The sequence below is a fragment of the Heptranchias perlo genome, chromosome 13 (assembly GCF_035084215.1).
Source record: "Heptranchias perlo isolate sHepPer1 chromosome 13, sHepPer1.hap1, whole genome shotgun sequence".
Taxonomy (NCBI): Eukaryota; Metazoa; Chordata; class Chondrichthyes; order Hexanchiformes; family Hexanchidae; genus Heptranchias; species Heptranchias perlo.
The window spans coordinates 46,230,773-46,374,951 of NC_090337.1; the positions used below are offsets into that span (position 1 = coordinate 46,230,773).

At 41.0% G+C, this 144,179-nt stretch overlaps 2 protein-coding genes across 2 annotated transcripts; both read right to left on the reverse strand.

The window, feature by feature from the left end:
• Nucleotides 1-2,067: 2,067 nt before the first annotated feature.
• Nucleotides 2,068-105,174, reverse strand: acsl3a (acyl-CoA synthetase long chain family member 3a). The gene is made up of 15 exons (XM_067995416.1): nt 105,088-105,174; nt 81,245-81,676; nt 40,590-40,767; nt 30,143-30,252; nt 28,633-28,771; nt 25,913-26,063; nt 24,320-24,443; nt 23,787-23,858; nt 23,382-23,521; nt 19,682-19,854; nt 17,260-17,334; nt 14,106-14,297; nt 10,611-10,725; nt 9,809-9,966; nt 2,068-5,036 (listed from the first exon to the last, which is right to left on the reverse strand). Exons 2-15 carry the CDS (start codon nt 81,581-81,583, stop codon nt 4,879-4,881), a joined length of 2,124 nt encoding a protein of 707 aa, XP_067851517.1. The 5' UTR covers nt 81,584-81,676; nt 105,088-105,174; the 3' UTR covers nt 2,068-4,878.
• Nucleotides 105,175-113,131: 7,957 nt separating this feature from the next.
• On the reverse strand, nt 113,132-138,220 carry LOC137331076 (2-acylglycerol O-acyltransferase 1-like). Its single transcript, XM_067994683.1, has 7 exons — nt 138,094-138,220; nt 137,712-137,867; nt 132,113-132,291; nt 124,404-124,608; nt 120,456-120,630; nt 118,123-118,322; nt 113,132-115,351 (listed from the first exon to the last, which is right to left on the reverse strand). Exons 2-7 carry the CDS (start codon nt 137,803-137,805, stop codon nt 115,197-115,199), a joined length of 1,008 nt encoding a protein of 335 aa, XP_067850784.1. The 5' UTR covers nt 137,806-137,867; nt 138,094-138,220; the 3' UTR covers nt 113,132-115,196.
• Nucleotides 138,221-144,179: the final 5,959 nt, after the last annotated feature.

Here is a 144,179-nt window from a genome sequence, read left to right on the forward strand (position 1 = left end):
CCTCAGTGCTTCCTCCAAGTGGTGTTCAACATGGAGGAGGACTGATTCATCAGCTGAGGGAGGATGGTAGGTGATGGTCAGCAGGAGTTTTCCTTGCCCATGTTTGACCTGATGCCATGAGATTTCATGGGGTCCAGAGTCAATGTTGAGGACTCCCAGGGCCACTCCCTCCTGACTGTATATCGCTGTACCGCCACCTCTGGTGGGTCTGTCCTGCCTGTGGGACAGGACATACCCAGGGATGGTGATGGAAGAGTCTGGGATGTTGGCTGAAAGTTATGATTCTGTGAGTATGGCTGTGTCAGGCTGTTGCTTGATTGGTCTGTGGGACAGCTCTCCCAATTTTGGCACAAGTCCCAGATGTCGTGAGGAGGACTTTGCAGGGTCGACTGGGCTTGGTTCGCCTTTGTCGTGTCCGGTGCCTAGTGGTCCATCCGGTTTTATTCGTATTGTGACTTTTTTTAGCGAGATTTTACAACTGAGTGGCTTGCTAGGCCATTTCAGAGGGCAATTAAGAATCAACCACATTGCTGTGGGTCTGGAGTCACATATCGGCCAGACCGGGTAAGGACGGCAGGTTTCCTTCCCTAAAGGACATTAGTGAACCAGATGGGTTTTTACGACAATCCGATAGTTTCATGGCCACCATTACTGATACTAGTATTTTAATTCCAGATTTTATTTAATTAATTGAATTTAATTAATTGAATTTAAATTCCCCAGCTGCCGTGGCAGGATTTGAACTCATGACTCCGGATTATTAGTCCAGGTCTCTGGATTACTAGTCCAGTAACATAACCACTATGTTATCGTACCCCTTTTGGATGTTACAAATGGGATTTGGTGCCGGATTGGATATGAACAAAATTTTGGACAAGCTGAACTTTATGGAGGGTAAAGGCTGACAAGGAGAGCTTAAAAGTAGTCAAATATGGAGGTGACATGAGGGTTTCAGTAATGAATGGGCTGAGGCAGGGCAGAGATGGAAGCTGGTGGTCTTTGTGATGGAGAGGATTACAGGTTTGAAAGCTTCCCCCCTCCTTTAACCCCATCATTGGTGGCGCAGCCTGCAACCACTTTGGTCTTAATCTCTGGAGACCCTTCCCTAAATCTTTATGCATTTTCTCTTTTAAAAAGCATCTCAAAACCCATGTGTTCAATCAAGCTTTTGTTCACTCAATAATCCCTCATTTAGCTCAGTGTCTGTACTGCTGTGATGCACCTTGGGACTTTTTTGTGTTAAAAACACCATATAAATGCAAGTTGTTTATGTATAATAGCGCATTAGTGCAAAGTAGTTTCACTTTGCACCTATATTACAACTGTAGCGGAAATATGCCTGAACACAACCTCCATTTAGTATATAGTCAGGTACACCATGGGGTACATGTCGACAGTGGCAAGGGAGGGTAGTTGATGGCGGGTGCTAAAGACAATGTCATTGGTCTTCCTGGTGTTGAAGTTCAGGCACATCCAAGGCTGTATGTCATTTAAGCAGTCTGCCTGCACTGAGGCAGTTGACAGGTCAAGAAAGGTAAATCTGGGTGTCAGTGACATACATATTAAAGCTGATCCTATGCTTGAGGAGGATGTTGCCAAAGGGCAGCAAGTAGCGGAGGAAGAGGATGGGGCCAAGAATAGATTTGGTGGAGGGGGGGTTTCCTAGAAGTGAGCGTGTGGGGTGGAAGAGAAGCCATTGCTACATTTGCATAGATAAGAATGGAACCATGCGAGTGCATTGTTGGAGCCTCTGTATGATATTTAGAACATGGCATCATTAGTAGTACATTATAAAGGGTCTTTTCTTTACATCAATGGTGCTCAGCTATTTAGTCTTCCATATGTATTGATATTCTGTATCTACATGTCATCAATGGCAGGATTGTATATTCTGGGCACTCGAATTATGGACATATCACACAATCTGAAGAGCTCAAATATATGGTGGTGATTTATTTTAAAATGCAAGCTATTTAATGCTCATGCATTTGCAGGTCTAGAATGACATAATCAAGCAGGATCAGAATTTCACTAACACAAAAATCAGGGGCATATTTAAACAAAAAATGGAAATCACAAATTACAGTTTTATTTTGTAACTGAAAACATATCCAAATACAAATAAATAATTGAATACATTTTGTAACTGTGGATCATACAGTACGATCTTTGCAGGAGGTCCAAAGAAAATTCCAGCCTTTTGTCTTGAAATTCATTACATTAAATACTGAGTTAAGATTACTGTACAGTTGACTATTCAAAAGAAAAAAGGAACTTTCACCAAATTTACAGTCCTAGAGGTATTTACAGATAGAAATGGACCATTAAATACCAACAAGATTTAATGTAGATGCCACACCAGAATTCCTTAAAATTAACAGTAGTCAAAATACATAGAGTAGAGCAGACTTTTACCCTCCAATAAGTTTTATACAAGTGTATGCACCTTTCTTGTATGTACATTTTAATCCTCTCCCCTTCATCACAAGATGACATTTAGAAAGTTTTTCTAATAACCATGCACAAAACATAACAAATGCTCAAATTATTCACATGAAACAAACAAGTTCAAATGCATCCCAGCAGAATCAGACACCATGAAAATGAGTAACTTACAACTGTGTTTGCCATTACTGAGCTACTGAACCAAGGCCCTTAGGACATGAAGTAACAACTTGGATTCACTTTCAAAAGCTATTGTCATCTCCTCTCAAAGTATCATTGTGAACATGATTGCTTCTGTTGTTTAAAAACGTTCACAAATTATTTTCACAAATCAATTTACATGCATACCAAATACTACCCATTTTAACTATTACATGTACTAATAGTATATTTGGTGCAAACATACTAGACAGTTATGGAGTTACAACTGATTGCCAGTAGTAGAAAATTAGCTGAAGAAAGCAGTACTCTTGGCAGTAAACAATATCTGAAAACCAAGAGGACAACCATCAGCGAGCAGCTGAAGGGTTTCAATTTGTGCATTATTTTCAATGTTCTGTCTTTATGAAAATGTAGGTCTCACTGTAAAAGTAGCTATCAATACCATATCTATAAACTGCAGAGATTTTAGAGCTGGTATTAGGTTTATCGTTAGTACAGGTCAAAAGCACTAAAATGGTGCATTCTGGAAAACAAAAGCTACAATACATCCCAGATATTTTATTAACCACTGTCTAATATACATTGATAATGTGCACGTTTTAGCATGTCCATTTTAAAGCTGTAATACCCCATAGTTCTGCAATCAAATGTAAGAGATAAAGGTGTAAGCCTCAGGAAAAACAAGAGAGAATGAGAGAAGTCTCTTTTCTCGCTATTTCCCATAATGTACAAGCTCGCCTAAGCAATACCCTGAATTCCACTTTTTATCCCTTTGGCTCCTGCCTATCTCAAAACGTAAGCCCAGGGCAAAGAGAATAGTGCAGAGGTCTGAACACAAATTTCTATTTTGAATACTCTATATAAAGTTAGGTCACAGATCAGCCATGATCTCATTGAATGGCAGAACAGGCTCGAGGGGCTAAATGGCCTATTCCTGTTCCTATGTTCCTATGGTGCAAGGGAGGCCATTTCTTTCCCCACAGATGTAGAAATCTTTAGTTCCTACTTACATGAAACAAATGGAGCTCTTTAGCAACTTGGAGGGAACATTAGCTTGATCTATGGTGCAAACATTTCCTTACAAATCAATGACAATCACACTGCAACAACTGGTTTTTGAATCTGTTTGTATAATATGGATTTTTTACATCCTCAATTGACAATATGAATTGCTACACAATGCATTTCCATTGTGTTTTGTTACATTCAGACGCACAAGCTTAGCTAAGGTGCAAAACTATCAGCCATTTCAGAAACATTTCAACAGCAGTCTTCTGCTTATTTCTTCATTTACACTTTACCACCAATCTACTAATAGAACAAATACAATGCACAAAAAGATAAAAACATGTTTAAATGTATGTGATTTATAAACTTTCTTCCATGTGTGATATACCACAGCACTAATGAAGTTTTTCCTTAAAATCATTTTTTCCCCATTCTTTCCTGAAGACATTGACTACTTGCAGGGCTATGATTACACAAGTGCTAGACACACCCTGGTATCACACCCAAGTGTAAAACTTGACAGCAAGTGTAGGCAGGCTGTTTGACCAGGGGAGCGGGCATCACAGACAAGCTCAATTCTGTCCTTTATACATGCAACATTTCCAGCCAGGGTTACTGGATAGCCATCAGATGCTGGAGCCATTGGTCGATTTTTCATTCCTAATTTAAGTGCCCACACCGCTACCCTGGATTAGATCAATTAACTCATCACAGGCCGGGGATTGAACCTGGGACCTTGTTGGTCTTTATGGCTCAGCTATTCACTGGATAAATTTGTTGAACCCACCAATGAAATTCATCAGAAGTTCCTGAAAATTCTTGGATTGAACAAGCCCTGCACAGATCAAAGCATGACTAATTTAACCATTGCACAAATGTATAATAAATAAACTATACCGTTTCCGCAATCATGCGAGAACAGCACTGTATTAGAGGCTCATGACCTCATGTAGTTATGTACAATTCATTTGTTCTCCTAGTCCATTTGTTGAATAACATTTAATTTATAAATAAACACAAAAAGAAACAAGTTACTTTTGTTTCAAATGGTTTAGTAATCCTGACCTGGATAAATGTCAATACCTACAATCAAAGGATAGTCAGTTTCTGGTACAGGGTAACTTTGTTTTTTTACTGTGATTTCTTTCAGATTAATCAATGCTATGGTATTAGATTTGATAAACAATGCTGTGTTTTGTGGTCTCAGTTGTAATTATGCTTTGAGTTCATTCCTATCTGATGGGGTGGAGTAGAATGCTGGTATTATTTTCCTCCATACATTCGTTCAATGTCCGCTTGGTAGTAGGTCTTGAGTTCCTTCCGTTTCAATTTGAAGGCATCAGTGACCAGGCCTGTCTCTGGAGTCCAGGGCTCAGGACTCAGCCGAACTTTCAATGGAATTTCAAACTTTTCCAATCTTGCTACAAACACAAACACAAAACAAACAGTTAAAATATAAGAAAAGGAATGGATATAGATGTGAATGCATTTAGGAGTTACACAGAATTACATTGGACTTACAACACAGAAACAGGCCGTTTAACCCCACTAGCCCATGTTGGTATTTATCCTCCACATGAGTAGTCCCAATCCCATGTGCCCACGCTGTGTTTTTTTTGTTCCCATATGCCTTTATTCACCTTTTCTTCAACCACCTATCTAAGCTATTTTTAAAATGTTGACATGGTCTCTGCTTCAATCACTAACTCTGGTAGTGCAGCCCACAGCCTTACAACAGTGTGTGTGAAGTTAGAATCGTTTTTACATTTAATCCTCCAGTAGTGCCTTTAAAAAGAAAATTCTGTTTTCTACCATATATCATTTCCCAACAATCATGATGAGAACATCTCTTGCTCCTAGGCTGTTGCCATTTTTCAGCTCACTGGAAAGAACTGATCAGAGTAAGACAGTTTGACTCACATGCAGACTTTCCCTTCAAGACATTATTAATAGAGACAACAAAGATCACTAATTGCCATGGATCTTAATAAAATTCCTCTTTTTGCAAAATAAACAACTTTCAGAGATCAGATATGCAGTACTCAAGATACAGGGATTACATTTCATGAACTTTCAACAGTATTGTCGCTCAAGAAACACCCATTCGAAGCAATCATTGACTAAATGGCTTTCAAAGCAAACCACATAAACAGGAAAAATGTTGAAATCTAACTGTGCTGCAGCCCTAGATAGATACAACAACGACTTGCATTTATATAGCACCTTTAACGTAATAAAACATCCCAAGGCGCTACTCATGAGCATTATCAAACAAAATTTGACGTTAGATCTGTAAAAATCCTAAATACAAAGAATTTTTCATATACAATAGATTTATGCAGAAAAATTTATACTTTTTTTTAAACAAAACAAAAATAAAACACAAGAGACCGGGGACGTTGAGCCTCATGAGGAGATATTAGGCCAGGTGACCAAAAGCTTGGTGAAAGAGGTAGGTTTTAAGGGGCGTCTTAAAGGAGAGGAGAGAGGTGGAGAGGCTGAGAGGTTTGACGGGGAATTCCAGAGCTTAGGGCCTAGGCAGCTGAAGGCACGGCCAGCAATGGTGCAGCGATTAAAATCGGGGATACGCAAGAGGCCAGAATTGGAGGACTGCAGAGATCTCAGAGAGTTGTAGGTCTGGAGGAGGTTACAGAGATAGAGAGGGGCGAGGCCATGGAGGAATTTGAAAACAAGGATGAGAATTTTAAAATCGAGGCGTTGCCAGGCCAGGAGCCAATGTGGGTCAGCGAGCACGAGGTGATGGGAGAACGGGATAATGGCTTCGGTCTTCCAATATTTAGTTGGAGATAGTTTCTGATCGGACAAGCAGTCGGACAAATCAGAGAGAGTGGAGGGGTTAAGAGAGGTGGTGGTGAGGTAGAGCTGGGTGTCGTCAGCATACACATGGAACCTGACGTCGTGTTTTCGAATGATGTCGCCGAGGGGCAGCATGTAGATGAGAAATAGGAGGGCGCCAAGGATAGATCCTTGGGGGATTTCAGAGGTGACACAATGTGGGAGCGGGAAGAGAAGCCATTGCAAGTGATTCTCTGGCTACAACTGGATAGATAAGAATGGAACCAGGCGAGGGCAGTCCCGTCCAGCTGGACGATGGAGGTGAGGCACTGGAGGAGGATGATGTAGTCAACAGTGTGAAAGGCTGTGAAGGATGAGGAGGGATAGTTTATCATGGTCATAGTCACATAGGATGTGATTTTCGACTTTGATAAGGGTGGTTTCAGTACTGTGGCAGGGGCGGAAACCTGATTGGAGGGGTTCCAAAATGGAGTTGCGGGAAAGATGGGCACAGATTTGGAAGGTGACATCGCTTTCAAGGACTTTGGAGAGGAAAGGGAGGTGGAGATGGGGTGGTAGTTTGCAAGGACAGAGGGGTAAAGGGTGGGTTTTTTAAGGAGGTGGGTGATGACGGCAGATTTGAAGGTGAGTGGTACAGTACCTGAGGAGAGTGAACCGTTAACAATATCAGCTAACATGGGGGCCAGGAAAGGAATTTTGGGGTCAGCAATTTAGTGGAATAGAGTTGAGGAAGCAGGTGGGTCTCAGACAAGACGAACTTGGAGAGGGCATGAGGGGAGATAGGAAAGAAACTAGAGAAAGATGTGAGTTCAGGGCTATGGCAGGGGACAACATTAGGGGAAGTTTGACTTGGTGGGCTAGGGGAAGAGAGGGAAGCAGCAGAGGTAGCTGAATGGATGGTCTCAATCTTAGTGACAAAGAAGTCCATGAGCTCCTCTCACTTGTTGTTGGATGGAGGAGGCAGGGGAGAGGGGATTAAGAAGGCAGTTTGTAGTGCAGAAGAGAAGCAGGGTTATTTTTGCATTCGAGGATGATCCTGGAATAGTGAGCAGTTTTGGCAGAGGCGAGCAGGACCCGATAGCACTTTATGTGATCCAGCCAGATCTGGTGATGAACGGCTAGACCAGTTGTTCGCCATAAGCGTTTTAAGTCTGCGTCCCTTGGACTTAAGGGAGCAGAGAGGAGGGATGTACCAGGGGAATGACCAGGATGAGAGAGTCATGGTTGTTAATGGGGTCAAAGCATCAATAGCTGCAGAAATATCGTGGTGAATGGAGGACAAAAGGCTACCAACAAAAATAATTATCTTTCTCATTCCCACAAGTAGCATTTAAATTTTCAACATTAAACAAAATGTGTAGACAAAAAAATGACCACCAACATACACAAAATGGCAGCTGCCATTAGAATTTATAATGTAGGCAGCATTTCTTTTTCATCTTTACTATTGTTAGGCCTAGATTTTCTTCCATGGTGGGCCTTCCACTGGAAATGTATTGGAGCGGAACTCCTAACCACTAATGTGACCCCTCTCAAATTTCCTAGGGTCAGGCTGATGAAAAATATTTATGGTAGGCCCCCAGCACTATTACTCCTCCCTTTTGGAAACCCACCTGTAGGTCACTGAAGAAAAAAAAAGTAATTTAAATCTTCCATGTCAGCTACTGCATTACACCAAAAATCGTGAATCCTCTTTTCCAATGTTTTATAATTGTTGCCATAATATGCAAAGTAACTAGATATTAGTTACCTGCTTTGCAATTAGTCAATTTGAAGCCTGAAAATGTTAATTTATCATCCTTTTACTTCTGACTCAAAGGATTATTTACCACTTTAAAGTAGAATATTTTTATGAAACACAAAAATTGTAAATTTAAAAACATACTGATACATCACTTAGAAAATAGCATGTTTAAGTACATGATTATTGGGGTTGGAACACATTTTTAGGGCTTGAAAAATATACAAATCTTTCAATCTTCTTTATAAAAAGATATTTGACATGACCTGAGACACCTCCAGCATACTCCAGCCATTGGAACAACCAAAGTGAGGCAAATACTAAATGATTTTAGTGGTGTTGTGCTTACAGATAAGATTTATCTCAGTGACACGGTTTATAACCCTTCCTCAGTTTGATATGCTATTTGGTTGGCTTCCAATTAGCACATTACAACATGGACCTTCTATACTATAAATTAGTAATGACAAACTGAAAAAAAACACATTTATTATTCATTGGACATAGAAGGCATGAGGGAACATTGAGGAGGAAGTCAATTCAGTGCATTGTGACACAGTTTCTAGTTGTTGACTCCTGTGAGCCATTCTGGGGTATAAGAACCAGTTGGCTGGGGAATGGTGCAATTCATCTTGGGCCTTTTATAAAATTCTGTTAACAGCCTAATTAGCAATCACTGCCAGTTTAAGGTACTTATTTCAGATTTTACAGCATTTCAGCAATTAAAGCTTGAAAAAAATTCTAATAGGACTAACGAAGAAATTACTTGTATTTATATTGCATTATGAGGATGCCCCAAAGCACCTTACAACCAAAGATTTAATTTTGAAGTGCAGTCACTTTTGTTATGTAGGCAAACATGATAGTTAATTTCCATGCAGCAATGTCCACAAAGAAATTAAATAAATGACCAGCAAATCTGCTTTGATGGTGCTGGATGAGGGAAGGATATTGGCCAGGACATTGAGAACTCACTGCTCTTCTTCGGATAATTTAACTTTGCATCCAAAAGAGGACACCGCTATCAATGCAGCATCAATACCACACTGAAGTATTAGTCTAGATTATATGTTCAAACTTCTGGTGGGGCTTGAGCCCACAGCCACCCGACTCAGAGGCAAAAGTACCATCAACGTAGCCAAATTAACAGTCTCTTCGAACATGCACAGTGTTATCTATATTTGTGTTATCAAATAATGCAGTATCTTTGTATCTCTGAATCTCATCGCTCCTGTGTTAGTTTAAAGGGGAATTATTCCCTAAAATCTGAAAGTTTATCAACAATGTTTCATGATGTTCTGACATATCCATAATTTAGAAGTGGTGGATCAGTAATTTGCAAGATTCTGAATCTCCAAATACTTCTGGAATATTCCCTTTGGAAATTCATTTGTCAATATAAATTGTGTGGAGGTGCTGAAGTAAATTATTTACTATCAGAAAACAAATTTTAAAATAATTCACACCTTCCTTCCCCTTTCTCCCCAAACAAACGAATATTTTGATCTATAAGGGCTATGTCGGTTGAAGCTGTAGATAGCCCTTAAACCAAATCAGCCATTTTTGTAACATTAAAGATTAAATTTGGATTGGATTCTCCAATGGAGCCATCTGTTTTTTCCCATTCAAGCTCACCTATTGCAGCAGCATCAGTAATTTCTCTCAGCACCTCTTTCTCCATTTCTGGGCTGTTACAAATATCAGTCCAGCTTCCTATTATACCCTTCTGATAAGCCAGAGCTATTAGCTGCTTCTGATTGGGCACCACAAAACAGATAACATAAGACTGATCACTGAAAAAACAAAAACAAAATAAATCCGTTAGTCATGCTGGGGTTGATAAATCTTTAAAATAAACTCATTTCAATTTAAACAAACTTTACATTAAAATTTAGCATTCAAAAAAAATTTAGATTTCACATTACCAGTAGTATCTGAACATATTTTTACATCATACACTTGAAAGGTGAAGATATTTTACAACATTTCCAGAAATTTAATTTAATATTCCAATTGTGTGGTATAAATAGATCTAAGGAAGGTAATTTAAAAAATGCTGAAAACAATTAAAATAATACATTATTGCCAGAGTGAGTTATGGAGATATGGGGCAGATTTTCCTCCATTTTATACCCAGGAAGCGCTCTGTTCCCCGAGTGCAAAACAGACGAAAAAGGGACAGAGACCCGCAATGCCCCCTTTCTGCTGCCCTGGGGTTTCCCACCAGTGGAGCAATGAACACTTGCACTTGGACAAAAGTTGGCCCCATTAAAACATCCTTCAGTGCAGACAAATAAATAGAATCAACTCATCAAAATCTGGCATACACAGAAATAGCTTAAATTTATTTTCTAAACCTGTACACTAAGATCATTTGGAGGAAAACAGTATGTTGAGAATTTTACTCGGAAACCAGTGCATTTTGCATAATTCTTACCTGCTTGCATAGGCACAGATATTATCTATTATTGGGCTGTTCTTCAAAGCAGACTCCACCTTTCCCAGGGCAACATATTCCCCGGCCTGCAGCTTCACAAGATCTTTCTTACGATCTACAAAAGATATCACCGCAGTTACGATCGCAATTCTTGAAGTAAAAACATTCTGCAAGAAAAGTTCATCAATGCTGTCTTGATTAACTTCTGTCCAATGTGGACAAAGAAAGGTATTACCCAAATCCAACTTGTGTAAAACAACTGGAACTTCTCTACAGGAGAATGTTTTAATTTGAAGCTTGAAAAATAAATAATTAGAAAGCTTTTGGCTTTAAATTGCTCACTCCCTTTAAAATGGTTTATTTAAATACAATGTTAGCACAATATTAGTATATTAGAAACTGATGAAAGGCAATTATTATCCTTGCCATTAAATTAATCGCCTTTATCGCATTTGGCACTTTGATCTGCAGTGTGCTTTAATAGCAGCTTCTAAGTCTGAATTGTCAGCATGTCATTGATATAGAAGTTATCTGAATGGTTTGAATGTTTTTTTTAATGCAGGATGAAGGGAGTGGTGGAGGATACATAAAGGACTGTTAATCAGAGGGGGGCTCTGTGTAAGTTCTTAGGGCAGAGTTTTGATCAGCTCAGCAGAATCGCTGAGCACTGAGCTGATCCCTCATCTCTTGCTGCAAGGCGATGAGCTGGCCCATATCTGCTGCTTCCTCTCCTTCCCCATAATTGTCCTCATCCAATGAGGACTGCAGTTACTGCTGATCTGCCTCTTCCAAATACAGGCCTCTGTAATGCGAGGTTATGCAGTATTCAGCATACCACAACAATGCGGGACACTCTCTTGGGGGCATATTGTAGAGAACCCCTCGCCCGGTCAAGACACCTGAATCTCTGCTTCAGCATTCAAATGGTGTGTTCTATAATGATCGTGGTGGTCCTCTGGCTTTGGTTATATCTGTGTTGCTCGGGCCTGGCAGGTTTGCATAGGGGTGTCATTACCCACGTCTGTAGGAGGTATCTCGTCCCCCAGCGAGCACCTTGTCACGTTCCTCATAGGATCGAATATTTGGGGATGGTAACCTCTCTCAGGATAAGTGCATTGTGGCAGCTCCCTCGGTACCTTGCACAAATCTGCATGATGGTGCTCCTGTCGGCCACTAGCTGCACATTGACTGAGTGGTATCCTTTTCTAGTTACATATCTTTCTGGCTCATGTTCTGGCGCCCTGATGGCAACATGTGTGCACGTAATAATACCAGGCACGCAAGGGAAGACGGACACTGCTGCAAAGCCCCAAAGCTCTTTCCTGTTGATTGCCGAGATGAATGAGGAAGGTGACATAATGCTCTACTCTGACAAGCAGGGCGTCCATGACCTGATTAATGAAGCTGTGTACTGTAGACTGTGATGTATGGTTGATGTCCCCTGTAGCAGCCTGAAAGTTGCCAGTGGCGAAGAAATTCAGGGTAGTGGTGAATTTGACGGCCACTGGCAAAGCATGCCCTCCTGGTCCAATAGGCAGCAGGACCTGTTGCAGGAGGCTCCAGAGGTCTGCAAGAGCCTGCTTGGAGAAGCGCACTCTCCTCCTGCACTTCTCCTCAGATAGATCCAGGAAGGTAACTCTTGGCCTGTACACCAAGTGGGCTGGGTATGGTCACCTGTAAACAGCCCCGCTCACCTGTTGTCTTCTGAGATCTAGCAGCTGCTGGTGAATGCTGAGGCTGCTGATCCTTCTACAAGCCTTTTTCCATCCAGAATAAAGTAACAATAATTGCACCCATAATATGCTTACTAATAAGAAATCTTACGCAGGGTGGGAAGGCCAAAAAAGTGCAAAAGTAGGTTTCATTGAAGTCGATGGAAAGGAAAATCAGGTAGGGTGTATAACTGGCAGCTGATCCGATATCACCCGATTTATGCCCTCACCAAAGATGAAAGTTCTGCCCTATATCAGGGACTGGTGTAGTAAGTAGAATATGCCTTGATGCATTTGTGAATTTAAAGCGCTCAGTTTTCTGGTCACTAAAGACTGATCTCGAAATTTTTTAATACTGTAACAGCATGCTGCCTGAAGAGAAGGTTACCAAGTTGCAAGAGCATGATTCTCTCAATGTACTAACCTCATTGTTAATAGTGGACTTCTTGTATCTTAAGAGAAATAGCTACAGTAACATCCTTAACATCATTTCAATGTTTCTTGGCTAGCTTCTTCATTTTTAGACCGAGTGGGCTTGGAAACAGAACTGACTTGAGTACTTTGGAAACATTAGCATTGGCAGGAGGAATTAGTTAATCTCTTTGCAGCACTGGAGATTTTTTTTCTTGGAACTTCCTTGGAGGTGTTGGCATAAGTTGCATGAGGCAAAGTCATGGTCTAATAGAATGCATACAAAAGGACTGTGCCTGGTTATCAGTCACAGGAGGAATGGGCTTTCTGCATGTCACACTACTTTGTGCTTATCCCTTGTTTCTAATATTGAAAGTAAAATATCAATGGAATTCTTTAGAACATGTTCTTTATCTCTCAGATCCATGACATATATAGTACTAGAAAAGCTTAGGCTAACAAGTGACTGATTCAGGAGACAATGGACTGAATGTGCTATGTTGGGTTGGGACATGAAGATGGGAAGTCAAGTGAGTCCTGGTTGAAAGGTCAAGCCTATATGCCTCCTGTGACCTTTCACTTGAAGCCTTAACTAACCCCTGGTATGCATAGAATAAAAAGGGAAAAAATAGCTTTCTACTGAAAGTACATACTGTACAATGTATGAATAATGCTAACAATGTGCAGTATACATACTTTCAATAAAGCATAATATTTTTCACTAACACCATTTTATGGTAAAAGTTTAAGTTTAATAAAGAAGGATAATGAATTGGGAAATTTGGAAAACAAATCATGATTGAATTAACTACATTTGCATAAAACATTTGCAGCAGATGCAAATTACCCATTATTTTTTATGAGACTGTGTGTGTTCAAGTAAAACAGCTGCTTCTAGATGTTTGCTGACTGCTTATTTAGTAACATAGACACAGCACAGAAAGAAAGTTTGACTAATTCCTGGGGGCAAATCTGAGAAGTTAAACATATGGCATTGCTTTAGTAGGAGCACTGAAATTTCTCATAAGGGCACAAGGATTTAACTACTAGTCAAAGTTAGCATTTTTAGTTGTTGAAAAATACATTTTCCCAAGATTATATTGACTTGTAATTGGCAGAAATCCAAAGTAGAAAAAAAAGACTTTTAAGGGCATTCAAACATAAAATGTCCAGTACACATATTGATTTCTGAGGGAAAAAAACCTTTTGAACAAAGCTTCGAAATAACTTTTTCACAAATAAGCTTCTTTAATTTAAACCCATCAATACAATAAAATTATGGGCCACTGCAACGCAGTAGTTTTATCCCCAACACAGACATTATGACTGAAGTTTGCATGTTATATTATTTATGAGCTCTTCAGACACTAACCAATGACCTTAAGGCATCCATCATCTTGAAATTCGCCTATATCTCCAGTGCAAAACCAGGTCAGTCCATCCTTATCCACAAAATAATCTTCACGTGTTTTGGATTTATTCTTGAAGTATCCCAGGGTAACATTGGGGCCACCAATAAGAATTTCTCCTCTAGGATATGGTCTGTCATAAACTGTATATCCACCTGGTCAATAAGAAAAAAAAAACGTACAGACTTTACTTACAAAAATGTATGCAAATTCTAGGCAATTTACTCTGCAGACTTTAATAATTAATCTATAATATATAATACCACCTTGGTCCCTGGGTATCACACGATCATGCCAGGTCTTATAATATGCAACACAGCTGATAATTTTATTTCATGCCATATTACAGAGGCGAGTAACAGGAGCAAAAATATACTAGCCCCGATTTTAACCTAATGCACCTGGCGAGAATGGGGTGCATTCAGGTTCAGCTCCCGATTTATACCCCATCCGAGTTTTGGCTCCACTGAAATCGGATAAGGTGTAAATCAGGTGTCCAACCCGAACAGGCTCCGTTCTCGCCGGGCGTGTTAGGTTAAAATCGGGGCTAGTATATTTTTGCTTTTGTCAGATAGACAGAAACTGACAGAACCCTTTCATATTGAGGAGGATATTACTAGTACAGACCATGTCACATTTAGGAAATAGTAACAGATGCAACTACAACCGTACTTTATTGCTGCCATTCTTTTGCTCAAATCCAGGATTCCTTTTTGCAAATACATTAACGAGTTTAATAAGCTTAGGAATAAATTCAAGTCTATACCGAGGTATCCACTGACAGACACTCATTTTGGAGAAATGCACGCATACAAGATCTGGCATTTTTAAATCTATCAAGGTTACCCTTTTTTTTATTTTGAGTCAGCAAAATGCGAGATGTGGAATTTTAATAACAGATACAACGAAGCTAGGATACGAACAAAATTATTACGATTAAAACATCTGGTATCAGCCTGTCACAGAACGCCATTAAAAGTACTGATGAATACATCCACGGCCTAGGCTACCTTGTCCTTCCAGCCAGTTGTACACATAAATTGCACCTGGACACACAACTGGAAACAACTTTCTGCTGCTGAAAACATAAGAATTCCAGCTGTTTGGAATTGGTCATATGTTGCAAGATGTTTTTTTCCCCAAATAAGTAGAATTGGAATGGAAATGATGCTAGAAGGACATAGATTGCAATAGATGTACCAAATGTGCAAAATATTTTAAATTAAACTAATTAGTCATGCAATGTGCACATTTGTTCTATCCAAGTTCATACGGCATTATATTTTGAGACTGCCAGCAGTTCTCGTAAGTTGCTCTATGCCAGCTTCTCTCCTTCCCCAGTTTGGGTCTTGTGTGGTGAAACATTATAATGTGAAGCTGTAAGCAATTATAAATTAGTAGGGCTGTAAACATTACTCAAAGCAAAATACTGGGGATGCTGGAAATCTGAAATAAAAACAGAAAATGCTGGAAATACTCAGCAAGTCAGGCAGCATCTATGGAGAAAGAAACAGAGTTAATGTTTCAGGTCGATGACCTTTCGTCCGAACTGGAAGAAGTTAAAGATTTAATAGTTTTTAAGCAAGTACAGAGCCAGGCAAAGTTTGGGGGGGAAGGAATGGGAGGGGAGGAAACAACAAAAGGGAAGGTCTGTGACAGGGTGGAGGGCAGGAGTGATTAAATGACAAAAGGGATGATGATGCAAGGCAAGGAGGGTGGTAATGGGGCAAGTAAAGAAACAAAAGATGGGTCTAAAGGAGCTGTAAATGGCAACAGCTGAACCATTACCAGCACCTACTGTCCGGAAAAATGGGAGCAGCGGTCATTTTCTGAAGTTATTGAAATCAATGTTGAGTCCGGAAGGTTGTAAAGTGCCTAATTGAAAGATGAGGTGCTGTTCCTCGAGCTTCCGTTGGCCTCATTGGTACAGTGTAGGAGGCAGAGGACAGAGAGGTCACAGGGGGAGTGGGACGGCAAATTAAAATGGCAAGCGATCGGAAGGTCAGGGTCATGCTTGCAGACTGAGCGGAGGTGTTCCAGCCTCCACATTCATCGTATCATCCTCCACCATTTCCGCCACATAGAGTGCAATGCCACCACCAAACACATTTTCCCCTCCCCTTTCAGCATTCTGAAGGGACTGTTCCCTCCATGATACTCTGGTCCACTCTTCCATCACTCGCCCTTCTTCCCACGCAAACGCAAGAGTTGTAACATCTGCCCTTTCACCTCCTCCCTTCCCTCCGTCCAGGGCCCCAAACAGTCCTTCCAGATGAAACAGCGATTTAATAGTACTCCTTTCAATTTAGTATACTGTATTCGCTGCTCACGATGCGGTCTCCTCTACATTGGGGAGACCAAATGCAGATTGGGTGATCGCTTTGATGAACACCTCCGTTCAGTCCGCAAGTGTGACCCTGACCTTCCGGTCGCTTGCCATTTTAATTCGCCATTCCACTCTGACCTCTCTGTCCTCGGCCTCCTACATTGTTCCAATGAAGCTCAACGGAAGCTCGAGGAACAGCACCTCATCTTTCGATTAGGCACTTTACAACCTTCCGGACTCAACACTGATTTCAATAACTTTAGATCATAACCACTGCTCCCATTTTTTCAGACAGCAGGTGCTGGTAATGGTTCTGCTGTTGCCATTTACAGCTCCTCTAGGCCCATCTTGTGTTTCTTTACTTGTCCCATTACCATCCTCCTTCCTTTGAATCATCATCCCTTTTGTCATTTAATCACTCCTGCCCTCCAACCTTTCCTATTGTTCTTTCCTCTTCTCCCTTTCTGCCCCCCCCACCCCTCCCCTCCGCCTTTGCCTGGCTCTGTACTTGCTTAAAAACTACTAAATCTTTAACTTCTCCCAGTTCTAACGAAAGGTCATCGACCTGAAGCGTTAACTCTGTTTCTTTCTCCACAGATGCTGCCTGACTTGCTGAATATTTCCAGCATTTTCTGTTTTTATTTCTGTAAGCATTACTATCCTTTATGGAAAATTGTGCCATAATAGATCTAAGATCAATTTAACAAGTGTAACAAACCTGAAATTAGTTTTGATTTCTTACTGGATATTACAACTGTGTTCCTTCATTTGAAACAAGTGTCTTTGCTCACCTTCTTCCCAGTTTTTTAGTGTAATCTCACAGCAGGGTAGTGGAGCTCCCACGCGGCCAGTGGTGTAGTCGAACACTAAAATCAACAAAAGTTACTCGAGTAAAATCTTTAAAAAAAAATAAAGACTAGATATTACAGTTAAGACAATTAAATATAGAATAGCTTGGCAAGGTAACCAAATATCTTATGAGGAGCGTCTAACATATTATTAATGTTGGCTCAGTCTGCATGTCCTCCCAATCTCCCTCCTCAAGTATTCTAAACTGATGCAAAGGTCAGCTAAGGTAAAAAACAGAAAACTGCGAGGTGTCTATAATGTCTTCATCAATGTAGGCTGTAAAATTTTCAGGGTTTTACAACTTAATTTTCTGCTTAAAACCTAATCAAGAACATTTTAATAAATCTTTGCCCATACAGATTCACAACGCAGATAGTTTTTATGTAAACGGTCATGATATTGGAATTAATTATTTTAAAGGTAATGAACTACCATCTTCTATGGTTAGAATTTTTTTTTAAGATGAAAAGCTGCTTGTTGTTGAATATTTTGTGCTTGGGTTCAAATCTTTCACCAAGCTGATGTGATATTTACACAACTTTGAACAAATTACTGCCAGGTTCATGATGGAAGGGAACATTTTTAACAATGTCCAATTTGTTGCTTACATGAAGAATCTGTGAGGAGCTTGTTCACAGCATAGTGATTAAATGTAAATTTTACAAATTCTGAGTACGAAGTCAAAGCATAATAGCAATACTTTATTCCTTTTTGGAATATTTAATCTTCATCTTGCGTTCTACTTTTCGGCAATGTGTTCCTACAAAACTCTAACAGAAAACACATTTGTTCAGTAACTTTTGGATACAGCATACATCCTTGCATAAGTACTGACATCTCATTACCATTAACAACAAGAATGAAAATATAACTCAGATTGTTTGCTTCCCACAGTAATATAGTTCCACTTACACATCAAAAATTTTTACACTATTCCTCTTGGCAATAAATGCTTTGCCAAAATAAAAAAGAATACTTTAAAATACCACAGAATTGCAATGAAAAACGCTGAAAGAAATTCTTAATGGAAATAACCCTTTAGTGAACAAAACATATCCAATATCCAGATGTTCCTAATTATGCAAATAACATCAGCTTGAATGGACTAAATTCTTGCCCATGTAAAGGTTTTTCTTTATATGCTCTCATTAACAGGTTTCTACTTTGGTATCCATAAGAATTTTTGTGGGATTGACAGACCAGCAGACTGTTTTTGTAGGAATCAAGAGAGAGAGCAGCACATTGATCAGCTGTTCAGGAGAGTGGAAAAGCCCTTTATATACAGTTCTCTTTGTATACAGTTTCTTTTAATATATTTTACTGAGTTATATTCTTGACCTTGAGAGATGAATGTAAGGAGAACTTTGTATAAAAAGGGATCGGAAGGCAGTAGCGGCATTTGGGAGAGATTACTGGAGGAAAATAACGCAAGAGTACAAGGATCAATGACAGAAGTACACTGATCATGTGTTCAGAGGAACAGAGAAGATTCTTTGTGACTCTCAAGATAGCTAACAGAAGGCTTGAAAAGAAGATCCATACACAAACGGCTGTCAGGGCTGATCAGTGTGCTCCTCATTCCAGTGGAATCTTGTCTATCTACTAATTCCCGTTATCCATCAGGAGTAATCAGTATGACAGACAACTGAAGTTCCACTTTATGTGAAATCTCTAAGAAAGAAAAGTATAAAGTCACATGAGCTGCAGAGTCAATAATATTTTACACCATTTCTTTTTCTCTACTGTTATAACAGTGGAAATCCAACTAGATTATTAGCAGTCTGGATTCATAAAATTAGATTTTCCAAGAATTAACTTCCATAATTAATCTGGAATAAATAAATTAGAATTTACAAAAGACCCAACCTTAAGCAAAATGTCTGCACACCGAATCTGTAAAAGATACAAATTCCACAAGAGTATCAACAGATCAAATGTGCATTTTTGTCACTCAGAAATACAAATATATTGAGTGTGCAAAAACAATCGCCAATATGATTTCACACTCATAACCTTCAGCAATGTTTTACTTTATATGGCTTGGCAAACTATCTTATACTACGCCAAACAAATCAGCCACTGAAGGATTGATTACAGTTTCTGCTAGCTTATCACTCCTTAGGGACAAGTGTGAATCAACTATTAATGCCATAAATTGACATGAGCCAAATACATTTGTCTTTGAATACGGAGAAAGATTTAGCAAAGCAACAAAAGGCTTTAGTTTTCTTCTAACAGAAGATGCCTCTCTAGCTATCTTTTTCAATTTAGCTTTGTTTTTAGGTTGAAAACACACATCCTTAGAGATACTAAACACAGACAGCTCCTTGAAGGCAACATTTTTTTTTCCAGAAAATGACTAACCATCACTAATAGTCCCTGCTCCACAAGTCTCTGTTAATCCATATCCTTGTCCAACAGGGCAGCAGAAGCAGATGTTCATGAAAGTTTGTGTGGATGGTGACAATGGAGCACCTCCACACAGAATGAGCCGGGTGTTTCCTCCTAGTAATAAACGTATTTTTCGGAAGATCAACCTATTGGAAAAAAAAATTAAAATGTTAGCATTTCTTTTTTCAAATATCTGCTCGTCAACGTCAGATCAGAAATTATCAATCAACGAGCAGCCAATCCGTATATAATCAAGATGATTTAAAAGCGATAGTAAAATGGAATGGATTGGATGAAACAACTTTACTAGTGATAATAGGGAGACTACAACAATAGCAACTTGTACTGATATGGCACCTTTAACATAATGAAATGTCCCAAGACATTTGACTGTTGGGGATCAGATTCAAGAGGATAGGAACTGGGGAGGTAGCAGAAGGTGTTGTTTTTTGATTTTGAAAGTGGAGACAGATATAGAAAAACAAAGGGGCTTAGGGAGGGCATTTTACTAGAGACTTCTACCAATGGTAGAGCAGAGGATGGGGGAACAGAGGGAATGGGCAGTAATGTAGGGCTGGAAGAGGCTAAAAAGACAGGGATGGGCAAAGATGAAGATCAGGATATTGGAGTTGATGCACTGGGGGATGGGTGGACAACAGAGGTCAGCACTGGTGTGACAAGTGAATGGGATAGAATCTGTGATGAGTTGGGAATTTATGTAGGGTGGAGTTCAGGAAGCAAAAGAGAAAGGTATTGGAAAAGTCAAGTCTGGAGGTGAGAAAGACATGGATGAGTATTTCAGTGGCATTGCGTGAGGTAGGGGCAGAGAGGCAAGATGTTTTGAAGGTGGAAGTAGGCCGTCTTGGACTAAATGTGAACTTTGAAGCTCAACTCAGAGTTGAGCAGGACACTGAGCTTGTGCACCATTGGGTTGAGCTTGAATTTAAGCAAACATCCAAAGAGGGGAAGAATGGGATTGGGGCTAGGGGCAGAATTTATCGGGGGGGGGGGGGGCAAACAGGATGGCTTTGGTCTTCCCAACGTTGAGTTGCAAAAGAATTCTGGCTCATTCACTACATAATTTTATTCAAGATTTCAAAGCAAAGTATTGTATTCTAAGTTACTGTAGTCTATCCCATTGAAATGAAACTGTAAAAAAAAATTGACTCTGCTAATTTATATGAATATCTATTTTAAGTGTATAGCAACAAGGGTATTATCAAAGTTTGAACTCCTTTGGCCATTCTCCATGAAAAGACTTGGACGTAAGCAATTTTAATGTGCGTTTTGGACAGAAGCTTGCCAGAAATGGAGTAGCTTTCCCAGACAGCCCATTCTGGATTAGCCATCCACAGGCAGATGAGAAGTGATTAAAATGTGGGTTGGGCAGTTATTTTGTACAGATCACAAACAATGGCCAATTTATTAGTAATGTCTGGACATTCAAAAAGACATCTAGCACCTTGGTATTGACAAACTGTTTTGATCTCTGTGGGTCAGGGGGCAGAATCAGGACAAATACCAGAAATTCAGCCAGACAACAGCAGCCTCAAGAAATGTACTTCTGCCCTGGTCAGGGAAAGTTTGTATTTTTACATTAAGTAAAGGGCCTACTGATATGGCCTCGCATATGCTTGTTCTTTACTTTTGTAAGACTACATGAACAGAAGCTATATTGATTGAACCAAGTGTCTCATCATACTCAGTGTTCTTTGCCTACTGTGGAATAAGGCAGCTTATGAATTGGACTGAACGTTATCTCACTTAGTATTAACTTGGTCCACCTGCGGAGAACCTGAAGATCCAGTCCTTGTTACATTCCTGGGTCCTACTGCGTGCTAGCAGGTAAAGGGCTGCAGTCATCTTCTGTATGAAGCAGGCAACCAGGCTACTTAAGAGAGCAGCTGACCACACTGAACCTGAGTAGATAACTGCAGCATACCTGAATTCTTAATACTATTTTAGTTGAAGTCCATAGTCTTGCTATTAATGTATTTTTTAAAAGAAATTAATAAACAACCCCTTTTTTACCTCTGTAAGAAGTCAATTCATCATCTTGATCACTATTGCAACATGGTAATTGTATATGCTGTATTAACAGTGTAACATTTCCTATAACTTTTTATTATTGTAAATACAAACATTATTTTTCCTAATTCAAGTTATTGCTGTACTACAAAATACTTTGTAGACTTTTTTGTTTAAAAGTAGAAGGAAACTCTGGGGGGTACTTTCTGTTCAAAGTGTGTTTTTATATAAAGTAGATATAAGGGATATAACACTAGGTGCTAAATATTTTTCCAAGTTGTCTAAGGCCTCATGGAGATTGGCATTTTATGCCTTTACTTCCTTCCTAAGCTGCTCTGGTAATGTAGGTTATGTTTACAGTGGCTCCTCTGACTTTAATGGAATACAAACTTCAGACTGGGCTGACGGCCAATCTATACCTAGCCTGATTTAGCGCTGCCCAACCCTGGAGAAAAAAAAAACTACCACATAGCAACTGCTGCTCACTCAGTCCACAAGGGTGTTTCAGGTAGTTCTGAATCCACCTCTGGGGGATCTGCAGTGTTGGCTCTTATTAAAGTTAATGGAGGTAAACCCACATCATTGGAGTAACTCAGGAGGGAAACAGAGATATCAAATGTCTGTCTCCACTGAGGCAGAAAATAACTTGGCAAGGCAAGGAAATTTTGTGTTAGGTATTATATATCTTTAGCCTTTTTTCAAGAAATATAGATAGATGGGAAGGAATGACTATGAAAACGTATTTTCACCAGACTTTATTTCTCCTTTAAGTGCGTGAATCAAAAGTGGAAAACCAATTCTACATTTAAGACTGCTTTGTTATAAAGAGTAAAAAATTCATTTTGAAGGAAAGTTATAAAACAAATAATCCTGTCTCAAAAAACAGGTCAGTGCCACATGAGGAACTGCCAGGCAAGTTATATTGACTCAATGTATTACACTGTCCCAAGTTGACTGTTCTTCTCTTGTCTCGTAGATACTTCAATTCTGTTTAGACACCAATATATAATATTTAAAACTATAAGCAGTGTGTCCAGTAGTAGTATAATTCAGACACAAATATCTAACACAAAGATTTGATACATCACATACTGTAGAGATTAGACAGTACTTAATGTCACTATGGCACACACTAGAATGCCAAAAATACAGATTGTCTATCAGCAGCCAAAATTTACAAAACGGCTAATTCTCTTTCCAACAACTTTATTAACTCAATGAGTATTCTGTAATCTTAATGAAGTGTGTCACCTTAAAATGCTGTGATTGGTGATGAAAATTATACTTTTAGTTTTGAAATTGCTCAATTTTGCTCACTTGTTTGAACAGAATGTCTGTCTTGTGTAAATTTTCTACATTTCACCTATGAGTCAAATACTTAGGTGAAGATTTGAAATTTCTACATAAGTATATTTTTTAAATGTCATGAAAATCCTGGTCAAATCCATGCTTAATTTTCTTGAACTACTGTTACTTTGGCAGTAAGCGATTTTTAAAAGTTTTGAGACTTGGATTTTTTTTAAAAACCATCTTTTTCCCTCCCAAATATAATAATGTCAATGAGACATGATCATTTTTACATATATATGCCTTTGTCACTATAATGCTAAATGTAATGTTGCAGATTTTATTATCTATATCTTACCAGTCACAGATAGGTGTGCTGTAACCTATGGACATCTGTTCCATTTTGTAGTTGTAAGCAACAACAAAGAGAGTCCGCTGTATACTACTCATGTCTTCTACTTTGGTCACAATATTCTTATAAATTCGATCCATAATTTCCTGTTGGCACATAAAATGAAAAAGGTTGAGAGACAATGCCATCCATGTGCAGGACTCTCTTCTGAAAAGAAATGCGGTTCTAGCCAGGCAGTATAAACAAGGTACTTCCTGACTGGAAGTGCAGCATTAATGCACTTTTAGAATTAAGCATTGTGCATTCAGGCAGTGCTCATTATGAAAAATCATCAACTGTTATATAAATATTTCTTGTAATTACTGGCTCTGGTACTTAACTCAACATGTCTAAGTTTTAACAAAAACTTACTGGTACAGCTGCCAATAGTGTTGGTTTAAGTACTGTTGTATCGCCTTTGCTTCCTTTCTTGATTTTGGCAGACTACAAAACAACAAAGAACTGTTACTTATACAATAAAATAAACTAAATATAAATGTTGTCCTTCAAGAATACACCATTTGAATCAGGTTAGTATATTTTCATACTTATAAATGCATGTTTAAGGAAAGTTTTATATTCTTCAGTAATACACATTATATAGAGAGCAAAATAATACATTATAGCTCCCCTCAAATCAAACATACAATGCTATTTTCAACTTTTACAAGTACAGGTGAAAGTTCAGCTATGCTAATGCAAGCAGAAATGTCAAGAGGCAAAAAAGTCCTGTACGTCTATTTTATTATATGTAAAGTAATTAGTAGGCTGCTTATGAAAAGGAAAAAAACATAAAAAGAGAAAACAACATGCTGTTTAAAATGCAGATAGGTCTGCTCAATATTTTACCACCATGACCATTCTAAATGTGATTTTAAAAATGAATCTATTTGGTTAACCTGTACCTGGTCTGCTAAAGTCTGAGGGGAGGAGTAGCCAATACAACAGCCGCAAGCCATACAAAGCGTTTCCGCACTCAGCTCCAGGACATGTGCCAGGGGTAGGTAACCAATGTAGGTGTCCGTTGGTCTTTAAAATAAATATAAAATCAAGATATGTATATTTTCAACAACACCAAAAATAGATCTTAGAAAAACAGTTACATTTAACAGCATTTGTCACACTTAAATCCTTGGCTCAGTGGTAACACTCTTGTCTCTGAGTCAGAAAGTAGAGTGTTCAAGCCCCAATCCAGAGACTGGAGCAGATAATCTACAACAACACCAACTTGCATTTATATAGTGCCTTTAACATAGTAAAATGTCCAAGGTGCTTCACAGGAGCGTTATCAAACAGAATTTGACACTGAGCTACATAAGGAGATATTAGGACAGGTGACCAAAAGCTTGGTCAAGGAGGTAGGTTTTAAGGAGCATCTTAAAGGAGGAGAGAGAGGCAGGGAGGCGGAGAGGTTTACAGAGGGAATTCCAGAGTTTAGGACCTAAGCAGCTGAAGGCACGGCCACCAATGGTGGAGCGATTAAAATTGGGAACGCGCAAGAGGCAAAAATCTAGGCTGACACTTCAGTGCAGTGTTGAGGGAATGTTGCAAGGTCAGAGGTGTTGACTTTCAGATGAGACATTAAACCGGTACCCCCTCTCAGGTGGATGTAAAAGATCCCATGGCACCATTTGAAAAAGAGGAGGGGAGTTTTCCCCATGTCGTGGCCAATATTTATCCCTCAAACAACATCACTAAACAGATTATCTGCGCATTTATCTCATTGCTGTTTTGGGACCTTGCTGTGTGGAATTTGGCTGCCACATTTTCGTACATTACAACAGTGACTACACTTCAAAAGTACTTCATTGGATGTAAAGCACTTTGATGGCCTGAAGTTGTGAAAAGAGCTATATAAATGCAAGTTATTTTTCTTTCTTTCTAAAAGAGTAATTCCTTGCAATAAACAAGTCTAATTACTTTTCTTTTTAATAGCATTATATTTCAGTTTTAGCTTATCCATTAAAATTAGGTAAAGCTTCTACCGTCAGTATTTAATTGTGGTTGAAGCAATGTAACTAGAGAGTGAGGGTCTGACCTGACACTGAAGAGAAGAGATGTGAGAATCCCTGGATGATTTAGACACGAGTTTGACACCGCAACGTGTACTAATCAATTAAGAACTTGCAGTTAAACTGATCTATTCTTCAGTCAAAAGCATTCAGATTGGAGCTATAATAAACTTTTGTTGGGTAACCAAATGTGGAAGTACTAAACTACATATGATTCCAACCAGGTAAAGATGTGGTAGGGTTACTTTATATTGATAGTACTTTCTAGGCTTTTCTTTCCTTTCTAGTGCCTAAGTTTCACCTGTATGAGTCGGTCTCCTATTTTGCCACTAAAGTCAATTAAAAAAAGCTTAGGTCACACCATGTATGAGTTGTACCTTATATAAAACGTTAAAAATGCATGATGGTTATTTATATATCAGATTTCAGTATTATTCCCAATGTAGGTCAATAAAACTTCCTTATTGGATCATAAGTTATACATACCCCAAGTCAGGAACTCTAGAACACATCCCTGCTATTCCAGCAATGAGGTTGCTGTGCGAAATCATCACTCCCTTTGGTAGACCTGTAGACCCGCTTGTGTACATAATTACTGCAATATCTAAAGATGTGGGTTTGGTCCGAACTCTATGCACTATGGTGGAAAAAATAACCAGTTCTTTAATTTATGAAAATAAGAATTTAAAAGGTGAACCATATATTGAAAGTAGTTTGTCCCATTATTAGAGATTTCTCTTACATATCAAACATTCTGCTTGCTTTACTGATCATCTCAGTGCCAAACATAGCTTATTCAGCAATTACTCTTGCTCACAAGCTGGCTTGTAGAAAACTGGCAGGTTATTGATGGACAGGGACAGGTAGAAATACCTTTAAGGCTTGTTATTTTCAGACACTTTCCATTTCCCCATGAAAATATTAACCCTTTTAAAGGCTGCTTTAAGAAAAATGAGATAACACTCTCCTAAATGATGCATGCTATTGTACAATAAAGACCACAAGTGAAATCAAATCTCAATATTCTATGTATGTAAATGGAGGTGTTACTGATTAGGCTTTTAATATTTCCATAAATGTGACATTAGTGAATTTTATATTCGTGAATATGAGCAATGTCAGGCTAGGGAACAGAAGACTTTTTTCACTTTACACAGCTAGCATCTGCTTTAAGCAACTCATGGTCTGGTATAGCATGGTCAGATGTATGGTAAAGTTTTGTCTATTATGCCTCAACAATGAGTCTTAGCCTCAACGTTGGAAGAACACCAGCATGATACCCGCCATCTTTATGTCTTGAGTGAGATTGCCAACTTAGTGCCAATTTGAATCTGTGGACCTATGATCACTAACAACTAGATTAAGGTTGGCCAAACTCACTTCATATAATATTACAGCTAGGAGACAGGGGAAACTTCCTGTGCATCAGCCTGGGCTGGATTTAAACAGGGTCCCACAGATGATGGTACAGCATGCTTAAATAGTGGTTAAATTTTACTTTCTCACGTGTGCCTTGTAATAAAGAGACCTTGCCAGACATCTGCTTTAGAAAAACAGTCTGGAACAAATGAAGCAAAATATTACCCAATTTAAAACAAAAGTTAGAGCAATAGGATCTTTCTAAGAACAGCTGCACTCGAGTCCCATCCAGACAAGCAGAAGGCACATATGTCAGACTTTTGTTCACATCTTTAAGCACAGTTATGTTATGTTACATATCATTGGTCTAAACTGTCACACGAAATCACACGGCTATTCCTTAGACATTATTTTACGGAGATACGGCTTTCTGTAAATTAAGGGGCACAAAGCCGTACAATGTATCAAATCCTTGTAATTAGCTACAGATGTGCTAGGTCTCCACTAAATGGAGTTGTCCTTTATTCACATGCCCTTGAGACTTTCAGCAATGGATACACCAGGAAACAAAAACAAGGCAGGGAAAGAACGAGTTATAAAGCAGGAAGGCAAAAGAAAAAATAATTCAACAAGTTTCTTATTCTTAAGTATTAAAAGCCAGAAACACATAGATTAATATGCAATGAAAGTAAAAATGTGCAAAATTCAGTTTTCTTATGATGCTCAGTGATTAAGAAAAACATTTCAGTTTTTAGTGTTATAGTTCTAATGTATTACAAAGAACAAAACCACCAGACAAACTGTTCTCTGGCACATGGTCAAACTAACAGAACTAATAATTCTTACTGCAGCTTCCCACCAATGTAGAAAAGATTCTCACACAAGCTAGGAATTGATAGCCAGTATTTCTCATGAATGACTGAGCAGCTGACTGGTAATATAAAGCAACGTATGGTGAATGGGTTACACCACAGTCTTTTTCACCTTTGGACTAGGGTTCAAATCCAGCTGAGACAAAACTCAATAAAAACTTCCGTGTCTGATAGCATAAAGACAGTAGGTTCTGAAGCCATTGTGCAGTCTCAATCCATTCCCCTGCTTCTTCTGCACGTCTTCAATTTAATTTGAACCAGCATTAGTTAAATAGCCTCACTCAAAGAGGCCGAAAGAATAACAGGTGTGGGAAACGTTAAGTCACATCAGTCATTCCTGCCTGAGTGAGAGAAATGCAAATGCCACACTGATGCAACTGGAGGTGTTGTTCTGATCCTGTAATTGATGCACATTGTTGAAGCTGCTCTGCAAATGCACCTAAACTATACTACAATCTAGTTAGGAATGCCAGGCTAACAAAATGGGAAGCAAAAAAAAAATCTATTCCTCATCATTGCCCTTCCTGTTTAGACAAATCCTGTCCCACTTTGTTAAATAAATTATACATAGAAAGTCCAAATACTTAATTCTATTAACCAACTTTCAACATATTCCATTGATAAAAAGAAAAATGTAAATGCTGGAAATCTGAAATAAAGAAGAAAATATTGGAAATACACAGCCAGTCAGCATCTAAAAGAAACGACAGTTTAATATTTCAGGTAGGAACTCTTTCAGAACCTTAAGAATTGTGAAGGGGCTCCAGCAGAAATGTTAAACTTGTCTTTTCTCTTTCAGAAGCTGATGGACCTGCAATGTATTTTTAGCATTTTCTGTTTTTGTATTGGTTGGATGCAGATGTAATATCTGAAATCGGTGTTGTTCTGCATTTATTTACCTTTTACAGAAAGATACACACACAAACACAAAGTAAACATGAAAAGTAAAAAGGAAAGAAAATATAAATTACACACAGTTTTCTGGTTTTGCACCCAATGCTTCCACTGCTGCCATGTTGTGAACCATGATGCCACGGGGATATTCTGCCCATGCTGTTGGCTTGTCGTCTACAATTATGATATGCTGTAGCTTTGGGACATTAAGGAGGATTTCCTGTGAAACAGAAATAGGAAAGGATGAAAAGTTTAGGATGAATCCAGGCCAATCACTTCAAACATCTGGAAGATAGCTATTGTGTTTACTAGGTGAAAAACAGGTGTTGCTTTATATGAATAATATCCTTATAATTATTGCTTTTTCAAGCTTAGGTAACATGGTGAGACAATTACAAAACTTCAAATGTTGAGATTTAAAGACAGCTAGTGGAATACGAATCTACTGAGGTTGTGCTGAGGCTGTACATTGCACTGATCAAGGCATACTTGGAATACAATATATACGGACATACGAACAATGATGGACAGGAAAAGACCCTCTGGTCCATCCAGCCTGTCCCACACAATTGTGACATCTTGTGCATCACAATAAACACACTCTCCACCCCATCCAAAACCATGTGATCTCCTGGTAGTCACGCTACAAAAGGGATGTGTAAGCATTGGAGAAACTGCCGAGTGTAAAAGCCTTAACTTATGAAGAAAGATTTTAAAAACTCAGTTTCTAAAGATTATGGAAAAGATGGCAAAGGGGAGATCTTGTTGAAGCATATAAAACAATAAATTGCTTTAGGTAAGGTAAATCTTGAATATTATTCAAAATAAGACAGGATCATCAGACCAGAGGCCACTAACCATAAACTAACAAATATATAATTTAGAACTGATATCAAAAGGAACTTCTTCATGGAAATATCCAATAAACATCTGGAATAATCTGCCAGGCAGTGAAGAGATACACTTTAAGGATATTCAAAGCACAGTTGGATATTGGGCTGGAAGAGTTCTAGAATTTGGGACGAATGGCCTATCTTATCCTTGACTTTGCATAAGTTCTTACGAGCAATAATAAACGTTTAACAGCTAAACTATCCTGAATGAGGCAATAAGTTGAATGCAATCTTTAAAACTGATTTCAGATGCATACAGACACTGCGCTAGTTAAATTCAATTGACAAAACTCATGAGATTAACATTCAAATGTCAAATTATGCTAAAAGCAGTTAATAAAAGCCTGGTCTTTTTTCAGTTTTAATATTAGTGGGGTCATTTTCACAGTAATCTTTACGCAAAAAAACTGCAACATTTTATCTGATTACATTTCGAATATGGTAAAGAAAGAAAATTTGAGTTTCTTGTTTCAAATTTGTGCTGGAGTTCTTTAACCCTTGGATTACTGAGACAGACTACTGAAGTAACCCAGTTTAACCATAAACGTCCCCTCTCACCCAACTATATCTCAAAAGATCATGTAAAAATTTCCCCACCTTTTAAGTGATTTGTAAATTGTTTCCCAGTGTCTCTGCAGAGTCACTGGGAAATAAACAAAAAAAAATCCTGCAATCAGCAACGTAATTCTGTGGTCTACCTTCAGCTTTGTTTGTAGAAGTTTCTTGCTTGTGATGATATGAGTGACTTCCGTTTCATTTAAACCATGTGCAATTGCTTGACCTCCCAAAGTTGCGTACAGGGTAACAACTGGAAATTAAAGCAAAAACTGAACTTCAATACAATTCCCACATAATAAATTCACTGTACCCCAATCAATAAACCTTCTAAAAAGACAGAACAGAAGAACTTTCTAAATGTAAGTTTATGACCAGGTTATTAGATTGAATTCAAAAGTAATGCAAATTCATCATGGTTTGCGATCAGGATTTTAAAGAAAAATTAAATCACCTGGGTTAATTTATCTCAAATACTACAAAAATCTTTTGAAAGTTCCTCCCAATTGGCTGTATTTTTTTTCAACATCCCTATCTCAAAGTTTGCAACAGCAATTACCCACGAGAACAGTGCAAATTGCTAAAGCCATTTTAATACAGCAGACATTAAACTGCATTTTTCTCATCTCCTGTCTCTCTGGCTAGGTGGTTTATATGTTGTGTTGAAATGAATGATTTCAATACTTTTGTGCATGTTTAAAAAGACAAAAGGATCTCATATTGTACATCTGCTGAATTTGTACCACATCCACAATCCTGAATTCAAGTCCCATAAATTCCACCCGGGACATGAAAGTTTCTTACCCAAGAAGATAACTTAGTTTAATTGCTGGTATGATATAGTAGACTCACTCCCATTCATAAGGCACTCAGACATATCAGAACTTTAGATGGAGCACAGAGTATTCATTAATGAAGGAACCAGGAGAGCCCCATACAATAAAATCTTTGGAACATTTCCTTCTTTTATAAAGCTATATAAAATATGGATTCCAAATACCATGTTATAAAGGATTATTTATATATTATTTGCAATTATATTTCTAATATTCTTATAGTAATAGCAAAACAAGGGTAATTCCAAAAGTGCCTGATGATGTGGCTTTCATTAACTACTTTCAGGCACTAATCAGAGACGAGCAATGCAACTTCTGTGATTATAAAATATTCTATCCATTTGAAGAGCTTCCTTTCCTAGGTAGTAACTATTGTAGATAGTATATCAATTACCACTACAGTTGAAATTCAACGTCAATCAGCAATAGCAGGTAAGATCACAAGAACCGAATGTTGCTCAAAACTTCATTAAACCTGTCACATAAACCCAAAGCAAGAGCTCCATAAAAATTATTTCCCGTTAGTCAATGATAGCTCCTACTGTACTGACAACACATTAACGGAAATTATGAATGAACTATATTTTACCAGAGAGTATTTCCTAATAACTCTCAAATCAGGGGATTAGACCATCCTCTCCAGCACCAATTCACTCAGTTTGCATTCTATTTACGTACCAAGTGTGCAAATTTTGCACTTGATTTTAAAAGTCACATTTTCTGCTATGAATAGTATCTTATTATTTTCCTTCCCCATCAAATCTCCACCACAAAGACTGCCTACTTCCAACTTTCGCAACATCGCTCACCCCCTACTCCATCATCCCTCTACCTCAGCCCATATGATGTTGAAACTCTCATGCGCACCTTTGGCAGCTCTGCATTTGATTATTCCGATGCTCTCATAGCTAGCCTCCCATCCTCTTAAAAACTTCAGTTCATCCAAACTGCAAACATTACCAAACCTTTACTGCATGGTGGTACATTGGGGTAAAAATTAAAACAATCTGAGAATAGCCTCTATATATTTCTTTGCTTGCTTAGCTGGGGGAGGGGGGGGAAAGAGAGAAGGGGAAGAGAGAAAGAGAAGGTGCTAAGAATTGCTGTTTTCCATGACCAGCTTATGAAACCAAGTTAAAAAAAGTTCAAAAAATTAGAGTTAGCATGTATTTTTTCCCATAAATATTCAATAATGTTCAGTACAATGAATCTCTTTGCAATGTTTTATCCTCGAGAATACCTTTAAATTATATTATAGTTCAACGGGTCTTTTTGAAATAAATCTTGCAACAGAAGTTGAACACAGCTAGCCAATCCTATAGCTGTAACAAGGATAATATTGAGGCTATAGATTACAGCTAATGTGAGCATTACACAAGTTAGTATTTTTTTCTCTGCCAAGAAACACCCAAGGAAAACCATGGCAGAAAGTTCAACTGGTACCTGAATCTAGTAATTTGTCTGCCTATACTGGCTTCAGTTAAAGGTTCAAGCAGCAGAGACAGATTAGTCCCACACACTAGTAGAGTCATACCAGGAGGTATGAAAGAAAGGTCCTTTATTTAAGTAGGTGAGACATGGCCTTGCTGGCTAGGATGTTCACCGCATAAGAAAGCTGTCTGGCCTGATGACGTCACGGGAAAAAAAAAACATGGCTATCATATGCTCAACCAAAGCCAAAAAATAATTTAAATTTGTGCTGATCTCATTACTGGTAACCTTTCAACGATAATATTACTTTTTGTGTGTTTTTACCAATATAAGCACAGCTGTGTTACAGGTAAGATTGTCTAAGCACTGGAAAAAAAATGGTAATCAGCCGCTGATGAAGGCTGACCTTTATCATTCATTTCCCAAATTGGGTTCAAACATGGACCTCTATATTAAAAGGCAATCATTACAAATCACTGCACTCCTGTTTGCAAACTTACTGCACATGATCAGAGTTTCAAAGATAACGTATCCCTTGCTGAGATCATGGAATCAACATTAGCAGTACAAAAACATTTCTGGTCATAATGTCAAAAGCTGGGAGTTGACTAATTTCATAAAGGGCATTCAGTCAGTTAGTGGGTCAATGTACCCAGACAACCTAGAGTGTGTTGGGAGGGGGATTTCTTTTCTAACATGTGGAGTCAGCCTTTGAGCACTATGAGAAAACTATGTCTGACAGCACTTATTTCCTGTTGCACCGGGTTAGATTCAGAGATAAATTATTGGTGCTTTTATTTTGGCGGGTGCAGATGCAGGAAAACGTCCGGCTTCATTCCCACGAGCTCTCACCACACAGTCCAATGACCTTCCTACCAGAAAATAATGGAGGAACATTTTAATCAAATCCAAAAAAAACTTAAAATATAAAAAGATTTGTTATAAATACAGAGTAACATTTCATAGGATGGTGAAACAAATGATCGAAATAAAAATTGAAAACTGGCTAAAAACATTTTATCACAACTGTAGAATTAAGGAGTTAAAGAATTGTGTATTCTTCATAATTATGTATTGACGTCATGGAGAAAAACAGGAAGGAGGACTGGGCAGATGTAATTCATTAACACCATCACTGACCTACATGTCATCAGTTCTCAGCCGAGTCACTTAACGCTTTCTCAGGCAAGGCTGGGTGGATACGTGTGTAAGCTCATGGCAAGCTTCCTTGGAGCGTAAACTTCAGATTGTAGGTCTGCTTGTAAAATCAGCCTGGCTGGGGCCATCGGAAGGTTGCACTGTGCTTGCCAGTATTTGAAGCAGTTTGCAGAGCAAAAACAGCTACAAATTTGCAACACAACATAAAAGGCTGATCTCATGAAACCTTTGCCATTCTCCAATTTTTGTTTTTTTTTACACAAATGCATAATTTCCATTAAACTTTACTGCCGTATCTGGTGTATTATTCACCAATGGGCAATGGGAATAGAAAATCACCATGAATTTTAATGCATCAAATTATATATTTTCAGCACCTAAGCTATGATCGTCTTTGTAACATTTAATAAGTTCATTATTAATATTAGCTATACATAAAAAACTGCCAGAGATTTAAGTTTTTTTTTTAAAAACTGCTCGAACAAGATGAGAAGTAATGTACATGCAGATGTAGAACTGCTATTTTATGTCAGACGCTACTAGCACAAAACATACTTGAAACAAAATTTGCTTGGGCTTTTGGAACACACACATGGGAAGAGATCCTGTTAATTAATCTGTAACGCGATTAGATTATAATATTCCATTACATGATCACCATTATCCTTCAGGTAAAATGCCACAATATGCAATTACCTATGATGCTATTTTGCCACAAGTTGTGTTCATTCTGCATCAAGTACAGCCAGTATTTACTGCTAACAGTAAGATTTAATTTCAAAAAGTAATATTTCATTTTATATATTGTATAGAGCATGAGAGGGCTGTGGCCCTAACATTCCAATTCCACAGCTATGACAAAACCAAGAGTGAATTACAGACTTTGAACTTTCTGTTACATATCTATTATTCAATATGAATAAGCATTAAAAAAAACAATGAATACATTTTTGTGATCAAAATCATGGATGTTGGCACTGGGTGATAGAACATCTAGTCACCCACCATCTGCATTTTCATCTTAAGAACAGCACAGATCAAATGCAATATAAAGTTCCTTCTACTCATCTTCAACAATGTGCCATAACTTCAGCCTCAGAAAACTCATCAAGTATGACAATGCCATTTATTACGTGTCAGCCACATGTATAATTGTTCCGATACTTTGTTTACACTAACATGAATCGTAGATTTACACACAGAAATTTGGACAGATTGACTCAGTTTTCCTGTCATTTCAACCAAGGCTTTTTTTTGTAAAGAAAAAAAACTATTGATTGACCATGCTCCAACTTTTCTGCAAGTGCGTTTTTTAAAATTTTGTTATCTTGTCTGCTACTTCTCTATCAATAAAGGTAATTTAAACTAAAAAAGAAAAATGTATACACAAGTCTGCATAACTGTGTATATAATTGGGCATGTAGAGAGTTTTTTTTCTTTTCTTTTTATATTGCTGGTAGAAAAGTAGCAGACTAGTTTAGTCAGTTGTGAAAACCAAATCATTTATGGCATAAAATGGACATTGGTTTCATTGAAATCTGTATTCAAATCCAAATTTAGCACTCCTTACACCAAAAGTAGTTCTGTCTATTTGTCAAAAAATATGCGCTATGGGATTTTATTTTACCAAGTCAAGCCGTTTTATCTATTGAATTGTTTGAACATTAAAACATTATTCAATGACAATCAATACATTACTTGAGAAATATACATTTTCCTCTTGTTGACAGCTGTAAAAATCATTACTGATACTAACATATCTCCTGTGGAGTTACTTAGTGGGTTGGAGGTTTCCCAAGAACAAAGGTGTTAATATTCCAGGGACACTGACTTTACAGCATCGGAGGCGGCCTGGGATCTGGGAGCACTGAGAAGGCGATCCAGGGTCTGACAATACTGGATAGGTTCTCAAGGTCTAGCAGCACTTTGAGGGGCAGGGCCAGTGTCTGGCATCAATGGGGAGGGGGGAAATCCCAGGAACACTGGAGAGGGATGTTTTAGGAACACTGGGGCAGGTCTTTGGATCTACGATCATTGGGAGAAAGAATCTGTGGACATTGGGATGGAAGATATTTGGGTCTGGGAGCACTGCAGCAGTTCTGAGATCAGAGAGCATTGGAAATGCAGTCTAGAAGACTGTAAGCACTGAAAGGCAGTTCAGCAGATTACGGAAGGGAGAGGGTGTCAGAGTCTGGCAGTATCTCCCCCATTTCCCTTTACCTCCATTCCCTCCTGCTCCCCATCTCCCTTCCTCTTCCCCTCTCTGCCTCTCACCTCCCCTCTCCATTTTTTGCCTCTGCTATCCCCCTCTTCCTCTCCCCCTCATACTTCCCTACCCACTTTCCCCACCCCCCATCTCCCTCTTCTTTTGGTTCCAATTATCCCCTTCCCTCTGGCCCTGCTTGGCCTGAATACTGCACATGGTCTTGACTCACCATGTCAACACCATAGGAGATTGACTAGTCAAGTTCAAATCCATAAGCTAAATTCGATGTTTGTGAGCTCCCGGCATAAATCCTCACCGGGAAACTGTGCACACACAAATCATGATTTCCTATCCTTTAAAATTAATTGTAAGTATAAAATTTACTCTGCGGTCCCATTAATTTGCATATATCTTAAGTTGCTATGGCTAATATCTGTGTTTCAGGATTAAAAACTATGCTGTCCAGATCACCAGATCCACAAATTTAAAACAAGACAAATCAGCAAATAAGAAATATAAGCACAATATGAACGAATTGCTTGGGCTTTGAGGGCACAATTAGCAGGGCCCAGGAGTCGCATGTAGTCCTAGGGTCATAGGCTGAACATTCTGATCTAATGACTAAGGTAAGCATTGATTGGCCTGATCATTTGTTTTCACCATTCTTTTCGAATGTTACTATAAGTTTTTTTTACTTTCACAATTTATGACATTGTCTCAATCCCCTTGATAGCAATAGCAACCAGCACACATGGAACCATAGCACAGAAAGAAGCAAATGCCTTCAGAAAAAGGGAGAGGTAAACAGATCAGAGAGCAATAAGATTTTTTTTCTTAAAAAGCTTTTAAAAAAAAAAGCAGGATAGTAAACTTAAAGATTCCAGCACAATTTTATACGCACTCATTTCCCTAGTGAAATACATACAATTTATACAATTACAGTCAAAATAAATGAGTTTGAGAAAGATGGGCCTCATCATGCAGCTGCAGCTCCCTGGCTGATGCAATTCCAAGACCGCAGATCTGGCAGAGAAAGACAGTGCTTCTATTTGACTGGCCAGTAGAATAAGCTTTTAAAATAATTAGTACTGTATAAAATACTGCAAGTGTTACTTGGCTGGGGGAGAATCATAGAATCATAGAAGTTTACAACATGGAAACAGGCCCTTCGGCCCAACATGTCCATGTCGCCCAGTTTATACCACTAAGCTAGTCCCAATTGCCTGCACTTGGGGGGAGGAAGTCTGGCGGGGTGGGGTGGGTGGGAAAAAAAAAGATTCTCCAGCCTCAGTTTCATTCAATTTTTTTAAAAGCATAAAGCACGGGGAAATAAAAGATTTATAACAGAATGTTGCACTATACAGGTACAATATATCCTGGGAGAAGTGCAATTGAAATTGAGTAAGACAATACCAGGGATGATGGGTCTGAATTACGAGGAAAGGCTGTAGGAACGAGGGCTTAGTTTGGTCAAATTGAAAAGGAATAAAAAGAAAATACTGTAAATGATGGAAATCTGAAATGAAAATAGCAAATTCTGGAAATGTCAGCCTTTTTAAGGAGAAACAGCAGGGTGTGACTTTCGGTGTGTATCCTTCATCAGAACTCAGACTGAGAGGGGTTTTGATAGAGGTATGCAAAGTGATAAAAGGAATAGACATGGTAGACAGAGATTGATTTATGTACCAACAGAAATAATCTACACAAAGCCATGATCTCAAGATAAACACAAAAGGTACCTAGAGGGAGAGATTAGAAGCTGCTTTTTCAGACAGTTATCAGAATGTGGAATGCTTTACCAGAGGTAGTAATCAATTGTGTCATTCAAAAAGGCACTGGATAATTATTTAGAGAATAAAAAAGGGTATTGGGAAAGAACAGGAAAATTGAATCAATTTGGGATACAGGGAAAAAAGGATTTGTTTGGGGGAAAAAGCAGCAAAATGGAACTGTATAAAAATATTCCCAAGAGGGGCTTAAATTCAACACAGGGAAAAAGGGCTGAATGACTTTCTCCTGTGTTAAAATTTCTATGTTGCAAATACTAAATTATTAGACATCATTGAATTGTTAGTTTTCAACTTGATGAACTTCAAAATAGTTTACAAAGACGAGTAGAATCAAGGCACTAGACTATGAAATGATATAAATATTGAAAAGACTCTGGTATTCTAAGATCACTACTTGAACAAACAATTCTAACAGGATTAAACTTATCATAGATTGTACTGGTGGGTGTAGCACTAAATAAAATAGCTGCTGAATATGTATAAGCCTCTAATTTTATAGAACTCAAGGCTGTGTATTGATAAAGAAATCCTACAATTCAGCAAACTCACTCTCAAATGGGGGATTTAATGTGACTATTTTGAGATACAAATGTGAACTTGATCCCCCAATGGCTGTGGTGGTTAAGATACATCGTATCTTAGCTTAGTCATACAGACAGGAAACTCCCACATTCAGTCTCTGGTTTGTGCTAAGTTAGGTAGTCTCAGCCTGGACAACAGTAATGCAACAGTTGGCTTCACATCTCTCGGTTAAAGAAGGGAAAATTAGCTAGGTGTCCCAATCCACATTGTTATTCAGCAATCCTGCTAGAAGTCCATATGTGTGAATGTCAGCTGAGGACAGTGAGCATCCTAACTGTGATACCTCCCCAAGTTGAACAGCCCATCAATATTCACTGTCTAGGCTCACACATGAAGAATGGTTACTTGCTTAGATACAACAGGACAAATGACATCCATGGAACCATGCCTCAGCATGAGGGAAGGAGATGAAATTGGAGGAGGGGAATGTTATGAGAAAGTTTTTACAGATTCAATGAACTACAAAAATATTTAATTTTTGTCTGCATTTTTAACCCAAGTTGACCACAGTGCAACTAATATCTGAAAACTATGAATAATTGTTTAATTGTTTCCAAAAAATCTGCTTCCCTCTGCTCATATTGTATATTGTGAAGTTCATCTGAATTTTGTACTTTGGGTGCTCAATAAAAGCTGATTGTTTTACAGCTGTATTCCACCCAAGACACCACAAACATTACAATTTAATGATTTTACAGTAACTAAATTCAGCAGTGCCACTCTTACTATGACAACTACTTTTGTTTTAAAGTTTGTAATACAAAAATCATAATGTAATGAGTACTTGATTAGGGTTTGCCAATTTGAACTTGTACTGTACCACTTTCACAATTCGGGTTCCCATTAATAGCAGCTTTTTAGTACTGCGCACCATAATTTTTTTAAAGTTCAGAGAATGGAGATAACAGGTTTTGCAAGAAATTTAGAAGTTGAGCAGGGAGCTCATTATTTCCTTACTGACACTATGCTTAAGCTGGTAATTTTTGATACCAGCAACATATTTCAAAGGAAAAATATAGCACTTTACACACTCGTAGTAAGCGATATCAATACTGCTATAAATGAAGATACACTTACAGAACTGTAATGTCAAAGCGGGTTTGATTCGCACTAACAGTAAAGTTGTAATGCACATTGGAGCCTATAGACAATTCAGAATATCAAAAACTTAAATAATTCACATTGGCTTTAAACCTTCCATTTTGGTTGTAAAAACAGAAAGGCAGATTATTATCTGAATGGCGATAGATTGGGAAAAGGGGAGGTGCAACGAGACCTGGGTGTCCTTGTACACCACTCGCTGAAAGCGAGCATTTATGCAGCAAGCAGTTAGGAAGGCGAATGGTACGTTGGCCTTCATTGCAAGAGGATTTGAGTACAGGAGCAGGGATGTCTTACTGCAGTTATATAGGGCCTTGCTGAGACCACATCTGGAGTATTGTGTGCAGTTTTGGTCTCCTTATCTGAGGAAGGATGTCCTTGCCACGGAGGGAGTGCAACGAAGGTTTACCAGACTGATTCCTGGGATGGCAGGACTGACGTATGAGGAGAGATTGGGTCGACTAGGCCTATATTCACTAGAGTTTAGAAGAATGAGAGGTGATCGCATCGAAACATATAAAATTCTAACAGGACTAGATAGACTAGATGCAGGGAGGTTGTTCCCGATGGCTGGGGAGTCCAGAACCAGGGGTCACAGTCTCAGGATACGGGGTATGCCATTTAGAACCGAGATGAGGAGAAATTTCTTTTCTCAGGGGGTGGTGAACCTGTGGAATTCTCTACCACACAAGGCAGTGGAGTCCAAGTCATTAGATGTATTCAAGGAGATAGATATATTTCTTAATGCTAAAGGGATCAAGGGATATGGGGAAAAAGCGGGAACAGGGTACTGAGTTAGACAATCAGCCATGATCATTTTGAATGGCGGAGTAGGCCCAAAGGGCCGAATGGCCTACTCTTGCTCCTCTTTTCTATGTTTCGATGTAAAGCACACATATAAAGTAATTAGGTTGAACAACATTCCTTTGCACACTTACGGTAGGTACTTTTCCTTCAACTTTCTCCTCTCCTGAAAGCAGCAACATATGCCATGGTACAGTTCAAAGGGCAGCAGAAACCCCATTTACCCTAACTGGCACTTTGTCAATTATGAGTATAGATGAAGTACCTGATCCTGAGGATGGTCATCACAGCCCAGCAAAAGCTTGCTTTCACCTGACACCCACACACTTGCACTTTCTAGCAGAAGTTACTGGATAGTAATCAGTGGAGACCAGGGTTCAAACTTCAAAACTCCCTGGTCTGTTTGGTTTAGTATGATACTACATGATGCATTCACCCACAGAGCCACTCTATCAGTTTGAAAAGCAGATATCACCAAAACAGAATAACAACTATCACATCACTGCAAGGATATAGCCCAATGATTTTCATGTCTGCTCCATTCATCAACTTTATCTACAGTTACATGACTATTTAGTATCTATCAGCTCTCTTCAAACCACTAATTAGACAAAATATACATTGTTTGTCCCCACTAAATAGGAACTTTGATAAGAATACACTCATGCAAAGTTTTACTCACGAGGAAAGTTGTACATGAAGCAGGACTGTGCAGCTATCATCCATTCAGCTCTGGTTTCACAGAAGATGGCTATGTTGAATTTGGGTCGTTGGCCCAACATAGCCAGTCCACTACCAAAATGTACAATGCGACGATAGACCTCGTCATAGGTCAGCCATTTGTAATTCCCAAGAATCAACTATTTCGGACAAGAAAAAAAACAGAAATTATTAGATCACTTTAAAGCACCAATATTGCAATAGATAAAGCGTGCACACGCACACACATATATATGTATAATCAAACAGGATCCAAGAATTAGGTGCTTCATTCCTGTTCTTTTATTAGGTCAAAGTATGGCAATAGCTATGCCAATTTTGTGGTAAAAACTGAGTACAATGCAGCCAAATCATACTCTAATTCAGCTGCTCCACCTCCAATCAGACCAGTTTTGGCTTGGCACATCATTTGACGCTAATAGCTGCACGGTCAGCTCCAGAACAACACAATAACAGTTGCAACAACCTAATCACCAATGATATCAAGACATCATAATTTCATATCCTGCATTCAAACCGTCCTATTTAATGGAATTCTGACTCCTTCTTCCCCTTCCCCCATTTACATCAGCACCCTAATGCCAGAGAGTAGATTTCGATGTACATTAAACAGAAAATGGAGGGGGTGGGGTGGGGGCTAATTTCCACAGTGGTTCTCCCACTTGTCTGCCGTAACACCATCCTTCCAGAATTCTACCAGCTCTTCCACCGAAATTACAGCAGCCGGGAGACCCCTCCCCAGGTGTTTTCATTTTCTGTGAACCCAGAGAACCACTGGGTGTGCACAGGCACATCATTCTTTGCGCATACATGTTTTGTGCACATGTAGTGCTGGTTGAATTTTGAAAGGAAGGCAGAATGCTGATGTGCTGGTTCAGAGTTTCCCCCACACATCTTCCTGATCTGCCACATACCTGTGATGGATCGTTTGAGACGATGATTTTGACCATAATGAATAATTCGACTAAAATTTGTCTGAATAATTTTAAGATTCAAACAGATTCCCCAGAACTGATCTTAGCTGAGTTACCAACAGGAACACTGGATGCGAGTGCATACTACATTTAGCACTCAGCTCTGAACCCAGGAAGGGAGCCCTTTTTAATCTATATCAAGATAAATCTTAAGAGTTTTGTAAAATTACGCAATGTACCATCTGAAGTTTGAGGGGGTTGGGGGGGGGGTGCAGGGGGGTGTCAGAAAAGGCTCTGAACCAACACATCAGCTGATGCACCATCTGTGCAGTGCAGCTACTGTTGCCAGTATGAAAAGCTAAAACCATGCACAATCCCTCTAGCCTGTCATGTTGATGAACTGGAATTGCAAAAGGGCAAAAGATGAATGAGCAGCTGCACTAAATCAGTTGCCCACTAGCTACTAATGTGAAGTGAAATTCTTGTTGTTGCCAAAACAGAAAGATCAGTGCTAAACTGATCAGTATAACCAACTTGTACTGATCTGCGTAAATGAGTCAAAACAGATGGCAATAGAATTTGTTTTTGGCAAGGAAAATTTGATACTTATGTATGGATAATTGTTATAAACCATGATTACTAAAACATATTCCACTGTATTAATATGCAATACTAATTTTCAGTTTAATTAAAAAACCAAGAAAAGATAATTCTTTGGCAGGTATATTTGCATTGTTTTAGTGAAAAGTGTCACTTTGATGAGAAGGCCAATGCTTTAATCTTGATAAGCTAAAAGTACTTAAAAGGGAAAGTTTTTTTTAAACCTTGGACTGCAGAAGTCAGAAGTGTGTTTAGGAAGAAGTCTGTAAATGGTACTTTGTAGTGACTTTGGAGGCCAAGCAAGACAGGTGGAAGTTTGAAAGTGCCATTGTAGGTGACTTGGGGGGGGAAGAGTTTTATCGTGGGGCAGGTGCAGAAGGAAGTGGCATTGGAATGGGGATGGGGAACGAGAGTGGTGAGGGATACAACGAAATGATAGAGATGGCCTCGTCTATGGTTGAGACAATGGGAATAGAGAGGCCTTGGCAAGGTCGAGAGGGTGGATGTGTATATGGGTAGGAGAGTTTATATAGAGGGAGAGATTAAGGGAGGACAGGAGGGCAGTGAACTCAAAGGACAGAAGGTAAGGCGAGTTGAGATGGAGGTTGAAATCACCAAAGATGAGAAGCCGCTCAGTGCAGGGGCTGAGGGAGGAAAGCAGTGAGCATATCTTGGTAAGAAACTTGGGATGGGGCTTGGGTGGGCAGTAGAGAACAAGGATTTTAAAAGAAAAATGAGAGGGTGGAACAAGGTGAAGTGCTCAAAGAAGAGGGACAAACAAGAAATTTAATGATAAGGGCCACACCGCAACAGAGGCGGTTTGGGCAGTGGGATGTATAGCCAGGCAGGGAAGGGGAGGGGGGGGGGGTGGAAAGAGGCTTTATCACCTGTGAGCTGTTTCCCTCAAAGCCATGTGTCAATGCAATCATCCACAATAAGATCATGAGTGGCAAGGGTCTTGTTTGCAAGTTCACAATAGGTGTGTTATGACATGTACTGCACAATGTATTATCAGAGCCACTGATTTACAATGATTAAATAAGTCAAATTCTGCTTTATTACAAGGCATTAAGGGATTTTACAAGTGTGATGGAGATTAAATTTCACAACACAGTCCATTTTTTGAACATTATAAATGAGTGGCTTTTGTTATTATATCTTCCTTTACCTACGTATTTAATTCCTATCCCTTAGCTGCAACAGCTTGACTTTTCTGCTTCTCCCCAGGGTAATTTAACCACCGACAGGACTTGTACCGCCAGAACCATCCCCATATGCTACCAAGCTCTGAAACTGCTACTAAACCCGATACCCCCAGCTATTTCTGCTAAACACCACTATTTCTGTACTGTTATTGTGTATGGTTTCAATGATTGCAAAATGGTTTCAAAGCTATCACTGCTGTTGAGAGGAATAAGAGCAGAATAATGGACACAGATTGTGGCAGAAAATACAACTGAGTGAATGTTTATACAGTTAACCCATTTTCTCTAAACTGATGATTTTCATTGCAGATTGCAATCTCTAATGCTCAGGAAAATATTCAAGATTACAGCAATGAGGAATCCTGCCAGTGTATTAATCCAGCACATGATTTCCAGTGGAATAAATTTCTTATTCTACAATGTACTGAATTCATTTCTAAAGTATGTTCTTATTTATGGAATGTGAAAACTTGCATCTTTTTTCATAAGTAATTTAAATCAATGTAATATGTGAATTAATAATTCAATTAAAAAAAATCTAAAATATGTAAATCAGCAGTGTAGATTTTATTTATGTAACCAGTCTCAAACTTGTATCTAGTATTTCACTTTATGCAGTTATGCATTAGTAAGATTGAAAACATAATTTTACATTCTAGGGCACTGTAGATTAACGTGCAGCTTTGGAAATAGTTTACCTTTCACTTTACAAAAGAAAATTTTTTGTAAACTGCTTTAAATAAATGTTTTTAATTATCTTCAGCAGCTGAGGTAAAGTGTGATGCATCAGTGTTTAGTTACAACAGTTTTGCTGAGGCAAAGCTGAGCAAAAATTACTTGGTCAACCAAGTGCCTAAGTATCCTACTGTTCTTCCACTGATAAGGAAAAAGAAAAATTTGCAGGGCTGTGAGGAAAGAGCAGGGGAATGTGACTAATTGGACAGTTATTTCAACGATCCAGCAGAGGCACGATGGGCTGTATGGCCACCTTCTGTCCTGTTTGATTCTATGATTGCATCCCAATTTCCAAATTAAAGCACAATCTTATCATAATTTGACACCATCATGGTACAATGATCAAAACAATTCTAAGAAAACACATGAAACCACAATTTTGGCTCTTTATTCATTAACCATTGGCAGAGCAAACAAATCCTGAGAAAATTTGAAAAAGTGACGTGACAGTCGACGTAGTGGAGGAGCCCATGAAAGCGAAGCTCGGGATAAGCAGCTGAGCGAGGAATCAAAAAATCGAGAAAAAGTCAAAAAGTGACATCACAGGACAAGGAGCAGCGCCGAGGGTAAGTTAGTAAGTATTTAGTTCATTGGTCGGTGCTTTTGGTGGCTATTGTTCTGCGTGGTTAGTGTCTTTAGTGGTTGGCTAGTGTTTTAGTGTTGGATAAACAGTAAATTGCCTTAAAGCTAAACAAACAGTTTAAATAGCTATTCGCTAACATGGCAGGACAGTTGGGAGCAGTCACATGCACATCCTGTGCCACGTGAGAATTCCAGAACACTTTGTGTGTCCTGGAAAACCACAAGTGCAGGAAGTGCCGTCAACTGCTCGAGCTCAGAGTTTGAGCTTGAGGGGTGTGTGGCGTCACTACCTGCATACGGAAAGCCAAGAGTTTCGTGGACTGCACGTTTCAAGAGGTGGTTACCCCACAGAGAGTTCAGGCTGAGAGGGAGTAAGTGACCACCAGACAGACTAGGAGGAACAGGCAGACAGTGCAGGAGTCTCCTAGGAGTGTGGCACTGACAAAGTGGTATTCAGTGTTAAATACCAGTGAAGGTGTTGACACCTCGGGGAATGCAGTCAGGAGCAAATCCACGGCACCATGGCAGACTTGGCTGCACAGGGGGGCAAAAGAAATGCAGTCATAGGGGATTCGATTGTCAGGATAGACAGGCATTTCTGCAATGATCGTCGTGAGTCCTGCATGGTGTGTTGCCTCCCTGGTGCCAGGGTAGAGAACATCACTGAGAGGGTGCAGAATATTTTGAGGGGGGGGGGGAAGGGAAACAGCCAGAAGTCATGGTCCATGTGGGAACCAATGATATAGGAAGGAAAAGGGTTGAGGTCCTGCAGTCAGAATTTCAAAAGCTAGGGAGGAAATGAAAAAGCAGGACCTCAAAGGTAGTAATCTCTGGATTACTCCCAGTGCCATGCACTAGTGAGTATTGGAACAGTAGAATAAGATAGGTAAATGCATGGCTGGAAAATTGGTGCAGGAGGGAGGGCTTCAGATGCCTGGGACAACGGGTCCAGTTCTGGGGCAGGAGGGATCTGTTCAAAATAGATGGGTTGCACTTCAGAGCTCGGACAAATGTCCTCGTGGGGAGGTTAACTAGTGCAGTGAGGGAGGGTTTTAACTAATTTGGCAAGGGGAGGGGCACCAGGATGAAACATTAGAGAGGAGAACCAAGGTGCAGAGAGGATTCGGAGGGACAAATAGCAATAGAGTATAGAAGAATTCAGAAATAGGAGAGATCAGACAGGGGCAAATGAGAGGCAGACTAAGATGAGTTTGGAGGTTTTTTAATTCATTCATGGGATGTGGGCAGTGCTGGCAAGGCCAGCATTTATTGCCCATCCCTAATTGCCCTTGAGACGGTGGTGGTGAGCCGCCTTCTTGAACCGCTGCAGTGTGTGGGGTGAAGGTAGTCTCACGGTACTGTTAGGTAGGGAGTTCCAGGATTTTGACCCAACGATGATGAAGGAACGGTGATATATTTCCAAGTCAGGATAGCGTGTAACTCGGAGGGGAACGTGCAGGCGGTGGTGTTCCCATGCGCCTGTTGCCCTTGTCCTTGTCCTTCCAGGTAGTAGAGGTCACGGGTTGGGAAGGTGCTGTTGAAGAAGCCTTGGCGAGTTACTGCAGTGCATTTTTCTAGATGGTACACACGACAGCCACGGTGCACCGGTGAAGGGAGTGAATGATTAGGGTGGTCGATAGGGTGCCCATCAAGTGGTGTTTTGTCTTGGATAGTGTTGAGCTTCGAGTGTTGGACTCATCCAGGCAAGTGGAGAGTATTCCATCACACTCCTGACTTGTGCCTTGTAGATGGTGGAAAGGCTTTGGGGAGTCAGGTGGCGAGTTAGTCGCTGCAGAATACCCAGGCTCTGACCTGCTCCTGTAGCCACATTATTTATGTGGCTGGTCCAGTTAAGTTTCTGGTCAACGGTGACCCCCCCCAGGATGTTGATGGTGGGGGTTTTGGCAATGGTAATGCCGTTGACTGTCAAGGAGGTGGTAAACATTCTCTTGTTGGAGATGGCATTGCTTGGCACATGTGGCACGAATGTTACTTGCCACTTAATCAGCCGAAGCCTGGACGTTGTCCAGGTCTCGCTGCATGTGCATAAATGCACATAACGTGTTAAATAAGGTTAGTGACCTGCAGGCTCAAGTCACCAAATAGGACTATGATATACTGGTAATAATGGAGACCTGGCTCAAAGAATGGGAGGATTAGATGCTTAATATTCCTGGCTACAAGGTATTCAGGAAAGAAAGGAGGAGGGTGGAGGGGGGGCAGGTGGCAGTATTTATCAAAGAAACCATTATAGCACTGGAAAAGGGATAATATAGTTGAGGAGGTCAAAGGCAGAATCTACTTGGTTAGAATTAAGGAACAATAGAGAAGCTATTACACTATTGGATGTATACCATAGGTCACCAAATAGTGGGAAGGAGATAGAGGAGCAAATTTGAAGGCAAATTACAGAAAGATACAAGAATTATAGAGTAGCGATAATGGGGGACGTTAATTACCCCAATATAGACTGCAACAGTAACAATGTAAAGGGCAAAGAGGGGGAGGAATTCCTGAAACGTGTAGAAAAGAACTTTCTGTAACAGTGTGTTTCCAGCCCAACGAGGAAGGAAACAGTGCTGGATCCAGTTCTGGGGAATTAGGTGGGGCAGATGGAGCATGTTTCAGTGGGGAACCATTTGGGGAACAGAGAACATAATTTCATTAGGTTTAGAATAGTTATGGAAAAGGACAAGAAACAATCAAATGTGAAAAAACTTAACTGGAGGAGGGGTAATTTCAGTGAGTTAATAAGGGATCTTGCCCAGGTGGATTGGAATCAAAAATTGGCAGGCAAAACAGTAATTGAACAATGGGAGGCCTTCAAGGAGGAGCGGGTTTGGGTGCAGAGTAGACACATTCCCACAAGGGTGAAAGGAAGGGCATCCAAAGCTACAGCTCCCTGGATGACTAAAGATATAGATTAAAATGAAACAGAAAAAGGAGGCTTATGACGAATGTAAAGTTCATAATACAGTAGAGAACCAGGCTGAATACAGAAAGTACAGAGATCCAAAAAAGGGAATAAGAGGGGCAAAGAGAGTATGAGAATAGATTAGGGGATAACATAAAAGGGAACACAAAAGTCTTTTATAAACATATAAATAGTAAAAGGACAGTCGAAGGAAGGGTGGGGCCGATTAGGGACAAAATAGGGGTTCTTTTTGTGGAGACAGAGGCGTGGCTGAAGTACTAAATGAATACTTTGCATCAGTCTTCACTAGAGAAGAGGACGCTGCCATTGAACAGTAAAGGAGGGAGTAGTAGCGATATTGGATAGGATAAAAATAGATCAAGGGGGTACTTAAAAGATTGGCAGTATTCAAAGTAGAAAAGTCAACCGGTGTAGATGTGATGCATCCTAGGTTACTGAGGGAAGTAAGGGTGGAAATTGCGGAGGCTCTGGCCACAATCTTCCAATCCTCCTTAGATATGGGGACGGTACTGGTGGACTGGAGGATTGCAAAGGTCACTCCCCTGTTCAAAAAATGGGGAGGGGGATAAACCTGGCAATTACAGGACAGTCAGCCTAACATTGGTGGTGGGGAAACTGGAGACAATAATTCAGGACAAAAGTAATAGGCACTTGGAAAAGCATGAGCTAATAAATGAAAGTCAGCATGGATGTTAAAAAAATTGTGTTTGACTAACATGATTGAGTTCTTTGATGAACGGAGAGGGTCGATGAGGGTTGTGCAGTTGATATTGTGTATATGGACTTTCAAAAGACATTTGATAAAGTACCACGTAATAGACTTGTTAGCAAAATTAAAGTCCGTGGAATTAAAGGAACAGTGGCAACGTGGATACAAAATTGGCCAAGGGACAGAAAGCAGAGAGCAGTGGTGAACGGTTGTTTTTCAGACTGGAGGGAAGTATACAGCAGTGTTCTCCAGGGTGAGTATATTAATGACTTGGACTTGAGTATGCAGGGTATAATTTCAAAGTTTGCAGATGACACGAAACTCAGAAATGTAGTAAACAATGTGGCGGATAGTAACAGACTTCAGGAGGACATCGTCAGACTAGTGAAATGAACAGACACATAACAGATGAAATTTAACGCAGAGAAATATGAAGTGATACATTCTGGTAGGAAGAATGAAGAGAGGCAATATAAATTAAATGGTACAATTTTAAAGGGGGTGCAGGAACAGAGCCACCAAAGTTCACAAATCTTTGAAGGTGGATGGTCAAGTTGAGAAGGCTGTTAAAGAAGCATCTGGAATCCTAGGCTTTATTAATGGAGACATACAGCACAAGGAAGTTATGCTAAACCTTAATAAAACACTGGTTAGGCCTCAGCTGGAATATTGTATTCAGTTCTGAGGATCACACATTAGGAAGGATATCAAGGCTTTTGAGAGGGTGCAGAAGAGACTCCAGGATGGTATGTTGCCTCCCTGGTGCAAGGGTCAAGGATGTCTCGGAGCGGCTGCAGGACATTCTGGAGGGGGAGGGTGAACAGCCAGTTGTCGTGGTGCATATAGGCACCAACGATATACGTAAAAAAACAGGATGAGGTCCTACAAGCTGAATTTAGGGAGTTAGGAGTTAAACTAAAGAGTAGGACCTCAAAGGTAGTAATCTCAGGATTGCTACCAGTGCCACGGGCAAGTCAGAGTAGGAATGACAGGATAGCTAAGATGAATACGTGGCTTGAGAGATGGTGCAAGAGGGAGGGATTCAAATTCCTGGGCCATTGGAACCGGTTCTGGGGGAGGTGGGACCAGTACAAATTGGACGGTCTGCATCTGGGCAGGACTGGAACCAATGTCCTAGGGGGAGTGTTTGCTAGTGCTGTTGGGGAGGGTTTAAACTAATGTGGCAGGGGGATGGGAACCGATGCAGGAAGTCAGTGGGAAATAAAATGGTGACAGAAACAAAAGGCAGTAAGGGAGAGTGTACAGAACATGACCGGACAGATGGTCTGAGAAAGCAGGGCAAAGACCAAGGGAAGTCTAGATTAAACTGCATTTATTTCAATGCAAGAAGTCTGATGGGCAAGGCAGATGAACTCAGGGCATGGATGGGTACATGGGACTGGGATGTTATAGCTATTACTGAAACATGGCTAAGGGAGGGGCAGGACTGGCAGCTCAATGTTCCAGGGTACAGATGCTATAGGAAAGATAGAGCAGGAGGTAAGAGAGGAGGGGGAGTTGCGTTCTTGATTAGGGAGAACATCACGGCAGTAGTGAGAGGGGATATATCCGAGGGTTCGCCCACTGAGTCTATATGGGTAGAACTGAAAAATAAGAAGGGAGAGATCACTTTGATAGGATTGTACTACAGACCCCCAAATAGTCAACGGGAAATTGAGGAGCAAATATGTAAGGAGATTACAGACAGCTGCAAGAAAAATAGGGTGGTAATAGTAGGGGACTTTAACTTTCCCAACATTGACTGGGACAGCCATAGCATTAGGGACTTGGATGGAGAGAAATTTGTTGAGTGTATTCAGGAGGAATTTCTCATTCAGTATGTGGATGGCCCGACTAGAGAGGGGGCAAAACTTGACCTCCTCTTGGGAAATAAGGAAGGGCAGGTGACAGAAGTGTTAGTGAGGGATCACTTTGGGACCAGTGATCATAATTCCATTAGTTTTAAGATAGCTATGGAGAAAGATAGGTCTGGCCCAAAAGTTAAAATTCTAAATTGGGGAAAGGCCAATTTTGATGGTATTAGACAGGAACTTTCAGAAGTTGATTGGGAGAGTCTGTTGGCAGGCAAAGGGACGTCTGGTAAGTGGGAGGCTTTCAAAAGTGTGTTAACCAGGGTTCAGGGTAAGCACATTCCTTATAAAGTGAAGGGCAAGGCTGGTAGAAGTAGGGAACCTTGGATGACTCGGGAGATTGAGGCACTTGTCAAAAAGAAGGAGGCATATGACATGCATAGGCAGCTGGGATCAAGTGGATCCCTTGAAGAGTATAGAGATTGCCGGAGTAGAGTTAAGAGAGAAATCAGGAGGGCAAAAAGGGGATATGAGATTGCTTTGGCAGATCAGGCAAAGGTGAATCCAAAGAGCTTCTACAAATACATAAAGGGCAAAAGGGTAACTAGGGAGAGAGTAGGGCCTCTTAAGGATCAACAAGGTCATCTATGTGCGGAACCACAAGAAATGGGTGAGATCCTGAATGAATATTTCTCATCGGTATTTACGGTTGAGAAAGGCATGGATGTTAGGGAACTTGGGGAAATAAATAGTGATGTCTTGAGGAGTGTACATATTACAGAGAGGGAGGTGCTGGAAGTCTTAACGCGCATCAAGGTAGATAAATCTCCGGGACCTGATGAAATGTATCCCAGGACGTTATGGGAGGTTAGGGAGGAAATTGCGGGTCCCCTAGCAGAGATATTTGAATCATCCACCGCTACAGGTGAGGTGCCTGAAGATTGGAGGGTAGCAAATGTTGTGCCTTTGTTTAAGAAGGGCGGCAGGGAAAAGCCTGGGAACTACAGACCAGTGAGCCTGACATCTGTAGTGGGTAAGTTGTTAGAGGGTATTCTGAGGGACAGGATCTACAGGCATTTGGAGAGGCAGGGACTAATTAGGAACAGTCAGCATGGTTTTGTGAGAGGAAAATCATGTCTCACGAATTTGATTGAGTTTTTTGAAGGGGTAACCAAGAAGATAGATGAGGGCTGTGCAGTAGACGTGGTCTACATGGACTTCAGCAAAGCATTTGACAAGGTGCCGCATGGTAGGTTGTTACACAAGGTTAAATCTCATGGGATCCAAGGTGAGGTAGCCAATTGGATACAAAATTGGCTTGACGACAGAAGACAGAGGGTGGTTGTGGAGGGTTATTTTTCAAACTGGATGCCTGTGTCCAGCGGTGTGCCTCAGGGATCGGTGCTGGGTCCGCTGTTATTTGTTATTTATATTAATGATTTGGATGAGAATTTAGGAGGCATGGTTAGTAAGTTTGCAGATGACACCAAGATTGGTGGCATTGTGGACAGTGAAGAAGGTTATCTGGGATTGCAACGGGATCTTGATCAATTGGGCCAGTGGGCCGATGAATGGCAGATGGAGTTTAATTTAGATAAATGTGAGGTGATGCATTTTGGTAGATCGAATCGGGCCAGGACCTACTCCGTTAATGGTAGGGCGTTGGGGAGAGTGATAGAACAAAGAGATCTAGGAGTACAGATTCATAGCTCCTTGAAAGTGGAGTCACAGGTGGATAGGGTGGTGAAGAAGGCATTCGGCATGCTTGGTTTCATTGGTCAGAACATTGAATGCAGGAGTTGGGATGTCTTGTTGAAGTTGTACAGGGCATTGGTGAGGCCACACTTGGAATACTGTGTACAGTTCTGGTCACCCTATTATAGAAAGGATATTATTAAACTAGAAAGAGTGCAGAAAAGATTTACTAGGATGCTACCGGGACTTGATGGTTTGACTTACAGGGAGAGGTTAGACAGACTGGGACTTTTTTCCCTGGAGAGTAGGAGGTTGAGGGGTGATCTTATAGAAGTCTATAAAATAATGAGGGGCATAGATAAGGTCGATAGTCAAAATCTTTTCCCAAAGGTAGGGGAGTCTATAACGAGGGGGCATAGATTTAAGGTGAGAGGGGAGAGATACAAAAGGGTCCAGAGGGGCAATTTTTTCACTCAAAGGGTGGTGAGTGTCTGGAACGAGCTGCCAGAGGCAGTAGTAGAGGCGAGTACAATTTTGTCTTTTAAAAAGCATTTGGACAGTTACATGGGTAAGATGGGTATAGAGGGATATGGGCCAAGTGCAGGCAATTGGGACTAGCTTAGTGGTATAAACTGGGTGACATGGACATGTTGGGCCGAAGGGCCTGTTTCCATGTTGTAACTTCTATGATTCTATGAATGATACAAGCAATGAGGGACTTCAGTTATGTGGAGAGACTGGAGAAGCTGGGGTTGTTCTCCTTAGAACAGTGAAGGTTAAGGGGAGATTTGATAGAGGAGTTCAGAATCATGAACAGTTTTGATAGTGTAAATAAAGAGAAACTGTCCCCAGTGGCAGAAGGGTTGGTAACCAGAGGGCACAGATTTAAGGTGATCAGTAAAAGAACCAGGGGCGACATGAGGAAACATTTTTCTTTCACGCAGCGAGTTGTAAAGATCTGGAATGCACTGCCTGAAAGGGTGGTGGAAGCAGATTCTGTCGCAACTTTCAAAAGTGAATTGGATAAATGCTGACGGAAAAATTTTACAGGGCTATGGTGAAAAAGCAGGGGAATGGGACTAATTGGAGAGCTCTTTCAAAGAGCTGGCACAGGCACGATGGGCTGAATAGCCTCCTCCAGTGCTGTACCTACTATATTATGACTGAGGAACCCATATCACAGTTAACCCTAACAACGGGTTTGTAAAACAGGCTGCAGAAAATTAAATACATAAATAAAAAAACAACAAATTGTTCTATCAAATAACTATTTACTCTGTTCCACTGCCCTTGAAATGTACTTTATTTGTTAGGAAGAGCAGAGTTCTTTTTATACATGCTAACTTACGTTTGCCTGGGGAACTCTGGAGACCGATGAAAGAGATGCATAATCCTTTATGAATTATCTCTTCTGCGCGTGCACTGCAACATCACGCGTGCACAGAAAAGATAATGCACAATGGATTACCTGACACTTTAAAGGGGATGTGAAATGTCACAGGATTGACAATGGGTGCGACCAAAGGCCAGGAACGTGTATATCCGCACAAAACGCGGGTAGTTGGCAACTACGTATGTAAGAATGATCACAAGCATTCACCCAATAGTGCTGGAATTCATGTACCAGAACAAGGTTAACAGTTGTGCAATAGGTTGTGTTCTCCAGTGGAATATCAATACTGCCCTCCTGTGTCCAGAAAGTCTTTGACTGCCACAGAACTTTGCCTCAAAAGTATATATCTTTATAAATGTAATGTTATGCACAACATATACACACAAAGAATGAACAATGCCTAGCTGTTTATTTCCTGACTGTTATTTTATCCTTCAGTTTGGATTTATCTTTTGTCTTGTTGCTTAAGTCACGAACTACAAAAATTAAGTTTTCAAAATCTCAGGTTCTTAACAAGAGAAGTACATGCAGACACACAAGTATAATTGAAGAGATACATAGAATATTGATTCCACTTTACTACATGTATCAAAACAACCAAGCAAACCAGCTTAATTTCTTTTGCAGGCTTGTTTCATATCCAGGGTGCATCCTAGGTTACTGAGGGAAGTAAGGGTGGAAATTATGACGGCTCTGGCCACAATCTTCCAATCCTCCTTAGATATGGGGATGGTAATGGAGGATTACAAATGTTACACTCTTGTTCAAAAAAAAGAGGATAAATCTGGTAATTACAGGCCAGTCAGCCTCACATCAGTGGTGGGGAAACTTTTAGAGACAATAATCCAGAACAAAATATATTGGAACTTGGAAAAGTATGGGCTAATAAATGAAAGTCAGCACGGATTTGTTGAAGGACAATCATGTTTGACTAAAGAACCAGAGGCGACATGTGGAAACATTTTATTTTTACACAGCGAGTTGTAATGATCTGAAATGCACTGCCTGAAAGGGTGGTGGAATAGTAACTTTCAAAAGTAACTTTCAAAATGGAATTGGATAAAAATTTGAAGGGAAAAAAATTACAAGGCTATGGTGAAAGAGCAGGAGAATGGGACTAGTTGGATTGCTCTTTCAAAGAGCCGGCACAGGCATGATGGGCCAAATGGCCACCTCCTATACTGCACCTACTATGATATTATTCTGCTGATAAAGTCTAGGTGTGTATCCCTTTAAGGTTACAAAGGCATAATTGCTCTGCATTCTTGAAATGAATGCTTAATTCAGGTAGAGGTCAGACTATAGAAGAGAATCTTGGTTTTGCTTGTGGGAAGGTCAAATAAGAAAGAAGCTGCAGATATTCTGGGTCCAGTATTAAGTGTGATACAGACATATACATGTGTGTGATGTCTTGAATATGATGTCTGTAGCGTTGACATACCATTTTACTATACTACTAGCAGAGCACCTATGGGGATTGCTCAGTGAGTCGGCTGATACGTGCTACCTGTCTCGGTGGTCTTTGTGCTGCTATTTCTCTCTGCTTCTTCTGTCCTTTTAGGTGGGAGGTGCTGGTTGGTGTGACGTGGAGCTGCTGAGGGCTGCAGGCCGCATTTTCCAAAAAGACGGGTGCGAAGTGTCATTGGAGGGAGGGATGTAGTCAGGGCTGGAGGTAAGCGGTTGGCTTTCAAGCTGGGGGGAGGGAGGCAGGGGAGGGAGGAAAGAGTATGAAAGCCACATTTAAAAAAAAACAGCGAATACTGTTGTTTAAAAATAGTATTTGTAAAGCAGGAAAGTTCGGCAGGGTATGTAGTGTTAGTTGCACCCCTCCAGCTCCAATGCGCTCATTGTTGCACCTCCAGCAAGATTCTTCTGGTGCCGCTCTCCGCCTCCCGATTTGGCCATCGCAACTTGTATACCTCATTTATCCCTTTTAGTTACCTGACCTGAGCTGCGGCCCCAGCACTGCTTGACCAGTCCACCTGATATTTTGCTCCTCCCACAGTTACATGCTGCAGGCTGTGGTGCAGCCTCCGATTGTTTGCTGCCACTCAGCCCCAGTCACTCTACCTTCTGCACATCACATGCACCAAATTAAAGTTAGTGAGGGTTTTAGTAACTGTCAGCGCCCACTCATATGCAGCAGATTCCATGCACTTTTTTTGCTCCCATTAACTGGTGGCTGCGTGCAAGGAGGCTGCTGACCTGGGACAAGCAATGTACAGCTCAGTGCCTGTAGCTCTGCACAACGTACGTCAGTTAGAGATTTGGCTCCATGTTCATCCCACCCTGGCCTCGACTCTACATCGCTGTTGTCAATTCCCAAACAGATGATTCCCTTAGGCTCCGGCTAACGCAACTTTGATATCGCTCCCAACGACACTACCTCAGGTTAAAAAGGCAAGAGGCTAAAAACATTGCAAGCAGCCATTTAACATAAAACTTGACTGTGTACCAGTGGTCTGGCCCCCTCACAGCACTAGTCTCAGATTAACTATCATCTGTCAACGGTGATCGGTCACCCACTCTTGGTGGGTGCAAAGCGCTACGTGCCAGAATCACAATTATTAGCCTTTTATATATGTTATATTCAATGAAAACTAATTCAACTGCAATCATCCATTTCCTTTAATACTGTTTCAATCAATAATTAGTAATCTATGAGAAGAATTTTATTGCTAGCTGTTTCCATTAAATTCAGGGTGTTTTTAATATTTATTCTGAGAGAACTCTCCCAATTTCTATTTATAATTTAATTTTTAACTCCATTCTTAAAAAAACTTAAATCAGTGCCTGGGACAGAAAAGTTTGTTTTATAAATAAATCCATCAAATTTTCTATAGAGTTTGTAATAATTCTGTCACGAGTTAAATTTTTTGTTGCTTAATGCTGATTTTATTTTGATTGTATGTAGCAAATACTGAAAAAAGATTTGAGGGTGACCTACTTAACTATTGTGAATACTTACACACTATGTACAGTCATTGCAGTAGTTAAAGCATAACTATCCCAGCACTCAATATTCACATCTGCTGCTTGCAAAAGGTAATGAAAATTGTCCCTACCAATATGTACATCCCAACCAACAAAATTCAGAAACGATGACGAAGAGCTTTAAAAAAGATGACATAGCACCAAAAAAACATTACAACTCAAAACACTTATAACTGAAAACAAATCCTCAATAAAAGGTCTATGACCAATGCCACCGCTTCAAGACAACAAAGTTGAATTTCTTTTTATTACATTGAATTTCAGGATTTTAATTAGTGTTTTAGGATCACATTGCTCAATTCAGTTTGTTTTTCTGTGTAAACTGAAACCATTACATTCGCTAACAGGAGTTTCAAAGCTTCTGGAGAAAGAACAAAAGGCCTTTGATGTGGATACATAGCCATTGAGCACTAAGTTATTCACAACAAGCCTGCTCAAAAATCACCCTGTAGAGGCAACAGAATCAGGTCACCCAGATGCAGCAAAAATGCACTGAACATGCAACATCCAAGCATTTAGACTACAACTCACGTTCAAGTAACTAAACTCTGGCAAATCTACAAATTAAGTCAGCATGGAGCTTTTACATGTACATCTAAACTCTGCAAGCTTACGCCACATTACCAACATGCTGTACTATAGTAGAGATGCTCCTATGGAATTTGTATGCCTGTTCCATAATGGAACACAATGCAGCCAGCATACTGTGTCAAAATTCAACTCACAGCTAGAGTTTCAGATGTCCCAGGTAGTGATACAGTTATTGATGAGATGTACTTGTACAACCTGACCACACTAATTTAAACTAAATACAGTGTAGTTGAACACTGCACCGTAGCCTGTTCAGCAAGTTTTAAAAAAAATTCATGTAAAGAGCCACTCAGTTCATATATCAATTCTGTAGAACCCAGAAGTCTTCCACCACAAGCGCCTATCTGATCACATCAAGGAAGGTTCCATCTCTTCCATTTGGCACTCCCCATGGAGGTACTACAAAGTAAAGCATCTTTAAGAACATTAATCACGGTGAAGAAAAAAATACAGAACAAGTAATGCCGAGCATTAAGAGTTATTCACAACAAGCCTGCTCAAAAATCACCCTGCAGAGGCAACAGAATTAAGTCACCCAGATTGCCAATGTAACTGCTGGTTATCCTTTGATGAAAGCACAAAAATCCTAGTACCTTACCAATGGCAGTTACAAGTATATAACAAGTGTGGGTCACGTGCAGACACAATGCAAATACATAGATACATGTACACAAGTATACAAATACCCACATACATATTTTATTCTATATATCACACATACCCACACCCTCCACCCACAAAAAATTGATGGGCAGGAAAAGATGGCCAGACCATCATGGCTAAACACTTCTTCCCTCCCCTGACCTCCCACCCACATATCCACCCCCGCAGCCATGTCATCTCCTGGGAGGCAAAAGACAGAAAAAACCCAGGGCCAATAAGGGAGAAAATACTCTAAAATTCCTCTCTGACCTCCTCAGGCAATCAAAACCATTCCAGATCACATAGATCAAGTGATCTATAAAAACTCTTACCTTCTATGTGAAGCATTCTCTGTCCCATTCAGGAACCAGTCCAGCTCCCTCTTGAAAGCATGCAGAGAGTCAGCACTCACCACACCAGCTGGAAATATAAATTTCCATTCCCAAAAGCACACTGATGGTTATCAGCACAGAGGCCAAGTACTAGTGCACATATGCAGAGAAAATGAATCTTACTGTGACTCTCTTCCTTGACATGCTTCTCCTACAGATAAAATTTGATTTGTGCTTTGGCACACACAGCCTACATTTAGTCATTTAACTTTCACCTTTTGGCAAGGGTCTTGTTCACAAATGATTGGACATTCTGAAGGGAAATATGGCGAGAAGCAGTAATTGTTGATCCACCAGCAGAGTTCATGGGGACAGTGATGAGGGGGGTGAATGGGACAGGAAAGAGGTTGTTGAGGTTAGTCCCCAGCAGGAATGTTGGCAAGAGAGGAGAATGGAGCAGTTGGAGTGCCTGCTTGTAAGAAGGCCCATCAAAGAATACCAAGAGAGGGACAGAGGATAGCCATGGGCTTATTCAAGGGAGATTGAAGGCTGGGATTATGGCAGGAGTCGGAAAGCAGAGAAATAGTGATCGGTTGGGGTCGGAGCACAGTACGCAAGAGAGGAGAAATCAAAGGTGTCATCGCCAAATAACAGGAAGGGGAAAAGAGAGGAGAAGGACCTAAGGGAAAAAAGGAAAATAGAAGTAATAGCCTTGGGTCCAGAGTGGCAGTCAAAATGCACAGCAAGAGGAGACACATAAAGCACGATTTTAACCCTTCCCACCTAGCAGAACTCTCCCTCCCTCCCTCCCTCCTCCTCTCCCCTGATATCCTATATGGATCCTGCCACCTTCAATTTTAACCTGCGCTTTTAAGCAGGCAGCAAGGGCACCCGCCTAAAGCCGGCGGGATCATTCTTTAAATATGCATATTGGAATCCAATGAGGTCCTTGAGCCCTGACTGCAATTTTAACTCTGGCCTGAGCAGGGAATCCATTGTGCTTTCCCACTGTGTTTGAGTCCCAGGGTCTGGGTTGGAGTGGGGGGCGGTGGAATAGGGTGTGAGGTAGGTAATGGGATCTAGGGGCACTAGAGATGAAAGGTACCACATGTATCAGCACTGGGAAGTGTACCAAGATGTGGCAGAATTGGGTAGGGTGTCAGGGTTTGCCTGGAGGACGGTCTGTGGAATGGAGTTCTGAACACTGGGAGTTTGGAGGGAGCAGGAAATAAGGTCCTAGGGGGTGGTAGCACTGGGAGGTTACAGACTGCTAGCATTGAGGAAGGAAGGGACACGGTCTGGTAACATTACTGGGGCGGGGGGGGGAATCCCAGGGTTCCTCTGGGTCTGGGAGCAGTGACAAGAGGGTACCTGGGTTTGGAGCACTAGGAGGAGGCTCCCTGGATCTGATAGCACTGGGGCAGGGAGGTTCTGGGGTTTAAGAGAATTGAGGTGGTTGCAGAGATCTGGCAGCATTTAGGCAAACAGTATTTAAAGCTTCAGGCTGGAATGTGGCTGACAGCCCAGGATCTCGTAGGGACTTAGGAACATCTGAATCCCAGGAAAAGACATGGTTGATATTGGGGAGGGGGTTTAATCGGAGTCTCGAATTATCTCTGATTTACATTGTTTGACTCACAGTCTCTCTTTTTCACTGTTTCCATCTCTTTCTCCAAAATTATCCAAAAAAATGGAATTATCCTACATGCTTCCAGTTTTTCCACTGAATATTCATTTGATTGGAAAGAGAAAAAATCTAAATGATAGTCAAAATGAAGAGAAGGACTTTTTACTGAGGAAAATAAATTATTTGTTTCAGCTAAATATAAATTACACAAAGGATGACTGTTTGTGTATCTTGCTGTCTCCGAGGTAATTTTTTTATAGCAGTTTCAGTAAATTAAAATGTAAACAGTGTCCAAAGAAACAAAATGAAAAATTGTTGTTTTGTATTTTTGAATTATTTGGAAGAAATGCTCTCACTGGATAAATAGCAATGATAAATCAAAGGCTTGTGTGGAGCATAAACACCAGCATAGACCAGTTGAGCCAAAAGAATTTACAGCATAGAAACAGGCCTATATAAGAAAACACTATTGATGCATGCTGGGAAATCATGCACACTGAGCATACTTAGACTGTGGCTTCTCCTGAAGCTAATGGACCGATAGCTAAGGTTTTGAGGTAAAAATCTCAAACAAACCATTAAAAGTCTTCTCTAATGGAATTGTGAAATATGCAAATTTTCATGCTACTATACTATTGCATTTGGATGTGAGAAATTTCAGTTATTATAGGGATGGGGGAGGGGGGAAAGAGAGAAAAAAGCAGACAAAAAAGATTTGGATTGCCTTTGAGCAATTTGGTTGATTCACCACCTCCTTTCTTTTAGTCACAGGTTCTCCTGATTGTTTTCATATATCACTTGTAGTTTCTTGTTGGTTTCCCTGCTTTTGATTCGATGTTCCCCACCTCCAATACCGATCAGCTCAAAGTAAAGCAGCAGCAAATCAAAGTGTGACAAGAAAGTAATTGTTACACTTACAAGAAGTGCTCACTATACAGAAAACCTTTTAGGATAAAGATACTAACAGCCCTTCTGTGGCATTGCCCACAGTGAGTCAGAGAATATGCTGTTCCACAACATTTTAAACAAAAGATCATTTACAGATACGTTTCTTTTTTTCAATAAGTCAAAGGTGTCTTTGCTCAGTGTTTGTTTTGTTTATCCTGAGGTGGAAAATAAATTGTATCCTGCAAAATGCCTTTATTACTCCTAATTAGTTGCTATCCGTGTAAAATTGTGGCAAGGCCCTACTTCCTCAATTTGGCTCCAAATGTCGTTCAGGATATCTCCTTTTTGAGTCAGATGAACATTCAATTAGTTCAGATGTCACCATTCAACTGCAAGGGGTGTGCTTTACAAACATAGTTCTCCTAGCACTTTGTTTGTAAACCACATTCCTTGCAGTTGAATGGACAACCTGAAGGCATCTGAACTAATTTTTTTGTATTAAAACCTCAATATGAACTATTTTCTTATGGTCATCATGTTTTTAATCCCCAAAAAAACCTCAGGGCTTTTATCTGTGGTAAATTCTGCAAATGTCATAGATCAAGGCTGACCATTCACAGGGACACTAAGGGGACTTTATGCACTAAGAAATGAACTATTGCCGACAGACTTTTATTTTCATTCTCGGGATGTGGGCGGCACTGGCAAGACCGGCATTTATGGATACAATTTAGTGACTTGCTAGGCCACCTCAGAGTTAAGAGTCAACCATGTTGGTGGAGTCACATATAGGCCTGACCAAATAAAGATGGCAAGTTTCCTTCCCTAAAGGACATTAGTGAACCAGTTGAGCTTTTACAACAATTCGACAGCTTCATGGTCACTTTTACTGATACAAGCTTTTTATTTCCATTTGATTTTGAAACGGAATTCAAATTCTCAAAGTGCCACGGTGGGATATGAACTCATGGGGGGGGGGGGGGGGGGGGGGGAAGAGTTGGTGCAGGTGGGCTTGTTACACCTGGGGGAAGCACTCCAGCTCCTCCGGCCCACAAGCTGTGCCTGTCTAGGCATCTACCTGTCAGTCTCGAGCCTTCTCGTCTCCTTTCACGAGGCGTAAAACAGAAGGCCCGGAAAGCCTGCCCCCACCGGGGTTGAAATCGGGAAGTCCAGAAAAATGGAGGCCCGAAGCCTCCTTGAATGGTTTTATGGCCCGACCCGCCTCCTGGGAACGGGTTAGTTGCCCGCTCCTCTTCCCACCCTGGTGAAAAGCGGAAATGACTGGGTTGGAGGCGGGTCTGAAATGGTGGCAATTTTCAATGCCCTCCCACCCCCCCAACCCACCCATTTTTCACTTTGAAAATTGAGCCCATGATCTCTGGATTGTTAATCTAGGCCTCTGGATTACTAGTCCAGTAACAAATATTACACTATCATACCCCAATTCTGCTCATTGAAAGTAAAAATAAATGTTCTTTTTGAATTAAAACATGGTAACAGCATAAAACTTGAACTTCTGAACACACACATATCCCCCAAAGAGAGAGAGACAGGCAGAGATACACTGAAAGGAATCTTTCTATTTATTTATTTATGCAGCTCCCAGTTTTCCCAGATCGTGGGAGCTGCACAGGCTTCAAGAGCGTCACATTACTCTCCGTGCTGCCAAACCTTCGAATCCCCTTCCCAGTACCCCCAGAATCTGGGCTTTCCCTCCCATCTTGCAAGAACACCCTCCAGTGCTAGCTGCCCCAATGTTACCTGACACCAGAAACCCTCTCTCACTGCTACCAAATTCTGGAAAACCCCCAGCTGCATTCTGACACACCCAGGCCACCCCCGATGCTCCTGTCACTAGCATCTTGCTGCCAGACACTGATTCCCTGTCCTGTACCATCCACACATGTTGTGATACATTGTGATCACCCTTCTGTTCCCAGAACCAGGGACTACTCTTCCCATTGTTTCCAGATCCCCAGAAACTTCTCAGTTCTGACACATTTTGGGATCCCTACACAGTTCTCCAAACCCTGACAACCTCCCCACTGCCACCACCTCCTAGGACTGTGTGCACCCATGGTGACAGACCCCAACACCTCCCCCAATGGCATCAAACTCCAGGACTTCCTCCCATAATAAAGATGTGGAGATGCCGGTGATGGACTGGGGTTGACAATTGTAAACAATTTTACAACACCAAGTTATAGTCCAGCAATTTTATTTTAAATTCACAAGCTTTCGGAGACTTCCTCCTTCCTCAGGTAAACATTTACCTGAGGAAGGAGGAAGTCTCCGAAAGCTTGTGAATTTAAAATAAAATTGCTGGACTATAACTTGGTGTTGTAAAATTGTTTACCATAATAAAGAAACCTTAGTCTTCCCTGTTGCTGTCAAATCCTGGAATCATCCAGTAAACCAAACTCCATTCCACTGTTACCAAATCCCAGATTCCTCCTTTACAGTATTGCTATATCTCAAATCATTTCCAATGCTACCAAAGCCTCGCATACCCCATAATTACTGCTAAAGCACACAATCCCCCCCTTCCCCGCTACTGCTAATCCCTACATACTTACTTTCAATCTGCTACATGTTGCCTACCATCTTCCTGTGTATCTTGGGCTTTAAAATGGTAAGAGATAAAAATTACATATTGTTATATGTTCCTTTACCTATAAAAGCCACTCATTTATGGTTTTCATGGAAAAATGGTCATGGAATTCAATGCCCCCAAAAAACAGGGAAAAAATACCAGAATACCCATGTAATAAAAATGGAATTTGACTTATTCAGTCACCATAAATCAGTGGTCCTCATAATACATTGTGCATTACATGGCATAATACTCGTTATAAACGGCATATCCTTTGACTCATTGTGAGCAACACCACAGCAGATCTGCTAGTAATACATCAAAATGGTACATTAACTCTGTTTTGTCATAGTTCTTGTGTTACATCTTGTATGTAAATTCCTTATAATCAAATTTGTCCAATTACAAATTACTTGTATCCAGTTTTTTTTGTACTTAGTAGGTTGATGTACTAATATATTCTAGTCAATGTAAATTTCTCCCAACTAAATGCAAATGTATTGTGATTCAAATTTAACAATTTTAATTTGTCATATGGAAATTTCTTAGACATTAGAAGACAAACCAAACGATTTTTTAAAAATACTGTCTCAAAATCCTTTCAGCTGCCATTTTCCTTCCCATTAACTTAAATTTCTAATATCCAAAGTAAGATTCATAATCTAATAAAGACATAAGAAAATTACATATTTCACAATATTCTGATTATGCTTACCCCCAAAAATTGCAGATCCATGAGTCGCTTCATTAATGCTTTTGCTTCATTAATGTTTTTACTTGAAGGCCTCAGCATCTCTCAAAAGCCTGGGCTTGAAGTTCATATTTTGACCCAAGCCTATTATCATTGGTTTCAGCAAGTCTGAGGCTGACTCAAAACTACAGGGGAATATATCTTCTCATGGCGTAAAGTAATTTTTGAGCTCCTTTCTGAGCCTTTCCAAATTATTTGAAAACAAGCTTCAGAATAAAATTTTTCATGTAAAATTTTGTAATTTACTATTAAGTTTTACTTCAGTCAGCATAAGTCAGAAATAGCTCGCCAGCTACAAGAGAGAAAAATAAGTGTGCAACAAAGAAAGCACGAGAGCAAATGAGAGAGTACAAGAAAGCGAATGGAATGAGAGTGAATGAGTGAGTATGTGAGTGATTGATTGATTTTGCAAGTGTGACAAAAAAGTTGTGCTGGCCCATGAAGCAGAGTAGCCAACACTGGCAGCTCATGGGGTAGGTTACACCAAACTTTGCAGTGGAAATCCCTCTACCTATTTTGAATAAGCTACTGACTCATGAAAGGCTCGTCATACAGCTTGCCCTGTAGCACACTTTGCTGGGGAGAATAAAGTCTGGCAAAGTAGCAGCTCTTAAAAGACTACAACTCAGTATTATTGGAGTAGGTCATTCAGCTCATCGAACCTGTTCCGCCATTCAATTAGATCATGGCTGATCTGTCTTAACTCCATTTACCTGCCTTGGTTCCATATCCCTTAATCTCCTTAACTAACAAAAATCTTGAAAATTTCAAAACTGAGATTGATATTGACCTAGCCTCAACAGCTTTTTGGGGGAAAAGAATGTTCCAGATTTCTACTACCCTTTGTGTGGAGAAGTGCTTCCTGACATCACCTGTTAATGGCCACCTTGTTCTGGACTCTCCCACCAGAGGAAACAGTCTCTCTCCATCTACCCTATCAACTCCTTTAATCATCTTACACACTTCTATTAGATCACCCCTTAATCATCTATATGAAAGAGAATACAAGCCTAATCTATGCAACCTGACCTCAGAATTAAACCCTTTTAGCCCAGATATCATTCTGGTGAATCTGCACTGCACCTCTCCAAGGTCAATACATCCTTCCTGAGGTGCGCCTAGAACTGAACGCAGTACTGCGGATGCAGTCTTAGCAGAGCTTTATACAACTATAGCATAACAGCCACCCGTCTTGAAATAAAGGCTAACATTCCATTTGCCTTATTAATTATTTTTTGTACCTGTTCACTAGCTTTTAGTGATTTCTGTACATGGATTCCCAAAATCTCTCCACTCCTCCACAGTTCTTAGCTTCTCACCATTTAGAAAATATTCTGATCTATCTTTCTTAGGTTCAAAGTAGATGACCTCACACTTAACCACAATGAACTCCATCTGCCACAGTTTTGCCCAGTAAGTAGTAGTGCTGTTAAAGTGTAAATAGTAAGTGGTGGTGGAAATGCAGACTAATTGCTCACAATGGCAACATGCAACAGTGCTTCTTTTGATGAAGAATTGGAGGCCCTGCTGTAGGAGATGCACCAAAGGATATCCTCTCCACTAGAAGGTGTTGCAAGCTACAACGTGAGAAGTTACTGATCAAGTCAAATCACCCAGGTCCCAGCTGCAAATAAAGACAAGGTTACCTCTCATGAGGAGGAAGACAAAGGAAAGTGAGCTTTTCACGCGCACATATTTTATGTGGGGCTCATAAAAGGGGGCACAAACCTAAGTTGGAAACTCCTGTATTGTCTAGGAAGTACGATTTCAAGCACTGTACACACCTATTGCCCTTTTGCACCTATTCCTTCATTGTGTCAAATCTGGATGGCATTCTTTTATTGCAGCTGGAGATGGCAGCTAACAGATGCTTTGCTGTTAAGGGGGGTTCTCAGTGGGGTCAGCAGCCAAGTTACATTTCAGCAAACACTTGCCATGAATGCGCAGACTGCTGCCATCTTGGCTCTGAGGGCCAGTGTTGACAGGCTTCTAGAGCGTCACATCACTGCTGCACTACGTTCTCACACAGAGTTGTGGAATGTGCTGAGGCGCAGCCCCAGGAACATGGCCTTGGCTCTTGCTGTCCTGTCTTAGGATGGCAGAATGCCTGCACCCCCGCCACCCATTCCGCCAGTGCCATTGTCAGCATCACAGCACCGGCGGGGCCAGACTGCCCCATCCCACACCGAGATGCTACAGAGTCTGTAGCTGGACCCTTAATGCCCAGAGCTGCTCGAGGTCACCTACCATGGCTATCTGAAGTGTCCTCATTGGAAGCTCAGTAACTATCCACCTCCCACAATATAGTCACTGGGCATACACCTTGTAGGAGCACCAGGATAGATAATTGAGCACACAAGACAGACACAAAGGTGATTCTTAATTATTTTACTTAACTGTTATTCAAATCTGAAGTTAGTAAAGTTTCTGTTTTCTGGTTTGGTGCTGGTGTTCATATTAGTTGTCAGTTGAGGGCAAGACACATGAGGCTAGACTGAAGGAAGGCAATCGAATGGTGGCAGTAAGGACAGTGATAAGGATTATGGTACTGTTGGTGTTTTGGGGATGGGAGATATTGTTCAGGTGAAGCACTCTTGGATGAGTTGCTTTCAGAGCTCTGGCAGCTAGGGGCACTGGCTGATATAACCTTGCCCAGCAACTCATGGTGCTAACATGGCAAGTTAGGCACGAGGGCAGACCAATTTTACAAAAGGTCCTACAACCAGCATAGGACCCTTACTTAAATATTATAATGAGCTTCCTGATCATTCCAGCGCATGCCCTGAACGCCGACAGAGCAGCCTGATCGAACGTGGCAGGCTGCGCACTCCCAGCACGTGACTGTCGTCACCAGGCATATCGGTCCATTAAGGCTCCCGTCTTATGCCTGAAAAATGGGCACAGCCCGAGTCTGAACAAATGAGGAAAAATCAAATTATTTGCCTTAAATACCCAATTGCAACAATAATGATGATGATTGGCTATTACTGAATATTTAAAGAAATTATCCATTTTATATTAAGTTTTTGACTTAAAAGTATCATCCTTTCTGAAAGCATTGCTTGCTGTGATATAGTGCCAGATATATCAGGTAACACCCAGTATCTCTAGTCTGTACAATATGTGTTGAGTTTATAGTGGTGGCTTATATTCAATGTTTATGCCTATATTGAGATATTGCTGAAACCTTTTTTGAAACCACTGACATCACACAAACCCCCAACCATTCAACATTAAATTAAATTATGGGCATGATTTTTTTTTTAGAAACACAAGGGAGCATTTACTTTCAACTTATTTGCTTCAACTTATTATGTATGGCAGTTTTAAAAATGTGATCTCACTAAAATGGGGGAAGATAAAATCATTACTTTCTATATGACCTCATTCCAAACTCAAACTGCTTTTAGAGTACATTCAGAAATTTGCATCATAACTGCACAACATGCATCATGCTCGACTTGAGCACATAATCTAGGCCAACACTTCAATGCAGCATGGAGGAAATGCTGCATTTTTAAAAGTACTGTTTTTTTTTGGAGGAGTCTTAAACCAATGCCTCATCTGCCTATTCCAGTGATTCAGGTGGACATACAGGATCCCGTGAAACTGTTCAAAAGCTGGGTATTCTGGCCAATATTCCTCCTTTAAAAGACCACCACCACCAGATTAACTGGTCATTCATCTCATTTGCTTTATTGTGGGATCTTGCAGTGCACAAACTGGCTGTCATTTGCTGTAATAAAACCGTGACTGCACTTCAAAAGTAATTCATTGGTTGCGAAGCACTCAAGGATGTTCATGACGACATGATTAGGTGCTATATAAACGCAACTTTTCTTTCTCAAATTCTCTCTCTGATTACAAAGCACCAGTAATCGCACAGTGAACTTAAATTAAAATTAAATTTGGAAAATACACCTGCTGCTGTGGTATTTGTGGGTAATACAGTCAGAACTATTTGATTCATTTTGCATAAACCACTGATTCTAGTCAGCTGGCTTTACATACACCTTGGATTTTTAATATAGGTCATTAAATTGCCTATATTGGGCCCAGCCTCTAATTAGACTGTGTGGTAAATAATGTGGGAATTGGATTGAAAATAAATGAGAAGACTGCCACATTAACATTTAGAACTGGTTGCAGTTGGTAAAAAAAAATTAAAGTTAATCGCAATACAGTGGTATCCTCTCTACCATTCTCCTGTTGTTGATGACTGTCTCCCTTCCTTATGTCTCCTATGCCACATACAACATACGATACTCCCAAACTGCTGCTCTCATTGGTCTTTAAGCTATTGTTAGAAAGTACAAGAAAGTGTCCAGTGTTTACTTGTCTTTCAATTTCCCCCTTTCCTATCCTTGGGAAGCTCCTCCTTCAACAGTCGAGCGTAGAATAGAATTTCTTGTAGTGCATATAAACCTGCACCTTGATACTTCATGTCAGGCAATAATCTGCTATGCTGCCAGTACAGTCCAAAGAGGATAATTTTAATGGGAGCTCCCACTTATCAGGCAAAATATTTCCACTAAGTGAATACTGTACACTACATAGAATGAATTGAAGCCTGGGAAGATACTGCAATAACACACCCACCGTATGCGTGCTTTTTACACTGATTTACATATATCGGCACAAAACTTAAAATCCTGAATCCTAATAAATATTAAAAATTGTATTGTTCAGAATACATCTTCAATTTCAGTACTGCTATAGTACAGTTGAACCGTGTAAATTGTTTGAGGGAAATTTAAACAGTATCTGCATGAGTCATAAGTGTTTGTTTCAAAATGTTTATTACTTGCTTAGTTATCCCATTTAAAGATTGGATTTTACTCTACTGAAATTAAACAACCAATTATTCATTACTTTACAACCACTCACTACATTAATCCAGTCCAAATCTTTTCTACTTGAGGTATAGAAAGAAGCTCTAGCCATAATGCTTCAATGAACCAGTTTATCATACAATAAGCCTATAGGTAATGGCTGTGGTGGCCTGAGCTACCAGAGAGATTGAACAGGAGTTTATGCCATCAGATCTTTACACAGTGGGCTCCTAATTCCAGTTGAGCAGTGGAGGGAGACAGAGAGCAGAAGGGAAGTCTGGCAAAAATCAGATGGCACGCCATCCAGCACTACTGTGCACACTGCAGTCAAAAAGTGGTAGAGAGCAACAATAAGGTTATCGCCCCAACCTATTTGTCAGGGAGAACGAAAAACGAAAAGAAGGGTATACCTAATTGTAAGAAAAGCATTATACAAGCTTTCTGTATAATATTGTAAACCTTGTTAGGGAAAAGCTGTGTGTCAATTTTCCCTATAAACAAAGGCTTTATGTCTATCCAAAACAAGCTTTTTGTGACCTTGTGCACCAAAGGGTCTCTGAGTAATGACCATCTGGTGTCATGCTCATCTCCTGCTCATAACATGGGTAAAGGGAGTTATCCCTACTTTGGTAGTAGTGCGAGATGCTTTAGACAGAGAAAAGAGTTATTGATAACTCACAGGCAACTAATCATAAGGGAGGTGGTAAAGTCAGATAGTGTGTGTATAAGGGAGTAAGACTGATGGCAGCCCCATGAGACAAAGAGGATGATTGATGGGAGGCCCATATACAGCTAATTGTGTCTAAAACAAATAAAAAGTTGGGTACCTCTTCGTATTGATTAGAACATTCTCGGAGCAAGACTGGGCCACTCAACTAATCAAAGACCTTCGAGAGGTGCACCTCGAATCTTTATACAGTGATAAACTTTGTCAGGTTGTATTCATCTTATTAGTATGTTTAATTGTACTCTTGTATTTTAACATCTTTGTTTCTTATTATAACTTCTTAATAAAGCTATTATATTTTGGAACAACACTCTGCAGCCTTTTTGCATAAAGACTAGAAACGTATAATATATCACTTACATTAATCTTGAAAATAAATGGTACTACGTGGAATTTCAACATTTGTAGCTCAGTGAAAATTCTGTTTGTAACAACACAATGTCATTTTTGTTCCCAATGCAATTATGAAGACAGCTTTATCCCAAGCTCAGTCAGCATTGTGATGTAAAGCAGGGTTTGCTCTCATTACCCCAGTACTTAAAAGGGTTTGTATATGATTTAAATATCTGTAATGGCTAAGCCTGCAGTGTGGTCTCATTTATGAGATTAGTTCTCAATTCTTGACTGGAAGTATTGTTCATGTGTGGAGAAATCTGGAAAGTTATATTGCTAAAAAGGGATGAAAAACATTCCATTTACTTTATTGTGCTAGGTAGTTCTAAGCCACTGGAAATACATTAGAAAGTAGACTGGTTCAAAATACAGAACCAGAATGCAGTTTGTATCAAAGGGGGACACAAACCTCCAACCATTCAATATTAAATTAAATTATAGGTATGACTTTTTTTTTTACCCTAGAGAGCATTTACTTTCCACTTATTTGCTTTAACTGATTACTTATGCCAGTTTTAAAAATGTGATCTCACTAAAATGGGGGAAGATAAAATCACTACTTTCTATACGACCACGTTCCAAACTCAAACTGCTTTTAGAGTACATTCAGAAATTTGCATCATAACCGTATGAGGTTAACAAGCATCATGCTAGACTTGAGCACATAATCTAGCCGAGACTTCAATGTAGCATGGAGGAAATTATGCATTTTCAAAACTAGATCATCCTGTGAAACTGTTCAAGGGCTGGGTTTTCTAGCCAATATTCCTTCCTCGAAAGACCTCCCTCCAAAACAGGGACCCTGTGACGCCTACTTTAAACCAACTTACAAATTGATACAATACTACATTTAAAAGAAAATTAAAATAATTTAAAATCTTTTAAAATTCCCCTGCACTATGGGTGATGGAATAGGGAGGCAGGCAGGCAAGTTACTGCTAGCTCCCTTCCAATGAAGCTCCTCATTCTGCCATTAGATAGAGCACAAGAGGATGACTTAATGGATGGTGAGCAAAATACTATGTAATAATTTGTCTGGGAGTTGGGGGTGGAGGTGGAGGCGGGGGGAAGGGGGGAGGAGGGAAGAAGACTCTCCCTAGGTTTCTGTCTTTCAATGTGGATGTGCAGCCTTTGCTTACCATTTCCCTCCCTTGGGGTGTTGGAGATTTTCTCAGTGTGGGGAATCATGAGCACAATTCTTACCACTCAGTGCACAGTCCTTTAGAGTATGAACACAATGCACCACCCACTGTAGGTTTTAGGTTTATTTATTGCACTGACGAGGACAGTTCCTGTATACTTTACTGTGTAATGTGTCAGATCATTATTCCAATATACACCCACCATCAGCTAAATAATTTTTTTTTGTGTCTATTAGGATCATTTTTGCAGGGCGATTAGTAGAAAGATACTGAAACAATGTTCAAACTTCAGCAACCACAATTAGCTTTACTAAAAGCACTATTAACCTTAGAAAGAATTTACATGGCATTCATGCCTACAATACACAGTTTACCCCACAAGTGAGTATGGATACACTCAGTATGAGCCTTTGCCTTTAGAGCAGCAGGGGAAAAAAATGGAAAGGATTTTTAAATAAAAAGTAATTTTAAAAATTGTAAATTAATACTGTACATTGTACTTATTAACACATGGTTTTGCTTATAATCCTTACAACCAAGTAATGGTAACAGTCATCTCTGACATGCCACATGGAGGATTGATAAAGCAAGTACGGTATTATTACTGATAAGGCTACAATATTAAACTAGTTCTGAGAGAAATTGTTCAAACACAATACTTCAAACGGAGAGTGCAGCAATGAGGACTCATATGCAACATCTGACTAAATTAAGCAAGCAGACATATTATGGAACAAATTCATTCCTCATGCTATACTTATACCTACAGATTAACTGAAATCACTACTTAATCTAGTTTAAGAAATACCTAGAATATTCTAATGGGGTTTGCGATAGAACTTACTTTCTCTGCCACTATGACCTTGTCTTCTTCCTGCGCTGTCTCATCTGAAGAATTCTATAATGTGAAGGGTCAGAAAACAGTGGTAAAAGAAAGAAGTACCTGTCCTGCAGGACAGGAAACTTATATTTTTACCTTCTAAAATCTACCTGTCTTGTTTCAAAACATATAATTTACATATATATATATACTTGAACTAACAGTACTAACTTTATTAATGGAACAGATGTTATCACACTGGAATGTGACACAAAACATATTACACAGTGGGAGAACATCAGAATTAGAACTACTTCTCCCTCTTAAGACAAGTCCTGTAATGAAGCCATATTCAGACACTTGGCAGCAATAGTACCACACTAACATTGTATGGAAATGCACATCAGGAAACAGAATTTAGCAACATATATATTTTTGTCATCTTTGTATTTGTCCTTGAAGGAAATTTTGCGTATTCTAGACTTGGCCATTTTCTCTTGGGTAATATATTTGGCTTATTTTTTCAAAATTACCTTCAGTTGTGAGCCTTGCTGTCCAGAATAATTTCATAATATTAAGAAGGATGGATAAGTAGTAAATGGATATTAAACTATTTGGGGTTGCAAAATGTTTTAGGGTATCAATGAAGTCAGCCACAAATTGCTAGAAAATGATTCTACACTCTTCATGTAGCATGGAGTTGGAGACTTAGTGAAACAGTTACATCAACCACTTTCTTACACTTTGTAGCAAATGATTACAAAGCACCAGTGAGTGTGCTCTGGCAGTAAGTCAGCTCACTGCAGTAAGATTAAGAGGTCAAAGGTAGCAAAACAGAAAATATCTTATCCTCAAAATTATTGCATTAAATTTTAATCTCAGCAACTCAAAATTTTTTAAATATAAAAGTCACAACTTTGGCCAGAGCTACTTATTATAGTTAAAATAATTCCGGTAATTAAGTGATATCATTTACATGTATGAAGGGGGAGTGGGACTAATTGGATTGCTCTTGCATAGAGCAGGACTCGATGGGCTGAATGGTCTCCTTCCATGCTGTAACCTTTCTACGATTCTATGAAATACTGCCAAGATTACTTAGGTGAATCATTTAAGCCAAACTGTAACTAAAAAAATCAAATATGAAAGAAGGGAGATATTTGGTACTGCATTCAGCATTTGATTTTAAATTGTTCATTACAAATACACATCCCTGCCATTAAAAATCTGATGTGTATGGCCATCAATATTGGAACTTGTGTACTGACATTCACTACCAAAAATATTTGCTAATGGTACTGTTAGAATCTAATAAGTTCCTCTGGCATGTGTATTTGTTTGTTTAGAAGACTAAATTTGACTTTGGTATAAAATCTTACTGAAATGGCAAGACAGTTGAAAACAGTGAAAAGTAGGTCACTAAATGATAGAAACACCTGTTCAAACAACAGAATCACCTCAGACAATTGTAATTTTCTGTGGCTGAATTACTAGGATCCAGATCTTAGTTTGCAGAGAACAGGTGGCATGAGAAAGAGATGAAACAGATTGGAACTATGAAATTATTTATTGAGATTTATTTTGGATTGAAATGGTTTTATAAAGCAAAGAGAGAGGAACGTGAACAGAGGAAGAGGAAAAACTCCAGCATTTCTAGAATGGTTAGTGGGACAGCATGTTTAACTTGAGTTGAAAGGTATTTTCTGATGTTTAGTCCAGATGAAGCACCTCAAGCCAAACTCTGAAAATGCTGAAATGCAAGTTAACTGTGATTACAGGTCTACCACTTATGGAGAGCACAGGGTGCCAATTTAAAAATAAAATGAAAAAGTTTCTTCCAGGATACAAAAACTCACTCTGCGTTCAGTTACATACTGATCCCAGAAGTGGGATTATTTTGCAGGCAGCAAAATACACATTGTAGAGGATAGGTTTTCAACAACTGAAAGCAAAGTAGTCAAACTATCATTTAAAAACTAAACATTATTTTACTCCCTTTAAGGTCCCTCTTCCCATCCCCTCCCACAATTCTTCAAGCTCATAACAGTTGACTGGAAGCAGGTGAGCTGTCCCCTGTGTTAAGTCGGAAAGAGTGTTGGGCAGGAGCGATGAGACGTAATAGTCACAATTCTTCAAAAGAAGATACACCAAACATATCATTAATAAGGGGTCTAATATAACCGGCAAGGGAAGGGGAGGGAGTGAAGAGAAAATAATTCACTAGGTCATCAGGTCCTGGTGTAATGCATTAAATTTATAAAATCAGAGGCAGGATTATCAAGATAAATCCAGAACTCTAGGTCCAGAAAGCAACAGCCTATTACGTGAAGTTCATAATTCAAGATTAAGGATTAGTAAAAAGTAATCAATCTTCCTTTCTCTTCATTCTTTACATATCATGGGCAATCCATACTATAGCTGAGCAAGAGTCCGTCTCGGAGCTCAGGGAAATATGAACTCCAGGCTGATTTACCAAACCTGAAGTCTTCCTGAACGTAAAAATTCTAGCAATAAAAGATCATGCCAGTCAGAAAGTTGGCTTTTAAAATATTTGCCAAGCCATTTCTGTTTGAGTGGCCCTTGTTCTAGTGGAGTGTCCTTAGACATAATCTAGAAAACATTTATGCAATAGACTACTATGGTATTGAAGAAGATTTCCGAAATGAAGGTTCTATTAAAATAGAAAAGAAATAGTTGTGCCTTCTACCAAAGGCTCAGTGTGCAAGATATCTTTTATGGTGTGCTATTGAATGATACTGATGAAGATGGTCCTAGGTTTTTTCTTTAGTATGTGCCAAGTCAGCTGATTTCAGCTGGGGCAGCATTGGGATGCTACAGTTGGCCTTAACACCCGTAGGCTGCAGAAGGAAACAGATGCAAAAAATCCACAATGGACACATAGAAATTAGTTGACTCGACTGTGATGCTTCCAGTTGAACAGCTCACTAGCATTTAGTCTCCAGATTTGCACAAAAATGAATAACTATTTGAATTGGAGGAAGATGGAGGGTTACAGGGAGAGACAGCAGGATAATGGAATTAGTTTTAGTTGCTTTAACAGATGTGATGGGATGAATGGCCTCCTTCTGTAGTTTTAAATGGCAGTTCCTTGCTCTTCTCACCAAGGTCAATGCTAATAGCAACATTGTTTTATACAATAACTTTTTCACACCTTGTGCTTCCTTACTCATTGAGGTACTTCACAAAAGACAGAACTTGTCTATCATACCAGCACTGCAGTGCCAAATAAACCACTTGCAATTCACATTTATACTGCTTAAAAATTGTAGCTCTTATAAGAGACTGTGCGTACAAAGTGACATATCCAGAGAGCGAAATATCCATATACGACTCTGCAATTTTTCGGGGGGGGGGGGGGGGGGGGGCGGACAAGGCACGGTTCTATGGGAAGCGGAACTAGACATCTGACACCACTGCAAAGTTACAGCTCACAACCTTTCTTGAGCGTGCCTGGAAGACCACTGTGCCAACAAATTCAGAGAGTTGTATCAGGGACAACATGGCTGTTTCTGATGTCAGTTCAAAGGCTCTGTAACAGAATTTCCTGCCAGCTTTGAATGAAAAGGTGGCTATTAATATCCCTGCACCTTTAAAGGTGACACATTGGAACAGTTATCACATGCAGCTGTTCGCTTTGATAGAAGCCCCAGATGAGTAAATATTAAATCACCTACACAAAATGTGCTTTCTCAATTCTAGGTTACATAATGACCCAGTTCTGGAGACAGATGTAGGACTTAAAGTTAGAGACAACCTGCTACTATTGAAACATTTAAAAAAAAGTCTCTGGGGGAACAAAGTGAGATAGAAAATAATACTATATATGTATTGGCAAAATCAGTTGGTCAACTGGAAATGCAAAAACTTCCAGTGACTTTCTCTGATCATCCCATGAAAATAGACATCATTGAAGTTGATTGCTGTGATCTAGAGCCGAGGACACCATGCTTAAATACCAACACTAATCCAACAATAACAATGTACATTTATAAAATGCCTTTAAAAAAAGGTAGAAAAATGTCCAAATGTGCTTCACAGAGACGTAATCAGACAAAAAGGGATGCCGAAACAAAGACATATCAGGTTGGGTGACAAAAAGCTTGGTCAAAGAGGTGGGTTTTAAGGAGGGTCTTGAATGAGCAAAAGGAGGTTGAAAGAGAGGTGGAGGGGTTTAAGGAGGGAATTCCAGAGAATAGGGCCCAGGTAGCTGATGGCACGGCCACCAATAACAGGGAAAAGAGAGGGGGTGATGCACAAGAGGCCAGAGTCAAAGGAACAAAGAATTTGGGGAAGGGGGAGGAGTCAGTTCTAGGGCTGTGTGAGGTTACAGGTCGGGAGAGGAAATGCAGTGAGGGGATTTAAACGCAAGGATGAGAATTTTAAATTTGAGGCATTGGGGGCACTGGAACTCGATGTTGGTCAGCAAAGACATGGGTTATAGGTAAGCGGGACTTGGGGTGGGGTAGTATACACACAGCAGAGTTTAGATGAGCCGAAGTTTACAGAGTGTGGAGAATGGGAGGCTGGCTAGGGGAGCATTGAAGTAATCAAGCCTGGAGGTTACAAAGGCATTTAATGGGGGGTTTCAGCAGCAGATAGGCTGAGGCCAGGGCGGAAACAGGCAATGTTACAGAAGTGGAAGTAGGCCGTCTTTGTGAATGGAGAATATATGGGGTTGAAAATTCAGTAATGGGGAAAGGTACGAGCCAAATTTCAGTCAAAGCCAGAATATCAATGCACTCATCTACAATAAGATCACGGATGGCAAGTGCCATGTTCAGGAGTGAACGGACATCCCGGAGGGTAATGTGGAGAGGGGCTGTGATTGTCAGTCTGCTGGCAGAGTCCAAGGATCTAGTGGTGGATGGGACGAATGAGCCGGGAAGGAGTTTGGTGAGATTATCCCCCAGCAGGCGTGCTGGGTGAGAAGGTCAGCAATAGAGGTGGTTGCTGCTCGTAAGGAAGCAGCGATGGGTGCCTTGATGGGCTCTTTGGAGAATGCCAAGAGAAGCACAAAGGGTAGTTGTCGGATTTTCTGTGAAGGATTCAGGCCTGGAGTAGGAAAGCAGAAGAATAGTGATGGGTTGTGGTAGAGATTGGGGAGGCAAAGTACCCAAGTGGGGAGGAAAAAAAAGGTGGCATGACTAGGCATTAGGAAGGGGGGCAGACAGGAGAAAAGGACCAGCGATGGGCTGAGGAAAAAAAAGGGAGATTTAAGTAATAGGCTCAGGTCCAGAGTAGCAGCTAAAATACGTACACGAATGGAGAGGTTTTTGGGTTACATAGGAACGGCAGAGATTTGAAGAGACGCGCCCTGGTCGCAAACACAGGAGCATCTCCCTTACTCCAGGTGCCTTGTATCGAATGGATCAAAAATTGTTACATTCAGTACCTTAATGATACAATAAATGGTACAAATATTCAATTAACCAACTGTCAGCCCACAGATGCAAAACTTCACCAAACACTAAAGCACCCCACAAAGCAAAGCCCACAAACCCCCACAAATTGTCCTTTTTTAAGTGAATGTTCCTCTGTGGGTTTAGTGGGTAAAGGCACTGATCCCCTGAAGTTTACTGGGTAAAATTACTTCAGCAAGTGTTTAGCTCTCTCTCTCTGAATCCCCACAAATTCAGTGGGTTAACCACTGCTGTTGTGGCACTGAACCATGCAGATCAGGAACATACCAGGTTAGATCCAAGAGTTAATAGTACTCAAACAAATGATGGTGGGAGACCTTATAATTGCTTTTAGTGACTCGGTTACAGAAGGGGAAACAAACAGCTATGGTTTCTGCACCTGATCACTATCAGATGACCCCTATTAAAAACTGCACAGATTGGCTGAGGGTAGGATTGTTCGGCTGTGGTACCCTCCACAGTTGAATTACCAGCTGGCACTCAATCTCTAGGATCACAGTTGGATGATATCAGAGTCCAGCAGTCTGTCCAATAAATCATACTCCAACACGGGTACTTTCTTCACGAGTGGAGCTAGATCACTGCCTTCAAAAGTGATGAGTAGAAATGAGAAGGGAAAGAAAAGTTTCTTGTGTAGCGAACAACAGGAACGTCACATATCCTTGCCTCAGTAAGTTAAGCAAAACAAAAACACATTGCCTTGTCCTCTCCAAGAATCTGGGGTATTAATCCCAATAGTGGCCACAATATGCAATTTGAAAATGTCAATATATTTGACAGGAATCAGGGATCCAGATACCAAGTCCTATCCATCTTCCTCTCCCCACAGAGCAAGTAACATCTTCAGTGTGATCTGGTATTGAAGAATCTGAGCAATGCAGGTTTGATATAAACCAGAGGGAAAATGAAGGCCAAAATAGTCGAGGGTGTTGCAGCCACTTGCCTTTAGCAAAACCTAATGACATCTTACATCTCCTCAAATACTGAAACTGCCTCCAAAAAGCTTGGTTTCCTCTTTTGAACCAAATATTTATTTTCCAAGTCCACCCAAGACATGAACATTGCTCCCATATCTCTGTTAGTGGATCCCTCTGTCATCTCTAGCCTCGAACCCTTCAACTTGGTTTCTCAACAATAATTTTAAAAATGACTTTGAGCCTGCATTTAATAACTAACTCTTTTAAAGATACAAGCTCCTGAGCTCCAAGGCATTAATCATGTTAACTTCTGATGGATTTCCGGTGTCAACATCAAGGCACCTTGTATCAGAATAACTGAAGTGTTTCCCAGGGGTCGGTACTAGGACCACTGCCTTTTTTGATCTATATCAATGATTTGGACTTGGGTATACAGGGCACAATTTCAAAATTTGCAGATGACACAAAACTTGGAAGGATAGTGAACAGTGAGGAGGATAGTAATAAACTTCAGGAGGACATAGACAGGCTGGTGGAATGGGCAGACACATGGCAGATGAAATTTAATGTAGAGAAGTGCAAAATGATATCTCTTCTCCTCCTTGTCAAAATGTAACAAAAACTAAACGGTACAATTCTAAAGGGGGTGCAGAAACAGAGAGACCTGGGGATATATGTGCACAAATCTTTGAAGGTGGCAGGACAGGTTGAGAAAGAGGCTAAAAAAGCATATGGGATCCTGAACTTTATAGAGGCATAGAGTACAAAAGCAAGGAAGTTATGCTAAACCTTTATAAAACACTGGTTTGGACACAGTTGGAGTATTGTGTCCAATTCTGGGCACCGCACTTTAGGAAGGATATGAAGGCCTTAGAGAGGATGCAGAAAAGATTTACTAGAATGGTTCAAGGGATGAGGGACTTCAGTTACGTGGATAGACTAGAGAAGCCAGGATTGTTCTCCTTAGAGCAGAGAAGGTTAAGAGGAGATTTGATAGAAATGTTCAAAATCATGAAGGGTTTAGATAAAGTAAATAAAGAGAAACTGTTCCCATTGGCAGAAGGGTTGAAAACCAAAGGACATAGATGGAAGGTGATTGGCAAAAGAACCAAAGGCGACATGAGGAAAAGCTTTTTGTTTTAAAAAAGCAGCGAGTATTTATGATCTGGATTGCGCTGCTTGAAAGGGTGGTGGAAGCAGATTCAATCGCGGCTTTCAAAAAGGAATTGGATAAATACTTGAAAGAGAAAAAATCTGCAGGGTTACGTGGAAAGAGCGGGTGAATGGGACTAACTAGATTGCTCTTACAAAGAGCCGGCACGGGCTCGATGGGTCAAATGACCTCAGTCTGTGCTGTAACCATTCTATGATTCTAAGAAGTTGTAAGCTGACACTGATACTCCCAGTTGCAGCTCCCCTTCATTCCACAACAAAATATGGAGATAGATTAACATTTACATTGATTTACAAGGCATTGGCAATCAGTAGGAAAGGTACTGTACTGGAACATTGGGCTGCTTTAAGATGACCACATTTTATCCTTCCTCTTGTACTGAAGGACATCCTAAGATGTGTGGTCCTTATGGATCTAAAAGTTGTTCTGTGTACAATGGTGAATAGCACTAAAGCAAATTTGTTTATAAACCAGAACTAGATGTATAAAAGGCTTAGCAATATTAGTCTTTGGTTTCTAGGTGGCTGTTGTTTCTGCCACCAATAAAGAATGAAACTGAACCAAAGGCTTCCATGAAAATCACAGCAGAATATGTATGAAGTAAGGTTGAGCAAAAGACAGAAACTGTTTGTTTAGTTTCCAGCACAAGCTGCAGAATTTTAAACTTGGTGTAAATGAAATACACAAGCATTAACTTTATTATATATAAAAGGAACATTGCCAAAGTAGGCAGCATATCTGTATAATAGAAAGAATTGTCTTTCCAAACCAGATAAGGAAAAAGAGGCTGATACATATCTGACCAAAAGTTTCTTAGAAGGGACAGGCATTAGTGCTTCCCCGCTTGAATTAAACACCTTGGGCATGATTTTAACTTAGGGCCGAGAACCCTAGATATTCGCATGGAGAACCCGGAAGCCAAACGAGTGCGTTGCAGTCTGCGATCGCAACTCAATTGAAGGTGAGTAATTGTGCTTCTGGGTTTCCCACTCACCAAGCAGCCAAATTGACAGTCTGGCTGCCTGTAGGGAAAGCAGCAACAAATCAGAGAGGGGGGGGGGGGGAAAGAAAGAGAGAGGAGAGAGAGAAAAGAGAGATATAGATATATATACACATACATATATCATGGGCCCTGGAACAAATAACAAATTGGGGAGGGGGAGGGGCCAACTGCATGTCACACCAGGTGAGCTTGTTGGGCCTGGATGAAATACTCCTGCTTCACCGGCCCCACAAACAGTGCAATAAAGGCACTCACCTCATGGATCCAGCCTTTCCTGCCTGCTTTCACCTGACGTGAATCGAAAGCAATGGGAAACCCGAGCAGGTACAGTTAAATTCATTTAACTTTTGCAATACACAAAGAATTAAGTACCTCAACTATTTCAAGGAGGTACAATGCCCTTTTAAGTATTGGCCTGCTGGCTTTAAGTGGGGGGCGGGACTTCCTGGTGTCTGTTCTGTGCATGCATCCAAACCTGCATGGGTCAAACCCAGAAGTGGGCGCGTTGGAGCCGGGATACGGTCCAGCTCCACAAAGCTGTTATTTTTACCTCTCACCCGCCCCCAACCCACTCGTTCTTGGGGGTTAAAATTACCCCCTTAATGTATTTCACAAGAAATATAGATAAGTGAAAAATTACAGCAAAACTGCTGCCTTTATTTTGTGCTCTGAAATGCCTGATATAAACCAGTTTATATTTTTACTGATAAGACATTTGTTCTAACTTTTACTTAGTGAATATACACCAGTAGTACCTGCAAATGTTTTAAGAGAAGTTTCAAATGGGTTCATTTGGTGCTAGTAATACAAAGAGATTACTTAGGAGGGGATTTAATTGGGCTGAATTACGCTCAAATACAATAATGAATAGTTCATAATGTTTCCAACAGTATTCTTTGTGCTTTGAAGCCATTTAATATTTTAATTTGTAATTTATGTAAACCAGACATTTTACATAAAGCTGACTGCTAATAGCTGCTCATTAGTTGCACTTTTAAGGCACACAACTATAGAATAACTTCCAACCAAATGCGTCTTGCACATACACAAAAGCAAAATCATAATTGATTAATTAACCAAGAAGTAAATGTAGATGTGCAAATCACCAACTGCCATGACAATGCCGAGACTGTAAAACAAAAACCTCGAAAGAGTAAAAAAAATCAATTACCTTTTTGAAGACCCTTCCACTTGGCTGAATCTCATCTTCCTCGCTAAGAATTTCACGTGTACCCAAGCAGTTCCTGTGTCTAAAGGCATCAGTGGCATACTGAAAAATTTTATCCAAAGTGTCGGCGCCAGCATACAGACTTGCTAATAGACAATCCAAACTTTCCACACATCTGTATGGGCCAGCAGGATAGTTAGTAATTGATTTTGCTCTTATGTTGGACTTACGCCGTGAACCCCTGAAGAGCTGTAATGGCAAAATAAATAAGAGGTTGCACGCCATGATCATAAATTGCAAAAAGAATGATAAGACAGGATTAACACCCTTCTTCAATTTCATTTTGCTTGAAGGGGCCTTGAAGCTTGCAATCAGAAGTCCAGAATGTCTGTAAGCCTGTGAGGCTATTGGACTAACACTGCTCCAGTTTTGCACCTGAAGGTGGAAAAAGAAAGAGGTTAGATATACCATTACACCAAATTATCAATTAACTGTATTAATCTCAAAGCTTGTAGGGGAAACCACATATTTTCATGTTGTCTAAACAGAAGACCAGTTTACATATCAATAATAACTTGTATTTATATAGCACCTTTTAACATGGGAAAACATCCCAAGGCCGTTCACAGATGTATAGTCAGACAAAAATTGACACCAAGCCAAAGACAATATTAGGACACTAAAAGCTTGGTCAAAGAAATAGTTCTTTAAGACCTTCATTAAAACCAAGAGAAAAGTGGAAAGGAGGAGAGGGAATTCCAGAGCTTAGGGCCTAGATGGCTGAAGGTGCAGCTGCCAATGGTGGGGCGAAGGGATTTTCAGATGAACAAGAGTTCAAAGTTGGAGGAGCTGTCGAAGGTATGGAAAGTCAAGCCACAAAAGGGATTTGAACACAAGTACGAGAATATTAAATTGGTGGCGATTGGGGACGAGGGGCCAATATAGGTCAATGAGTACAGAGTTAATGGGTGAACGGGACTTTGTACAGGTTAGGATATGGGCAGCAAGTTTAATTGGATGAGCTCAAGTTTATGGAGGGTGGAGGATAGGAGGCTGGCCAGGAGAGCATTGCAATAGTCTGAAAGTGATAAAAGCATGGATGAAGGTTTCAGCAGCTGAGGCCCAACTGTGCAACTGGATTTTATAGTTACACAAATGCTAATACATGTGCACTTTTAGTCAAATTAATGGGGGCATGGTAAATTTCAAATTTGCTGCATTAATTTTAAATAAAGGATCCTAGCATGTAATTTTAGGAACATAGGAACAGGAGTCAGCCATTCAGCCCCTCAACTCCATTTACCCACCTCTGCTCCATATCTATTGATACTCTTACCCAACAAAAATCTATCAATCTCAGTCTTGAAAATTTCATTTGACCCAGCTCCCACACCATTTTGGGGGAAGAGAGAGTCCCAGATTTCCACTACCCTCTGTGTGAACGGCCGTACTCCTAAAGGGCCTGGCTCTAATTTTATTATGCCCGCTTGTTCTTAATTCCCCCACCAGATGAAAGAGTGTCCCTTTATATACCTTATTGGATTCCTTTATCATTTTAAACACCTCAATTAGATCACCCCTCAACCTTCTAAACTCAAGGGAATACAGGCCAAGTTTATGCAACCTGCCCTCAAATTACCCCTTCTGGTGAATCTGCGCTGTACCTCCTCCAAGCCCAATATATCTTTCCTGAGGTTCAGTGCCCAAACTGAATGGTGTCCAGATGGGGTCTGACCAATGCTCTGTATAAGTGAAGCATCACTTCCTCACTTTTTGAATTCTAATCCCGTTGCGATAAAAGCCAACATTCCATTAGCCTTTTTGATTACTTTTTTTTAAAACCTGTGATGTGTGTTGATGGACAATTAAAACCCTTTGCTCCTCCATAGCTCCTAATTTTGCACCATTAAGAAAATATGCAGATGTCTTTCTCAGATCCAAAGTGGATGACCTCACACTTCCCCACATTGAACACCATTTGCCATAGCTTTGCCCACTCACAGTCTATGTCCCTTTGTAACCTCCTGCTCCCATCCACACAACTTACTGTGCCTCCTAACTTAGTGTCATCTGCAAACTTGGAGATACTTTTTATTCCTTCATCCAAGTCATTAACATATATAGTGAAAAACTGAGGCTCCAGTATAGATCCCTGGGGAACACCAGGCGTCACATATTGCCAGAGAACATTCCCTTTATCCCTACTCTCTGTTTCCTACCTCCCAACCAATTACTGACCCACGTCACAAGGTTACTTCCATTTTCGTGTGCTCTCATTTTTGCTAATAATCTCTTGTGCGGAACCTTATCAAACACTTTCTAGAAGTCCATAGAGACAACATCCATAGACACTCCCTTATCCACCATGCTAGTGACCTTCTCAAAAAATTTAAACTCGATTAGTCAGACGTGATCCACTCTTCACAAATCCATGTGGACTCTCTTATCAGCTTGTTCAAGTACTCAGTCATTCTGTCTCTGATGAGATTCCAGTAACTTCCCCACCATTGATGTTAAAATGACAGGTCGATAGTTACCTGGTTTCTTTCTCCCTCACTACTTAAATAATGAAGTGACATTTACAATTTTCCAATCCAAAGGCACAATTCCCAAATCTAGTGCACTTTGGAAAATATGATTAACCCATCTGCAAATTCCTCACCCATTTATTTTAATGCCCTGGGGTAGAATCCATCAGGTTCTGGAGATTTGTCCATCTTAAGTTCCATTGTTTACCATTTTTTTTTTTAAATGCACTAAGTTCCTCCCCTTGACTTATTTTTAGGTTCCCTTGTACCACAGGTATTTTGTCCTCTTCCTTCACTGTGAAAACAGATACAGAGTACTCATTTAACAAGTCTGCCAATTCCTTATTATCCATTAGTTTCGTCTGCATCTGTCTTTAATGGGCCAACATTCCCCTTTACCACTCCCTTTCTCTTATCATATTTATAAAAACTTTTGTTCCAAGTTTAATATTCCTTGCAGGCTTTTTTTCATATTTCCTTTTTGTGCCTCATTACTTTCTTTGTATCCCTGTGTTGTTTTTTTATAGCTCTCCACTGGATTTCCATTATTCCTTGCATTTGTGTAAGCCTTTTCTTTTATCTTGATACTGTCTCTTAACTTATTTGATGACCATGGTCACTTATCAAGTGAAGCCATTGCCTTTTAGAAGTAGGTATTGCTTTTGTATCATATCAAATACTTTTTTGAATACTTCCCACTGTTTTGTCTCTAGGTTTACCCATCAACAGTTCAGCCCAGTTTACTGCAATCGATTCATTTCTCCTCCCTTACATTAATTTAAAATCTTGGTTTATGACTAGCTGTTCTCTCTCAAACCTATCGAATTCAATCATATTATGGTCACTATTTGAAAAATGTTTCCTTACCACCAGATTGTTAACTAACTGGTCCGTTACACATCACTAAATCTAGTATGGCCCATTCCCTTGTCGGTTCTAAAACATATTGTTGAAGAAAACAGTCATGAATACATGCTAGAAATTGCTTCTCCCAGTCTATGGGAAATTAAAATCTCCACGATCTTCGTATTTATAGGTGAGCGGGTTTTCAGAATTCTTGAACCTATGGGGTTTTATTGTCACATCTACATACAGAACAGTTCATCTGCGTGCATGGTCTTTATCATTCTTCAGAAGAAGTATTCTTCATATAACTCAAAGTATAAAGTTTATCAATATGGGAGAACAAGTTCCTTTGTGACATTAGCAACATCACAAAAGAGCTTATCTCCCTCCCACCAGTGACAAAAAGCTCTCCTGGGATGATACCTAGTTCTCCCCCTCCCAGAGAAGGCAGAACACAAAAAACATAGCAAATGGAATAACCATAAAGAAAATTGTATTGAAATTATTCCATGGGAAAGGGCAGAGATATTGACAGTGATTTTGGTACATAGATAATCAACACAGGATGCATTATACATCTTACTCAGTGACATCCTCCACATTTTGCAGGAGTCTGACTGGGTAGTACGCCAGAGGAGAGCAGCTTTCTTGGCCGACATGAAATTCAGTCAGAATAGATTTGGCTCACACTTTGTTGAATGAGAAATCTATATAATGTTTAGTGAAAGTATAGGGATTGGATCAAATACTGCAGCTACCTCCTTGGCTTCTTTGAGGACGTTACAAATGGATAGTGGCATTTTCTATAGTTAAAATTTGAACTTTCAGGAAGGTCATAAAAAAAACTACTGACTAAACTAAAAAAAGGAATGAAGGGTCAAACATGGGTAAAAGTAGGTAACAGAGGACTTGTGGGAGGTGTAGTGTCAGACTTGTGGGAGGTGTAGTGTCAGACTTGTGGGAGGTGTAGTGTCAGACTTGTGGGAGGTGTAGTGTCAGACTTGTGGGAGGTGTAGTGTCAGACTTGTGGGAGGTGTAGTGTCAGACTTGGTGGAAATGTTGCAGAAGTCAATGCTTGTTTCTTATCTATGAAAATAACCTGGATGTTGAATCCAGTTGTGACATTTGTAGACTAAACAACACTAAAGTAGGCAGCAGTAGTGATAGAGGATGCAGTTAACATTTTGTGGGAGGATTTAGATCAGGTATGTAAATAAGGCAGGCAAATGGCAAATTAAATCAATACCAACAATGTGAAATACTGCTTAGCAGTAGAAAAATGAGCAACACAGGTATACAATGACAGGAATAGAATTATGTAAGGAGTCTTACAACACCAGGTTATAGTCCAACAGCTTTATTTGAAACCACAAGCTTTTGGAGCTTTCCTCCTTCGTCACACTCACCTGATGGAGGAAAGCTCCGAAAGCTTTGATTTCAAATAAAGCTGTTGGACTATAACCTGGTGTTGTAAGACTCCTTACATTTGTCCACCCCAGTCCATCACCGGCATCTCCACATCAGGAATAGAATTAGCAGGGAGAAACTGAAAGGAATCTGCAAGTACTGGCAGACTTGTTACTGATTACTAACAAGACAATGTGGAAAACAATTTAGCCAGAACAACGGAGTTTACGTCTACAGAGCTCATGCTGAAGTTTTATTATGCACTGATCAAACCACACTAAGTACTGTGTACAATTTTGGTCACCACTTCAGAGGGGCATATGTGCATTGGGGAAAGTGCAGAGAAGAACAAGAATGATCACAAGTGCAAGAGGGATGAGCAATGAGGAATGATTAGAGAATGTTAAGGGGGACCTCGTCAAGGTATATAAAATATTCAAAGATACATAGATAAGTTGAACCTGAATATTACTTCAAGGTAAGTCAGACTAGTAGGATAAGAGGGCATAAATTTAAATTATTGAAAAAGAAATGCGAAATAAACAAACAGTCTCAGGATACGGGGTAGGACATTTAGGACTGAGATGAGGAGAAATTTCTTCACTCAGGGTGGTGAACCTGTGGAATTCTCTACCTCTGAAGGCTGTGGAGGCCAAGTCACTGAATATATTTAAGAAGGAGCTAGATAGATTTCTAGACACAAAAGGCATCAAAAGGTATGGGGAGAGAGCGGGAATATGGTATTGAGATAGAGTATCAGCCATGATCATACTGATCGAAGGGCCGAATGGCCTACTCCTGCTCCTATTTTCTATGTAAACAGATTTTAGAAAGTAGTTTTACCAAAAAGGTGATATATAAAGAAAGGGTAGGAAAAGTTAGAGTAGATAGTTGCTGCTAAAGAGATAGCACCAGCACGTGTGATGAGTTGAATGGCCTCTTTCTGTGCTATAATTTCTATGATAAAAATTTGGAATAACCTACTAGCTAAGGTAGCAGAGTCAAAGAGATTAAGGGCATTCGAAATGCAGTAGCCTAACCAAGTTGGATGGACAAGCTTTGATGTTCTTCTGCTAACAAAACTTTCATATTAGCCCATGACATAGACACTGTGATAACCTTTTACCTTTCCTGATATTACATTTGTAGCTTTTAAATATCACTTAATGAGCCCCAAAATGACAAATGGTGAGATTCCAATTATTTCTGGTTTAACCATAACAGACACAATTGCTGATTTGAAAGGGTATAAATAACACTCCAATTTCATTTTCAAAAAAACAAGGACACCCACACTGAAAAGTGTGAAATCAAGAGGATGGCTTGAATAGACAGATAATAATAGCCCCAACAAAAAACTCCAATACCCCAACTGATTTTCCAGCAGGGTTTTTTGACTGCACAAGTCAGCACCTTCCCTACAATAGGAGAAGCTCTGGTGTCAGCAACTAACCACATTTAAATTATTTAAACGCTAGGAGTACATTTAAAAACTACAAATGTAATATCATGAACAGTTAATTTAAAAGAGCAAGTGGACATAGCACATGCCAGATACTTGGACTGATATCTTTTTATTGCAGCAAATTATACATGATTAATAGAAACTATGAAATGTTGGTGTCCAGAGAGACTTAAGTGTCCTGGTACAAGAAACAAAAAAAGTTAGCATGCAGGTACAGCAAGCAATTAGGAAAGCAAATGGCTTTATTGGCCTTTATTGCAAAGGGGGTTGGTGTACAAAGGTAAGGACGTCTTACTACAATTGTACAGGGCTTTGGTGAGACCGCACCTGGAATAGTGCGTATAGTTTTGGTCCTCACTAAGGAATATACTTGCCTTAGAGGCGGTGCAATACAGGTTCACTAGATTAATTTTTGGGATGAGAGGGTTGACCTACGAGGAGAGGTTGAGTAGAATGGGCATATGCTCTCTCGAGTTTAGAAGAATGAGATATAAGATTGAAATATAAGATTCTGAGGGGGCTTGACCGGGTAGATGCTGAGAAGTTGTTTCCCCTGGCTGGAGAATCTAGAACTAGAGGGCAGTCACAGGATAAGGGGTCAGCCATTTAAGACCAAGATGAGGAGGAATTTCTTCACTCAGAGGGTTGTGAATCTTTGGAATTCTCTACCCCAGAGGGCTGTGGATGCTGAGTCATTGAGGAAATTCAAGGCTGAGTTAGATAGATTTCTGGACTCTAGGGGAATCAAGGGATATAGGGACCGAGCAGAAAATTGGAGTTGAGGTCGAAGATCAGCCATGATCTGATTGAATGGCGGAGCAGGCTCAAGGGCCCGTATGGTCTACACCTGCTCCTATTTCTTATGTTCTTATGACTAGACCCATTAATTGATGATTTGAACATTTGTTCAATGATGTACATTTCAGATCCAATGAACTTACATTTATAAAGACGTACATTTATATGGCATCTTTCACGACCTCGGGATATCCTAAAGCACTTTACAGCCAATGAAGTATTTTTGAAGCGTAGTTACCATTGTAATGTTGGAAACGTGGCAGCCAGTCTGCGCACAAAGTCCCACAAACATAAGAAATGAGGAGGAGTAGGCTATACCATCCCTCGAGCCTGCTCCACCATTCAATCAGATCATGGCTGATCTTCGACCTCAACCCCACTTTCCTGCCCGATCCCCATATCCCTCGATTCCCCTAGGACCCAAACAGTAGATCATCTGTTTTTTTAGTGATGTTGGTTGAGGGATAAATGCTGGCCAATGAAGTACTTTTTGAAGTACAGTCAATTAACTGTTGTAGTATCGCGAGGGCAGAAACCAGTTTGCATACAGCAAGGTTCCACAAATAGTAATAAGGTAAATGACCAAATTTGGTGGGGGGGTGGTGGTGTTGGTTGAAGAATAAATGTTGGCAACAACACCAGCAAAACTTCCCATTCTGCCATGGGATCTTTTATGTCTACTTGAGAGGGTAGATGGGGCCTTGGTCTAAAGTCTCAAGTTCCAGGACTTGAGACTACTATAGGAAATAAGTCCCAATACATAAATTATACAATGAGATATCTTTGAACAAAAAAGTGTTCATCTTTCTGTAGCCCACTTGACTGGTATAAATATCTATTATTCACTTTGTTCAGCCTCATGATATCCCTTAAATTGGCAACCAGCCAAATTCTACATTTCTAGCAGGAGAGGCAGTATTAATGGCTGCTTTTTGTTGGACTAAAGGAAACTGCTTTAAGCCAAAACAAAGCCAGAAAGCCTGAGTATATATCGGCATCATTTGTTATTTCATTACCCCTGGTACTCACTCTGAACAACCAAAGCCGTCCAATTTAACATATTAACGTTTTCAACTTCCGAAAAGTAGAGTCCTTATACAAATCCAGCCTCTAATTCAATAATTAACATATTTTACAGCTCACCAGTTTACAATTCAAGACAAACCCAAGCGACTGTTTCTAAACTGGATATCTGTTGATTTAAATTTTACAGGTAAACACCTTTAAAATCGGTCTGCAATAGCTGCCAGACACAGCAACACCAAGTTAGCGCAATGCGTCCGCTAAAGGCACTTTACATCCAACATGATCTCAATAAATGTCTACGTACATCGTCAATTTTACTTAAACCTCGCATAGAAATTTATTATAAATAATCCCCTGGAATATTCATAAATCATGCCAATACACTTCCAGGTCATCAAAAAACGTCAGGACCGTTTGAGAGAGAGACGAGGGGAATAACGTTTACTACAAATGAATACAGTACTTAAAAACTACCTCGGAATAAAGTCAGGTCAATCTCGTAGCTTATATTGAGTAAAAGCCACAAGTAGGAGGAGGGGCTTGATACTATTGGTAACTATACTAACAGAAAATCAATGCTTAGATGATTTACTGCAGCCTTTTGAACCTCACAGCTCTTACACACATGGCTGCACTGACAGGGCCCTCCAACATCACAGGTAAAGTTCCTGCTAACTCAGCGGTCAACGGAAGTGGCAACTATTTATTTAAAATTAGAGAATCAGAATAACTTTTTTTTCTGCTTCTTCTTGGTTTGCAAAGTGATTAGCTGCAGTAGGTGGAATAGACTGTCTCAGGATAAATGCAACTGCAAATATGTATAATTGATCGTAGTACATTTTCCTGTGACTTACCTGCTGGCCCCATTATAATTGTTGTCTTTTGGAGCTACATCATGCAGTACTATTAAATACACCAACAAAAGAATAAGCAGCACAACTGGACATCAAACCAAGCCACTGCTATAGTATATCATTTAGCTGAGTTCTAATATTAGATGACTGAATTATAGAAATAGCAATCCAGTTTCTATATTCAGATGAATATAAACAGTGACATTTAATTTTCATGACTTATAATATCACCTCAATCCAATAATTTATAGTTTACCAAGTCAGCTGGTACAAGTATTTCCTTTATAAGGGATTTTGACAAAAGGAAGGTTTAGTCGTCAGTTTATCAATACGGATTTGATATCGCTCAGATCTACTCAAAACCAGCAATATCACTGCATTCTTATGCAAGATTGCAGTACTTGGGCAGCAAGTCGCATGGTAGATATAGAAATTCGCAGGATTTATTGGGATGTTGACAAATTACTTTCCTTAAAACACTCGCCATACCTGGACCTTGATCTCTGTTTGTACCTTCCAAGAATAGTTTTTTAAAAATAAAATCTCTCCTCAAAAAATAACTGCTAATGCGACAGTGTTCCTGTATGCTAGGACTTAAAGGAATATGCCATAACAAAACCCCAACTATGGCTTTAGCCTCAATTACCATAGGGCACAGACACAGAAACATCTTGTTTCTTTACTTATCCACAACAGCCTGCACCTCCTCTTTGCTAAAAGCAATGATTTTTTTAAAAAGTTTTATAGACTTAGGCAAAAAAATTGATAGGGCTGCGTATTTTTTTTTTAAAACACCAACTAAAACAATTCGAGTCTTTTTTTGGAACAGTTGCACTACAAATTATTAGTATGCTATCAAGCTTAGCACCAATGGTAACGGCAAAAACAAAATCATGCTCCAAGTCTGAAACAGCTTTATTAACCGCCCGGACCTTAGGTGAAATTTGCTTGACTCAGGAAAATTTGAATTAAAATTTGACAATGGCAAAAAAAAGGTTTATACGGTCAGTGTTTAAATGTTATTGTATTTTATTTGCTTCAGTTATTAAATATTTGGCTACAGGAGGCTATTCCACTATGTTTATTGTATAGCTGAAGGGAACAGCTCTGACATTTGAGTGACAGCGACTGGGCGGTGTTACCAGGAGGCTGGGTTTCAAAACACACTCAAGATATCCAAGGTTTGGTACTTGCCACGTATGGGTTGCAGAGAGACAACAGTTTTTTGATGTTGGAAACGTCCCGACTCCAGAAAAGTATGCAGAATCTTCTCCTGCTTCAGTCGATGGGGATCGATGTCGGGGAGGAACTCAGAAAGGTGAAGGACCAGCAAGCCTCGCTCTTTGCCTCCGAGGCCTCCAAGATCATCTTCCGGTCCAGAGTCTGCTCCGTGGAGCAGGACGAGACTTGCTCGTGCTTCTTCTTCCAAAAGGTGCAGAGAGAGAGCTCTGTGATCAGCAGCCTGCAGGAAGAGGACGGCTCGGTCAGGTCCTCGCAGCCCGACATACTAAGGATCTGCAAATCCTTTTATGCCGGATTGTACGACGCGAAGCCCATAGACAGCGTGGCCTCCCAGTCCTTCTTGTCGTCTATCACGGAGTTTCTAGACGACAGCAAGCGGGAGAGTCTGGATCACCCGCTAACTCTAGACGAACTGACAAAGGCCGTCCGTTCCTTCGAGAAGAGTAAGACTCCCGGAAGCGACGGCTTACCGGTGGAGTTGTACTCGGCTCTGGGGGACAGGAAAGGCCCAGACCTGCTGGAAGTGTACGGGGGTATGCTCCTGGCAGGCAGCATGTCAGACTCCATGAGGAAAGGCATCATCACTCATCTACAAGCAGAAGGGGGAAGAGGGAAGAAATCAAAAATTGGCGACCCATCTCACTGCTTAACGTGGACTGCAAAATTCTGTCCAAGGTCATCGCCAATCGGGTCAAGTCAGCCCTGGAGGTGGTGATCCACCCCGATCAGACCTGCGCCGTACCCGGCAGGAAGATTTCTGATAGCCTGGCACTACTCAGGGATACGATCGCCTACGTACAGGACAGGGGGGGGTGAACACCTGCCTGATCAGCCTGGACCAGGAGAAGGCCTTTGACAGAATATCCCACACGTACATGATGGACGTGCTCTCCAAAATGGGGTTTGGGGAGGGAATCCGCAATTGGATCCAACTGCTCTACACAAACATCAGTAGCGCAGTTTCAATCAACGGGTGGGAATCAGAAAGCTTTCCGATCAAATCTGGAGTCAGGCAGGGCTGTCCTCTCTCCTCCGTCTTATTCGTGTGTTGCATCAAACCCTTTGCCGAGTCCATCAGGAGGGATGCGGGCATAAGAGGGGTGACGATCCCAGGCAGCGCAGGCACTCAGGTCAAGGCCTCCCTGTACATGGATGACGTCGCCGTCTTTTGCTCGGATCAGCTCTCGGTCCGCAGATTGATGAGCATCTGCGACCAGTTCGAACTGGCCTTGGGGGCCAGGGTAAATCGTAACAAGAGCGAGGCCATGTTCTTTGGGAACTGGACCGACCGATCCTTTGTCCCCTTCACCGTCAGGTTGGATTACCTGAAGGTGCTGGGGATCTGGTTCGGGGGGGACGGGGCGTGCACCAAAAACTGGGAGGAGCGCATTTCCAAGGTTAAGCAGAAACTGGGACTGTGGGATCGACGATCCCTCACAATCGTGGGCAAGAACCTGATCATCAGGTGTGAGGTGCTCTCGGTGTTGCTGTACGTGGCACAGGTCTGGCCCATACCTCGCTCGTGCGCCGCGACAGTCACCCGAGCCATCTTCCGCTTTGTCTGGAGATCAAAAATGGACCGTGTCCGCAGGGTCACGATGTACAAATCTCCAGAGAAAGGGGGGAAAGGCGTGCCCAATGTGGCCCTCATCCTGATGGCCACCTGTGTGTGCGGCTGCATCAAGTTGTGCATAGACCCTCGGTACGTAAACGCAAAGTGTCACTACGTGCTGAGGTTCTACCTGTCCCCGGTGTCGAGAAGGATAGGCCTGGCCACGCTGCCACGGAATGCTCCGTCCAGTTGGACCGTTCCGCCCCACCTGTCCTTCGTGGAAAAGTTTGTGCAGAAAAACACCTTTGACCACAAGGCGATCAGCAAGTGGTCCGCACGTAACGTCCTCGAGACCCTGAGGGAAAAGGAGATGGTGGATCCTGTCGGTTGGTTCCCCGAGCAGACTGTCAATGTCATTTGGCAGAATGCCTCATCGCCAGAGCTTTCAAACAAGCACCAAGACCTAGCTTGGCTGGTGGTGTGAAGGGCCCTTCCCGTCAGATCCTTCACGTACTCCCGGACTCTCAGCGCCACCGCGCGCTGTCCCAGAGGAGGCTGCGGTGGAGACGAGACCGTCACCCATCTCCTTCTGGAATGCGCCTTTGCAAAGAAGGTCTGGAGAGAGAAGCAGTGGTATCTGTCCAGGTTCGCCCCGAGCAGTTCCGTAACACAGGATTCTGTGCTCTACGGGCTGTTCCCGGGGACGCACACTGAGACGGACATCAGCTGCTGCTGGAAGACCATCAACTCGGTGAAAGACGCCCTTTGGTCTGCCCGAAACTTGCTGGTCTTCCAGTACAAGGAGCTGTCCTCGACCGAGTGTTGCAGACTGGCACATTCCAAGGTCCAGGACTACATGCTGAGGGACGCACTGAGGATGGGTGCGGCCGCCGCAAAGGCTCTGTGGGGAAAGGCAACCGTTTAGAGCCTTCCCGCCATTGTATACCGAGGGGCTGCAATCAGGGAAAAATCCCCTCGGGCAGAATGTAAAATTTTAATTGATGTAATGTAACTGTAATGAATCTGTAATGAACCTGCAAAGAATCTGTAACGTACCTGTTATCAAAAATGTGTATTGAGTGTATTGCAATGAGGCACCCTAGAGTGTCATGAACTGTAATTATGTCCAATGTGTTCATTGAACTGTACTTGATGTAACCTGCAAATTGTATAATCTGTATTGTGTACGTTTGGAATTTTATGAATAAAGTATATTTTTTGAAAAAAAAAAGTTTTCTGATGTTGTGGTCTTCACCATGCCGTTCATGAGGAGATCCTGGTACCTGTTGTACACCGAATGAGAGCGCCAACCCACACTTATCAGTTGCTTAATGAGCAACCAGTGTTTATTGCTCAGAGAGGGGGTGAGGGGGAAAAGGAGTAGACCATTCAGACCCTTGAGTCTGCTCTGCCATTCAATTAGATCATGGCTGATCTGTATCTCAACTCCATTTACCCACCGTTTCTCGAAATCTCTTGATACCCATACCTAGCAGGTGGCAGACTAGGTAATCCAATACCTGAGCCAGGTAGGTCTGTAGTACTCCAAGACGCTGTTAACTGACCAGCCAGCTTGGCTCATTACTGGGACCTGGCGGGGTAGGTCTGTCACCGGGAACTGAAATTCTTCTCATTAATCCTATAAACGAGTGCCCTCATAAATATGTTGGAAATGGCTGGACAAAGAGGGAAACATCAGTGCTCCACTAGGAGTGGAACAACTTCACTTTGGGCACCCAGTCAGCAGTTCCAGGTGATATGCAGCCTTGCCTTCAGCCATCTAGGCCCTAAGCTCTGGAATTCCCTCACTAAACCTCCCTGACTTTTCACCTCTCTCTTCTCCTTTAAGATGCTTATTAAAAATCTACCTCTTTGACCAAGCTTTTAGTCACCTGCCCTATATTTCCTCCTTTGGCTCGAATCAATTTTTGTCTGATTACATTCCTGTGAAATGCCTTGGGATGTTAAAGGTGCTATATAAATGCAAGTTGTTGTTGTTGATATCTCCACATTAAGAATATTATTTGCTGTGAACCCATTACCGCTAAAATTTTGATTGGCACTGCTCACTCATTTCACATAGGCCCCTTAAAGCCAATGTCAGTGTCTAAACCATCCATCATCAATCCACCTGAAGTTGTTTTAAAGTAGGTCCAAATCTCAAATAATGACCCACAATATAAAGTGGGTGGCTTCTTCAGCAGTTGAAGTGGCACTTAAGCTAGATTTTTAGGAAATACTTCTCCAATATCATATACATACTGAATCCAGGTCACAGTTCCAGAATATAGTACAAGTAGTTCTGTTCTAATCTTTGTATAGTCCGGCAAATCAATACAGCAAACTCCGAGAAGCTAAAACAATACTTACAAATAGGTCCTTAATCAAAATCAATTAGCAGATAATTACATTATTCATATGCTATTAATACATACAAATCAAACTTTAATGTACCTCTTCTTCACAGGAAGGGAGAAAAACAAGTATCATAGTGCCACTTTTTATCCCCTGTTGGTAGCCTGGTCAAGATTATTATTAAACCTGGGAAGAAATCATTAAAGCTGGCAAAGAGATGTATTGGAAAAGGACAGTGTTAAATTGGGGGCAGGGAGATAAAAAAAGGAAAATTTGAATTTTATAAAGGATGTAAAAATTAAGTTGCATAGAGAAAATTTTACAAGAAAATGATCAACCGTAAAGTGTTCGCTCTGAAATGATATAGCCTAAGATTTTTAAAAATCATGTGAAAAACAAACTGTACAGGACTTCATAATGCACAAAACAAAAGGTTATCTGATCCATAGAACAACGTGCCACCATTTAGTCAACATAAAACAATGTCAGCAACTCATTTTGATTAAATATATTGTAGTCATTTGACTTTAAATGTGGTTCATTGTGAACAATTCACATAAAGCAAATCTTTCTTCATAATGGAACTCAAGCATTTTGACAACCATCTAAATGACTGTTATACTGTTTGTGTCCAGATGCATTAAGATGCTTTAAGTTGAGTTAATGAGAAGCCCAAGTATAGCTTTATGACAAAGCAGTTCAACCATCACAACTACTACTGGCTATAATCCTATAACCCATCAATCTCCAATTAATGCATCTTTTAAAAAAATATACATGACTTGTCAATTTATGGGAGAGATTATGGAGAGAAAGAATGATGGACTAACTAAAATTCTTAACTTATCAATGTTATGAAAACTAAAGATTAATGGTATAGTTTTGACAGTGTGATAATATGAAAGCTGCTAAATTCTTAATTTAATCCAACATACATGGTCAAATGACATGACTTGAAAATTAGCCAACTGAACTGAACAGGTGAAAACTCCTTTATGTTTATTGTCTTGTGAAATAAGACAAAATTTAAACTATGCAAAAGTAGGAATAGTCTAGATGTTAGGCAGTTCTTCTTTTCCCAGAGTAGTGAGCCTCTGGAATGCTTGCCAGCTGGTGCAGGAGGCGCTGACTCTGGACGCCTTCAAGAGGGAGTTGGGCCAAGATCACATCATAAGAACATAAGAAATAGGAGCAGGAGTAGGCCAATCGGCCCCTCAAGCCTGCTCCGCCATTCAATAAGATAATGGCTGATCTGATCCTAATCTCAAATTTAAATTCATGTCCAATTTCCTGCCCGCTCCCCGTAACCCCTAATTCCCTTTACTTCCAGGAAACTGACTATTTCTGTTTTAAATTTATTTAATGATGTAGCTTCCACAGCTTCCTGGGGCAACAAATTCCACAGACCTACTACCCTCTGAGTGAAGAAGTTTCTCCTCATCTCAGTTTTGAAAGAGCAGCCCCTTATTCTAAGATTATGCCCCCTAGTTCTAGTTTCACCCATCCTTGGGAACATCCTTACCGCATCCACCCGATCAAGCCCCTTCACAATCTTATATGTTTCAATAAGATCGCCTCTCATTCTTCTGAACTCCAATAAGTAGAGTCCCAATCTACTCAACCTCTCCTCATATGTCCGCCCCCTCATCCCCGGGATTAACCGAGTGAACCTTCTTTGTACTGCCTCGAGAGCAAGTATGTCTTTTCTCAAGTATGGACACCAAAACTGTATGCAGTATTCCAGGTGCAGTCTCACCAATACCTTATATAACTGCAGCAATACCTCCCTGTTTTTATATTCTATCCCCCTAGCAATAAAAGCCAACATTCCGTTGGCCTTCTTGATCACCTGCTGCACCTGCATACTAACTTTTTGATTTTCTTGCACTCGGACCCCCAGATCCCTTTGTACTGCAGTACTTTCCAGTTTCTCGCCATTAAGATAATAACTTGCTCTCTGATTTTTCCTGCCAAAGTGCATAACCTCACATTTTCCAATATTGTATTGCATCTGCCAAATCTCCGCCCACTCACCCAGCCTGTCTATATCCCCATGTAGGTTTTTTATGTCCTCCTCACTCTCTACTTTCCCTCCCATCTTTGTATCATCTGCAAACTTTGATATGTTACACTTGGTCCCCTCCTCCAAATCGTTAATATAGATTGTAAAGAGTTGGGGACCCAGCACCGACCCCTGCGGAACACCACTGGCTACTGGTTGCCAGTCCGAGAATGAACCATTTATCCCAACTCTCTGCTTCCTGTTAGATAACCAATCCTCCACCCATGCCAGAATATCACCCCCAATCCAGTGATTCTTCATCTTGAGCAATAATCTTTTATGTGGCACCTTGTCGAATGCCTTCTGGAAGTCTAAATACACTACGTCCACTGGTTCCCCTTTATCCACCCTGTACGTTATGTCCTCAAAGAACTCAAGCAAATTTGTCAGACGTGACTTCCCCTTCATAAAGCCATGCTGACTTTGTCCTATTAAATTATGTTTATCCAAATGTTCCGCTACTGTCTCCTTAATAATACTCTAAAATTTTACCCACCACAGATGTTAGGCTAACTGGTCTATAATTTCCAGCCTTCTGCCTACTACCCTTTTTAAATAAGGGTGTTAAATTAGCAATTTTCCAATCTGCCGGGACCTTTGCCGAGTCCAGAGAATTTTGGAAAATTATTACCAAAGCATCCACAATCCCTACTGCCGCTTCCCTCAAGACCCTAGGATGTAAGCCATCAGGCCCAGGGGATTTATCCGCCTTGAGTCCCATTAATTTACTCATTTAAAAGGTAAGTGGATTAACAGGTTATGTACACATGGTCATGTGATCTCCTGGACTGGTTTTGATCACCTGAGAGGGTCAGAGGGGAATTTTCCAGATTTCTCTTTTCCCTATTGATCCTGTTTTTTGCCTCTCCCAGGTTGGGTGGGGTGGGGGGTGGTAAGGAGGTGTATAGTCATGATGTTCCTGGCACCATGAGTGGAGTAGGCTTGATGGACCAGTTGGTCATTTCCTGCCTGTCATTTTTATATGGTCATAAATGGTTTACTGCAAAATTGTGTACATATAATTTACAGAAATAAGATGAATGGGCTAAGTGAAAGTAGCAATTTACAATGCCAGATCTGAGCAGAAATAATATATCTAGGTAGTCAATTACACACACTACTGTGCAAGATGTAAAATGATACAGAAAAAGGAGAATGACAAAAAGAACAATGTATATACTTGCTTTCTTCATTCCTTCAGAAAGTCTAAACAAGCAACACCATTAGTGAGTGTCATGATTTGGGTTTCATTACCCACTTTTTCATGGAAGGGACTTGTAAATGGGCTATGTTGAGATGTGTTTTTATGGCTTCCCAAGACAACCCAACCATAGAATCTTACAGCACAGGAGGCAGCCATTTGGCCTGTCATTTCTGCGCCAGCTCTTTGAAAGAGCTGTCCAATTTATTCCCACACCCCAGCCTTTTCCCCATAACCCTGCAAATTAGTCCACTTCAAGTACACGTCCAATTGCCTTTTGAAAGTTCCTATGGAATCTGCTTCCACCATCCTTTTAGGTAGTGCTTTCCAGATCTTAATCCTCTGTGAAAAACTTTCTTATTTTCCCTCTAGTTCTTTTGCCAATTATTTTAAATCTGTGACCTTTGGTTACCGACCCACTTACCAGAGGAAACAGTTTCTCCCTATTTGCTCTATCAAAACCCCTCATTATTTTGAATACCTCTATCAGGTCCCTTTTTAACCGTCTCTGCTTTAAGGAGAACTATCCCAGCTTCTTCAATCTCTCCACATAACTGAAGTCCCTCATCCCTGGTAAACCTCCTTTGTACCCTCAAGGCCTTGACATCCTTCCTAAAGTGTGGTGCCAGAATTGTACACAACACTCCAGCAGAGGTCTAACCAGTGATTTGTAAAGGTTTAGCATGACTTCCTTGTTATTGTATTCAATGCCCCTATTTACAAAGCTAGGTATCCCATACACTTTCTTAACCACCTTATCAACTTGCCCTGCCACCTTCAAAGATTTGTGAATATGCATCAGGTCCCTCCTCAAAATAGTACCACTCAGATTATACTGGCTCTCCATGTTGTTCCTCCCAAACTGCAACACTTCACACTTATTCGCATTAAATTGCATCTGCCATGTGTCTGCCCATTTCACCGGTCTATGTCCTCCTGAAGTCTGCTACTATCCTCATTATTTACTATTTTGCAAAGTTTTGTATCATCCGCAAACTTCGAAATTGTACTCCCTGTACCCAAGTTTAGATCATTATATATAACAAGAAAAGCAATGGTCCTAATACTGATCCCTGGGGGGACAGCACTACATACTTCTCTTCAGTCAGAAAAGCATCCGTTCACCACTACTCACTGCCTCCTATCCCTTAGCCAATTACGTACCCAAGTTACCACCGTCCCTTAATTCCACGTGCTTCTATTTTCCGAATAAGTCTGTTATGTAGCACTTTATCCAATGTCTTTTGAAAGTCCATATATACAACATCTAATGCACTACCTTCATCAATCCTCTTTGATACTTCATCAAAGAACTATACAGAGTTGTGAATTGGTAGGCAGATGAATGGTAACTATAATGCAAGATTGGAAGTTCTCTCAGAGACCCACACAATGGACAAGTTCTTAGCCATATCTGGTTATTCAGAAGGATGCTTTGCACCTGGGTGTTAGAAACCTTTTTTGATCTCTCTGTGGTCTGCGAGAAATGCTTTTAAAAATCAAAACACAGACACCAAGCAACAGAAGGCTGTGACTGGAGCAAACTGCTACCCAATGTGGTACAACAACAACTTTCATTTATATAGCGCCTTTAACGTCATAAAATATCCCAAGGCACTTCACAGGAGTGTTATCAAACAAAATTTGACACCGAGCCACATAAGGAGGTATTAGGACAGGTGACCAAAAACATCAGCAGCAGACGAGCTGAGGCGGGGCGGTGACGGACGATGTTGCGGAGGTGGAAGTAGGCGGTCTTGGTGATGGAACGGATATGTGGTCGGAAACTCAGGGTCAAATAGGACTCTAAGATTGCGAGCCGTCTGGTTCAGCCTCAGACAATGGCCAGGGAGAGGAATGGAGTTGGTGGTGAGGGAACGGAGTTTGCGGCGGGAACCAAAGACAACGGCTTCGGTCTTCCCAATATTTAGTTGGAGGAAATTTTTGCTCATCCAGTACTGGATGTCGGACAAGCAGTGTGACAAATCAGAGACACTGGAGAAGTAGAAAGAGGTGGTGGTGAGGTAGAGCTGGGCACTTTACAGAAAACTGGGCATGCAATCTAATGTTAGAATAAGGTTATACTATTTTGCACTTCTAAGCATAACACATTTTCTTTAAATCTGACATTGTGTTTCGGATGATGTCTCCGAGGTGCAGCATGTAGATGAGAAATAGGAGGGGGCCAAGGATAGAGCCTTGGGGGACTCCAGAGGTAACGGTGCAGGAGAGGGAAGAGAAGCCATTGCAGGTGATTCTTTGGCTACGACTGGATAGATAAGAATGGAACCAGGCGAGCGCAGTCCCATCCAGCTGAACGACGGAAGAGAGGCGATGGAGGAGGATGGTGTGGTCAACCATGTCAAAGACTGCAGACAGGTCGAGAAGGACATGGAGGGATAGTTTACCATCATCACAGTCACATAGGATGTCATTTGTGACTTTGACAAGGGCTGTTTCAGTACTGTGGCAGGGACAAACCTGATTGGAGGGATTCAAACATGGAGTTGCGGGAAAGGTGGGCATGGATTTGGGAGGCGACAACACATTCAAGGATTTGACAGGAAAGGGAGGTTGGAGACGGGGCGGTGGTTTGCAAGGACAGAGGGGTCAAGGGTAGGTTTTTTTGAGGGGGGTAATGACAGCAGATTTGAAGGGAAGAGGGACAGTACCCGAGGAGGGAACCGTTGACAATATCAGCTAACGTGAGGGCCAGGAAGGGAAGTTGGATGGTCAGCAGTTTGGTGGGAATAGGGTCGAGGGAGCAGGATATAAAGTTAGACAACCCACTAGCAGTTATATGTTCTTTATTTTTGTAGCTGTATGCAAGCAGAAGTCATACTGATTTTAATCAAGCAGTTCTCAATAATCGTCTTGTTCTACATGTTTTATACATTGTGGAATTGAGCAACTTATGATTCGAACCAAACTTCATCTCTCACAGCGTTAATGCAGTCTTCCTTCGAGAGATTGGAGGAGTACGCGTGCACAAGACACGAAAATACAGCCTAGATCACAATGGAGTTTCATTGTTACATTCCCAGGTCCCACTACCACACAAATAGATACAGGGCAGTGAAACTCAATTTCCATAAAAGTAAGTGTTCAGACTAAGGGAGTGACTAACACCACTGAACCCAAGAAGGTATCTACACTAATCTCAAAATTGTAACAGCGATCTTCCTACATGACATTTATTCTGGATAGTTCTATTTCTTTCATCTCAGTACATACATGTGAAGTATTACACATCTCTAAAACAAGAGTAAAAGCCAATCTCACCATCCATTTAAATACTGTCATGGTACAACTACTTGTACATATTTGATTCTATTATGCTACAGGGAAAAGTGTAATACAACTTTCTGGATTTCTATGTATCATTCAACTAGTGCATACTTTAAAATTATGTGTATAGTACTTATTTCTAGTCTCCCTTCTTGGAGGCCCTTATTAGAGTATTTTATTTTCCAATCTATTTTTAAATTCCATGCTGTTTGAAGCCAGTCATATACTGGCTTGAAAAGGTGGCCTCATCCCTCCCTATCTCTGCAACCTTCTCCAACCCTGCAATCCCCCCGCCCCCTCCCTCCGCCCTGAACTCTGTTCCTGACACTGGCCTCGTGCATCCGACCTCCCTTCACTCGAACAATTGGCTGCTGTTCCTTCAGCTACCTAGGCCCTGTGATCAGGAATTCTCTCCCTAAGCCCCGTTCCTTTAAGATTCTCCTTAAAACCCACCTCTTCAACCAAGCTTTTGGTCACTTCTCCTAATATCACCTTCCTTGGCTCAGTATTCATTTTTTTTACAATGTCTGTGAAGCACCTTGGGACATTTTTTTCCTGCATTAAAGGCAAGTTGTCATTGGTCTCAAGATTTCAATAGGTACTGTGTTTGTAGATGGCAAACATAACATATAGAAATCACTTTTACAGCCTCTCAGGAACTGGTAAAGTGAACAGACAGCATGTATATCAATATATGAGGTCTGATTTGATAGCTGCAACTTTTGATCAAAATGAAATGTGTGAAAATAAAAGCAAGTCTATCAGAGTACATCCACAAAATTTGTAAAAGTAGACAGCTGAGCATTGATTAAAAACTGTGTTCCAATAATACTATTCTGGCTCTCAATAAATTATCAGCAAAGACGGAAGACTATACATACGCAAAAGTACTATAGCTAAGCCGAGAGCAGAACATTGGAAAACCTATTGGATTGGAATGGCAGCCAGCGAAATGCAGCACAACCCCTGAAGCATTAAACTCAATCCCCTCCAACAAACCTCAATTTCCTCCCTAGTAAACAGGTCATGTCTAAACCCCACCCTGAGCAGATATAACACCTGCCCCTACTGAGTAGAAATCGAGGCAACATTCCCCCCACTTCACTGAGGAAAAAATCATGACTCAATCTCCCCTGTTCCACTAAGTATAAATCCTGGGTCAGACAACAAGCCCACTACTAGCTGCCCCCCTCCCCCTCACCAGGCAACAATTCCAGGATCACATGACATACCCACATTCAGCTCTCTTTCTCCCCTCCCCCCCAGCTCAAAGCAGAATAGCCTTGATTGGATACACAAAAAATATCTAACCCCCTCCCCTCCTAGCAGAAATTCCAGGATCTGACCACAAATCCACATTCAACACTCTCACCCTGCCCCCCACCAGATTGAGCATAAATATCTGGACCAGATCTCCACCCACCATTGCATCCAGCTCCCATAATGAGCAGAGGGGGCATAAAACTCACCCACCCACCCCCAACACACACAATCTGGAATGTGATCAGAAGCAGATTCTCCTTAATTGTAAATTTCACATTTTTAAGCTAGGGCATTTTTTTCACCAGGGAGGTGGGAGAAGAGTAAAAAAAAGCTAAGAATGATCCTGCTCCATACAAGTGCACTTCCTGTCACATTAAATGTAAAAATAGAAATCTGCACAGGCCAACTATTCTGCTTCCCTTCTGCCTTAAGAAAGAAGCATGGCTGCAGAGGAAAATTAAATAGGAGAAAACAAAGTTATCATTTTAAAACATTACAAAAAATGTATATGAAGATATTCCATCAACATGAGGCTCTACAATTACCTACAGTGGCCCTTGGCTAGGAAGGTGGAAATAAAATCAGTCAATCATTATCCAGTGACCCCTGCTGGAAAAACTCTGACTATCAGGTGAGGAAAGGTTACAGCTCAGCTGCAATGCCCCCTGTAATTGAAAGCCTAACAACACTCTGTCTAGGGAAAGGTACCAATAGTGTGCACCCAAAGAACCATACTTCAGCATAAGTCAATTCTTCTGGGGAATAAATAAGAAAATATGTGCCTTCCTAAACCAATTCAACAGCTATAGGTTAATACATAATTCCAGTCTGTTGGCAATCATAAATAATTTTGTTCATTTTATTCTGGCACAGAGTACATACATTTAGCTTTATATTTATACTCTCAACATATTTTTATACTCAAAAACACTGATGATGCCACAAGGCCAACTGGGAATCATGACAAGTGCAGTAGTGTATTGTTTATGTTACTGGACTAGTAATTCAGAGGCCTCAAGTGCAACCTGGAGAACATATGTTAAACATGGCAGTTTGGGGATTTGAATTCAGTTTTTAAAAATATGGAAATAAAAAGCTGGTATCAGTAAAAAAAAATGGCCATGAAGCTGTTGGATTGTTGTACAAACAGGTTTGTTAATGTCCTTTAGGAAAGGAAACCTGCCATCCTTACCCTTATCCAGACCGATATGTGTCTGCAGTCCCACACCAACATGGTATGCCTTCTGATGTATTCCAGCAAGACACTCAGTTGTATATAAAAAAACACTTCAAGGAGGTGGCATGACACCATCCCAGGGCAACTAAGGATGTGTTATAAATGCCAGTCTTGCCAGCAACCACAGCCTGACAATGAATTTTTAAAAACTGTGAATCATGAGCACAGATTTTTTTTAAATTATAAATAAAATGACCAGATAGTGGTACACTGCAAAATTATCCAATTTATGACAGAAGAAACCCTTTCCTTCACTCACTGTGTTTATAGTTACATAGTCCAGGGAAGCTAAACCTTCCATTACGCATTAACAGTTGGTAATTTTAGTACATTTAATAGTGCAGTGAAATTGAACATTCCCATTTTATTTCTCTCGCCCAGCTAAAGTAGATCCTCGAGCAGGAGGTCTCATACGACATCACAGATTTTACTTCTGAGTAAACATCCGCAAGTAAAACCCTTCACTGACCACACACAAGTCCCCAATAAGTTACCTATACTCTACCAGGTAACCAGAAACAGCCACTTCAATCACGACTGACATGGTGGCCTTTATGACAAGTAATTGTTCACTCTCCCCAGCAGCCGGGGGAGGGGGCCGAGATTAGAAAGCCTGAACTCGACCAACTATGGTGACCTGTTCCCAACCACTTCCTCCGCCACTGGAGGAGGGCGATGTCACCGTTAAAGCGCAGACTCGCCGCTAATCAGCCAACACTCACCCGTTACCCTGGTCCCCGAAACTGCTCCGTGTCCGCGCTCTCACTTCTCAAATCCCGCACTTTCCCATGGCCGTGTCTAAAATCGCGCGCCTGCGCCATGAGCCCGTAAGCCTGGTGATGTCACAGGACTGGCGGTTGAAGGAGGTGGGATCAGGCCAGAGAGTGGTTGAATGTAGGAGGCTGGCGGTGGTGATGGGGTGAGCTCCGCGTCGCGTGTCAATCCGGCGATTTATTGGGGTGGGGAGATGGCGGTGTTTTTTTTATTTCAAACGTCGTGGATTGGAGGAGAATGCGGGCGGGGGGGGGGCAGTCCGTCTGAGACGAGGGAACCTGGATCAGTGTTCGGAGCGAGGTGGAAACTACAGCAGGGCTTCTTTGATTCATACAGGCCCACCTAGAAATCTAGACAAAGACTTCCCCAAAAAAAACTGGCACAGTCCCATAAAGATGATCCCTCAAGAAGGTCCTCACAAGTCAGTGACATGAAAACAAGTGGTTACGGGGGCTTGGTAACTTAACTTGCATTTATATAGCGCCTTTACCGTGGTAAAATGGCCCAGGGGGCTTTCCTACACAAAACACGACATTCCTACACTTGTTTTAAGATTTAAAATGTTAAATACATGAAAATGAAAGACTGAAGGGTGAAATCCAAATGTTGAAGGCACAACCTTTTAGGGGGTGATTTGGGGGCACCCCAGATCATATGGAATTTTTACAATAAAAGTGTTGTATTCTGGTCAATTTTTGCCTTGACTTCACACCCACACTCATCTTTGGTCACACAATGTGCAGATCGTAGGTCATGGTGAGTTTTGTCAAAATCACCATCCATGGGTCCAGGGTGCGCAAGATCGATGGCGGTGGGGGGGCACTCCAACTGCTCACTGCTTTGAAGCAGTTCGATTGAAGCTTTCCACGATCACTGGACACTGTCTCATAATGAAAATTGGATCCTTATCTAACACTTTAGGCATGCATTCTTAATTTGAGGGGGGGCACTTGTGGTTTTTGCCCTGGGGGTTTTATGCTCATTTTTTAATATATATTTCAAAATATACTTTATTTCATAAAATTTAAAGATACACACAGTTCAAATAGAGGGCACAAGATGCAGCAAAGCCGTTCAAAGCATTCCAGTACATATCGTGTACACTATGATCTCGTTGTTACAATTTTAAAACACAGTACATATTTTCTAATACATTCTGTACAATACAAGGTAGGTGGCTTTATATTGTGGTCTTTCCCATAGGTCCTTTGCGTAGGTCGCACCTTGCTTCAGTGCGTCCCGCAGCACGTACCCTTGGACCTTGGAGTGTGCCAGTCGACAACACTCGTACGTGGACAGCTCCTTCAGCTGGAACACCAGCAGGTTTCGGGCGGACCAAAGGGCCTCTTTCACCGAGTTGATGGTCTTCCAGCCACAGGTGATATCTGTCACCGTGTGCGTCCCGAGTAACATCCCTGCTGTAACAGCACAACATCCTGTGTTGCCGAGCTGTTGGGGATGAATCAGGACAGATACCAACGAATCTCTCTCCGCACCCTCTGCGCGAAGGGGCAGCCCATCAAGAGGTGGACGACGGTCTCCTCCCTGCCGCAGCCTCGAGGGCAGCTCGCGGTGGCGCTGAGATTCCATGCATGTAGGAAGGACAGTACTGGGAGGGCCTTTCTCACCACCATCCAGGCTACGTCCCCAGATGCTCATGCCCAGAGGCAGAGTGGGGCTGTGCTTCTTGTCTGAAAGATCAGGGAAAGGCAGAGTAGGACTTTGCAGGAACTTTTAAAAGTGAACAGGATAGGCTGGCCCAGTGGGGATGGGGAGGGGGCGGGGTGCAGAATCCTTTTTTTAAACCTAGAGGGAAGAAATATATTATCTTTCTATATATTAAAACTCTTACAACTGCACACACCTCAGGTCAACATTTTTATTATAAATCCTTATGTTCACATTTAGAATGTAAACTTTTAATGCTGTAACTATACCCTCCTAGTGGTGGCACTGTAGTGCCTCAGTTTTGCATCTCCCAACTCCTCAACCTGTACTGTGGAGAAATTAATATGCTCCAACCAACTCCACTTCTCTGTTTCCCAAATTGTTGCATATTTTGCTATTAAACTATAAATAATAATATAAAATCAGAATATATAAAAATAAAGACAGAAAATATGACTTTAAAATGGCAACTGAATTGTGCCCTGGTCCATTTATCTCCCGCTATCTAATGTCATTCCATCTGAAGTCTGTACTTGGTTTTGATTCCCCACGTACAATGCCATGGGAGATTAGTCAATATATAAAATTAGGAACAAGAAATATTAAATTTAAAACTTTAATATGAACTTACCTATGAGGTTCCTTTAAAATTTTTTATTTAAATTTTAAGAAGTTGGCTTTGCACTAGTTCCAGCTATCCTGTGATCTATGTGAAGCTGAAGCTATTCCCAGGGATGGGGTCTCATCCAACATTAAATGTTCAACAGATTGTGGGACTGCTGCAGTTATATGACAATGTCTGTTGTGTTAGGTGAGTGAAGCAATCTGAAATGTCAGTGGACTTCATTTGAAGATGAGTCCTAGTAGCATGCTGTTAGCTTGAAGAGTTTACTCGAACCAGCGGTTATGCTTTATATAATTGTTGTGATACTGAAAAAAAGCTTGAAAGTCAGAAGCACAGGATGAGAGCTTTGCATATTGGGTATAATGGATAGTGGAACTGTGTGTGTGTGATATAAAATTTCAGGGATTTTTAGTATAGTTCAGTAGTTGGTACTGTAAAATCTAACGTAAAAGAGCCATGTAAATGTTTTGTGTTCTATCACTGTAGAGAAGAGGTTTATAAAAGGATAGAATATTTGGGGCTTTTACTGAAATGATAACTAAATTAGGGGAGTGTTATCCATAGATTTAACTTAGAAATTTTATGGCACGTGATTTCTTAGATTTTTGTCTGTGATCAGCTTTGTAAGCTGGTGAATTTAACTGATGTGCACTATTTATAGGCTTTTTTGAAATAATTCAACTTTATGCTTGAAAAGCAAGTATTTAATAATATGTGTGTGTGCGCGCACACATTAACTTCAATGGAAAGGAAAATTATACAGGTTATGTAACGGGTGGCCGGTTTGATTCCACCAGTTTCATACCCCCGCGAAAGTTGAACATTCTGCCCAGTGTATGTGTTGTGGGGTGGGATGGGGAGGAGAAGAGAGGAGGGGGGCAAATCCATATGTTTTTTCTCTGGTGATGACTGGTTTACTGGAGATCAAGTTGTATTTTAATAGCAATTTCCACAAGAATGTTGAAAGTAATTCCTTGAATCTGTGGTATCACATTACTCCAGAGACTATTCATAACATTGTGCAAGCAGGCTGATAGTCATGCCCCAGAACATAGCCTGGTCATTACTTGTACAATTTACCTCTTCTGGTACTCAGCCCAGTTCTTCTCAGAATATACCCACATCACAGTATTCTATCTGGAGGCCCTAGAAAATATCTTGTTGCAAATATCTGATAAGACTTTTCCAATCAGGGTCCTGTAATAATGTCATGCTGGTATTTTAAAGATTGCCTGCTTGTCGATCACCAAAATCTAGCAGATGTATGGACTTGTCTCCTTCACAAATCCTCCTATTGAACAAAACATGTCAATTTCTAGTTACTTCTGATCACATAATAATCCTAGAGTAAAATATTCAATACCCTAACAAAATGTGGTATGAATATCATTTACTCTATTCACAACACCATAATATTGTGTTAAATATCCTCTGAGATTTGAGCAAAGAAATGTTAAGAATGACATGAATAGGGTCTGTACCAGTCATAATATGTCCAGCATTTTTCTACCAAACCATTTAACTTCCTGATATAATGTAAAGAGTCAGTTCATTTTTCTTATCTTACAGAAGCCAGCAATGTTTTAATGGATATTGCCAAAATTCTGTCACCTAGTCAGATCATAAAATGCAAAATATTGTCTCAAAAGTAAACAAAAGGATGGTGTTTTGAACAAAATTTAAACCTGATTTTGTAATTGGATTAGAATACTCCATCTTTAACCTTTGAGACCATTGTAAACTCACTGGGGTAGATTTTAACTTTTGGCCAGCCAACCGCATATTCTGGTGGCGAAGAGGCCCCAGCGATTTTGAGGTCCAGGTATCAATTGAATCCAACTGACGAGCTGCTGGTTTTGGGCCACTGGAATGTCAGCTGGCCATCACACCAGCAGCAGCTGCAGGTCCTGGGGGAAGTAAGGCCGAGGGGGTAAACAGTGTGGGCCAGCAGGGAGTGAGTCCTGGCCGACAGCAGACCACAGTATTTTTGAGGGGCTTGGAGGAGCGCTCCTGCTCCTTCCTCTTGGGCCCACAAAAATAATGTGGAACTTACCTTTCCTAGGCCTCTTCAGCTCTTAAGTGCACGGCACACGCTCCAACCAATTCTCTCCTAAAATGGCAATCGGGGTGGATTTGCATATTAAAAGAGGCCTACCACCTGAAACAGGCAGGCGCTTCAGCTGGCCAGTGGTAGGCCCCAGTGAAAGTCATTGGAGCTACTAGAGCAGTAAGTCTACCAACCCCATTTGGAGGTTGTTACTGCTGATTTTGGCAGGTTAAAATCGACCCTATTGTCTTATGTGGACGTGGTGAATAAGTACAAGAGGACAGTTACTGCTACAGAAATAAGAAGTGTAATATCCAGTAAATACTTTTATTTTATAAGTTTAATAGTGACGTTTACAGCAATTTGGTTAGCAGAGAAGTAGAGTTGGTTGGGGCAGAGGAACTTTGCTGCAGATGGGGTTGAGGACTTGAGAGATGCAAAACTGAGGTGTTACAGTGCCACCACTGGTGGGAGGGTATATTTACACTGATAATTTTACATCAGCAATTCCCATTATAAATGTGGACATAGGAAGTTACAATGGGAAAAGTTGCCACAAAAGTGTGACAACAGGAAGTAACGTTTTATAGACGGGAAGCGCATGCAGACATAAGATACCCAAGGGTGATGTAAGGATAGTTAGGAAGAGAGACTTGAATAGCTAGGGCTATGTTATTTGGTAGCCATGATGTGGAGATGCCAGTGATGGACTGGGGTTGACAATTGTAAACAATTTTACAACACCAAGTTATAGTCCAACAATTTTATTTGAAATTCACAAGCTTTCGGAGGCTTCCTCCTTCCTCAGGTGAATGTTCACCCGAGGAAGGAGGAAGCCTCCGAAAGCTTGTGAATTTCAAATAAAATTGTTGGACTATAACTTGGTGTTGTAAAATTGTTTACATATGTTATTTGGAGCAGAGACAGTTATGGGGAAATCTATTGGACAGTAAATTGATAACAAGGGGGCATAAATTTAGGATTAATACTAAAAGCATAAAGTGGGACATCAGTTTTTTTCATGTTGAGTTATTAGAATATGGATTGCAATACCACAGGTGCCTATTGAAGCAGAGTCCATAGGGAAAGAGGAGGAAACTGTAACATCTGATTTGGAACTAACATTAGTATAATGGGCTGAATGACCTCCTCCGGGGCTGAAGTTTATTTTATGATATACTGCAGATATAAAAAAAAGGCTGAAAATCGCCCACAATGCACATACAGTCCTCATCGCTTATTGCGGGTGTGTTCGTGTGAACACGATTTGCCCGCTATACACGATGGTCGGTATAACGCAGTAGCGTTTATAACATTAAAAATCACGCTGTTCAAAAGTAACGTCCTCTAAAATCCCTAAACAGAAAAAAATGAGTTGCTGCTGCTTTCTCGTACTAATGTATCTCCAAGCCATGTAGTATTTATGCCAGTACAGACCACATGGTCTTAATTCCACTCAGCGGAATCACTTAAAAATAATAAAAATGAAACTGCCCTGGTCAGTTTCAAAGTTCCTGAACCGCTGCATTTGTGAACATCTTTCAGAAATTAACACTTATTAAAAGGACGATTCAAACACATTAAAACAGTGCTGCAGGGCGAATGGAAGTTGACCGAACAGCTGCTTGAACTGCCCGAAGTAGCCGGTCTGCATTATACGTTCTAAGTGGCGCCTTTATAATTAAAGCCTATGATAATGACAAATGGTTAGTGCCATTTGCCCAATATAGGCGACTGTCCGGGATAAATGGGGATAGTGTAAGTGGTGGGGACGGTACACAATAATATATTACAAGTGTACTGTACAACTCATTGATTTTTAGCAAATTGTGATTTTAGCGTGATAGTGCTTTTGGATCTTTATATCCTTTACTTTGGCAAATTTTGTATGTTCCACTTATTAGAAGGCTACTTAGCCACCCTTAATTTGCTGGTAGTGGCCTTGAAGATGCAGCATTCTGCCACAATGGTAGCCTCTAATATTTTTGTGAAAGTGGGAATATCACAAGCGTTCAATTAAACACTCTTGCTGGAGATCGAAACAAAGATAAACCCCATCTTTAAATGAAAACAAAATACTACGGATGCTGGAAATCGGAAATAAAAACAGAAAATGCTGAAAATACTCAGCCGGTCAGGCAGCATCTGTGGAGAGAGAAACAGAGTTAACGTTTCAGGTTGATGACCTTTCATTGGAACTGCTCTGACGAAAGGCCATCGACCTGAAATGATAACTCTTTATCCACAGATGCTGCCTGACCTGCTAAGTATTTCCAGCATTTTCTGTTTTTATCCCATTTTCAAACTGACTTAGTAATCAGTTCATTTTTAAATAGCGTGTCTTTGGCAGAGTATGGGATGAAGCATGGCATCACAGGAGTATGTCATGCATTTTGGAATCTAGTTGAACAAAAAGATGTATCAACTTAGTCTTGTTACTATGAGAGGATCAGTCACCACATGGAACATACAAACGGAAGAGCTGACTAAGATATGAATAAGTAACCTGAACGTATACATAGAATAGGAATAAACGGGTCATTTTTGGGTTGGTGGGTTGTAACTGGTAGGGTGCCGCAAGGTCAGTGCTTGGGCCTCAGCTGTTTACAATCTATATCAATAACTTAGATGAGGGAACCGAAAGTAATGTATCCAAGTTTACTGATGATACAAAGCTGGGTGGGAAAGCTGTGAGGAGGACGTAAAGAGATATAGGTTAAATGAGTGGGCGAGAAGGTGGCAAATGGAGTATAATGTGGGGAAATGTGAAATTATCCACTTTGGTAGGAAGAACAGAAAAGCAGAATATTTTTTAAAAGGTGAGAGACGAAGAAATGTTGGTAGTCAGAGGGATTTGGGTGTCCTTGTACATGAACCACAGAAAGTTAACATGCAGGTACTGCAAGCAATTAGGAAGGCAAATGGTATGTTAGCCTTTATTGCAAGGGATTTGGAGTGTAAGAGTAAGAAGGTCTTGCTGCAATTATATAGGGCTCTGGTGAGACCACACCTGGAGTACTGTGCAGTTTTGGTCTCCTCACCTAAGTATGTTTGCCTTAGAGGGGGTGCAATGAAGGTTCACTAGATTGATTCCTGGGATGAGAGGGTTGTCCTATGAGGAGAGATTGAGTAGAATGGGCCTATATTCTCTGGAGTTTAGAAGAATGAGAGGTGATCTCATTGAAACATATAAAATTCTTAGAGGGCTTGATAGGATAGATGCTGAGAGACTGTTTCCCCTGGCTGGAGAGTCTAGAACTAGAGGTCATAGTCTCAAGATAAGGGATTGGCCATTTAGGACCGAGATAAGGAAAAATTTCTTCACTCAGTGGATTGTGAATCTTTGGAATTCTCTACCCCAGAGGGCTGTGAATACTTAGTCATTGAGAATATTCAAGACTGAGATCGATGGATATTTGAACACTAAGAGAATCAACGGATATGGGGATAGAGCAGGAAAGCACAAGGGACCATATGGCCTACTCCTGCTCCTATTTCTTATGTTCTTATGTCCTAATTGCAGTGATTTTTGAATTTATAATTATTACCTACATAAAGTACTTGAAGTTGCCAAGCTTTTTTGATAGCAGAACGGAGGAAAATGCTATGGTACAAAGCAATAAATCTGAGTAGGAAAAATCAAAAAGGTATCAATTTTTTTGGTTTATTTTAAAAAAACACCACACAGAACAATGAAATGAGAAGAACTTTGATTTAGTTTGATTACAGGACTGGACCACATTGGGTATTTTACAGAAATAATTAATGCCCTCACCCCGGATCACCTCCCCTCCCCTTTAACTTACCTCACCTGGGTCCATCCCTATCTATCCAATCGCAGCTAGAGAATCACCCGCAATGGCTTCTCTTCCCGCTCTGCACCGTTACCTCTGGAGTCTCTTAGGATCTATCCTTATCTCCCCCCTATTTCTCATTTACATGCTACCCTTCGGCGACATAATCTGAAAACACAACATCGGGTTTCACATGTACGCTGACAACACCCAGCTCGACCTCACTTACCACCTTCCTTGACCCCCTCCACTGTCTCTGATTTGTCATGCTGCTTATCCAATATCCAGTACTGGATGTGCAAATATTTCCTCCAACTAACTATTGGGAAGACCAAAGCCATTGTCTCTGGTCCCCACCACAAACTCCGTTCCCTAGCCACCGACTCCATCCCCCTCCCTGGCCACTGTCTGAAGCTGAACCAGACTGTTCGCAACCTTGGCGCCCTATTTGACCCTGAGATGAGCTTCCGACCACATATCTGCTCCATCACCAAGACCGCCTACTTCCACCTCTGTAACGTCACCCATCTCTGCCCCGCCTCAGCTCATCTGCTGCTGAAACCCTCATCCATGCCTTTGTTACCTCTAGACTTGACTATTCCAATGCTCTCCTGGCTGGCCTCCCATCTTCCACCCTCCATAAACTTGAGCTCATCCAAAACTCTGCTGCCTGCATCCTAACTCACACCAAATCCCGCTCACCCATCACCCCTTTGCTCGTTGACCTACATTGGTTCCCGGTCCGGGAACAACTCGATTTTAAAATTCTCATCCTTGTTTTCAAATTCCTCCCTGGACTCACTCCTCCCTAACTCTGTAACCTCCTCCAGCCCTACAACCCTCCGAGATCTCTGCGCTCCTCCAATTCTTGCCTCTTGTGCATCCCCTATTTTAATCGCTCCATCATTGGCGGCTATGTCGTCAGCTGCCTATACCCTAAACTCTGGAATTCCCTCCCTAAGCCTCTCTATCTCTCTCTCCTTTAAAACGCTCCTTCAAACCTAGCTCTTTGACCAAGCTTTTTGTCACCTGTCCTAATACCTCCTTATGTGGCTTGGTGTCAAATTTTGTTTGAAACCGTTCCTGTGAAACACCTTGGGACGTTTTACTACGTTAAGGGGGTTTTATAAATGCAAGTTGTTGCTGGTATCATTGCCCTCAATATGATAGATTTGTTCTTATAAAAGGATGTCTCTTTTACTACTATTTGTAAAGTACAGTTCATCAAATGCTCTGCATACACAGCCATTATACCAGTACTTCTACATCAGTGTTTATCAGCTGAAGTAGAACTGTAAAAATGCCATAGACCAACTCTGCAAATGGGATAATAAAAATGGGTCCTAAAAACTAAATTATCTAGGCTTCATCTACAGCTAAGTACTTACCACAATAGCACATATTCCTAACTTAAAATTCACCTTTAATTCTAGATTAGAAGTAACCTACAGAGTGCTTAGTAGGCATTCTATTTTGTTAATTGTCTGAACCCCCATCAATGGCAACAGTGATGGGGGTTCAGACAAATAACAAAATAGAATTGTTATTGTATTTCTTTGACTTTAACAGTCAGCTGTGTTACATCGGCTGGGCCCAAATGTCAGATCTGTAAAGGTAAATAACAATACTTCAGAACTGTGCCACTCACACCACTCCACTCCATCAATGAAATAATTCCAGATGACATAGTTTGGAAAATCCATTAAAAAAACTCTTCAAACACTTTGGTAAATGGTGGAAGATTCACAGAGGGCAATTTTGACTTTGGATAATAGTGTAAAAAGGGCGCTATCAGTTCAGCCATGCGTTATATAATGGATGGCTAAATCGATATCACCCGTTTTACACTATCACCTAAAGACAAAATTACCTCCACAGTGTGACTATATTTTGTGTATGAATTCAGGTGCTCAATGCTAAAAGTCAACTGAAAAAGAGATGGCCTCTTTCTGGAATTCCATACTGAGCTTTGTGTTCTTCAAATAATTTATTTAATGCCTCAATATACTTTCTATGTAGTGCTTCAATCTCTTGGTTTGAAGGGGTGTGGTTTTGCTGCACAATGATTGGTTTTCCCACTGCAAAACAAAAGCAACAGAGCATTACTCGTGAGTGGTAATTCATGTACTGTCATTTTGCTCATTCTTCCATTAGTCAGCAATTTTCAGAAGAATACCATCTTTACTAGGAATAGTAGAATTAGTACAACATTAAGGAAGTTTTTTTTTTAATTCTGAAACCTCTTCAATCTAAGGTTGAAATAATGATAGAAACTTTGATATAATTCTGTAGCTTGTGAGAATTTTTATGATTCTGAATTTAAACAAAGAAGTATTCCTTAATTGAAAAAAACTGATTTCTGTTCTAGAAGCCAACTGCATTTCTCTGCTTCTGTTAAACAGTACTTTTGGCAGTTACAGCAGCATAAAGAAAATCCAGGATGCAATGGAAGTGTCTAGTCGATTCACTTCTGGGTATGTTAGCAATCTCGGGGCTGCCAAAATTATTACACTTATTACTATATTATATTTGGTAGCACATTTATAAGATATCTGAACAGATATTTTTTTAAATGTGCACACATTTGCATAAGATATAATGAGGGATCCTTTTCCTCCTCAACCAGCAGCTGCTTTAGTTTACAATCAAAGTAGTAGCTTCAGTGTTAAAGTGCATTGCATGCTGTACTGTACAGTCAATTACATTTTTAAACTGCATCATGTAAGGAATATATAAAGCATTGCTTTATGCTCAACAACAACTAGCATTTATATAGCACCTTTAACATAGAAAATCATCCCAATTTGCACCAACAAAAGATAATTTAGTGCCAATTAGTGTTAGTGCACATTGTAAGATAAACCAAAACAGCATAATCAGAATTATATACCAAAACAAAATTTGTGAACACATCAAAATGAACATTTATTTAACTCAAATTGACACAATGAAGAATGGCTTATTTTGAACGAGAGATTCACGACGGTAAAATGGAACGCACTGAGTTTTTACATTCCCCATGAATGGACCTAGTTGTACTACTGTTCCATGTAGTCACAGAAGTTTTGTCAAACACAGGAAGGATAGAAAGAAAGAAAGAACTTGCCTTGATATAGCGCCTTTCACAATCTCAGGACATCCCAAAGCGCCTTACAGCCAAAGAAGTACTTTTGAATTGTAGTCACTGTTGTAATGTAGGAAACCCGGCAGCCAATTTGCACAGGACTAGGATATCCTAATAAAGACCCTGGTGCTGAGCTTCCCCAATGGCTCACTAGTGAATTGCTGCTTTCTGTAGCACTAAGCTTTATAGACCAGGATGTTCCATGTTTGATATGTGGTCTATAGTAAGTTAACCAGTTGGGTGAGATATTAAAGAGCTAGCAGGGGAAAAAATTGGAAAAAGAGACTCTGGTGCTGTAACTATATCCTTGAAATCCTTCCAAAACTGTAAACTACTGCAGTACTACCAAAAAAAGATACTGGTAGCTTAATTCAAGTTATACTTTTAGTTTTTAAATATATCTTTAATCTGGTAGTGCAACGATACAGGACATTCCACTGTTGACATGCAGCACCAGGGAGTCCTGAGATGTAAATTAAATTCCACAATAACCCACATCACCGAATTTTGGTAACAGCCATGTCACGTAACAAGGGCAGGGAGAAGCTGGATAAGGAAATGAAAATCAGAGATAACATCATCTCTGGGCTGCCTTTATGTATCCCCTCGTGGCTGCTTCAGAGATTTTAACTTGAGGCATACAAGGGGTGGCGGTGGATGAAGCACATCTGCCATTTTGAGGCCTGGGCCTCATTTACATGCGGCTGGTTAGCTGTGGGTGCCAGACTGGTGCCCTGAGGCACCTCGCCGGTTAGGAATGGCAGGAAATTGGCTGGCTTCTATGCAGACCAGGCTAACAGTCGGAACTGGGGGGAGTGCAGGCAATGCCGAGGTGGGCCTTGCATGGGCCAGAGCTTTTGTAGGCTCAGGACCCCGATTTTCATATTACAAGTACCCTCCTGCCTGAAAAAGGCGGGTGTGTCGGCTGCTCATCTCGGAAGCCTACCCAAGATGGCAGCAGCTGGAGCACCATCATAAATGGGGTGGTAAGTAACCCAACGCCATTTTCAGGTTGCTACTGTCCCGTTTCCGCCAGGCAGGGGCACTTAAAATCAGCCCCAATTAGTGCAGGACTGCGAAGAAATTATCCTCCTAGCTTCAGTTGATATATGATCCAAGGAGATCAGTGTGAAAAAGGGGAAGAAACTAAGAAAAAAAATCAAGTCCTTTGTAGCTTTTACAGAGTAGAAACAGAAGACCTGGGTGTAGTCATTCTCTTGGATGGAGATAATATGTTGTCGAGAGACTGAACATTGGGAATGGAAACATTTTTTTTAATAAGTAAACTTCTACTGGGTGACATTGTAGTTTTTATCGTGAAGTGAACTGGAGAATTTTAGGAATGAATCCCAGCCTTCACTGACATTCAAACACACTTAACCACATTAGGCCATTGAAAAGCATTCATTGAAAACTGCACAACAATCCCTCTTATTGGCAGCTGTATATGACCACTGCCACTCCACAGGAGCACATCTTGTTAGGCATTTGCTGAGTAGCACAGATCATGACCATGAAAAGTTGTGTCCAAGAACATCTCACCCTCCCAGGTGAAGAAGGTAATGTGTAGTCAGGCAACTTGATTAACTGGTAACATTGGTGTGCAATGGTATGCAGATGAGTCTGTTTTTCACCGCATCCTGCCTGTGCTTTTAAAAAAAAACTTTGAAATATGCAAATAACTTAGGAAGTGACAACAGCCTGATATTTTCTGATTTTTCCTACCTATAGTGTAAATGGGTTTCCTGTATGGTAGCAATCCAAAACTGTACTGGAAGATACCCCTGGCGTGAAATAGTGGCAGTGCAAATCCCATGATCTTCTGTAATCGCTCCTGCATTGTCCGAAGAAAGGACCCTTTGGGATTGTTTACCTGATTAAAGACTTCATTTTCCCCAAAGGAAAAGACTGGTACCAGATGTGCCCTAAAGAGAGATGAGAATTAATGTACATGGATAAATTCAGGTTTTATTATTTGAAGTTTTACCTAATACATCTGAATGCATAATGTATGGTTGAGAGGTTAAATCTGGCCCTCTTGATTTTTTATCCAATGGCAGTGCTACAAATTTGGGTCTTGCCTTAGATTATCTCTTGAGTTCAGTGATGCTGGTTATTCCCATAAGCAGTCCCTGCAACTTACATTCAGAGGAGTGCCTGAACTGCCAAATATCTATCTATACAATAGCACAACCCAGGGACATGATAGGACCCCCTTATGATCTGAACTCGATATTTGTTCCTTTCACACATGCATGCCTCCAATCTTTTAAATGGTGGACCGAGAGAGGATTGGGTAAGATGAAGCCAGAACAAAATCTTAATCTGTTTTATTTCTTAGGCAGCGAGTGTACATACAAAGCAACAGTTATGAACAGACTCACTTATTTCAGTCAGCACAACTTACCTTCATGTAATAATATAAAATAAAACAATGAAAACACTATACTTCCCCACATCAGGGGACATCTTGCTTAACAAACAAATAACTTCTAATTACCTTCTTGCATTCTACCCTTCCGAGTCTAGCAAAATATTCCCCTTGCAGCTTTCTGATTAAAAACCTGACTGCAAGTGTGTGTTTCTGCCCCTATTTTTATCTTTCTGTGTTGGCAACCAGAGGGGAGAGTCTATTTAAAAAAAAACAATGTAGCTCTTTTTCAAAACACCTTTCTGTGGAAAAATAGACAAAAAAATCCTGAAATGTGACAAGGAAGTATAATTTTGGTTTTATTTGAATGGTTGGTTTACTGGTGCTTTCTGAAAATGATTAAATACTCATGATCTCATATTCCTTATTAATTAAAAAAAATTGGCATTGACTTTACTATATTAAAAGTACAGCTTGTTACAAGGAATAAAATTAATTAGGTTAATTTAACACATAGTTGGTGTCCAACCTGTATTGTGGCATCAAGAAGCAGCATGGGTTGGGGGGGTTGGGGTGGAAGTTGGATTAGAGGAAGCATTGCCCAGAGTTGTTCTTATATGATTCCCAAGTGCTGGGGCAAGAACAGCATTGACTGAAGCTGGGAAGCTGCTCACCTGCTTGTCCTTTTACTGGTGAATGCTGCTTTAAAGTAAAAGCACTAACTGAGAATCTGCAGTTTTCCAAGTCATTTATGCCACTTCAATCCATAATAAATTTATAGATACTCATGCAGTCATTTATACAACATAAATAAGCTTCTGAATTTGTTATTTAAGATTAATTATAATTCAAATAATAAAAAAGAACATCAACCTACACCCATCTACTTCTACTATTTAATTTTCTTACATGTGCAGTCTTCCTCGTACTCCGCCTCCCCCTCTGCCTCACTGTTCCATTACGGGCTTATTTTGTACATTGCCATTTTTAATCGCCCTACAGCTCTTGATGGAAACTGTGAAGTATCAACCTGGCTGCCGAATTTTGCAATGCAGCTTTACATCCTGTGACAGGAATTTTTCTCAGTTTCTTTTAGTAATTGAAAAGTGGTAACAAGTAGATACAGGTTATAATGGCATTAGCTAAGTGACATTGTACTTTACTGAAAAACAGTTCACTATATAAGGAAGAATACCATCTGAAGTAACACTAAGCCATAGATGTCAGAAGGTTCTTGGTTTGATTTCTCAGCTGAGTTAGCTAATCTCAGCTGGGGCAACAGTTAGGGTGCTACAATTAGTTTCAGTGTCCTTGGATTAGGAAGGAGAGGTGGAAGAATATCAGCAACTTTTCCCGCTCCTGATTTCTAACCAGTGACACCTGCTGGAAATTATATGTATTAATGTTGGATGAGAACAGGGATCCACTTGGCTGTGATCCCCCCACCATAATTTACTGTCAAGGCACACAAGTGAAGTATTATCACTCGGTCAAAGTACTGGAGGGCTACCAAACCTTTGGAATCATATTTTAGCAAGAGTCAACACCTTCAGAAGAGAAGGGAAGGGAATTGGGGTCACAAACAGTTAACTATCCCCTTATTGGGTTATAAAAGTCCTGTATATGCATCAACAGGGACAATATTTTTTAGAAGGACAATATTTTTCCATACTGAAAGTTTACATACCCACGTTTTATAGCCAATTTAATAAATCCTTTCCTGTTAAGGATTCTCAAAGTTAGTGCTCCAGGTCTTGCATCCAGAGATTCTTCAGCACCACCTATCACAATGACAGCTACATTACCACCTCCCTTCCTGCTTAGAATGTGAGAAACACTGCTCTTCACAGATGAAACTAGACCTACAACAAAGTAGAAATAAACGCTTGCTGTTTATTGAGGGTGAACAAAATACATGGTCTTCATTGTAATTACAGATAGTGCCCAAACAGCAGGTCTATAATAAAAGCAATCTAGAAAGAAAATTGGCAAAAGAATCAGAGGGGAGATGAGGAGAATTTTTTTTTTATGCAGCGAGTTGTTATGATCTGGAATGCACTGCCTGAAAGGGTGGTGGAAGCAGATTCAGTAGTAAATTTCAAAAGGGACTTGGATAAGTACTTGAAGGGGAAAAAAATTGCAGGGCTGTGGAGAAAGAGCAGGGGGGTGGCACTAATTGGATAGCTCTTTCAAAGAGCCAGCACAGGCACGATAGGCCAAATGGCCTCTTTCTGTGCTGTATGATTCTATGAAATGGTACATTGATGTCAGAAATGTATTTGCTAAAGTGAGGTGTGTTTAATTAAAGAGGAAATATAGTCCGAGGTGAGTGCATTCTGTTAAAAGTACTTCACCAGTATCTGATGATATGAGAGGGTAGGAGATCCTGTATCACAAAAGGACCTGTTCATTTTAATGGAGCCCACAACTTCAGTTTGGCCTGGGGGCTGATCCAGAACGGCCTGATCCTGGGAACACACACTGCAGTATATGCAGTATACTCAGCTGACAGGTACTTTCCAAAATTTACCAGGATGTGCTAATCTTCACAGCTCTTGCACACTTCAAGACAGCCTGCTACATACTAGAACTGGCAAATGCCCAAAAATGGATAATATCTTTGGCCTCGCAGTCAAGGAATACTGTGTGGAGGGGCAAAAGTGGAAAAATTGTTAAAATAAATGGGAGGAAAATAGACATCAGAATTAATCATTTTGAGAAAGAAGTAGAAGTGGATAATAACTGTTCTATTCCAAAATAATGAGGAAACAAATGAAAAATAGAAGGAAATAAATGAGAATTTTAAAGAAAAACCAAGGAACAGAAAAATAAATGTATATAAAAAGAAAATCAAAACCAGATTTAAGGTGATTGGCAAAAGAACCAAAGGTGACATGAGGAAAAACTTTTTTCACAGCGAGTGGTTAGGATCTGGAATGGATTGCCTGAGGAATTCACTGCCCGAGTGCATGGTGGAAGCAGATTCAATCATGGCCTTCAAAAAGGGAACTGGATAAGTGCTTGAAAGGAAAAAAATTGCAGGGCTACGGGGATAGGGCGGGGGAGTGGGTCTAGCTAGATTGCTCTTGCATAGAGCCGGTGCGGACTCGATGGGCCGAATGGCCCGTGCTGTAATCTTTCTTTAATTCTATGAAATGAATTTAGACATCAGAGAAAAAAACATAATGCATCCTGAAGCAATGTTTCCCCCAATTTTTGGTGTCTTAATTTATCCAAATAACTGTTTAAGTTTCTTGGATAACCTTTTACAATTTTAACAAATATGTTATTTTGAAACCGGTTACATTATAGTTCAAGTTAAATCCCCCCTTCCATTAGAATCAATCAAATTCTGCCACTGTACTGCATTTACCCTAGGCCCAGATTTTCCACAGTAGCAAGATTGGCAATGTACACTGTAAATGTCGCTGTCTAGCATGCCAATCTTGCCGTTGTTAACTTGCTTCAAATTTTGCTGGTTTTCTAGTTAGAATACACCGCAGAGAGCATTGCGCAAATTAGGCTCTCAGCACCAATGTAAAAGCTGAAGTGATAAAACATTCACCATGCAGAGCCGCGGGAAGGTTTCAGTGAATGGAAGTGCAACTTCTTAAATAAACTTTGATCTACAAATATTTTAAGCTGTAGTGTCCCTTTTTAAGATTCGATTGTCAGTTTCACTGCTGTGTGTGATCCATGAATTCAGGCCACTCCAAGTCGCTACATTAATAAATTAGGAATAAAATAATTGTAACTTTTATTTTTGAGGATCACAAGGGCATTAAATGAGCTAAGCAAGCTAACCGTGAATTTTTAACTTATTGAAAAGTTCTGGGTTTAAATGAGCCTGAAAATTGTAAATCTTTGTGGACAGCAAAAATTTACATAATAACATGCGCATTTACATAATAATTTTCTGATTAGATGGGCTTGAAATATTTTTGAGGTATACATACATCAATTTACTCATAACTGAAATAATAGTGATTAATAAGCAAATTACAGTTATTAGAAAAGATACGTTTGTTGTGTTAGTGGCTTCAGTGAGGTTGATAATTGGGAAAAACAGAGAAGAGGTCATTTAAATTCTGAAAACTATCTCATAAATTGAATGGGCTCTGGGTATTTGGTGTGGCATTATTAAAATTGAAAATCCCAGGTGTTGGAAGTGGATATTCAAAGATCCTAGGTGTTTAGTCATTGCAACAGCAATACATTTTTAAACAACTGGGATTTTAAAACTGATCTTGGAGCAATAACTCATACTGCTGCCAGGCCACTTACACCAGTATTTTTAAGTCTAAGTGGCAGCGGCATGAAATCTGGCTTAAATGCAGGAAAATCGCGATCACCATTGATTTTACTGTTTTTGGCGAGGGTAATGGCAGAGCGGTGCTAAAGTCCCAGGAAAACATGGAGTGGCATAATTAATGGCTTAATTTCCTCTTTCCTTTGCACCATTCAAGGGTCCCTATGACATAGATGTACCATTACAATAGCGCAAGTCCCCAGGAAAATCTGGGCCAAATGCTACATGTTACAGAAGATTCTGTGTGAAAACACAAAGGGGCAGAAATTGCTTGGAGCGGCGGACCAACAGTGCTCGCGTTCCATAGATTTATACTAATCCACTAACTTACTTGAGGTACTTCAGGCACTTCCTCAAATAGGAAGCGGAGAAGAGCCCAGCATCAGTTCAAACGAAGCTAGGACCAATGGGAAGCGAGAAGATCGATCTCTCCCCTCAACCAATCAGATTGCAGCATTTTTGACAAGCTGCGAAACTGATTCTACAGACTTGGAGCGTTAAACCAGGAAGTAATAAAGGTACAACATTAAAATCATTGTAAAAACAGCAATAGACAGCGAATAAAAGAGAGGATAAGAAATAATTGAATTAAATTTAAAAAAACATTTTAAAATATTTTTTAATTTAAATTTTTTTTAATGACCAAAAACTATTAAAATAAGGAGTAATGAGACTCCACATTTTTAAAAGTTAATATTTAGTTGTTTGGCAGTCATTAAGACTTATTAAAACTTAGTTTAGACCTGGTATTTTGAAGCATACCTGTTTTGCAGCGATATTAGTTACTTTCCAGCTGGGCGGATGAACAAGTTGGCACTTTTTCAATGATTTTACTGATTGCAGCCAGCGATATACCTTTAATTCAAAGCTGTCATATCGCCGGTGAACCACTAGGAGCAAGTTCCAGATTTCCGCGTTTCACTGCGCGTGCACGAACGCCAGAACTTGCTCCTCCATTTCGCCACTAACAACAGTAAGCGCTGTTGAGCTCTCTGTTATTTTGCAAGCAATTTCTGCCTCAATGTTTTCCACATGTACAAATAAACACCAGAAAGCAATGAAAGAGGACTGTAAATGTAATTTAATAATAAAATTAACTCTGTGATCCAGAACAAAATGACCAGAGGTGAGTCAAATAAAATCCTGCCACGCACAGTTATCGGCCAGTAATTACATACAATTTTTTTTAATCAGTATCAAAAAAGACAGTGATGTCTGCCCACTCATACACGCCAAAAGTAAAAACGGATTTGAGTATTTTTAAAAAGGTTTAGTGTAATGGAGCCAACTTTTTATTAATTAAAAACAAATCATATAAACCATTACCTGCACACATGATGTAATCCCTGTAAAAAGGAATCTTGAACCAGAATGGCAGAACGCACAGATACGATGTCAAACCTGGAAACAATTTCCGAAAGCCCGTAGCCTCACTGCAAAAGTTTTCAAAAGCTCCAGCTACAAGTACCCCATGAGGATGAAATCCAAACAGATAGTTGTATTGTGGATCCAGATCAGTCGTTTTCTCCAGCTTGTAATGGAGAGAAATCAGAATCAATACAATCAACTATAAGCAATAATAGGAGATTGCTTCAACAAATATACATATAAATATTTTAGATTATGAAAAAATAGCACTAAATAATTCGAGAGAGAAAAAGGGATGAAGAAAAACAAGTGCTTTCATTACAGATTTCAGTACAGGACAATAAAAGGAGTTTACTTCTTTTGAATACATCAAACTTGAAAACAGTAATATTGTAAAAGAGCTTATCAATGTTTTTATCTTAATTTTGTTCGAAGAATATATGTTGGGCTTTTTTTTTTGGATTGGACCAATAAGGGTGACACGGGGATGCCCCAGTCACCTAACACTAACTAATCAATAATGTCATTTATCCTAATCAATACAAGTGCCCTTTTTATGGCACCACTAATATAATAAATGAACCAATGGTCCAAATAAAACTAATACGCTTAAAATAAAGTAATAAAAAAATAAATGTGCTAATTAGATTAGCATGTCATTACTGACATTTATTAGACACTATGGGAGTTAAATTGGATAACCCCCAAAACCGGATGCGGGGGTCACGGTGCGCGATTAACCTGCGCCCAGTCGTTGAGATGCAGGCAGCGCGTAACATTCGTGCTGCCTAGTCATTTACCTGATATCTGCGAGCAGCCAGGCCGAGCTGCGCTGTTGAATGGCTGCTCACCAGCAGGGGGCCCCAATCTAGCACGAGTGGCTAGCATCACTTAAAGGCAGCCTGCACCTCTTAAAGGCAGCCTGCACTGCAAAATATAAAATACGGGTCCGCACGGAGTCTGAACGGAGATCAGACATCGCACATGTAAAACACGATGCAGGTCCCGTCCCTATGTTTACAAACGGTTGAGTGATGTTAAAACATTGAATAAAGGTTGTGCAATTAAATCTCACATCCTCCAACCTGCACGCCAGACCCCACCAATCTGCCGATCTGAGTTTGTACCAGGCCTGCGAGAGACCATGCACCAAGATTCTTTGCTGTTGCACTAGAGGCCCTGGTACAAGAGGTGGACAGAAGGAGGGGCATTCTATATCCACAGAGGCTCAAGAGGCCCTCCAGACACATGCTCAAGAGGCAGTGGGAGGTAGTAGGGAACAAAGTCGATGCCAGGCGCATAGCACCACGAACATGGATGCAGTGCAGTAAGAAGTTCAATGCTTTGACACGAGTGGTCAGGGTGAGTGAGGTCAACTGTCAACTCCACGCACTACTCCCCCATCACCCACATACCAACAAACTCTTTCAATCAGTACTCAACTCTTCCAATCAGAAGCTTCCTCTCACCCCTGGCAACACATTACCACTGTTGCAAGCAGCACAGCCCACAACTCACAGGTCACACACACTGGCAGCTATTCAACCATGTCAGACACATCACCGAAACATCCTGCAGGACACTCACCGACACACGTCCCGCTTTCTTGCAGGAGAAGGTGGTGCATCACAGGAGGCAGCAAGTGAAAGTGGTTCCATGGAACATGAACCTGTTGACCTCTCTCAGGATGACAGCATTCCTGTCCCACCCCTGCAACTCTGCTACCGCCCTTGCTGTTGCCTGTCAGCTAGTCAGCCCACTCCCTGTAGAGTACTGAAACTTTATTATAGGAACATAGGAAGATTGGAACAGGAGTAGGCCATTTAGCTCCTCAAGCCTGTTCCACCATTCAATGAGATCATGGTTGATCTGTGATCTAACTCCATATACCCGCCATAATCAAAGGTATTAAGGAATATGGGGCTAACAAAAATCTACCAATCTCAGATTTAAAATTAACAATTGAGCTAGCATCAACTGCTGTTTGCGGAAGAGCGTTCTAAACTTTTACCATCCTTTATGTGTAGAAGCATTTCCTAATTTCACTCCTGCAATTCCTGGCTCTAATTTTTAGGCTATGTCTCCTAGTCTTAGTATTCAAGTGCAGGAGATCTCCAAAAACAGGTACAAATGCATCAGCAGTCAGAACCAATAATCCAGAAACTGGCATGATCCCTTTAAATAGCGGTGGTAGAGGGTCCTTCATGCTGTTTGCGACCTGTTCAGCTGTGCGAGGTTAAAACAGTGCACTGTCTGGAGCGTTGAGTTCCAAAATCGCATCTGTCCCTTTAAATTAGTGTTGCACACTGATCTAATCCAAATTCTCCTTACTTTACATGGTGCTGGTGTTCAGTATCTGCGAGTGCGCAAACGCCTTTACCAAGATGGCATCTGGCGGACGTCATGCTAGAAGCACGTGCGTGCATTCTGAACACCATTTTGGGTCTTTAGGAGGCCGCGTAGCACCTACACAACGGGCACTGCCTGGCCCAATTTATAGCCCTTTGTTCTACGGTGCCCACTGGTCACGGAAGGCCTCAAGCATACTGGTGGACACAGCATTCCCCCTCGCCAAGGCCACCTGGGCACAGACAATACCGCAGAAGAAAGGCAGACAGCCAGAGCGACCTCTCCCCATGGGCCCTACCTATCCTGGACCTGTAAATTTCCCGTCTTGGCTAGGCCCAGGAGCAGACCCACGGGAAGGTCCTCTGACTTACCCACCCCCCTCCGCACCGGGTGGCCAAAGATAAGCAGCATGGGACTAAAATGTAACCAGAAGTGGAGAAGCAGCACCCTGAATAGGGGCTGCAACCTCTCACGCTCCATATATACGTTAAAAACGGATTCCTCCAGGCCACAGTTATCACATGCGGCCCAAGAATCCGTGAAGGTACTTAAAAATTTATTGCACGTGACTGTTCCATGCCATATTTGGGGAACTGCGTGGTACAGCAGGTTCATATACTTTCACTATTTGGGGCTTGGGTTCAAATCCAGCCTCAACTAATAGCATAAACCTTCTTGCTAGCTGATACTAATGGTCACAGATTGGCATTAATTTGGCATTGACACACTTGCAAGTCAAGAGCATGGCAATGTGAGAAATTGAAATGAGACTGGTGGCTTTTTTCCTGAGGCTACTAAATATGTTTATTATAAAAAACGATCACAAATAGAGAAAACTTTCTTTGTATTTGGTCTTGCTGACCCTGGGAGTGCCTGATGCTGACACTGGGGTCTGGACATTCCAGCGGCATCATTGTGCTGCTGGAAGTAAGGCAGGGCAAGACTTTCAGCCAATATATCATGGCGGTGCTGACCCCATCATAACTCGCAGGGTCAGGTAATTTAACTTTTTTTTCAAATTAATTCTCGGGATATGGACATCATTGGCAAGGCAGGCATTTATTGCCCATCCCTAACAACTGGGTGGCTTGCTAGGCCACTTCAGAGGGTGGTTAAGAGTCAATCATGTTGGTTGGGACTGGAGTCACAAAGGCCAGGCTGGGTACGGATGGCAGGATTCCTTCCATAAAGGACGTTGTTAATTGTATGATTTATATCAATTAGTGTTAATTGTATTCAGGTGGTGGGTATCAATTGGGAAGTCTCTTGTATCCTTTTTATAGGAGAGCTTAGCTAGGATGTGGTGTGTGTGCAAGGGGAATCTCTGTGAATAAAGGCTTGGAGCAACTAAAGACCAGGCGCTAATATTCTATGCTTCACCACATGGCTATCCAATTTTAACAACATTAATGAACCAGTTGGGTTTTTATGACAATCCAACAACTTCATGGTCACTTTTAATGATATCAGCTTTTTATTTATGTCCAGATTTTTTTTAAAAACTGAATTGAAATTCTCAAACTGTGATGGTAGGATTTGAACTCACATTCGAGGGTTTACTATTCCAGTAACATAACCACTATACTACTTTACTCTAAATAATGAGAGTCATACTGGCAAGGTAAATTTATGGTGGGGGTAAGGGACAAAAAATAATGAGGAGGCAGGTAAACATTGTCATTGTCCCCTGAATGGTTGGAACATTGAGGTGGATGAAAAATCAGTGGAAGTGGTGGAGACCTAGATATAAAATCTGCTGCTGCTGCTTGAAGAGGCAGCGGCAGCACTGGAGGTAGAAAGCTGAAGTTCAGTGATAGCAGGGAGACCCAAGGGAAGAGCCTCAAACTTAGGAGACTTTCAGCTGGACATCCTCCAATACATATACAGAGCAAGAGGGACAGGCCGTTTGGGATTGGGGGAATAGCATGTCGTGCATACTTTGTGGAGGGAGGAGTCTGTGACAGGGAGTGCCACCTCCTTCACCCCTAGGGCTCCTTTGCAATGCAGGAAACATAGCCTTATCAGAGCAGCCAAGGTAAGCTACTTTAAGCATTGCCCATAGAATTGAAGGTCCTTTCGTCACCTCAGTAAATAGAGCTATCCGCCAGTTCCTTGCATAGTGTGTCGAAAAGCCAAGATTCAAATGCACAATTTTCAGAGATGAATTTGACTAAAACTGATTTTAAAATTATCTTTAAATATAACTGACTCAATTGTCCACCAGGGTTTCTTGTTTCAATCTGAAATACCACCTCTCCATCACATTTAAAATTCCAGTGCCAAAGGAAAGACCTTTTAAGTAGCTACTTGGTTGTTTCTACAACCAAACATTTTGCAAATTCCAGATATGTTGTAAATATCTTTAGAAAGATTTTTTGTCTAGTTGCAAAGTGTAGTATCCAGGAGTGGGTGGATTTAAGGATGAAAGAATTGGCATGACACCAACATTCAACCAGGCCTTCCATTTTCCTGAATAGAATTTAAAGGACTACCCTGGATAATGTTTTATCTTCCAATAACAAATTTGTATTTGAAAAGAAATTCTAAAGTTTTTTTCAAAAAAGCTATTAGCAAGCACTAATGGGCCTCCTGATAAGCATAGCCGTTGTGGCCCTGTTTAAGGTGCGATGCTGAAAAGCAACAGGAGTTTAATAACTTAAAATGCAACTTCCATCTTAATGGGCCAGAACAGTACAACAGCAGGGAACAGATGACATCTACTGCCTTACATTATTACAATCCCCCATGCTACCAGCAAAGGGCAAAGTTTGTAGACATCACATAGCAACCACAAACAGAGGAACATTCAAAACCTACTAATCTGGTCACATTGAAGCTTGCAGTATGCATTTTCATATTGCTTCACCTGAAGCTTACTTGGCACTGAACTATTGCAATAGGGTTTCAAGAAAAAGAAAAGAATAAGCACTAGCTTCTGCCCAAACCATAAAGCAGAAATTCTTGGTGGGAAGGCTTTATCTGCATTGCAATATCCTGAGTTTCATAATCTACATACCAGTAACACCCCAGTGGCATGTCAACCCTTCCTTTTCTACAAAAAGAGAATTATGAAATGATTGTGTTAATGAATTCCTCCTCAAGCATTAATTAAGTATCCAATGTCAGCGACAGCCTTACTCAAAGGCCTTTATTCAGATCAAGGGTGTTTTACATTTAAAAAGTGGAAGACAGCCTGCTAAAGAAGTCTACCTACAACTGCTATCAGGCAACTACCCAACAGTTAATATACTTCGAATTGGGACATGAAACGTCCCTTTTTTCCTCACAGAGCACTGGAACACTAATTTTACAAAGCAATCCAACCAGAAACCCGGGCAAGTACAGACAAAACTAATTTTGTGGCTCACAGTTAAAACAATTTAGCTGTTTCCAAATTAGTCAGTGTGTAATTAGCAAGATTTTGACACTTTATTAACATCAAAATGTTTAGTGTAAAACTTTGAAGACCAAAAAGGCCACGATATTAACGGGGAGGGTGCGGGGGAGCTTGGTAGCGGGCGAAGAACCTGGCAAGGCCGGGACGCAGAGGTCCTGCCGATCGTAATGGCAGGGCCTCCTTTGAATAATTTTGGACAGATTCCTGCTCGACAGCCAGCCAGAGTGATTGCCTGGCCAACGGGCGGGAGCAGAAACAAGCGACAGGAGGCCATAGCCGGGGACCCATGGGGACGGTCTCTGGCAGCCAGTGGGGCGGGTGGGGGGTGGTGGCGGTGAGGCTCCAGGCTGCGATCAGGAGGGGAGGGGAGCCAAAAGACTGGGGCTGGGGGGGGAGTGGAGTCAAAAGTTTGGGCCCGCGCTTGGGAAGAGGAGGAAGTCAAAAGAACAGGGCAACGATCAAGGCTGAGGGGAGGCCGATGGCTTCCTTGTGAGGTCTGGGGGGAGCACAACCGCTTCTCCTGGCCCACAATGAGTTCTCGAAGGAGCAGATCTTCAGAACTTACCATAGGTAGTCAGCACCTCCTGCCTTGGATCTGCTGCCGAGCAGCCGACAGTGTGGGCCTCCCCTGACGTACAGTTAAGTTTAAGTCGCGGCGCCGATAGTATCACGGCCCAAGACCGTTGAATGTTAACGAGACCCCCACCTACCTTTTACTGAAGCCTCATCGATGGCCTAATTTAGGTGCGTAAAAATTTAAATGGCCAGGAAGTCACCGGGTTTAAGCCAGGAGGTAGGATTTTAAAATTTTAGTCCCTCCTATACACCATTCTCGCTGGGTGGGGCAGTTTAAAATCTGGGCCCATGTCTTTTATACATCTCCATCTTGATGTCACTTTCTATTGAAAACAACTTTCAGGTTAGCCTGTCTCATGAGCACAGCACAAATTTAGACTTGGGGATAGATTTTAATCCACAGCGGGTTTCAGACAGGAGGGAATAGGATGCAAAACACACTCGCAAACCTAAGTTTGAGGCCTGGTGTATTTTAATTCCCGAGCCTCTCTGTATGCCACCGGTTAGTGGCCACTGTATAAAGCCACCACACCTTGTATTGTATAGAATGTATAGAAAATATGTACTGTGTTTTAAAATTGTAACAATAAGATCATAGTGTCTACAATCTGCACTGTGTTGCTTTGAACTGCTGTGCTGCATTTTGTGCCCTTTATTTGATCTGTGTGTAAACCACGTGTATCTTTAAATTTTGTGGAATAAAGTATATTTTGAAATTTTAAAAAATGTACTGCACAGTAAAAAAAAAGGTTAGCTGCCCACCCAAATCAGGGGGAGAGCAGCATCTGGCTGGTGAGTGGAAGCGGAAGTTCAGATGGTCGACCACCGGCAGCAGGTAAGTCAAGAGGAGGGAATTTCAGGAAGGTCTCATTGGGGAGGATTGGGGGGAGAAAAGAGCCCAGGGCAGTGGAGGCCGTGGTTTTCCTTGTGAGGCCCAGAGGAACACTGCTACTTCTCCTGGCCCCACAAAGGAAAGATTTCCACTTACACAGGAGGGCCTCTTCATCTTTTCGACAGCTGCCAACCTGCCTTCACCTGGCAGGAAAGCCACAGTGGCTTCCCTGCTCAAACCATAGTTAAAACGCAACTGGGATCTCATTGATATAACATAATGTGTAAATTTATGAGGTTCCCGCCTGAGGCGCCTCAGTCACCTAACTTCAGTTAGAATAGTGGCCAGTGGGATTCCTGCAGGAACGTGGTGGGATGTCTGAACAATCCATTTTAAAGGCCACACAGCCTGGTTCCCGTTGTGCAGAGTGTGTTAAAATTCCCCCCTTCATCTTTCAAATAAAAGTCAGTGCCACAGTCAATGAAAGGTTAACCCCAAAGAACACCAACTCACGTGAATAGGAAAGTAGTCCCGGAAGTAACTCCAAATAGTCCAATTTCTGACCCACTCTGACCTTCTTCCACCCTGATTTGGTGTCTCCCAGTCAAGGTACAACCAAACAGTATAAACAGCAGCAATGTACCAGTAACTAGTGAAGATGAGAAACACAAAGACAGCCAGGCAGCATTGAGCTGTAAAGAAAGAAATTTGTAATCAAACTGTAATTAGCTACTGTATATAGTTGGGATTCATATTTGTCTCAGCCCAAATATGAAATACAGAGGTCATGCTCACCTTTAGGCAAAATGTCAGTTGGATTTTTAATTTTGATAGTCAGGATTCCAAAGTGCACAACACAGTTGCTCAATACTTTTGTTATAAAGACTTGCATTTATATAGCACCTTTCACGACCTCAGGATGTTCCAAAGCGCTTTAAGTACTTTTGAAGTGTAGTCACTGTTGTAATCTAGGGAACGTGGCAGCCAATTTGAGCACAGCAAGGTCCCACAAACAGCAATGTGATAATGACCAGATAATCTATTATAGCAGTGTTGGTTGAGGGATAAATATTGGCCACACCAGGGAGAACTCCCCTGCTCTTCTTCGAAAGTGCCAAGGGATCTTTTAGGACCACCCAAGAGGGGAAATGGGGACTCGGTTTAAAGTCTCATCTGAAAGACGGCATCTCTGACAGTGCAGCACTCCCTCAGTAGTGCACTGGAGTGTCAGCCTAGACTTTGTAATAATCAATAGCCTTGATTTGAACTTCTTCAGTTTTATTAGCATCAATATAAAAATAAGCTATTAACTGTTACCAAATACTCATTTTATATAATAAAATTGAGTAAGAAATAAGCACTTTGTCACAAAAAGTGTCAAGTACAGGTCTGAACCTATTGATGTAGGCACTGTATTATTGGTAATTATTCTTCATATGCAACCCACATGTTTGCTTAAAGACCATTATAGCGCGAATCTCAGTGAACCTTTATATATAATTGTTATCCAGCTGGATCTAACATTCACCAAATGCCAGTGTAGTTAAGTTTCAAATAAAACACACAAACCCTAAACTTCCATGCGGGTTCTGCTGATCTCCTGCTGTAATTCTAGGAGAAGACTGGCAGAGCCTGCTAAAAATTGATGGAGATGATACACTACATTATAAGGACAGAAGTGTAATACTATGTATTGGTAAATATATTATTATACTGATAAGGTGAACCAGTAACCCGTTAACATGATAAAGTCTAACTGTTAAGTAAACAGAGCCTCAGACTATTCAGAGTTTAATTGTTGTTTATCCAGGGAACTTTGTAAATTGGAAAGTTAGTTTTGGGCTCGGACTGAGAAATATGCAGATTTTAAGATAGCTTTGCATCTGTAACAAAAAATGATGTTTATGTTTAATGACATAACTTATTAATATATTACTAGTGGATCTTGCATGGGATGGTTCATGGAAAGCTGAGGATGCATTATTTTAAAAGGACAAGAGCATTATACCATGTAACCCATAATGTAGTATTCCACTGTCCTAAGTGTAGCATTTTCCTTCCATTTAAATTTACAGGTGTGCACCCTGATCTGTTTAATTTTCTGATATTCGCTTTGCCCAAGCATTCCAATGTGCCTGGGGACAGACCCAGGAAAATCTCCCCTACTCTATGTTACCGCAATAAATATTGACATGAAAAGCACGATTCAAAAATTATGACATTAGGATTGCCAACCCTCCAGGATTGCCCTGGAGTCTCCAGGAAATAAAGATTGATCTCCAGGACACTACTGCGAGCAACCCTGGAGAAAAATCATTGGGGCATTAAAAAATGGTGTTTTTAAAAAAATTCTTTAAACACTTTTGTTTATTAGTCATAAAAGTATCGGACATGGGAATAAAGGCTGTTTGACTGATAGTGAAGAATCATCCAATCGGATAATGAGTCTATTCACTTTCCAATTGGCATAGGTCGGTAGTACACCATGACGATGGACATGTTGGGCGACCAATGGCGGGAGTGTGGGGGTGGGGCAGTTGGAGGCAGGAGGTCATATGATGAAACCTCCAGGCATATGTTCAACCAGAGTTGGCAACCCTACATGACATGGGAAGTAGGCCTAATGTGGGCTGGAACAAGACTTTTGATATGGTACTAGTCCACTTTCTGTGGCATTGCACACTGCGAGTCAATGGCCAAGAGAAGTCTTCAGGTAAAGCGGAGTTGGAGGGCCGGGGATAATCAGATCATGGCACACAGATGTAGGTCAGTTCCTATTTTAAAGTCATGCTTTCTGTACTTGTTTTTATATAATACTTTGAGTTTATATTATTATGTATAGCTAAATAGCAAAACTTACAGCAATTTGGCTATGGAAGAAAAGAAAACTTGGGAGCTGTGGCTCCAACCCTGCTCCCACTGGCTGATTGAAAAAAATTAAAACTTCAGGCCTGTAGCACTAACCCCATCCCTGCTGGTTGAGATTAGAAAGACTAACAGGAGGTATTAACAAAGACTGGCAGATAACATAAAGAGAAATAGTAAATGGTGTTATGAACATACATGAAAAGTAACAGAATAATTAAAGAAAGGCAATCTTCTTATGGAGGTTGAAGGAATGGCAAAGAAAGTAAATGAGCAGTTTGCCTCGGTTTTCATAGAAGAGTTTGCTGGAAGGAATGAAAGGGTACAAGAGCTAATGAAGTCATCCTGAAGTCATATGCAGTCTTTTTCACAGTTAACCATGCTCCATACTTGTGTTGTCTGCAAATTTTGATATTGTGACCTCAATACCCAACCTCAGGTCATTTATATATAATCGAGAACAGCAATGGTTCCAGCACTAAATCCATGGGGGACAGCACAGTCTGAAAAACATTCATTTACCATTAACCCTTTACTATTTATCTTTATGTTACCTGTCAGTCTTTGTTCATACCTCTTAATCTTTTTTTTAAACTCTCATTTTAATTTCTCAAATCATCCAAGATCTCTAGCTTTTACTGCAATACTTTTGCTTCTTGTGGGATTATTTTATGAAAACCATACAAATAGCTTTTATTTCATACATAGTATCTTTCACGTCCTCAGGAAATATACATATAAGTGCAAGTTCTTTCTTTCAATAGATTGGGTAGGTATGTGTCAGATGAGATTTAATGCGGAGAAATGCAAGGTGATATATTTGGGGGTGAGAATAAGGAGAGGTCATTTACATTAAATGGTAAAACATTAAAAGGAGTAGACAAGTAGGGTACAGATACACAAATCTTTAAAAGTGAGTGACAAATTGATAAACCTGTTTAAAACAAAAGCAGTTGGAATCCTAGGTTTTATAAATAGGGGTCTACAAAAGCAAAGACAAAAGCTAAACCTATACAAATCATTGGTTATGCCCCAATCAGAATATTGTGTCCAGGAGCTCATGTACTTATTTGTCACTAAAATTGAGACCATCCATTCAGCTGCTTCTGCTTCATTCCCCCCCTCCCCCATCCCACTGCCCACCAAGCCAAATTTCCCCAAGGTCCCCCCCTACCCTAACCCTGAACTCCTGTCTTCCAATAGCTTATCACCTGTGTCCCCTCATGTCTTCTCTGAGCTCATCCTGTCCATGAGACCCACCTCTTCCTCTCTTGACCCCATTGTCGTTAAACTGCTGACCACCCAACTTTCCTTCCTGGAACCCATGCTAGCTGACACAGTAAAAGGTTCCCTCTCCTTGGGCATTCTCCCACTCCCTTTCAGAACCGCCAACATCACTCCCCTCCTCAAAAGCTCATCCTCAAGTCCCCTGTCCTTGCAAACTACCACCCCATCTTCTACCTCCCTTTCCTCTCAAGTCCTTGAACATATTGTCACCTCCCAAATCCATGCCCATCTTTTCCACAATTCCACGTATGAATCTCTCCAATCAGGTTTCCACACCCGCCAGAGCACTGAAACGGCCCTAATTAAAGTCACACATGACACCCTCTTCAACTGTGACCTTGATGCACTATCCCTCCTCCTCCTTCTTGACCTCTCTACAGCCTTTAATATGGTCGACCACATCATCCTCCTCCAATGCCTCTCTGTTGTCCAGCGGAGTGGGACTGCCCACATTTGTTTCCACTATTACCGATCCAATCATAGTCAGAGCATCTCCATCAATGTCTTCTTGACCCATCCCCACACCATTACCTCCGAAGTCCCTCAAGGGTTTATCCTTGTTTCTCTCCTATTCCTCATTTACATGCTGCCCCTCGGCGATGTCATCCGAAGACATGGCATCTGATTTCACATGTCCGCTGATGACACCACACTCTGCCTCGCCATCACTTCCCTCGATCCCTCTACTGCCTGTGTTATCAGCTTGCTTGTCCAACATCCAGTCCTGGATGCGCCACAATTTCTTCCACTTAAACATTGGGAAGACCAAAGCCATAGTCTTCGGCCCCTGCCATGAGTTCTGTACCCTAGCCACCGGTTCCATCCCCCTCCCAGCCACTGTCTCAGGTTGAAGCTGACTGTTCACACCTCAGCGTCCTATTCGACCGTGTGCTGAGCTTTTGACCCTATATCCACTTCATCACAAAGACTATCATCTTCCACCCCTGTAATATCACCCATCTCCACCCCTGCCTCAGCTCATCTGCTGCCGAAACCTTCATCCATGCTTTTGTTACATCCAGAATCGACTATTCCAATGCTCTACTGGCCGGCCTCCCATCCTCCAAAAACTTCAGCTCATCCAAAACTCTGCTGCCTGCTTTTTAAGACGTAACAAGTCTCACACACCCATCACCCTTGTGCTTGCTAACCTACATTGGCTTCCAATCCGATGCCTCCAATTTAAGATTCTTATCCTCATGTTCAAATTCCTTCATGATCTTGACCCTCCCTATGTTTGTATCTTCCTCCAGTCTTATAATCCTCTGAGAACTCTGATCTCTTTTGCATTCCCCACTCCCTTCACCCTACCATTGGCATCTGGGCCCCAAGCTGTGGAATTCCCTCCCTAAACCTCTCTGCCTCTTTCACTCCTCCTTTAAGACCCTTCTTAAAACCTACGTCTTTGACCAAATTTTTAGTCCACCCCTTCAAATATCATCTTCTTTGGTTTGGTGTCAATTTTACGCCTTGAGATGTTTTTCTAAGTTAAAGGCATTATATAAATGCAAGTTGTTGTTAAAATAGTGATCAGTTCAAGAAATTATTCTGAAGATTTAAATTTGACATTATTCAAGTAAATATATTTAGTTCCAGCAACAATCTTGCTAAGGCTATTTAGAGGGTGTCACCAGAAATCAACCTAAAATTAAATTTGAAACTATCCACTTTTTCCCCACGTATGTTTGTCAACGTTTTAAATCAGCACCCACTAATTATGGAACATTGCAAATTAAGGAGTTTACATAAAGATGGCAAATGTTCACCTCATTTGCTCTTTGGTGGATCTTGTACGCAAATTGGCATACCGTGACTGCATTTCAAACTTCTGTGAGTATGAAGCACTTTGGGAAGTCCTGAGAACGTGATGAGGTGCTTTATATATCCAAGTTTCTTTCTTCCGTTAAAAAAACATAAATTCTTTGTAGAACATTCTGAAATTAAAATTAGCAAAAATTACCTAAGAACAAAAAGATAAAGACCCACTGGAACACAGCAAACGTTTGAATCCTTCTCCTCAGAGGGATGTTAATGGGAGCAAACTCGATCTTCATGTCAACAGCTGCTCACTCCAACTGGGAACTCCTTGGAACTGTCACAAGTTACTTTCACAGATCTGAAAGACAGTTAATACAACAAAATAGTTACGTTTGCCCACTCAGCACACAGGTCAAATGCGTTACAACCAACATCGACTTCCTATTATTTCAACTTGTTGCAACACGTCGGTTCCCCAGATCTCGTATAGTTCCGTTTAATTCGCTCGATAGAAACTTGTCTGTAAAAAGAATTGTTTTTATAAAAAATGCAGCACGCTTTCGAACCGAATGTCTTGATCTTACCCCAGCGGTGTCTTCCAGTTTTAAAAAAGAGAGCAGTTTTGATTGCAGGGCTCTGTGAAACCGACTACTGATCAGATCGTTAGAAGATCTGAGAACTTAGAGAAGTTATTTCGCTGAAGTTTAATGATCTCCTGATTACTCCAACTGCTTTACTTGAGAAATGTGGCGTGCCCTAATTCCGGGGGAAGGGAGATTCTCGATGGTACAACAGGGGGAGCCAAACTTTCCATTTCTAAAATAAAATTTAAAAAACAGCTGTAAATGCTGGAAATCTGAAACCAAAAAAAAAGCATGGCTAGACAAAGCAGGCGGAGAGAATTGATAAGTTAGGGCGTCGATTGTTTCAATGAAGGATGGATTGTACCTGAAACGTTAATTTGTTCCTTCTTTCCACATAGGTTGATATGGAGATGCCGGTGATGGACTAGGGTGGACAAATGTAAGGAGTCTTACAACACCAGGTTATAGTCCAACAACTGTTGGACTATAACCTGATGTTGTAAGATTCCTTACATTTGTCCACATAGGTTGACAGACCTGCTGAGTGTTTCCAGCATTTTCCCATTTTGCTTCCAAAATACACAGACTACTGAGTCTGTGACCTACACCGGAAAGGTTCACTCAGATCATTGGTGACATAAATCAGTTTATATTTGTTGGTTGGGGGGCGGCAGCAGAGGTTGAAGATAAAAGGTCACTTTATAGCAGCTGAAAAGGGTTCTTATTGGCTACAACTACTGATTTTTCTTTTTCATCCTTCTTATTGGTTTCTAATTTTATATTTGGAAAGCCAGCAATGACAGGTTTGTGATCAATAGCCAACAGGTTGGACAGTGGTTAGGACATTACAGTCATAACTTTGGAGGAGCCTGGACCATAAACAGCCGACAACAAAGCTATTTTAAAAATCAAAATGGGTTCCCATGATAACTTGTTGGGTGAAAATGGTAACCGCAACACAAACCAGAAATCTGTGGTTTGTACACATCATTTTGTATGTTGATATATCCTAAAGATGGGGCTGTTTTACATTTCTTAAAGTCCTCACTGATCTCTTCATGATTAGACTTTTTGATTATTGGATTTAACTCAATGAAACCCACTAATGACACTCCGAAAAATGAATTCCAAAATTCAAGTTCTCCGAATAACTCTGAATGCAGCCAGCACGCATCATTTTCCTGCCTCTCTAAGACACCTCTAGAGTCACCACCACCAACAACAACTTGCATTTATATAGCGCCTTTAACGTAGTGAAACATCCTGCTTCACAGGAGCATAATCAGAAAAAAACCGAGCCAAAGAAGGAGACATTAGGACAGGTGACCAAAAGCTTGGTCAAAGAAGTAGGTTTTAAGGAGCATCTTAAAGGAGGAGAGACAGGTGGAGAGGCGGAGAGTTTAGGGAGGGAATTCCAGAGCTTAAAGTCTAGACAGCTAAAGGCACAGCCGCCAATGATGAGGCGAAGGAAGTCAGGGCCAAAATTGGAGGAACGCAGAGCTCTTGGGGTGGGGGGGGGGGTGGAATGGCTGGAGGAGGTTACAGAGATAGCGAGAGGCAAGGCCATGGAGGAATTTGAATACAAGGATATGAATTTTAAATTTGAGGCATTGGTGGAGTGGGAGCCAATGTAGGTCAGCAAGCACAGTGGTAATGTGTGAACAGAACTTAGTATGAGTTAGGATACGGGCAGCAGAGTTTTAGATGAGCTCAAATTTATGGAGGGTGGAAGATAGGAGATCATTGGAATAGTCAAGTCTAGAGATAACAAAGACATGGATAAGGGTTTCAGCAGCAGATGGGCTGAGGCAGGGGCAGAGACGGGCGATATTACGGAGGTGGAAATAGTCGGTCTTGGTGATGGAAAGGAAATGGGGTCAGAAGCTCAACTCAGGATCAAACAGGACACCGAGGTTGCAAACAGTCTTGTTCAGCCTGAGACAGTGGCCAGGGAGTGGGATGGAATCGGTGGCAAGGGAATGGAGTTTGTGGTGGGGGACGAAGACAATGGCTTTAGTCTTCCCAATGTGTAACTTGAGAAAATTGCGGCTCATCCGGTACTGGATGTTGGACAAGCAACCTGACAACATGGAGGCAGTGGAGGGGTCGAGAGAGGTGGCGGTGACGAGGTAGAGCTACGTGTCTCAGAGCACTTTACAGAAAACTGGGCATGCAATCTAATGTTAGAATAAGGTTATATTATTTTGCACTTCTAAGCATTAGTATTTTTCTTTAAATAGCAACTTCATCAAATGCAGAACATGCTTTCACTAAGAGAATGTGCCAATCATAAATGGACAGACATAAAGAAACAGATGGGATTCAGTAACTACAGTATGTTTGCAGCTCACTAAGGTAGGTACGCAAGAACATACAGGACTAGCTGGTCTTAAAGGTCACAAAAATACTATTCTATATCTACTATATCTCTCAATCACTTCTTTCAAAAAAAACTGTCTGGGTCCCTCTGACATCTGTCAACAATATCCACCTCCACTGTCTCCCTGGGCATTTTGTTCCATTCATGCACAACCCTCTGCAAGAAATAGTTCAATCTATTTTTTTAAGTCCAGGAAAATCTACAATTGACCTTGTTGAAGTCAAAGAATGTCATCCAAACATTTGAAAGCGTGCTTTGTAAAAATAAAAATGTAATTTTGTCCACTAACAAGGATAAAGGATTAAACATGACAACTTGTTTACAGTTGACCATTCTATTGTGCTGTAGCTAACAACTGCGAGACATGAACCCCCAAAATATGACAAAATAAGAACTTAAGAAATAGGAACAGGAGTAGGCCATAGGGCCCCTTGAGCTTGCTCTGCCATTCAATAAGATCGTGATGTGGAGATGCCGTTGATGGACTGGGGTGGACAAATGTAAGGAATCTTACAACACCAGGTTATAGTCCAACAATTTTATTTTAAAATCACAATCTTTCGGAGATTATCTCCTTCGTCAGGTGAGTGAGTGAATGAAAGGTTCTCAAATTGCATATCTTGTATTAGGCTGGGACACCATCACACCAATCAAAGGTGTCGTTGGTGTTCAGACAGGTTAGCCACGGAAAACAGTAGGTCCCAGTATACTGAATACACAATGTGTCAAATTACACAGACAGAGAGAAAGAGACCCGAAAGGCTGAGAGAGAGAGAATTTCCAGTTGTATTAAAAACAGATAACTTTTTTTTCCTGCTGGTGGGGTTACGTGTAGCGTGACATGAACCCAAGATCCCGGTTGAGGCCGTCCTCATGGGTGCGGAACTTGGCTATCCATTTCTGCTCGACGATTTTGCATTGTCGTGTGTCTCGAAGGCCGCCTTGGAGAACGCTTACCCGAAGATCGGTGGCTGAATGTCCTTGACTGCTAAAGTGTTCCCCGACTGGGAGGGATCCCTCCTGTCTGGCGATTGTTGCGCGGTGTCCGTTCATCCGTTGTCGCAGTGTCTGCATGGTCTCGCCAATGTACCATGCTCCGGGGCATCCTTTCCTGCAACGTATGAGGTAGACAACGTTGGCCGAGTCACAGGAGTATGAACCATGTACCTGGTGGGTGGTGTCCTCTCGTGTGATGGTGGTATCTGTGTCGATGATCTGGCATGTCTTGCAGAGGTTGCTGTGGCAGGGTTGTGTGGTGTCGTGGATGCTGTTCTCCTGAAAGCTGGGTAATTTGCTGCGAACGATGGTCTGTTTGAGGTTGGGTGGCTGTTTGAAGGCGAGTAGTGGAGGCGTGGGGATGGCTTTAGCGAGGTGTTCGTCGTCATCGATGACATGTTGAAGGCTGCGGCGAACATGGCGTAGTTTCTCCGCTCCGGGGAAGTACTGGACGACGAAGGGTACTCTGTTGGTTGCGTCCCGTGTTTGTCTTCTGAGGAGGTCTATGCGATTCTTCGCTGTGGCCCGTCGGAACTGTCGATCGACAAGTCGAGCGTCATATCCCGTTCTTACGAGGGTGTCTTTCAGCGTCTGTAGGTGTCCTTCGCGTTCCTCCTCGTTACCCGCAGATCCGACCAAAGAACACACCCACCAGCTCAACAAACTGATCAAGACCTTCGATCCAGACCTTCAAAGCATCCTACGCGCTCTCATCCCACTTAGTCCCCGCGTGGGAGACTTCTACTGCCTCCCAAAGATACACAAAGCCAACACACCTGGACGTCCTATCGTATCAGGCAACGGAACCCTGTGTGAGAAACTCTCTGGATACGTCGAGGGCATCCTGAAACCCATCGTACAGGGAACCCCCAGCTTCTGTCGCGACACTACAGACTTCCTACAAAAACTCAGCACCCACGGACCAGTTGAACCAGGAGCACTTCTCACCATGATGGACGTCTCGGCACTCTACACCAGTATCCCCCACGATGACGGCATCGCTGCAACAGCTTCAGTATTCAACACCAACAACAGCCAATCTTCAGACGCATCCTACAACTCATCCGCTTCATCCTGGATCACAACGTCTTCACCTTCGATAACCAGTTCTTTACCCAAACACATGGAACAGCCATGGGGACCAAATTTGCACCCCAATACGCCAACATTTTCATGCACAAGTTCGAGCGCGATTTCTTCACTGCACAGGACCTCCAACCAACGCTATAGACCAGATACATCGACGACATTTTCTTCCTATGGACCCACGGCGAAGAATCACTGAAGAGACTACACGATAACATCAACAAGTTCCATCCCACCATCAAACTCACCATGGACTACTCCTCAGAATCGGTTTCTTTCTTGGACACACAAATCTCCATCAAAGACGGGCACTTCAGCACCTCACTCTACCGCAAGCCCACGGACAACCTCACGATGCTCCACTTTTCCAGCTTCCACCCTAACCACGTCAAAGAGGCCATCCCCTATGGACAGGCCCAACGAATACACAGGATCTGCTCAGACGAGGAGGAACACGATGGACACCTACAGACGCTGAAAGACGCCCTCGTAAGAACGGGATATGACGCTCGACTTGTCGATCGACAGTTCTGACGGGCCACAGCGAAGAATCGCATAGACCTCCTCAGAAGACAAACACAGGACGCAACCAACAGAGTACCCTTCGTCGTCCAGTACTTCCCCGGAGCGGAGAAACTACGCCATGTTCGCCGCAGCCTTCAACATGTCATCGATGACGATGAACACCTCGCTAAGGCCATCCCCATGCCTCCACTACTCGCCTTCAAACAGCCACCCAACCTCAAACAGACCATCGTTCGCAGCAAATTACCCAGCTTTCAGGAGAACAGCGTCCACGACACCACACAACCCTGCCACAGCAACCTCTGCAAGACATGCCAGATCATCGACACAGATACCACCATCACATGAGAGGACACCACCCACCAGGTACATGGTTCATACTCCTGTGACTCGGCCAACGTTGTCTACCTCATACGTTGCAGGAAAGGATGCCCCGGAGCATGGTACATTGGCGAGACCATGCAGACACTGCGACAACGGATGAACGGACACCGCGCAACAATCGCCAGGCAGGAGGGTTCCCTCCCAGTCGGGGAACACTTTAGCAGTCAAGGACATTCAGCCACCGATCTTCGGGTAAGCGTTCTCCAAGGCGGCCTTCGAGACACACGACAACGCAAAATCGTCGAGCAGAAATTGATAGCCAAGTTCCGCACCCATGAGGACGGCCTCAACCGGGATCTTGGGTTCATGTCACGCTACACATAACCCCACCAGCAGGAAAAAAAAGTTATCTGTTTTTAATACAACTGGAAATTCTCCCTCTCTCTCTCTCTCGGCCTTTCGGGTCTCTTTCTCTCTGTCTGTGTAATTCGACACATTGTGTATTCAGTATACTGGGACCTACTGTTTTCCGTGGCTAACCTGTCTGAACACCAACGACACCTTTGATTGGTGTGATGGTTTCCCAGCCTAATATAAGATATGCGATTTGAGAACCTCTCATTCACTCACTCACTCACCTGACGAAGGAGATAATCTCCAAAAGCTTGTGATTTTAAAATAAAATTGTTGGACTATAACCTGGTGTTGTAAGATTCCTTACATTCAATAAGATCATGGCTGATCTTCGACCTAAACTGCATTTTCACACCCGATC

What these genes read in the sequence shown, in the direction of transcription:
- LOC137331076 (XM_067994683.1), bottom strand. Translation starts at nt 137,805, where the DNA reads ATGAAGATCGAGTTTGCTCCCATTAACATCCCTCTGAGGAGAAGGATT. An exon ending in GGATTACATCATGTGTGCAG is followed by an intron (nt 120,631 to 124,403) that starts GTAATGGTTTAT and finishes ACTTTGTTGTAG; the next exon opens with GTCTAGTTTCATCTGTGAAG. An exon ending in AAATTGGCTATAAAACGTGG is followed by an intron (nt 118,323 to 120,455) that starts GTATGTAAACTT and finishes ATCTCTCTTTAG; the next exon opens with GGCACATCTGGTACCAGTCT.
- acsl3a (XM_067995416.1), bottom strand. Translation starts at nt 81,583, where the DNA reads ATGAAATTGAAGAAGGGTGTTAATCCTGTCTTATCATTCTTTTTGCAA. An exon ending in GTGGAAGGGTCTTCAAAAAG is followed by an intron (nt 40,768 to 81,244) that starts GTAATTGATTTT and finishes TGTCCGAAATAG; the next exon opens with TTGATTCTTGGGAATTACAA. An exon ending in TACTGATGCTGCTGCAATAG is followed by an intron (nt 5,037 to 9,808) that starts GTGAGCTTGAAT and finishes TTGTGTTTGTAG; the next exon opens with CAAGATTGGAAAAGTTTGAA.